Source organism: Larimichthys crocea, chromosome XXI (genome assembly GCF_000972845.2).
Source record: "Larimichthys crocea isolate SSNF chromosome XXI, L_crocea_2.0, whole genome shotgun sequence".
Lineage (NCBI taxonomy): Eukaryota > Metazoa > Chordata > Actinopteri > Sciaenidae > Larimichthys > Larimichthys crocea.
The window spans coordinates 18,787,245-18,906,877 of NC_040031.1; the positions used below are offsets into that span (position 1 = coordinate 18,787,245).

Consider the following 119,633-nt stretch of genomic DNA (forward strand, 5'->3'; position numbering starts at 1 on the left):
TGTAAACAGAAAGTATATTGTTGCCATGGAGTTTGTCTGGCATTTACATCTGCACAAATTAACAGCATTAAAAGTAAGCTGAATTAGTTATTAGCAGTTAATCTAAGCAATCCTGCTTTGGAGACACAGACAACTATCACAGGATTATTTTGGTAATAAAGAAAACCTAAAAATGTGATGATTTTCAGGCAGGATAATGCATGTAATGCATGTGTGAGTCATAAACTGTGAGTATTATATGTCTGTGTTTAGATTTGACTCCAAAAATTAGAAGTATCATTGGTGGAAATAGTCATCTAAAACTCCCTGAGCTGCTGCTGACCTTGTAGATAAATGGGCCAGAACTTTAACTCTGTGGAGATGTACAGTGCAGTCCATAAGTATTGTTAACAGCGGTACATTTTCTATTTTCTTGGCTCCAAGACACTGAGGAAATAAAACAATGAGCTTACAGTAAAGTGCCGACTCGCCAGTTTTAATGTGTCCTAGAAGGTGTTCACAACTGAAATAGATGAACACATTAAAGCTGAAACTCAGCATTTTACCCTCATTGCCATTGTTTTATTTCAAATCCAATATCCTGCAGTCAACTAAAAGAAACATGTACAGACTGCAGTGTACTGTAAGCTGACAGTGAAGGTTGAAATGCGATACATGCTGGGTTCCTGTACTGGCAGCAGGTGGTGCTGCTCACAAACCAAACACCTGGAGACATGTTGACAGCACCAGCAGTTAGTGATCGAGACAAAAACACAAGACACAGTTGCAGTAACAGAGTGCCAAAATATAGCCAAGTGAGACTGATAAATGTTCTTATTGGATCATTTTTAGACAGATAAGACACTTTTTTTGATTTTAAGTTACAGAAAATCTGTCATAAATGTTTATTATAGAGTACAGAGTCATACATATAGATGCAAACATAAGCTGTGCCATTCCATGCAGATGCATTCATAACTGTAATCACATTTGCATCGACACACCACCCTTGATGGTACTTTTTTTATTATTAGCTGTGAATTGTCTGGGTCGTTTGAGAAGAAGAGAGATAATGTTTTTGTTATAACTATGTTATAATAAGTGAGGAAGACAGAATTGACCTTGAAGATCTTGACCTTATCAAAATATAATAATGTGCTGTTAAATCTGTTAACATACACTAATATGCAATATTACAGTTTCACGCAGTATCTTAATAACTATGTACAAAAGTCGGAGTCAGATACTCCAGATCTGGTCTGATTTACTGCTTTTTAAAGCGCAGACTCAGTGATCTCACACATGTTTTTCATAAAAGTATTTTCTTTCCTATTTTACAACTTCCAGACCTTTAAAAAAATCCATACTGTGAAGTAAGTTTGGCCCAGAGTGGTGTGTGGCACTATATATTTTTTATATACCAGTTATAACAAGTAAAAAGAGCGTGATGAAAATGTGAGTGTACAATGTGTGTGTTTGCTCTTTAGGTTCAGACTTGCTGTCCCAGAGCTGTGATGAGATCCTGCAGTGGCTCAATGTCCTCCGGCTCCAACAGGGCATGCTGCTGGCAGAAGAGTGTGAGGTGTGTGAAGAGTGTGTTGAGGTGTGGGTGCAGGCCCAGCGCGAGCGTCTCTCTGTAGTGAGACCAATAAATGTGAGCCAGAGTCCTGAAAAACAGCAAAAACACCTTCTGGACGAGAAAAACGAAGCCTGTTGGAAACACTGAGCCTGGAAAAGAATGATGAGATAATGATTTAACACTGAAAACAGAATGCGATGCAGAATAATAAAACATATTTAGAACGGCTTTTACCTGCTTTCGTGGGGAACACATCTTCATCAGTCAGTAGCTCCTGAATGTATGACATGGCATAGTCAAAGTAAAGTGGGGCAGAACACTTCAGCTTCCTGCCGTGGTCATCGGTCCAAACATAGACCCTGAAAAAAACAACGCACATTAACATTAACACACAGGATGTGTGAATAAACTTTAACTGTCAAGACTAGTGATTAGTTTAGCTCTTATATAACATTGCAGGAGTAATACTACAAACTGTGCCAGATGGTGAAGCTGGTGGAAAAAAAGTATCTTAAATGTTCTGCTTAACCAAGTTTATCATTGCACTCCTACATGATGGATAGTAAAAAAAAAAAGAAAAGTATAAAAATAGGTGCAGCACAACTGGAGACATCAGCTTTTTTTTATTCCACACATTCTCTGCAACTCAATGCCAACAGTTCAGTTAGAGGTATCTGCAGTAGCCTTGACCCGTGAGCAGCAGGTTACTAAAGGTCACTTCTTTCTAAAGCTCCACCTCACCTCTAGATTCATTTTCAAACTTGTAGTCTTCAACCGCAACATACACTGATTCAAGTGACCTGATTTTAGGACATTTATCGCGTCTCTCTGGAGTCACAACAACTTTTTTCCACATATACAGCACAAGATGCTTCCCAAGACCTAACAGACTTTGATATGTAAAATCAGGTTACCCCTTTCAATAATGTGTGAATACTGGAGAATTTCTTTTGTGCACAGTTATCTAACTAACATTAGAAAAATATAACAGTAATTTGTCTTTCCAGATAAAGACAAACTGCTCTGTCAACAGATTACTTGTGTTTTGGGACAATTTCTTTAGTAGGAAGTGGTTTATATAAAACAAATTCACCTGTGGATAAAACTTAAGGTATCTGCATGACAACATGCCACTAGGATAAAGTATTTTGGGTGAACTGACCCTTGTCAAATATGTGCAGTGTAGGGGTCAGTATCTTACGTGTTGTCCGGTCCACAGGCGGTTGGGCAGGTGCTGGGCGTGCAGAACTCAGACAGCGCACTAGAGAACAGGTTTATATGCTTGAAAAATGCCACTGCTGAAAGAAATCAATGAGAAGAAAATTACATCTTGTACATCGTCCTATAGTCTGTCCAGTTTGCTTCTTTTGCAGTGTGTGGGGAGGTTTGCTGTGTTTAATCAGGTCTACTCACTGTTGCTGGCGAGCCACTCTGCCTTGTCGACGCCAGGCGGCAGCGCTGTGAGGGCAAACATGTCTGTGTGTGTGATGCGCTGGCACAAATATTGCTGCTGCAGATATGGACGCGCCTCCAGGTTATTGTTATTAATTCCCCTTGGGAAGACAGTACAGAGTTAATGAAGCAGAGGCAGAAAGAGAAAAGACAGAGAGACAGAAAATATGGCTGTGTAAAACAATCAATAGGTCAGTGGATTAATTACTCCTGCTGCAGCCAGTGGATAACACGCTCTCTGATGCTCTCTCATCTATTTTGCCCTCTGTGGCTGGCACACACACACGCACAAACAGTGCTGTAACTGCAGACCTGAACATCCAATAAACCAGTTAATGTAATGAAGGAAGTCAATCCAGAGCCAGGGTAATTACTGTTAATAAAGCTCACTGCTGCAGTGGTCAGCGCGACAAAGCAAATTACCGAAAGAACTAACGCTGTGTGAGATAATGTACAGAGGTGAGTGCTGAGGCCTGCACCTCTCATATACCTACTGATAAGCTACAGGCAGTGCTTTATAATCAGGAACAGGGGACAGGCAGCTTGGGGAACTTGTGATAATTACAGAGTGCCAGCGTAGGAAAATAAATGATGTTTGCGAATGCCAGCGTGTACTGGAAAGTCAAACTTGGCATCATGATTTGACTTCATGCAAATAGGTAGACAAAGGGTGCTGCTACGATGGTGACGAGGGTGCTCTACTCTTGTCTCTTTGATAGATTTAAGACGGCGCTTTAGACTGAACATTTCAAAGTGTGGTGGAGTCATGCAGCTGCTACATTTTTAGATGTCTGCACACACAGCAGCTGAGAGTTTACTCAGTGTGACCTTGCCCACTGTGATAAGGGAAACACTGTGCTCTCTATGGGGTTTCACTCCCCCTGGTGTAAAGTGTGTGTGTGTGTGTGTGTGTGTGTGTGTGAGAGAGAGAGAGGGATGGGCAGGCAGAATTCGTTTAATGGTCTGAACAGCAGGTCTTTGTCCAAAGTAAAGGTCACAAGAGGTAGAGAGGAAGGACTAGCGACAGAGAAGAATGTAAACATTTGCTGTGCAAAAAAAAAAAAATACGGTACAGTAATGCAAATCTGACCTAAGACAAACTTCTCTAATGTCCACAGGAACTTCTTTTGTTAACATCCTGTTCTGTTCCAGCTCCATGGCACTAACTCAATTACCGCCTCTTGGCTACCAGTTGTCAGCACACACACACACACACACACACACACACATAAATAAACCCGGAGCTACTTGTGATGTTGTGTTTGTGTGTAAACACACTCCTCTGTGACCCTGTTCTTCTGCTTTCTGCCATCTGTTTACCTTTACCTCTCTGCCGTGTGGGCGAAATAAACAATCCTGTTCAGCGCAGCCAGCTGGCTGGAAGAAGATTCCTTCCTAGAGCAAATATTTGAACAGAAACATGTACGCATATAGTCTTTCTTCGTCTTGGTTCAAACTACTTCTCGACATGTGTTCCTGCTGTTAGAGGAATCCATTTTCACTGATGCCATCAGGCAAATATGTAACACACATGCACATGCAGACACACTCTTATCTAGGGAACATTCCTCAGTAAACCATAATGCAGCCAGATCTCTAGTCATGTTTCATCTCTTGCTTTAATTACATGTTAATTACATGTTCCCTTTCTGTACAGAAGGCAAGAGTTTAGAAAAGATGGAGGAGCAAATGAAAAACCTATTTCCAGGTAGGAAAGTCTAAGTTTAAGGCTGATTGAAGAGAATACTTACAGTTTTTCATTGCTGATATCAGAAGGTTGAAGACTCTTGCTGTCTGCTTTCGTAGCTGAGGGGTAACTATGGCAACCCCCCATGGCGGAGAGCTAAGAAAGCTGTCGGTCGTCCCAGCCCCCCTTTTCCATCCCAAACATACTAACCCACACACTTCCACACAGCATATGGTAACCGCTGCTCCGAAGCAAACAACCCTCAGCTCACAGATGAGTCCATACAGCTGACAAACACACGAGTTCCCTTTCTAACAAAGTTTTTTCAAAGGACAAAAGACAGAAAAAAAGAAAGAAAAAAGTAGTCCAGGAGTTGAGGATCGTCTCCTGCGTGGAAAAGTGAAGCTCTTCAGCTGTCTTGCTCTCCTTTCGCTCCAGAGATCCAGTGTCAGTGTGTATATGTCTCCTTTGTCTGGAGTCCCACACCCTGCAGGCTCCTCCTCTCTCAGCTCCAAGCGGACAGGCAGGTTTCTCCACAACACATTAAAAGTACAAAACACAACTCCGCCTTCTTCCCTTTTCCACCCACTGCATACACACACACACACACACACACACACACTCCTCTCCACATGGAAACCCTGTCTACGGAGAGTGAGGGAGAGAGAGAGAAAGAGAGAGAGAAAGAGTAGCCAGGTGCAGGTGACAAAGTAAAGGTGTTTTTTTTTCCTCTGTGGAAGTGGAAAGAGAGAAAGAAAAAGGGAGGAAGAAGGCAAAGCGGAGAGTGGAAGGAGAGGCTGGAGAGCAGGAGCAGAGAGTGTTGAGTATCCGTGCTCCATTCTTAAACTATAGAGGAATGTGATGACATACATGGTGTATCTGAGCCAAGGAATGAAAACGAACACCCACAGAGAAAGTGTAACGACATATAGACACCAAAAGGGTCTCCTCCGCCCCCCCCACTGTTAAATACACTTCACCTTTCACTTCTGCCTGCAGTGCAGTAAGATCCGTGTGACAGGCAGGTTTATATTTACACTTCGGTTAGATGGTGAGAGGGTGTAGCATTAATGTGTAGGAGAGACAAGCAGTCAGTACCGGGAAGCAACATAATCCACTAGCTCACCTGCCCCTAAGGTAAACATGTTTCCAAAGACCGAGTGCTGCTCTCTCTTTCTGTTTGTGCTGTGTGATATATTGGATGTGGATCGAGTGGTAAATGTGAGATAAAACAGGCTCATGCTTCTTCTTGGTCTGACATATTTATTAGGTTCATATCTGAATGTACAAGCTAAATTGACAACAGGTAACAGACACATTACTCTCTAAATGAAAAAAACAAAACGAAACACCAGCATCAGTCCACTTTACAAAAAAGGCGTTTTACAACATAGCTGTCTTTCACACCACTTCCTCAACACACACGCACATACAAATGTAATGAGCTCTATTGAGAGAAAGATTTAAACTTTGAAATGGCCTCAGTGTCAGTAACACCCAATGGGATGAAATAACAATTTTACACCCATTGTCTCTCAATTAAAAGGTTTTGGGCATACACTGTTCAATACAGCACATGACCCAATGAGGTGAATGAGGCTAATGTGCAAACTTAATGGCACTTAAAGATGACTGTTTTGTACCTCATGCCATTATGCATAACATCACACCGTACCCGTAGCTACACTGCACACGCACCGCATTCTCAAAGTGAAGGAGACACACACACGCACACACACGTACACACACACACACCAAAAAAAAAGAAAAAAAAAAAGGTAAGGGTCAGACGCAGTGCTTAGGTTTGGCGACAAACAGGATGACATATTCTGACCCTGTACACACCCTGACAAAAAAACAGCCCTGTTTTTCTCCTCTAACCCTGACTTAAACCAATGCTCGGTCTTCTGTGCAGTTCCATTTCAAAACAGCTCAAAGCGAATAAAAAGCAAAATGGCTGTGATCTAAGAAGAAGCTTCAAAGTCTTTCTTTGACATGTGGCGTCGTCCTCTCCTACCGCTGACAACGTCATCACATGACTCAAAGGAAAACACGAGGGATCAAACAAAGACTGCTTTAGATAACTTTAGATCTGTACGACCATTGCAAGAAAGGAGGCTACTTCACAGATATGAAACCCAGTTGTGCACTGGTGGGAAGACACACTTTGGCAGAAAGCATTGAAGAAAGAAAGTATTCTAAAGTATCTACATGATTCACTCATTCAGGTCAAACATTCCCACCTCTTCGAGTGGGGAATAATGTGGCGACACTTGGCACCACCAAATACAAACCAAAAGTGCTTCTTGAAAAAGTGTTTTTCAAAATAAATACAACAATCTATGTAAATCGTTCCATCGGCATATAAGCAATTAAAGTCAACTCCTGCCCTGAGAAAGAGAGAGACGAGGAGAAAGATAACGTAAAGAATGACTGTCTGGCACATGCCCCAACCTGAGAGATAATTCTGGTTTATTACAACTTGGGTCTCGTTTTTGTGGTTACCAAGTTAAACGCCCCTGACGCCAAGTCAAGAAAGGAGAGCAGCAATCAAATCAAGTCAAGTTTTAAACAAGCCAACCGCTTTATCAGATTACAGATTAAATATAATAAGAATATAGTGAAAAATGTTTTCCCTCCCTTGTTTGCTTGAAGTCCAAATTGATGCCATCGAATAGCTCGTTATGTCTGCACAGTCCAAAATCTAAATATATTCAGTTCCTTTAAAACATTGGCAACGAAAAGCTGCAAATCCTCAATAATGGGGGAGCTGAAATTACTAATGACTAACGACTGATTGATCATGACTGATATCGATTCCCAATAAAATGAATTAACTTGGTATTTTGTTTAAAACTGGCGAATCAAAGTAAGACCCAGGTTCTAATAAACCAGGATTGTCCTTTAGGTTAATAACACGGAGGACATACTACAGACTGACTCACGCTCACACACACGTGCACACTCCCAAACCTCCATGTAGGAAGCATGTAGCACAGGAACAGGAACTGATGCTGGGGTATTAACCGAAACACAGACATCATTATTGCCTCATTTCAACAGTACAACACACACATACAATACACACGCTGCAACCTGCAAAACAACCGCCTTTCCATACATTGGATTTATTCCAAAAATAGATATAATGTTTATATATATTGTTTACATTTATATTACGTTTACATGTTACCAAGAATAGCCACAACCTAATACAGGTTCAAATTTCACAATATTACATTTAAACAGCTCTGAGGGTGATATGAATTGTTATGTACACATCACTGTGTCTCGTGGGAGTGTTTTTTTGTTTTTTTTTGCACATGTGTATAGATTTGGTTGCGTGTACATGTGTGTGTGTGTGTGTGTGTGTGTGTTACACAGGTGTGCTTTCTTTGTATCTGCATACCGCTCCTTTGACCTGAGAATGCACTCTGTACCTCAGACAGAGCTCTCTCACACACTCACACATGTATCTATACACTCCTGCACACACACACACCTCTAAACTACACGAATCTGTCAAGAGGTTTGGGGAGGAAGTGACACACTATGCTCCAAATGAACAATTTATGTTCCACATGATCAAAGCAAAGGAATCTTAGTCGAAATGATTTAGATAGCGTGTATGAAAAAAAAAAAGCCAAATTATTATCACTCACACGTTTGCACTATTAAAACGTCTGCCTGGCATTGTACATTGAAATGCTCGAGAGAAAATGGCGGCTAGCTTTGCAAGCATCTTGGCTTTTGTAATCATGGCTGATTATTTGAATACAGTTTCTTTACTAAAGTGTAAACAGTCAAATGCTTTGATAGAAAAAATTCTCTGGGCTGTGATTTAATGCCCAGAGAGCAGACATGCTCAAACAATCTGAAAATTTGATGCTGAATTAAATAAAAGGTCAAATTTCAGACTTTTGCTTTTTTTTTTTCTTCTTCTTAGGATTAAAGTGCCACAGCTGGCACACGCAGTGTAACCTCTGTCGCTCCATGTTCAGTGGGAAAATCATATTTTGAAATAGTTCATACGTAACAATTTGGCTTTGCGCGTTCTGGCATGATGAAAATGTTCTTTAAAACACACTCCTCAATTATTATTATATCATGAAGGTGCAGTACCAACGTGTAGATTTGTGTTATCCAGCATACATACTGTTAAGGGCTGTTTGACCTCAACGTTAAATGAGGCTCTTCCATTCTTCTGATACAAAAAAAAGAAGGGTCGTTGGAGGGCTGTTAACAGGAAGCAAACGTTGCATGGCTGTGTGTTGAATGGACAGGTATGAAGCGTGTGTGCATGAGCCTGTGCTGCACCGTTAGGCCGGCCCATTGGCAGAGGGCTGCATCTCTCTGGAAGGTGAAAACAGACAGAAAGGGCAGTTCAGACGCATTTTTATCTGCCAATTATCTGAAATACTGAGCGCTCTGATACAACCTAAATACATGGAAGTGGTTTTTAACCTTAAGTACAGAAAAAATACGGTTTAAGAAATTGGTTCTAACTTGGCAACTTATTAATAGCTTTAATTGTAAGTCAGTAAAAACAGCTGATTCAGTATGGTGGCAGTAGCTTCAAGTGTGGGGATCTCATAAACTGGGAGCAGGGAAAAAAAATATTTGTGTGGCCAAATATCATGATTATAAATGTTAAAATTTGCTTTTGGGATTTGGTTGAACTGATCCTTCAGATTTGAAGATCTGGGATGTGATAAACATCACTTGAAGGAATGAAATAAGGCAATTGGTAATGCACAATTACAGTAGCTTTTAATTTTTACATACATTTTTCTAGTTCCTGGTTAAACTGAAATTGTTTTCACTGGTAGTTGTGTATATATAATTTTGCCGTGTGGATGTATTACAGGTCACACCTTTGTTTGACAGGTTAAAAACATCAGCTGTAAGAAAAGGTCTATAGGAGTCTCACTTTTGATTCATTGACCTTCTGTGTGGTGACGTTATGGACATTTTGGTTGCACTTGCACTCAAAATAAGTTCTTCTACATAATTAAGATTGAGGGCCTGTTTACAACCTGTACAAAGTACAGGTGAAATTAAACTCTTGTCACATTAAACAAGGCAAACCAAAACTATGACAATGAAACTCAGGAACATTTCTTTGAATGATATGCATTAGTTATTTTATGGTTGTCAAAGGTTCCAGTTGTGTTGGCACCAGGGCAACAGACTACATAATGATAGTTTCAGTTTATATTTAGGTGTGTCGGTATGATCTAACCGGCACACCAAATTGAAATGCTGCAATATTAATATTATAGCATTTGAAGCATCTGTTTGTTACTTTATTCAGCTGTAAACAAACACACAAATACACAAACACAACACTCACTCTGTGACCGCAGCTGACTGGGTAGCAGGACTGGCGGTAGTTGGACTAGAACCATCTCCAAGTTTCTTTCCTTTTTCACTTTCTTTCTCATTGCTTTTGCTTTTGTCTTTGATGGTGAGTCCCTCTACTGGCACCTTATCTGCTTCACTGTAAGAAACAAACAAATGTAGCTGTAACAAAGTAGATGGGTTATCACCTAAAGTCATATCGTAAAGAACAAACTGCAGATGCTAGTTTCTGCTATTAAATACATTTCACCAGTTATCTGCTCACGGCTGTCCACACTAGCCATTACCATGTACATCCACCCCTCTGTTACTGCCAGCGTATCGCCGGCTGTGACTGACCAGAATCAAAGTGAGTTGGGCACACGGTTGCTAAGGTTTGTGCTAAGGTAGTTACTCTCAAATTCCAAGTGGGATCTCTGTAATTGAAGCATGCTCATAAGTGCACTGTTTGTTAGTAACTTGCTAATGTGTTGATTTGTTAGAATGCTGGTAGCAATTTCTGTTCACAGCATGCTATCTGACATACTGTTAGTAGTGTGGGTGCTCTGAAAGAAAACAAATCACATCGACTTGAGTCAAAGAATTATCTTTTTCATGTAACCATACATTGCTCTCGTCTTTTGGTGTCATTGCAGCTAAGACAACAGACCACCGTTTGAATTCTAAGATGCTGAGTGGATTGAGTGGATTGGATTCATGCTGTGGGGTCGTCGCTGACATCAGTGTTGTCTGGGGAATGTTGAGAATATTGGATAAGCCTAGCATAGGGACAGTGGTCCTGCAGGTTCTCTACAAGTCTCCAGCTCTGGGTTAGTGTATTTCTATGATGAATTAGGCTCGTCCTGAATTATGGCACAAGGAATTGTTACATCGCAATCCTGTTAAATGCAACAAGCAAACAAATAACGTGTGACACATTGGTTCTTGGCCTTTTAAAATTCTTCATACAACTTCAGGGAAACATTCCACACTCCAGAGCAGAGGACCTCAAACTCAACATACCGTCTGACTGCTGGTCTGAATACTCTGGAGTCAAAGGGAGATGAGAAAGGAGGGAACAGACAGGAGGAGGGCAGTATCAGAAGAAAAAACAGAGACGGTGGAAGTAAAATTGTGCAGGAAAAAGTTTAGAGGGGAAAGAAGGGCTCTATTCAAAGTACGATTCGACAGTGGGGACACCACAACAGTAGATACAGAGCAATCGCACATCATTCAAGCATGAGCATGAGTACCTGCTGAAGACTGCCCTCTCATTTTTGGCGTCTACGGTGAGCCGAATGGTCTCCTTGCCAGCCCCCGTGGTGATGGTCTCTGTGGTGACTGTCTCACTGGTCACAGACTCTGTCTTGGCCTCTTCCTCATCACTGTCTGAGCTGCTGGAGGAAGAACTGTCTGACGCCACCAGTGGAGCTTTTCTCGCCACGCACACACTCCAAACACACGCTGCAGAGAGTGACGGAGATGAAATCATCTAATTTTAATAGCCTAATTTTTGGAATTTTTTGTTTGGTTTCAGCAGAGTTTGCCAACTAGAAGATCGCGGCTTCTTGTTAGAGTTTGGGTTATTTTGTGAAATAAAAGGCTGAAAGATAGATGCCAAGCTTGCTGACCAAGGCATATGGATTTAAATAAATATTGTATTGATTAACCTATACATTTTATATATATCCGTCAAATAGCCCCATTGCGGCAACTTACGGTTCTGGTTTGGTTTAGTACTGTCTGATCCACTGAGCTCCGAGTCCACAGGAGAGCTGCATCTGGGGCCTGTTTCAGAGCTGAGGACATAAGTCACAGATAAGAAAACCTGCAGTAATTTGTTTATTGTTTTTCACTGAGGATTTTTTGCACATGTGTTAATGCAGGGAGAAAGATACCACAGAGAAGGGAAAGAAACACGAGTCCAACAAAATCCTTTAATTGCATTCATAACTTATTTAACCTCGTGTGATATGATTTTCATTCCCATGCTTAACTATATTTGGCCTTTTCAGTTAAAAGTCTTTCATTGTAGCAAACCGTTATACTTCCAATACAGTATATTCTCATTTAATTATCTACAACTTCTTCATGTGTAGTTTTACAGTTACTGAGAGGGTAGTTATTATTGGTATAAATTATTATACAATAGTACAATACAATTATACAATTTTAAACTTACATTTAAGATACTTTAAGGCAATTAAAGAAGCTCCTGACATTTAGACCACATCAGACTCACCAACAGAAAGGCTGGAAGTCAGTGAACTTGGCCCATCCTTTCTCCTCTGCCTCTGAGGCAGCTGGTTGAGAGTCTGGAGTGTCCCAGGCTGAAAAGCCCACTCCTGCTGCAGGAGCCTTTGAGTTCACCTCCCCAAAGTCTGCTATCCAGCCAGTGCCTGAGTGTGAAAGGCACCATGCATATTTAACAAGAGATACTCACTCCAAACCTGCTTTGGTCTTAACATACAGGACACAAGGAAAAAAATCTGCATTACAATAAAGTATAATATTTCTCACTCTTTGTTGCCTCGGTCTGGCTCAGGCTTAAGAAAGGATCCAGGTCATCTTTAGTATCCTCTCCCTCAGAGTCTGAGTCTGCTGTTCTGTCGGAGACCTCAGTGCCAGAAGCTGCTGTCTTATCAGAAGCTTTATTAACTGTTTGGCTCTGGGTTGACCGTGACCCGCCAAACCTTGAATCAAACAAAACATTTTAGTGTGTCTGATTGATCAAAGGAAATTAATACACATACATTATGAAACTCCAAGAATACTGCTAAAACAAATAATTCCAAGCGTGTGTATTTACTGTGGTGTGTCTGACCTGTTGCGGGACTTGGCTTGTGTTGCAAAGTTAATCTCTTTCTCCTCCCAAATATCCTCTTCATCATCATCAAAGGGCTGAATCCTCTCCTTGGAACAGGCCTCAAACACAGCTGCATTAGCCTGCAAAAGACAGGTGAACAAATCATAATGTGTTGGTTTAATCAGTGTTATTCATACATGACATGACATTCATACGCAGACATTTGTAGCCCCAAAGCAAGACAGAAATACAGAATCACAGAACAAATGTGTAAATAAACTCACACTGTCCTGGCCTGCATCAATGTTGATATTGATTTCTGCAATCCGGTCAAACGTTGCCCTGCAATAACAGTAAAACTCACTCAATTGAGACACAATAACAATAGCTGTTATGTTACAGTCATAAAGAGAGCAGTGTTGATTTACCCGATACTGTCGTCATGATCAGTAAACTCCTCATCATTGAAGCCAAACTGGTCCACAAAGTTAGCCGTCATCTGTTGGATTTGGTAGTCTGAAAAGGCCTGAAACACATCGCAACTTGAATTAGATTACAATCTCTGTCAGCAGAAGCCTTCATTATTTTTTGTGTGCATGCTTATTGATGTGTACCTGCTGTAGTGTCAGTTCTTTAGGGAAGGGGCTCTCCATATCATCCTCTGAGGATGGGCGTGGGTTTCCAGTGCCAATCTGGACCGGGGAAAAAAGCATCACATTTGAAGTTTGAATGTGTGTGTAGTTAAAAACAGCTATTACATACTGTAGATGATCGTGTGTGTGTTTACCAGGTCTATGGTGTTCTTCCTATTGGTCTCTGACAGGGTCTGATCCACAAAGGTTTCCCAGCGCCCTCTGTAGTCCTCTGGCAGCGCTACATGCAAAAACACAACAACAACAACAGCATTAAGAAAACAATATTCAAGCAGAGCATTAGAATCACTTCTTTCACATTGGACTGTGACACACACCTGTGATGAGGCTACTAATCTGTGTGTGAACCGGGCCCTTCTCCAGATTGTGGACTACTGTGTTGGCAATCCTGGTCAGATGTCCCATGTACCCTCTTCTCATACCACCTTCTGACCTGAACACAAAAGTATCACAGTTAAGAGACCCCATATTGTGCTGCCTGTTACTGTAAAAACAATGTCATGTCATTATTTTAAAAGGTCCTTACTGTATTTTATCATTCTCTTCCCAGGCCTCTAGAATCCTCTGGACAAGGTGGCAGTGCTGAAACAACTTGTGAGGGACAAAGATAGTCTTTTGTAATCAATCAATTGTAATTCATTTTTTAAAAAGAGCTAATAGATCAAATGTTACATAAGCCTCTTGCTTCAAACGCAAGCAGAGACACCTACATGAGTCACCATTAAATTATGTGCAGAGTTTTCAGGGGTGACTGGAGGTTCTGAAGGGGTTTCAGTCAATGCTGGCTCTTGTAAAGCATCTTGATGTGGCTTGAATTTGTCCTGGGCTCCCAAGCCAGGATGAAGTCTCATTTCATGGGCACAGGGCCGGAGGATGGCAGCAACACAAAGCTCCACCTGGAGATGCAGGAAGTTGTTCCACGTATACTTGAAGAACAAATCCTGTAAAAAAAAGAAAGGCATACATTTCCCCAGTGGAACACTGAACATCTGTCACATTGTATTCATGCAGCATGTTTGCTCATCTCACCAGAAGCAGGTCCATTGTATTAAGCCGGCAGAGTTCCTGTGCTACGACCGCGTGGCTAGCAGAGCTTGTATACAACAGAGAGGCAACCAGTCTGGCTACATGCAGACGTGTGTTCCCTAGTGGTTCCTCCAGCACACCCAGAGTAGTCAGCATGGGATTTCGCTAAAAATACACAGAGAGAAAGGGCATAGAGGAAGATGTCAGGAGGTTTAGCAGAGTTTTGTTATACAGATTCAACCACTGCAGTTTGCCGCACATAAAAAATGAGAACATGCTTCATGTTCTTACTCTCTGCTTCATTCCTGGTATCTGTGACTAGCACAGAAATTATTATACTGCTGTGCAGGGGTTCTGCGTTTACTATTGATAACTCCTATTATATGTATTTATGATGTATAGCCTTTTATCTCACGCTACAAGAGCTAATATTAACTAACAGATGACTATATCCCTGTTTATGTACCTTGGGTGGCTCCAGAAGTAGCTGGTGGAAGTGTTTCAGATGTGGTTGGATGGCCAACAAAATGCTGCTGTTAACAGTGTAACTTCTCTCAAATCCCTGAGCATCCATTACTCCATCCACCCTGCCATTAACACAGACCAAACACATCTTATAAACAGGAAACGTTTAATAAATGGTCACACATGAGAAACATGACTAACTTCACCTAGAGGCAATTTTAAAAAATCCTTAGAGACCCATGTATAGTAGAACTGGATAATATTATGTATACACAGTTATAAATTGATTTAAAGCCTCACACTCACACAGGCCTCCGGATTTCCAGTAATGTGAGAAGAACTTGAATCCCGTTGACGATACAGCTCTCGGTAGTCTCTCCTGAGAACATATTCTGCAACAACTGCTCCACACACTCCTGCCTGTAAAAACACAATGTCATCACCTCTGCATCCTTTAAAGAGAGTGCAAACTGTGTGTGTGTGTGTGTGTGTGTGTGTGTGTGTGTGTGTGTCTGACTTACGATTCCAGCACAGTCAGCAAAGGGTCAGGCTGGGAAATCTCTTGAAGCTGATTGGCCTGGTCTCTGCTCAGACGAATGATGTCACATAAAGTCTGAGATGCATTCGACTGCCTCTGAAAGAGAAAACACACACATGAACATTCAGTCCTGTGGAATTGTCTATTCAAGAGTCTATGAGTGTTCACGAGAGTGTGTTTTATCACAAACATGAGTTACTTATTAATATAAAAATACTGCAATGCCCTTTTACCTCATCATCTCTCTCAGGGTGAATGAGCTCTATGAGTCTCTGTGCAAGCTTCTCTTCATTCAGCCACTGTTGAGAAAAATATCACATTAAAACTGCAAACAATATCAGTGTGTAATGTGTATAAGTATGAATGTGGGTCTCATACAGTAAGTGTATCAAGCCGAAGGGGGGGTGGCTCTACACAGCTGATAAGTCTTAGGAGCACATCCATCATGGCTGATGTATCGATATGCTTCAGGACCAAGGAAAGGAATCCCTCCTTCCGTCGCAGGAAACTAAGCACCTGAACAAAACCGAGGGCAGAGGAAGCAACATGACAAAAACTGAAAACTGGTGTCCACAGACTCAAATCAAGCTTTAAAAGCTCTCATCTGGATTTTTTATTGGATATAAAAAAGATTAGTGTGAGTACATTGGATATTGTTCCTGCAGCGCATATTAAAGCTAATGTTGCTTTATAATCCATTCACAACACAAGAGGTAGATATTTCAAAACCTATACACATGGAAGTACAACTGTGTCAGAACGACCTTTTAATTCTGCTTCAGTTTCTATGCTACTCCTTCCTCATTTAGCTTCAGGACTGAGCCTTTTAAACCTGCCACCAACATTAGTGTCAATCAGTTCAATTCCAGCAGGTGAATCAAGTGGCTGCCTCCAGTAAGATAGGTCTCTTCAGAGTTGCTTTGCTGAATGTCCCATAGGGCCAGTGGGCAATATTAACTCTAAAAAAGTGTATTAATCAGACCCAAGTGTGCACAGATAATCACAAACAACTCCTGTCCACATATAAGCATACATATATTTACACACAGACATACATATTATCGTGAGCTGTGGAAAATTCCAAACACGACAAGGTCATGGGGGTCACCAGAATCATTTCAAATCAGCTCCTCTTTCACTTAAATATCCATTACAAATGTCAGTTTTCAGTGCAGTTTCCAAGATGCATTGCTTGGACCATTAAGCTGGTTGGCAGATGGACAGGCCTTACTGACCTTAACATCTCAGGCTCTTGGTGTACTGCTTCATATGTTGGAACATTTGCTTATTGCCATTTCAACAGAAATAAAACTTAACATCCATCTTGGTTGAGAGTAACACCCAGTGCGAGCAATTTCTCTCATCTTGCTGTGAGCCCTCTTCAGACTTTGTGAATTTAATCACGACAACTCAAAATCATCTTCTCTGAGCATGCCCTTCAATTTAGCAGCATGTGTGTGTGTGCGTGTGTTACCTGCTCAGTCTTCCGTGTGATTAGGTTCCCAATTGTCTTGCTAAAGAAAGATGCCAGGAGGGGGTTAAGTGGGGATGGCTGCTCCAGGAAGGCATACAGATTTTCCAGCAGAGGCTCCTCATTACCCAGCTTATCATTGATCACTCCCACATCACATGTCAACAGTTCACATGCTATATTTGGATACCTGTGACAAAGAGAACACACCTGGCAGTTAAACAGAGTCAAAATCAATTATTTTATTTTTATCTAAGAGCATTTGCTGAAGTAACAACACACAAAAAAACTATATTTTCTGGAACAGGCTCTGCTAATTTCTGATTTTCACCAGCTGATCGCCCAACAAGCAAGGAAGTAGTACCATTTTTTTTTTTACAGCCCTGAGCCCAATCATCTTTACTACAAAATGGCAGGTAAGTGCAGCACCAGCACAACACATTTTTTTTTCCCGGATACAATATACTCCATCAGCACATTCAACACAACCACGTACTTGAAGCGCTTGATCTCCTCTACACCAGCAGGGGGCTCTGTAGTAATCATACGGACCAGCTCCAGCATACACTGGTCCTGGCACAAGAACAGGAGAAGTCTAAAAAATCCACAAGGATGAGAAAGGAAACACCAGTTAGCACCAGCAGGAATGTAAAACTGTAATGTAATAATACTAATATGTTGCTGATTATGCTATAACAAACCTCCTGTTCTGGGCCTTGCACTCCTGCAGCACATCCTCCTCATCCATGAGCTCGGTGAGAGTGACATCCTCTTTGTCCAGTAAAGCCTCCAGGTGAGAAGATGTGTGCAAGTCAAACTTCCAAAACATGGCTGACGTCACAGGCACATACACAGCTGTTGACCAAAAGAGGATGGAGCATGCATACATACACACACATTAATGACACTATTTGTTTTAATTATGAGCATTGATTTTGTGAAATAATATACTGTATGCTCTTACGTTTGGACAAGGACTAGTATCCTCAGTCAGATCTTGCTAAGAAGCCTTATTGACATTGCACGGCCTGGACATCAATCAGCATCAGCAAATTCAAACAATGAGGACACAAACACACTCACTTCACTCATACTAACATCACACACACACAAACCGAGGAGACGTTGGCTTCAACCTGGTAATGAGAAAATAAGAGAGGACAAATGTTAAAGAACCACTTCTTCCTTAGAGCAAGAAGAAGAGTTTAAGTCAGCATAAGTGCAGAGTCCGGACTTGCGCTCCTCTGTGGAAAGAGCAGGAAACAATGAATCTGTAATTGAGTTAGTGCTGCTCATCTGTGTATTGACGTTACCCAGCTTGCTTTGAGAATGGCCTCACACACACACAGTTACATCATCAAATAATGACCGGAGTACAAAACAAATCCCCCCTCCCTGTGCAGAAAGACACTTAGCTTCGCTTTAGCGTGAGGTATATTACTACTCGTGCCAGCCAGCTGAGCCGAGCTGGAGGAGGGCTACTGAGTCTTGCATTTGCTGACATCTGTGTTACTACAAAATGCAAACTTGAGACTAGGTGTGGTGAGGATGCGAGTTTGAACACTGCGTGAGGGAGTCAGGAGCTATCACTGGCCGATAGCTTTGAGGGAGGGATCTTCACCTTACATCACCCTGAAACCAGACCACAGAGACATAGTAAAGATGCATGCATCTTAATAACATCCGGCCTAATATTCAGTCCACTGTCATTCAGATTAAAGTTGATTCCCACGGTGATCCAAGCATGTGTTTATCTAAATTGTGGTTAAGGTCCCCCTCCCCTGCATGAAAATGAATCTGATCTCTCGGATACCGCAAAGTCAGCAGTCACACACTAAAACACGTGGATAATATAATACACATATAAATAAATAAATACATATATTAAAAAAACAGTGTAAAATGAGGCTTGGAGACAACAACTTGCTCATTTCAAAAAGCACCATAAAAATTGATTGCATAACATTAACGATCCCTTACCATTACCCTTGTGTAACGTAACCCACCCCTTTAATAAACACGTTTATAATAAACAAACAGGTGTTTAAAAAAAAATAAAAAATCATAGTTATAGATATTAAAATTTCACATTACAGCACAACCACACTCAGCTTTAAAGACAGGCCTTTGCTGGCACCCTAACATCAGCTGGTAACGGGGTTTCTATTAGCAACTAACGGTTACTGGTTCTAACAGGGTAACGGTCACATCGGCGCCAGTTACCGTTAATTAGCTCATCCCGGCCGTTACCGTAACTCCACGTCAAGTTAGCTTATTTAAGTTAACCTCTGTCGGTGCGTTTACGTTTTGTTTCAACGACTGACTTACCTTGCATGCACATCGTAAACCAGCCCGTTAGCAACGTCTCAATCATGTCGCTAATGTTAATAAAAATGTTTGTTTGTTTGTTTGATACGGTCCCGGTGGTGTCGAAACGACGTTTTTTTATATTAGCTACATCATAAAGCTACCGTTGGTCAGTTGTTTATAACGGCTGCGCGGCTCGGTGGGACGATGTCCTCCTCCTGACACAGACCCCCAGCGTCAACCGACCACTTGACAGCGAGGCAGCTGACACGGAGGAGGGGAGGGCGGTTACGTTAGGTTAGCGTTATCAACCGAAAAAAAAAATAAATAAATAAGCGGCTGTTACCTCTTGTCCATCATTTTATCAGTCGTCATCCCCCAAGCTTGAACAAAGCAACTCGGCGACTTTGGCTGTCAGGTCACCCAGAGGCCCATAGCTGGCTGTTCATGACTGCGTTGCTAGCATGAAGATGGTACCCTGTCCCCCCCTCCTCCGGCTGCAACGTCCTTTACACACGCCGCCGTTTAACACGGAGCCGCTTTTGTTGACACTGTCCAAATTATACTGGAGCAGGCAGGCGAGAGGGAATCTGTCAGATTTGGAAATCAAAATGGCGGATACCTAAAACGTAATCAAAAGTTCGGCTGTCCATCAACTGTGTAAACAACAAGACCAACTCAATGTTTACTGCCTGCTTCACTGCTGCTGCTGGGCTGATACAGAGTCAAGTGCTGCAGTCAAATGCAGATTTCAGATTCAATACATAAAAAATAAACTACCTTTAATTTCAGATTCTTGTAAAAAAAAAAGAAAGAAAGAAAGAAAACATGCAATAAAATACAAAATATAACCGAATTATTTTACTATTAGAAAAAAAATGCTTTGGTCTCTATCAGTGCGACAAGTGTTTAGGGACTGTCACTCTTTTACTTCAGCCATTTGCTGAAAAACCCAGGGACCATCTGAAAATTGCTGATAATGAATATTCATATGTTTATTTAGGACATGAACAAGAGCAGGCACATAAGACAGATTTCCTATTCAACCAAGTTTTAAATGAACCCCAATAAAGGATAACTCAAAAAATGTTTTAATCTGACATACACGGGAGCCCTTGTGCAGTGACTCTGGTCCCCGCTTTGCTACCTTGTTTACCCCCTGAACAAGACCAGACTACACCTTCATTATGTTACCTTATGTGCAGCCACACTGTGAAGCTGCACGAGCAACAGTTGTTGAAAAATACAGCATATATTAGCTGTACTGATAATAATCCCTGCCAGGCAAAAAACAAAGAGTTCAAATTTAGAATACAAACAAAATAACAGTATTGGCAACAAATACACTATACTATAATAATATAATTATAATCAATCCATCCATCCATTATCTATAGCTGCTTATAATCATCAGGGTCATGGTGGGACTGGAGCCTATCCCAGCTTAATATAAATATAAAATTCATTTTATTTTTGATGCATGTAAGCAGTATTTAGTACTGTTGTTTGAAGTGGACTGTGGGGTAGTTTAATAATACAAAATAATTTAGAAACTGATCATGTTTTGTATGTAAAATCTTAATCTGAAAAGGAAAGTATAAAAAATGGAAATAAAGTACAAGTACCTCAAAACTGTAGCTAGATAAGAACAGTCCTAGAGGAATGATACTTTCCACAACTGCTATAATATGTAAGATCTTATAACACTTGCATAAGATATGTAAGATATAAAATGTGTATTTCTTTATCCGTCCAATACCTGAACAGGAGACATTTGTTTGATGAATTTAAGTCTTTTAAACTACAAGTAATGACTCCTATTCGCATAAGGAGTTTAATGTAGTGATGTTTTTGTCAATGCTTAAAGCTGTGTTGGTTGGCTTCATGGTTGTAATGTACCTTATGTACAAGGTTTTATTACAAAATGTCCCAACACAGTTCTCTCTCTGGAGTGGCCTTTCAGTTTGACCTACCTCAGATAAATGCTGGTTCTTATGGAAACTCTTAAGATTTAGGGATACACTAAAAAAAAGTCAAATTCACTCATAGGGGACCTTTGAACTTCAGACAGTCCGAAGCTTCAAAAGGCCACCACCCCACATTAATCAACATACAAATGCAATTTCTTGTGTTCAAATGATATTTAAATAATTTAGTAGTTTGGTTGCATTCACAGGGAAACCTAAAAGTAAACTTATGGCCATTTCAACCTCATGTATTTTAAGTGTTAATAAGTGAAATCTGCCACACATGCACTTTAAACAATCAATGTATTCTCTGTACAGTCTCCCAAAGACTAAATTCTTTATAAGGTTTTAGATTTACATATTGCATAGTTCACTGTTACTTGTTTTTGTTACTGGTTCTGCTTAACTGTTATGTATTTCAAAGACTAAATTAGTCATAAGGTTTTAGATTTACATATTGCATAGTTCACTGTTACTTGTTTTTGTTACTGGTTCTGCTTAACTGTTATGTATTTCAAAGACTAAATTAGTCATAAGGTTTTAGATTTACATATTGCATAGTTCACTGTTACTTGTTTTTGTTACTGGTTCTGCTTAACTGTTATGTATTTCAAAGACTAAATTAGTCATAAGGTTTTAGATTTACATATTGTATAGTTTACTTTTACTTGTTTTTTTTTTTTTTTTGTTTACTGTTACTGGTTTTATTTAACTGTTATTTATTTCAAAGACTAAATTAGTCATAAGATTTTAGATTTACATATTACATAGTTCACTGTTACTTGGTTTTTATTTTACTGTTACTGGTTCTACTTAACTGTTATTTATTTCAAAGACTAAATTAGTCATAAGGTTTTAGATTTACATATTACATAGTTCACTGTTACTTTTTTTTTTTTTTTTTACTGTTACTGGTTTTACTTAACTGTTATTTATTTCAAAGACTAAATTAGTCATAAGGTTTTATATTTACATATTACATAGTTCACTGTTACTTGTTTTTATTTTACTGTTACTGGTTTTATTTAACTCTTATTTATACATGTGTATATAGTGTGTATATAGTGTTAAAATGGGATATTGTATAGGTGTATAGTGTTAAAGTTTTGTTTTCTTGCTATCACTACAGTACTACTTATTCTGATATCCGTAATAATAAAAACATGGCAAATTGGAAACATTGTGGTTAAAGTAAGTATTGTTACTATTTTGTTCAATATTAATAAATATAACGACACATTCACAAACATAACTCTTATTGAAATGATATGGTTGCTGCTTTTTGGCATCTGTTTCCGAGTGGGTGTTTGAGTCTGTCGTAGTATCTGGCAACCCTCGCTCAGTCCCAGCCGGTGAATCTTGCGTCGGCTCCTCTCTCGGCTGAAGCTCCGCAGAAGGTCTCTCTGTGTAGCCGGTTAGCATCATGGCGAACGTTGTGGATACTAAGCTATACGACATCCTCGGAGTTTCACCATCAGCCTCTGAAAATGAACTCAAAAAGGTAACGCGTCCTCTGAACCGATAAAAAGGGGAGTTTGTTGGTGTTAGAGCGGAATGAAAAAATAAAAAAAAGGAAGAGAGGTCACCAGTGAAATTGTGGCCTAGAAACAAGCTAATCAACATGAGCTAGTTTACAGTGAGCCTAGCTGGTAAGCTAAGCTAGTTACCATGGGTAACCGTTCAGTGCTTCGTTGCGTGGAAAATTAAAGCTACCTATTGGTATCGGTGAAATACCAGCCTGACTTATTTTTTTTTTACGTTTTGTTATAAATGAGAACGATTGAGTTGAGCCTGCTCGAAAACCAAGAAATACACGGGGTGACCACGAGTGTGATAGCGCGCCGGCTAGTTATTAGATGATAACGACGCTCCAGCAAATAGCCAGGGCCGAGCCGAGCATTATCGACGCCAGTAAAAGCGTTAGATAAACACCTCACCTAGAGCTAGAAAACACCAAGGAAAGAAAACTGCGTGTGTTTTACAGGGTCGGTAACATTTGGTTACATTGAATTCACCGTGAAATTAAACGTACACAGCTAAACTTGTGATCGTTTCATCCGTCGTATAGCCTCACCACTGTGTACTTAGCGTAGTTAGCCAACATGCACCTGGCTATGTGCTCCAAACTACATCCAAACACCCGGCAGGCATCGTTTATGACCCTTGTTACACACGACTCGACACATTTAAATCATATGTTCGCGTCCTTGTTTATTCGTCCTTACGTCCAGCCATATAACTTGATAAATATGAGCTTATCTTGAACTATTATGACACAGTCGCCTTCGGTCTTTCCAGATGTTTTTCCTTCCACATTTTTAACGTGGATGCTGGGCGGTGGAGACGGAGCCACAGTGTGACTCACTTTTAAAACCTTTTTTTTTTAAATGTCAGAAATAAGTGTTATCTGCATTTGAATTTTCCACAAGACCATAGCTGTTATTGCTCTATTGGTAAAGCAGGTAAACTCTAAATGTAGTTTTGAGGACATCTTCACTTTGGAGTAAAAGTGTGTGAGTGTCTTGAGATGTCAAAGGCAGCTGATGTGTTTGACAGCAGGTCCACAGGTCAAGCCCTTGGCTAGTGAGGCTGGTCAGGACAGTTAATACACTTAGTGATGTGCTAGCAAAGCTACACAGATCTCAGGGAGCTCACATGACTTTACTTATGTTGATGTTTGTTTGTTTTTTTTGTTTTACAGGCCTACCGCAAACTGGCCAAAGAGTACCATCCTGACAAGAACCCTGACGCCGGAGACAAGGTATGATTCATCAAAGCATATCATGGTAAATGGTAAATGGACTGTACTTATATAGCGCCTTTCTAGTCTTCCGACCACTCAAAGCGCTTTTACACTACATATCTCTTTCACCCCATTCACACACATTCATACACTGATGGCATTGGCTACCATGCAAGGTGCCAACTGCTCATCAGTTTGAGGATCTAACCATTAATACACATTCACACACCGATGGCACAGCCTTCGGGAGCAATTTGGGGTTCAGTGTCTTGCCCAGGGACACTTCGACATGCAGACCGGAGGAGCCGGGGATCGAACCGCCGATCATCTGATTAGTGGACGACCCTGTGAGCCACAGCCGCCCTGGTAACAGCAGCAAAACCATAGTTAGCAACAGTACCACCACCAGCAGCACCTCAATCGCTCAACAATTGGGACAAAGTAATGATGTCAATTTAGTTTGTCACGACCACATGGCCTAGCTCTTTTGAGGATTAATGCAAGGTGCAGATTAGAGCACAGAACATGAAACAGCTTTTCCCTAGAGGAAAGTGCATTAGTTTTTGATTTGCCCTCCTTTATACTTAATATTCTGCAAGAATGTGACACAAGAGACAAGTCTTTTTTTTGTTTCTTTTTATAAGAGGTGCTCATCAAAAACAAAACTAGTTCACCCCTTCTGCTCTGATGTGATGTGCTGTATTTTATGTATCACTGTGTCAAGCACTCTGATGTTTTTTGTTCTTTTTTTTCTTGGTGTGTGTGTTTTTATTTTCCAGTTTAAAGAGATCAGTTTTGCTTATGAGGTTCTGACAAACCCAGAAAAGAAGGAGCTTTATGATCGCTATGGAGAACAGGGTTTACGGGAGGGAGGAGGCGGCGGGCCGGGCATGGACGATATCTTCTCTCACATTTTCGGTGGAGGACTGTTTGGGTTCATGGGTGGACAGGGCAGAGGACGCAATGGAGGCAAGAGGAGAGGAGATGACATGGTACACCCTCTGAAGTAAGTATATGACTTAAATGCACTCTGGGTGTTTCTGTGGGTGCTTCAAATATAATATGATATTGCATACAACCCACTTTTTTTTTTTGTCCCACAGAGTTTCTCTTGAAGATCTATACAACGGCAAAACCACCAAACTGCAGCTCAGCAAGAACGTGCTGTGTGGTGCCTGCAATGGGTGAGTTTGCTTTTTCATTTTAATGAACGAAGAGGCATATTGATCTATAGTTTCAAAGCCCCAATGGAACATAGTATGTAATTGCAGTGATTTTTGTTACATAGAAATTTCTGGTAACAGTGCTGATGCTTTATTGTTTGCCTTTTTTAGTCAGGGGGGTAAGGCAGGAGCAGTGCAAAAGTGTGTGGCGTGCAGAGGACGAGGTATGAGAATCATGATTAGACAGCTGGCTCCAGGGATGGTCCAACAGATGCAGTCAGTCTGCACAGACTGCAATGGAGAGGGTAATGTGTCCACGAACGCCCACACAATGACATGACAATGTACAATAATAGGCAAAGCAGCACTTTGAAATTGTCCAATCTCTCCATGTGTGCCAATATAGGTGAGGTGATAAATGAGAAGGACCGCTGCAGAAAGTGTGAGGGTCATAAGGTGAGTAAGGAGACTAAGCTTCTGGAGGTGCATGTGGACAAAGGCATGAGACATGGACAGAAGATCACATTCTCTGGGGAAGCTGACCAAGCACCAGGAGTCGAACCAGGAGATATAGTCCTGGTTCTTCAAGAGAAAGAGCATGAGGTAAAAAAAAAAGGCTTCTGATATTGTTTGATTATTTGTATTTACATTATTCTCATGGCTAAGAGGATGTTTTTGTATTTGTTTAACACATTTTATTGAATCTAAACCAGGATTTCCGCCGTGAAGGCAGCGACCTTCATATGGTCCAACGTATCGGACTGGTTGAGGCTCTGTGTGGCTTCCAGATGACTGTCACACACCTTGATGGACGTCAGTTGCTTGTGAAATACCCACCTGGCAAGATCATTGAACCAGGTAAACATGTCTTGATATCACATATTTTGTGACAAACCAGCTTTTTTTTTTTTTTTTTTCTAGGTGGTGGCTTTGGAGCAAACCTTTATTTTTGGGCCAGAATAGAGTGTTTCTAAAACACACTTAAAAGATGCTTTGTAAAAAAAATTCTACCCCGACACTAATGGAGTGCAGGCTGATATGGAATAATGGCTTGCCGAACTAAGCGCAGTGAGCAATAAACATCAGCCATATGTCAGATTGCTGGTAAATTTCCAGTGTAGCAGAGAGTTTTACTTTCTCTGCAGCCTGCATGTCATCATTTTTGTTGTTTTAAAAAAAAAAAAAACTATAATCTCCGTGACCACTCAAACACCATTAATTATGGATTGTGCACAAACACACCCAGATATACACATACTTTTTAATGATGGTTATGAAACAAATCCCAAGTAATACGATTTTTAATTGTTATTGTAGCACATCATAAAATGCCAAAGGCAAAGTGTTCCTATTTTCAAACATTTACCGTTTTTAATTACCTGATTACTCTCTTGGCTCATGTCACAATATATAGTACACAGCTTGTAAATTGCACAATTGTCACAAGCCTCTTACTGTATTGTTCTCATTGCGCCGGCATACTTTTTACACGCTTTTGTTGGTGTATGTTTGTGTGGCAGGGTGTATTCGAATGGTGAAGGGAGAGGGAATGCCTCAGTACAGAAACCCTTTCGAGAAGGGAGACCTTTACGTCAAATTTGACGTCCAGTTCCCTGAAAACAACTGGATCAGCGCCGAAAAGCTCAACGTGAGTGAGAAACACATAAGCCTCCCATTTTGCAAAATTATGACATAACGTTAAGCCTGAATGACTTTGTGTGTTTTTTTTGTTTGTTTTTTTAATTTTCAGGAACTCGAGTGCTTGCTGCCTGCCCGCGCTGAGAATCCCGTGATCGCAGCAGATGCGGAGGAAGTTGACCTGACAGATTTTGACAGGAGTCAAGGGTCAGGAGGTGGAGCCAGGAGAGAGGCCTACAATGATAGTTCTGATGAGGAAGGGGGCCACCATGGCCCGGGGGTGCAGTGCGCACACCAATAGAGAGACTCATACATAAAGACATGCACACACACACACGTAAACACATAAATACACGAGCATCCCTTGAGTCCCATTGCTAACAGCATTCAAGACTTGACGCACATACACACGCACATTTCTCTCCTTTCATGACTCCTATGAAAAAAGAGACGTACACAAAATACATATACACGTATATTCACCCTCCTCAGTTCCATGGTGCCCATAAGTCAGAGATATGCTGGATGTGTGATGACCATTTTGTGTTTATGGACAGTAGTGCCCATCAAAGCCTCCAGCATGAAGGTGGTCTCAGTCTCAGCGGTTCACTGACTGAACTCGATTTGGACCTCCCCGTTTTCATTCTAGGCTTTTACCTTTCACTGTGGGAAACACCAGTCTAGTGTATAAAATGCAAATATTGTTGACTATCTTGTATAAGGTGTAGTTTAGTCTGTCACACACAAGCGCATGCTGCTTTCTTGCTGAAGATCTTACACGTGTAGATCCAGGTTCCGGATACAACAGAGAAATCTGACGCCACACTTCTTTGAAATTTCAGTGTGTCACTGCTATCAAAGTGCCCTGCTGTCATAAGAGCTGACCTGAGTACAGCCCTAAAAGTGTGTCCTCTGCACAGCCTGCTGAGAACCGCACATGTTTAACCCATCCTGCATCCTCTAAGGTGAATTGTCATATTTTGAAAATGGGACTGGTTCTGTTTAGCTGTCACATTACTAGAATATTAAAGCCCTGAGTATAGCAACTGTTGGCCAGGCATCTTGTTTTAGTTTGAAATTTAAGCTTGTTTGTCTTTGTTGGTTTGAATGTCAGTGTGTTCGAGGGCACAGAACTTGAACCTGAATTGTGTACTCTTCATTTGATATGAGGACACGTGTACATTGTATGTATGTATGTTTGTAATGCAGTGGCTCAGTATGTGTGTGTGAGCTACTGTGGAATGTTCCGGCTTATTCGCGTGATGGGTTTTCCTGCTTTGTGTTGGACTGCAGTGTGAGTGGACACTATATAGGTTCAATTAAACAGGAAAAAAAACAGAATGTTTATTTGTTGAGAATCTATCCTACGTAGACATTTTCCCTGTTCTCACCAGGACGGAGAGATCACCCTCTCTTGCAGGAAAACCACTGGGCCCGCACCAACCCTCTGTATTATACATATCTCCCCCATTGTAGAGTTGTTAGCCAAATCATATTACGATATTCCCATTCCCATAGACCTGTAAATAAATACAACCCCAGTCCATAGGTGCATTCAAAGTCTACAGCAGTATCCTTCATCTAATCATATTATTTCTTACACTCTAAGTGACACAAGCAATGGCCAACAGTGCCGATATACATGTTGCATTCACATGAAGGGGAGTTGATGGAACCTCTGTAGACTCTGTAACATGCACCTCTGCGACTCATTGTGTATGTAATTTCGGGCCACAGGGGGATAATGTGTACACAACTGAAGGGGGTCATTGATAAATGACGTTACTGTTGATGCTTATGTTTGTCAAGATGATAATTAAACTGTATAATACACAAGTCACTGCAAGTTTCATGTCTGTTTTTATTTCATATGCACAACCTGAAATAACCTGGTTTATATGAGCACAAACAAATGAAGGGCACTATTGATACAAACTGCAACATTAACATCAGAGTTTTATCCGAAGAACAGTTCAATCGATTTTTAAATGAATAGAAAATCATTAGTTGAGGTATTTTGTGGTTTGAAGTCGCATGTTGTTGACAATTACATGAATTTAAGCAGCTGTAGTTTCTCAGTCTGCTCCATCGTCTGTTTCTTTGCTTTGGAGAGATACAGGACCCAAGAGCTCCTTAAATCCTGCAGTATTCCTAGGAGTTAAAAAAAAAAAAAATTAAGGCTGTGCATGATTTATATAACATATTACAAACACAGAGGCAATTCAAAGTGTTTTACACTGACAAAGAAAACCATTAGAATGATATTAAAAAGCAATAACTAATAAAAACCAGACTAAAATGAGTAAAGCTAAAGTTAAAGGAGATAAAATGCAAATAGAATAGACCAGACATACAAAGACAACAGAAGGGATGATGTTAACACTACTTAGGTGTTCCTTACCTGTCTCGTTTGGACTGCATGATATAAGATCGCTCTCTTCTCAGCTGTTCGAGTCGCTCTCTGACAACTGTCTTCTGCTGGTTCTTATCCTCCTGAATGAAAGGTGCACAAAGCAAAATGTATATCACGTTATGCAGAATGATTCCCTGAATCTACAGTTCTTACCTGTGGTAGATCTTGTGTGAGGTGCTTGAGCCGGTCTGTGTGTTTCAGGCCGAGCAGGTCTTCCTCTGCCTTTCTGTTCTGGATGATCGACAGACGTTCTTGAACCTGAAAGACAAACAATCCAGGGTGACGTGACCTCTCCCCCCTTATGACCTGAAAACTTTATCCACTATCCACCAAAAATGCTGCTGTCTCTCACCCTCAGCAGCTGTCTCTCTCTATCCCTTTGCTGCTTCTGTTCGACCTTTCTTTGCATGTCCACCAGGTTGCGCATCGTCCTTTCTCTCTCCATTGCCGAAACTGGTTCTTTGGCGATCAGTGTGGATTCCCTCTCTGCAGGGCTGCAGTCAACCTTTTCAACAGGAAACAGCAGATTGACGGCACTTTTAAAAAGAAGTAAGTTATGTAAAAAAGTACAAATCATGAGGCCTAGTTGTGTAAATGTGTAGATATACTTACTGTGTTTTGTGAATTATATTTCTGGTCCTTCATGTGAGTGGTTTCAGGCCCTCTCAGCTCTGACTCCGGTGCAGTGGGACACATTTCCACCTCCTCCCTCTCCACATTCTCATTGGACAGTCCAGAGCAGAGGTCACCAGCATGCCGTTTAATCTCAGGGGGGACTACTAAGAGATGTGGTTGTGCATCCTGCAGGGTCTCTGCTGCTGAGGCATGTGTTGGAAGGTCACATTCAGATACAGCTTCTCCGCTCTGTAGTTGACTAGCAGTCTCTCTCTCCTCTAAAGTCAACTAACAAGAATATAGAAGAAAAAAATCAGACGCATGACATAGTGATACAATGTTTTGTGCATCTTTACACTACCTTACTTACTGTGCTGGACTGCTGGCCTGCAGACTGTATGTCAGGGTGGTGATGAGTGGCTTTTAGATCTTCCTTGTCTCTCTCTTCAGACGTCTCCTCACCATGTGTGTGTTCATCTGTGCTGCTTATATCAATTGGCTGGACTTGGGCAGCCTCCTCCTCAGAGTCATTGTCATCCTCTGGTAGTTTGCTCCAAGCAAGAGTGATCAGTGAGGCCTGTTTCTCATAGCTCTGGGGGCTCTTTACTGCATTAGCCTCTGTTGCTTCCTGGGCTCCTTCTCCGTCTGCAGTGAGACTCTGATGAGTATTACTTGCTGGATCTGACACACACAAGAACTCCAAGTAGGGCGGGTCCTCTATAGCCGCTCCACAACCTGGGGTAATGCAAAATATTGTAATTGCAGTTGTTAACGTATGGTAATCTGTGATTGCATGTGTTTGCAGTACCTGTACAGACATCCTGTCTGTCAGCTCCATCTGCAATTTGCACTCCATTCAGTTCTCTGCTGTCTCTACTGTTTGAATCAACCGTTGGAGCATCACCTGGCCCACCACTGCTGTTTTGAGCATTGCCTGGACCCCTGCCGCAGGACTGGGCTGCGATCTGCTCATTGCTGTTATTTTCAGTTAAGTTCGGATAAGGAGTGAGTATAGAGCCTGGAGTAAGCGGGGCATCTGAGATCAGGAGTTGGAGTATGTTGGTGTAGCGCTGTGCTTGAAGTTCGGATTCATACTCATCTCGCAGAGCTTGGATCCGCTGTGCGCTCTAATAGACATAAAAAAAGATCATGTGTTATTGTGGAATCTTTGGATTGGATGCTGTGGTTGTCTTGACTCACCTTGTCCATCAGTGCTGGCAGTACTGCAGAAACTTGGACCTCTTGGTGCTCTGTCAGATGGGTCAAGAGGAGCAGGGAACAATCCTCCAGCTTTTGTTGGGACCACATTGCCGAGTTACTGCTTATGTGGGGCTCCATTTGGTGCTCTGGCTGATGGTTTGTTTGCTTTGAGGGGGTCTGAGTCTCGTTGCTTGTTTGTAGGCCAGCATGGATTTGTTTCAGTCTTTTTATACAGCCATTTCTTAAAGCAACTTCCTCATGACTATCTGCATGAGAAATAGGAAACAAAAAAGAATGGGATATACAAAACAAAGATAATTCTGACAAACACGCAGCAGGGAAAGAAGAGAATATAGATTTTTACCCTCTTTTGGAGCCACTCGGCAACCTGGATCTTGTAAATCCTCCAGGGAGACCCCATGTACCAACTTGATAAGGTGCTTCCTCTCCTGCTCCTGAGTCAGCACAAGCAACTGCAGCACTGCCTGTTGTGACAGGGCCAAAGTTTTTGTTCTGCTGCTGATAAAAGTATTTTAGTTTGTCTTTAAGCATGCACTGCCTATGTCTCAGAATCAGTGGCCCATAAGCAGATTTCCATTACCTGCTGTGCTGACACTGTGATAAAGTCTTCCTTTTGCTCTTCCTCTTCACCATGTAACCACAGGGCCACCTGATCTGCTCTGCACGGACTCTTAACATGTGGCCTGGACAGATATAAGAGACACACAGTGTATAACTGAAACTAAACTTACAAAAGACTTAACGCAAGACCAAGAAGTAATAGTCATTTCCAGCACTGAGCTGTTATTTTCACTGTTAGTGCTTGTTTGCCTCACCATGGCTCCCAGGACTGCCAAGCTGCCAGAAGAGCGCTATAGGACATTTTTTCTCTCTGAGCTCTGAGAGTTGCCAACCTGACGTGTAGACACATCAGTGTCAGACTTTCCCCGTCAAGTCTGTAATGCAAAGGATTAATGAATCATCTCATCCCAGACCTGGATAGAGGCATGTATTAAACAATTTTCTTGCATTAGTGTTAACTTGTGTTGGGTACAAGTAAGTAAATAAGATTATTGTAAGAGTATTCCTAAGTCAAGCATGTGGATATATTTGGGATTGACAACTCATCTGACAGTATTTTGAATTATTTTCTTCTTTTCCAGTGGCTTACTCCCAACAGATTACAGTTTATGTGATCTGAACGTGTCTCAAAAGTATTTACCTCTTGCCCAGGACTGTTAGTGTGTCCATCTCTTGTTGACGTAATGTGTGAATCTCATACAGTAGCGAAACAGCAGACCAAGACTGTTCCCTGGACTCAGGATGGCTTCTTAAAGATGCTCGAGGCAAGGCACTGCACGAGAATGATTTTATTATTATAATGGTATAGAAAAATGGAAGGTGCTTTTCCAAATGTTTACTTGAATTCTGATTAAGCACACTGTCCATGTTTGTATCCAAAACTGAAGGCGAGTTTCTGAGTTGGAATCATAACAGAAATTACTCCTCTCTCATGAGTACATAGTGTTTTTTATTTCATTTTGTAACCAATAAATATTATTGTATTGTAGTTTGGTGTTTTCTTTTCAGTTTAAGGCATTCCAGTATATTTAGTTTTCATTTCATCTTAAATTTACAATAATAACTTTGTGGCATGTTTGTTACCTGTATATCCTGAATGCTCCCGGCAGCTCAGCCAAACGGATCATGTCACCTGACTCCAAAGCCTCCTCTGCAAGATCCTCCAGCCCTTCTTCTTCCTCATGTTGTTGCCATGGCAGCAGGGTCTCCCAGATACTCAGAGCTGTGGTATCACAGAAAAACACCCCAGAAAAAAAAAAGAGAAAGGAATGTGTAGCATCCTGACCCGGCTTTATGATGCAGTGTAAGTTGAGACTGTTCTCTGTGTTATGCTGTGACAACAGAAACGTTTCCTTACTGTAGTGCTCTTGGAGCATTTCTGTATAAAGTAAGTGGGTCACCACATCGTATTTCACTTCTATCAAGAGGAGGACATCTGGCAGGGTGACACAGCCCCAGGCCTGATCCCTGACCTCGAGGCTTTGGCTCTGACAGGAAGTGGGAAATATACTTTGCACCCCCTCTGACACCAATCTAAGAACACAAACACAAACGTCATTATTATAGTAAACAAACCCTTCAATGCGTAAGGATTGGCTGGTAACATTGCATAAAGCAGTTAATTGTATCTAGTGACACAATAAAAATCCTTTATGTAAAGTAAAACTAGAAAATTTCTAAAGAAATTTTGAGTGTGCCTGACTCTGGCCCCGTCGCCCCCATACATTAGTACTGACACTGCTCAGCAAATTCAGTATTAATACAACATGTGTCGTTTTTTTCCTTCCTTCCTTCCTTACTTCCTTCCTTCCATTTGCCGTTTTTTCCTTCCTTCCTTCCTTCCTTCGTTCCTTCCTTCCATTTCTTCCCTTGTTGTTTTTTTCCTTCCTTCCTTCTTTCTTCCCTCGTTTTTTCCTTCCTTCTTTCATTGTTTTTTCCCCTTCCTTTCTTTCTTCCCTTGTTTTTAAATATATAAAGAAGGTATCATTATCTCTACATTCAGTTCAATAAGGCATTTCAATAAAATGACAAAAAAAAAGGATGTAAGCATCAGTCACCTTCCATTTTGGTTAAAGCAGGAATTTATTGAAGTCTCATTGATCCACAAATACCTGAGAAGCTGAAGAACCAAAGTCTGTTAAAGTATCTGTTGAAGTGAGTGAGACGACAAATTTTCCTAGGTTTCTAGCTATAAATGATTTCAGTAGCTTGACATTTGCGGCCACAATCACAGTTTACAAATTTATTTTTAGACAAATTTTCCTCTCCCTCTCCACTGTGGTGATTACATCACTCACTCTAGGTCTCGAAAATTCTTGCAATACACTTTTTTTTTTGCCGAAACTCTTAGAAAAAGTCATAGCACACCGATCCCAGCCGAGCTGCATATTTTGATACCTGTTTTGTGTGTGTGCGACAAAAACTCTGGAAGGAGAAGCGAGCCAAAAAAATGGCGTAAGAATAATAAGTGGAAGAAGTGCGGTGGATAACATATAGTGTGCGCTTTCAGGCACACTCAATGAATAGTGCAATGCCTGTGACACTAAACATTTGACCTCAAAGAAATTAAAAGTTGAATTCAATTACAAATATATATTTCTAAATACATGAATGCTAAAATGAATACACCTCGGTGTGACAACTTACTTGGTCTTTTATGACCAGTATCTTATGTAAGGTGGATATATGCATAACACATTACTGGGTCAGTTCACTGACTTTAGATTTTGTTGTTACAATATGTTGTAGTGTGTAATATTATTCCTGTGGCTGCTGTTCAGCGAGAGTTGTGTAGGCCTGCTTTAAATGAAATAGTCTGCATTTTCTTCTACTAAAGGTGAGAAAGAATATTAGCAGTAAAATACAAGTAAAGTGACTTTACATCAAACAACTGTTTGGACTATTTAATTGTGGAAATGCATCATTTAATTCATTTAAGCTAAACTTACTGTATGTTTTGTAAGAATAGCTGCAAAGTAACAGGAAACTCAAAGAAACATAATGTAGTGGAATAAAATATAAAATATTTACCTCTACCTCTGGTAGTCAAGTATTGTATTTTGAGAAATTTGAAATTTTTTCTTATAGTTACCTGGCCCAGCACTGTCTGGCTGCCTTCTTGAGCCTCCTTACACCCATCACACTCCCATATAGCTCTTTTTTCCCCACCAGCCTCTCCTTCTGTGTGTGGGAAGAGAATGTAATGATAAACACAGAAATTTCTTCTTATGCAGGAGAAAATCTGCCACGCTTTAGGATACATACCTGTAAACTGTCTATGAAGTTACATAACTGTATCGACCCTGAATCTGATTGGTTGTGAGCTTTTTTGAAATTATTTGGTTCTGTGTTTTGATGCAGGGAATTCAACACGTGAAGATCTGTTATGATTGGCTTGTCCATTGCATGGAGAGAATTGAGATTCCCAATATTTAGCAGCTGGAGGTCCCAGTAAAGCTGTAAATAAGAATATTGACTCTTAGTATTGATGACAAAATAATAAGTGACACTTAGAGGATAAATTAATTAATGACCTCTTCCTTGTTTTCCCTCTCCCTTTCCATTTCTAGGAGAACATCCAACACATTTTCACCAACACATGACCAATTATTGTCACTTCCTGCAATCTGAAACATATAGAATTCATATTCCTTAATGTCTGTTATTTGATTAAATGATCAGCTGCTTTGATAGTGATATTTATTATTTAAAATGAATCTTTACCTTTTTCATAGCTGCATGTGCTTCATCAGTGTGGACAGGAACATGAAACACTTTGTGGTAGAGGAGGCTCACATCTTCAGAGGAGAACTCTGCTCCGACAGAAATACCCAGAAACTGGTACAGACCGGCGATACAATCCTGAGGACAGGAAGATACGAGGACATATCAGTTTTAGTTTACATATGGAAAACAAATGCAGTTTTGCGGTGTCAAAACACGACTTACCCGCTCCATGTTTTCACCAGTGTGGGCTAATAAATTATACAGGCTATTACTATGGTTACAGCAGTCTTCTGGACAACAGCTGGGTCGAGTTACCAAGCTATAAAAGTGACAGTGTATCTGTCAGAGGGAGACAGAGAGAAGTGAAAGGTGATACATGACCATGTGAGTCATTACACCTGTGTGAAAAGTGTTCAGTAACACTGAACTACTAGTGAAAGTTGGTGGATCCCAGCTTGTACATATTATGTCTCATACATTATATGTCATCATGAATCTTATAAAACACCCACTGGTTCATGATCATGGTAACTTTTTATCAGGCTTTATTTTTAGGTTCATAATTTCTACTGATTTCCATTGAAATCCCAATTTTCATTTTCCTTTTTAAATAAATTGTTGGAATATATTTACATATATGTTGCACTGGAAAGATATTTCACATTTCTGCATAGTGCACTCACTAAAATACCCCCTAAGTTAAACAAGCAGCTAATTTAATAAAATGTAACGCTTTTCAGGAAACCTCTTATTAAATAAAAGTAAAATGTAACATCAAGATCACACTAATGTCTTCATGAATAATGAATTTAATGAAAATGAAACACAGCAAATATTAGTGAATCCTTTGTTTATTTGTAGGATGGAGAACGGAAAAAAAGAGAGACCTGAGATTATGTAGCTTGTATATACAGTCAGACATTGCACTGTGCTGAAATGAACCTGTACAGTAAACAAATGCTCTTTTGATGGTAAATAATACTGTTAAAACAATATAAACGCTGTGGACAATATCAGTCTCTATGTGTCTAAGTGTATAAAACAAAACTGTTAGGACAACACCAAGAAACTTGTGAAATTTAAACAACAAACCCTTGTGTAGTATAAATATTCAGTGCTACATATAATAATAAAACTAAAATGCAGTATTTCTCTTCAGTCATTGTGTTAAATCCACACGTCATGGAGGTTAATCTGTTGAGATATTTTTCCTTTTCAAACTTGTACAGTAACAGAAGGTTTGTGCAGTCCTCGAGTGGAATAAAGATTATTAGAGGTGGTAGTGCATGTGTGTGCAAGTGTCCACTTGAAAGTGAGAAGTTCAAGCATTATGAGGTGTTGCCATGAATGATCTTGGGGCACTTTTCTGGCTGTATGCAGTAGTTGTTGTGTAAAACCAGACCAGCAGGACACTGGCAGCCTGGTACACAAGGCTTGAAGCAGTGGCTCTCTATCACCCCCAGTGGTACGTCAACGTTAAAGCAGGTTACAGGACACGGGGGTCCGCACTCGTCAAACACAAAGCCCCTCTCCACTGGACAGCCCACAGCTGTGGAAGACAGTGACAGAGGAAAAAACAATGAGAGACTGAGAACATTGTGACCACTGTGACTCCAAGACTGTGACTTCTGTTGACCTTAACTGGTGACCAGTAGGAATCAGCAGGTGTCTGACAACAATAAGATCATTGTTTCAAAGGAGAAACTGTCTGTTTATTTTCATTGGTTCACACTAAATTGTTGCTTTTAGAATAGCAAAGATTATTTAACAGCATAGTTCAGTAGAAAATCTTACTTATCACCCCTTATATATCTTATCATTTCATAATCAAATGTACATGTTTAAAGTAACTGAAAACCTGTTTTGGTCCTGACTCAGTAAATTATCAAGGTATATTTAAGTGTGTGTTGTACTCACCACACAGTGATGGGCCCCTCCACTTCAGGATGACTCCAGCCTCTCTGCACTGACTGGCGTAGGCCTCCAGTGTGTCACAAAGGCACTCGTCAGTATTGGCCCCGCAGGCACAGAGATCATACACACAGGCTCCGTACCACGGTTCAGGGGGTACCACACGATGACAGGGCTTAAAGGTAGCAGATTTCAGGACCTTACAGCGAGCGTTAGCCCCCTTCTTGGCCTGGTAGCCTGCCTCTTTACAGGGGTCGACGTTCTCACCGGGACGACAGGATGTCAGAGAGTGGCTACCATTTGTGACCTAAAATGACAAATAGTTGTTTGACTTGTTTTTGTATGACAACTTTATTTCTTTTATTATGCCTCAGTTTATTCTCTGAGTATTTATCTTACCCTCCAGCTGTTGCCAAAGTCAGACTCTGATTGGCTGATTCGTCCGTTTGGCATTCGGAGGTCATCCTGGTAGTAATTGTTGAAGTTTCCACAAAGACCACAGGTGTGGCTCTTATAGGAGCCTGGCACACTCACTTCTAGATGCGAACGACCACTCCACAGTACCTAAAGATGATCAAGGTGTATCAGTGTTTGCCTAAACGGTTAATATTTAAACTATATGCTTTCCACCAAAACAATGATAGATAAAACAGACAAAACTGCACCTTTAGCCCGATGTTGGTGTTGAGTAAGATGGTGTTGGTTTGTCGTTCGACATAGATGTATGGCTCTTTGAGGAATGGCAAAGTCACAACCTCATCGTTCACCTGAGGAGTACAGGAATAGCTGAGTGGATACAGAACACAAACATGATTACACAAAATGTATTTGGAATATTTGTACACACAAACCTTCACAACCCAGTCCTGGAGTAGCTGCACTGTGACGTCTCCTATAAACACCGTCACCTCTTTAGTCCAGGACACTCCTTTACGGCCACGATCATCATTAGTGGCATGAATACTGTATAAACACAGAACGGGGTATAAAGAGTGTAATGATTAATTTTTCATTTCAATTTTTTTTTAACATTTTATAAAACTTATAAAATGTGCTTTATTGAAAATCCACATGAGATGGTATGTTGTTCTTAAAAGAATATGAATGATTTTTATAAGACAGGAAGAGGTGAATGTATCCAATATTTTAAAACAACAAACAAACAAAGCACCTTGGGTAACCATAGTGACCCGCTCACCTGAAGTCTCCGCCCTCACAGTCTTGTGCCAGGATATACGTGCACGCTCCCTGGAAGTGCAACATGCGTCCATCGAAGGTGCGATAATGAGGGTCTCCGAAGGCAATACAGGTGGCTGGACGAGGAAGGCAGTGAGGACAACACAAACCCGGGACAATGGCTGGCATCTCGTCCTGGGAGGAAACACACATACAAACACACCGATTCAGCCACTCTAGCTGTGTGAGGAGGAACCCAGGAGACAAATAGAGGGAGGCAAATAACGGTCTGCACTGATGACAAATGTCAGACATTTAACGTCTCTCTACAGAACATTTTAGACTATGATGATAGAAGAAAGAAAGAAAGTGTGTGTGTTTGTTATACTGACTGTTGCACAGGTGAGGGGAGGGCAGCGTTCACTTTGACAGTGTACATCTCCGAACACACACGTACAGCTGGTGCACTCATCCACCTCCCATTGTTCGTTAGAGTGATATACTGTTCCCTGGTACAAACACGAAACTCCCGAGTCTACGACACACACACACGTTCCATATTAAGAACAAGCACGACCACAGACTCTCGCAGGACTGGCTGGCTTTGATACCTTGGCATTCATAGCAGCATTTCCCTGGAATCTTCACTTGTTTCTGACCGTCCAGACAAATGGCAGGTAAACACTCTTCAATGCTGCACTCAATGTAGCCCAGCTAAGGAAAATGAAAGAATAGATTACTTCAGAAACAGATACTTCTACTTGACTCCATTGCAGAGAGAAATGTGTTGTTTTTCTTCACTAAATTACCCTCACAGATATAGTTTCTTTTCTTTCTTTTTTTACACTAAAACAAGTGATCATGTTATGAAATATGGTGCCTCGTTATCAGTTAAAGTACTCACTTGATAAAATAAGCTCCAGCTCGACCAATTACACCATTCAGTACTGTTTGCACACACATATATCAACAATAATGATAAAATAATAGAAAACCGATCAGTGCCATTCTGCACAATTAATACTTTCAGTACATTTTGATAATAATTCTGTTGTTTCACCTAAGTAACATTTTTGAATGCAGGACTAGTGTTGATTTGAGTAGTTCTTCCACCACTGCTCAGGCCTAGGTTAGGAAATCTATATTATATATACATCTAATATTAGGTGTGTCTTTATTTAGGCATGATTTGTGTGTAAGTGGGATTTTTACCTGTATACTTACTTATTGTGCAATTACATTTCTTTAGCATAAGCAAATCACCAGAATCAAGTCCCTCTGGCCATATTATCTTATATTCAGATATTAATTTGAAAAAAAATATATAAATGTTATTAGCATTAGTTAAAGCATTGCACAAGCAGTCTGAGTATTTCTGCAAGACTCACGTTGCAGGTACATGTGACACAGTCGTCATCGCTGTCTGTCCAGCTGCTGCCGTTGGCCACTCGTCTGTTCTGGCCCTCAATCACACAGTCTGTATGAAACACAGGAGAACCATCACTGTTCTGGATGTTTGAATGCCAGTACGACTTTTAAAAAAGGAACAGAATACAGATAAGCAAGAAAGATAATGTTATTTCACCTTTACACACAGGGCAGCATAAGTCCGGAGGGGTGAACTGTTCATTAAAAGGACAAGTGAGCGGGTGGCAGATCTGGTGTAAGCAGGTCCACGTCAGGTCCTAAATCATAGACACTGTATCACTCTCAGACTCTCAGACTGAGTTCAGGGAAAGTCGTAGATCACAACAGAGCGAAGAAAAGTGCTGCGGTACCTGGCACTGACAGGTAAAACAAGGGTCATCTGTTGCCAAGACTTCGTTGCCAGTTACTGCAGCGGTGCAGTTACTGAGAGGCTCTAGACAAAGACACACACACACAAATGTTACAGAGCAGTGCAATGCAGAGATCATACGATATGTCAGAAAGTGCAATTTAGTACTGACGTGCACAGACAGGACAGCAGGTGTCTGGTCCAGAGAAGAAGATATTGCTCTTAGGACAGTCAACCAGACTGGGACACTGCTTTCGATAACACCTCAGGTGTTGCTCTCCATCCGGCATTACCTGGGAAACACACACATTAGATAACTACACTAACCCCTGCAACTTACATATCTAATTCTATTACTACTTATCTCTATTAATAAATAGAGCTAAAACAATTAGTTGATTAATCTAGAAATGCATTGACAGAAGATTAATCAGCAACAATTTTGACAATTTATTTGTCATTTAAGTCATTTATTAAACAAAAATGCCAAATACTGTGTGGTTTCACCTTCTCAGACTTGAAGATGTACTGCTTCTCTTCTAAACTAAACTCTTTGGGTTTTGAACTCTGTTTTCTGATTGACTATTGACTAAAAGATGTATCAGTTCATCTATTAAGATCAAGAAAATCACTAAAATAACAAGTTACAGAATCAGAATCACGTCTCCAGATGTAGAGGCGCGTATGTCACAATGTCGTACCTCACAAGTGCAGATCTGACAGGGGTCATCGGCTGGATGGAAACTGTCACCTGGACCATACACTCTGCCCTCAAATACACAATCTATTTGAAAACATTCATAACATATATAGGATTATTAAGTACCAAAAAGTCTATATGTATATTAATATTTATAATATAAACTGCAGCTAATGTTTGTTTACCAGCACACACAGGGCAGCACTCTCCAGGCACGCTGATGAAGTTGATGCAGGGAGATAGACAGCGTACTTCAGAGCAGGTAGTCACCCCGTCCACACACATACACGTCATGCAAGGAGTCGAGTCTGCGAACCAGCTGCTGCCCTCGGTATGCTCCTCTCCTCCATACACACAACCTGAGAGGGAAAATTCAATCACTGGTAAATCAATTTCCTCCTGTGATTATAATTTCCAGTGATATGTTTACCTCTACAGCGAGGACAGCAGGTTCCTGGATCAGTCACCTGATGCATACAAGGCAGCTTGGAACACTCAGGAGATGCACACTGCACCTCACCTGCCTGCAAAGCTCAGAGAGATTTAGTATTTAAACACAAGGAAAGGTGCAAATATGGAGGGAAAAGACAAAGATGGAGGAGACATACCTGGCAAGTGCAGGTGGAGCAGTGGTTTGAACTCAGGGTCCATGTCTGCCCATCACTAAACTCCTGTCCATCAAGTGTACACACTGAGACCAAAGACAGACAAGAGACAGAGAGAAGGGAAAAAGTGAAGAGATTTTTCAGTTAGGTCTTTATAGAGAGATTGTTTTTATGTTTTTTATCTGTGCATAAGCTTGCACCATGTGCTTGAAACATAAATGGTAATGTGTGCATCTCATGCTGAAAATTTGTGAGTTGCAGAATTATCATTCTTGCTTTTATTGCAGAGACTTAATTAATTTAGAATAAATATTAAGGCCATAAACATTTAGACAAACACCTGTGCATTCAGGACAGCAATATCCAGGCTTGGTAACTGGTCGGATGCAAGGTGTTGCTGGGCAGACCAGGGGCACACAGGTGACAGTGCCTCTGACACAAGTGCAGCGCTGACAGGGGCTAGAGAAGGGCGTGAAGGTGTGACTGTGAGAGTGGACAACACCCTCATACAGACAGAAGTCACAGGCGGGGCAGCAACTATCTGAAGGTACCGGATGGGAGCACTGGATTGGACAAGGTCTCCTCTGACAGTTCACCACCTCATTCTGATCAGGGGAGGGGATGAAGGAGCAAAAAAGAGAACAAGAGGAATTAATCAGATAATCTGAATCAGGCATTTGTTTCTTTGTCATTCAGTAAGTCTTCACACTAACCAGACAGGAGCATGATGAGCAGGGATCAGAGGGTGAAGCAAATGAGAAGCCGGACTGATACTCTTTCCCCTGATGAAGACAAATCCCTGTGCAGACAGGGCAACACTCCCCAGGAGGGGTCACCGGACGCACACAGGCTACACTTGGACAGGACACATGCGTACACACCACACCGCCGTTCTATACACAGAAACACACTGAGGTTATTTCCTTTACGCAGTCAATTACAGAAGATAAGTAGATGATGGACTACAGCAATGATACCAGGACACACACTTGTCACTTTAACGCACAATCCTAAGTTTTCATATGTTTATATAGTGTAGCATAGTATACTTATATAGTATGGATATATGGACATGGACAGGTTGCCAGTTCATCACAGGACTGACACACATTCACACCAATAGAGAGTCAATAAAGGTCCTATCTGGCTGAAGGGTTTGAACGACATGTGCGGTGACATTGCTAAGCTCTGAAGCACCGTGCAATGGCTACAGTATTTATTTATATAGTGTAGCATATAATCTGTCTCTTACTTATATAGTATGCTCATTTTTATTCCTACAGTGATACTTCCTTAATACTCTGTATAAACCTTCACATTCAGCAGTTTCTCATTTATACAGTGTATAATTAACTTATAAAATGTATACAGTTAATTTATACATTTTATTTTAATTTTATTATATTTTATATAAAATACCTCATTTTATTCTATTATCTTCTATGTCTAGCGCTGCTATTGCAACTATTATATACTTAATACTGTGCTGACCTGTTTTTCATCACATTTCATTATACTGTTGACCCTGTGTTCTTTTTAACTGTCTTCAATACACTCATATTTTCTATACAAATGCACTACATACTTTGCTATCACCTCATTGTACCAGCAGTATTTTTATCAATTTATTTTGGAAAGCACTGAATGTTTGTAATATACTGAATATATGTTTTAACAGAAGAAAAAGTGGATTATGCTGCAAGTGTGTAAATGTTTGACATGTTTTTCTTACTTGCTGTAAATCTTGTAACTAATCCATTGACGGCTACCATCCATTTCCAAGGAGCAGCAAGATACAAATTTTTCAGAGCATACAAGTGTTCAGTATTTGACACTCAAATTACTTTTTTTTTTACTCTTCCCAGTGGATACAAATTCAAATGTGTGTGCGTGATAGTACCAAACAGGAGCAGAGCTGACAGTGGTCTGCAGGGTGTGGGAATCGTTCTCCATTGAAACAGCCTCGTCCGTTAAAATTGCATCCATCACATACTCCACACGCACAGCCATCAAGGGCCGGGTGTGGGCACGATACAGCAGGACATCTCCGCTGTGTGCACACCACTTCACCTCTCTGTGGAAAAAACACAATATGTAAGGTAGCTGTGAGGGGTGCAACAAGTCAGAGGCCCCAAAACTAAATGCACTCACTGAGCATGTGCAGTCCTGGCACCTTCCCTCTCCTCCTGGAAACACCTGGCCTTCAACATAAGTCACACCTCGGAAATGACAGCCTACACACAGAGTGAAACATCGGTTACTCATTTACTCTGTGACATCAACTGTGATATGTCATAAGCTGGTTACCGTCACAGACAGGGCAGCCACATGGACTGGTGATCGGGTGAGGACAGGTGGCTGCTGGACACGGCTTCTTCGTACATCGCACTGAACCTCTCTGTAAGAGAAGAAGCACAACACTGTCGTTTAAAGAGATTAACCATCAGGAGTGAGAATGTGAATATGTGTGTGCTGATGCTACCTGGCAGGTGCATTCAGAGCAGAGATCTCCTGGGTCAGGGATTGACTGGCCATTTATGAGGACTGCACTGTTATGGAAACAGCCTATCAAATAAAGACAGATTATTATGTCACTTTGTGATTAGGAGAGTGCTGAAACTAAACTAGGAATGTAGGCAGAGTTCGACTTTACATACGTTCACATTCTCCACAGCACTGTCCCGGTGGTTTGTAAGGGTGGCTGCACTCTCCATAACAGGGTATCTTGGTGCAGACGACCTCCCCCCCATAACAGTAACATACGCTACAGGGATCTTTGCCATCACTAAACTCAGTGCCATCAGGATATTCTTTACCATGAAACATACAGCCTGCGAGTAGAAAATTGGAGAAATAACACTGGAAAAATAGTTTTCAACTTTTACTGGACATTTGCTGTTAGGGGTTTTCAGTCACTCACCATCACAGGACATGCAACACTGCCTTTGGACTGGATGCTTACAGTTGGAAGGTGGACAGCGCCTCCTCTCACACCGGACAGAGCCTTCACGACAAACACACACCGCACACGGGTCTGATGCATCATCCCACGTCTCACCATTAGCTCGCTCTCGACCCTCATACTGGCAGCCTGCATGGGAAATTTGATTTAAGTGTATGCGGAAGAACATCTGTGTCAAACTTCATGAGGTCTTTTGTTGCAACAGGTAACATAATGCCTTTATAGTATCTTGGTACGACCTAAGAAATTTTACCTTCACAGGTCCGGCAGCATTCCTGTGTGATGGGGTGAGAACATCCAGCAAAGGGGCAGGGCCTGCGCTGACAGTGCACTGTCCCATCAGTGCAGGTACATGATCGACAGTTGTCAGTTGTGTGATAGAAACGCTCAGTATGTCTGTAGCGTTGTTGTTCATACACACAGTCCGAAGGTGGAGCTGATGATGGAACGTCATTGAAAACAGTGAACTGTATGCCTTCACTATACACCTACTGTACATAAGCTATGTTGTGTTCAACAACATAGATTATTAGTTTTCGGTCTTGCACATCCTTACCAGGACACTGGGGGCAGCAGTCTCCAGGCAGCACATTAGGGTTGGAGCACGACAGTGGAGGACACCTCTTCATCAGACACTGCACATTCCCGTTCTATAGCAAACGCAACACAGATTGAGATGAAAGCGTGCTTCAAGAAGACTACAGATGATCAAAACATGCCGTGGTTCTTATTGTTCTTACTATGCAGCTGCATGTCCTGCACGTGTCAGTAGGATGTGGAAACTCATGTCCATTTGGATATTCTTTCCCAGCATAGCTGCAGCCTAATGTAGAGGAATATTGTGTACATTTGAGATTTTGATTTGTTTATTTGTATCCATGCAAAAAAAAAAAAAAGCATATTTCCTCACCATTGCAGTTGTTCTGACAGCATGTTCCGGGTAGAGGTGCATTACAGTGAGGGTGAGGGCATTGTGCTTGGTGGCAGTGAATCGTGCCACTCACACACTTACACTCCTCACACACACTCACAGGGTTCGGAAAAGCTTCTCCATCCACAAATACACGGTTTTCAAAGGAGCAGTCTGGGACAGATGCAAAGTTAGGTAAATAAAAACAAAACAAAACATGTACTACTCGATTGGTGGTCATATCTGTCCCTGAGTACCTGGACATTTAGGGCAGCACTCTCCAGGTGGTGTGTATGAGTTGGAACAGTTGAGTGGAGGACAAGGTCTTTGCTCACACTCTACACTGCCATGCTGAGGAGAAGGGAAGGCTCTATCAGCTGGTTTAAAGGGGAATGGTGCTATTGAGTTTGTGTGTGAACTGAGACGTGCTTACCTGACAGGTGCAGATGTGGCAGGGCTGGTCAGGGGTCGTAAATCTCTGGCCGTTGCTATAGATACGGTGGTTATAAGTGCAGCTTTCACACACTGCGCAACAGGAGCCTGAGGAAAGGAAAGAGACAGTAAGGTCACCCAGTCACCTGCATAAAAAAAAAAAGCTCACACATGCACACACACGTTTTTTTTTTTTTTTTTTTACCAGTGATCTTGGTGGGATGCAGACACTCGGTGGAGGGGCAGCGTGTGTGTGTACACAAGATCTCTCCCTTCACACAGGTGCAGCTGGAGCAGGGACCCTCAGGTTGCCAGTTAGAACCATCCTCATATTCCAACCCCTCGAACACACATGCTACAGTGAGGAAAGAGGTGTTGTCATATATTCATTGATGAACTGTGTGTGTGTGTGTGAGTGAGTGTGTATTATTACCTTTGCAGATTGGACAACAGACATGTGGGTCTATAATAGGGTTGGAGCACTGGACAGGAGGGCACTTCTCTTCATGGCAAATAACATTCCCACCCTGTAACAGACACCCAGTAAGAAAACATTATAAAACAACAGTTATATATATGCCTATCAGATGTTTAGAGAGTTATAGAATTATACTGTGCTTCACCATCCAAAACAAAGAGAAACAATTTGAGACAAGAGACAAAGATAGAAATATGTCTCTCATTTTTTGGGTATGAGAAAGTATGAGATGAATCCTCAAAGTTTCACCACTTTTTCAATATGCCGTACAGACTTACCTTACACCTGCACTGCAGGCAGGGTCCACTTCCTGCAGGGATGAACGCTTTTCCGTCAGCGTACACCCTCCGGTCATACTCACATTCTGTGGGAACAAACACAAACTCTAATTATGTTTGCTTGAGTTTGTAAAGTAAAGTATATTTCTGAAGAAACCTGACAGATATACTGACCATTACATGTGGGACAACACTCTCCTTTGCGCTTAGCTGGATGACTGCAGTGTAAGGTCTGACATGATGAATCCATACGTTCACAAGACACTTCACCTGCCTAACAGGTAGACACAAGAAGGGATTAAATACAAATACAAAGCTAACTGACTAATTAAACTATAAACTAGAGCAAGATTGTTAAATTGCCAGCCTGACATTAGTATCAGTGTATATGTTGACTGATAACTTAACAACACCTTGCAGTACAGAAATGCAAAACTTAGTTTGAGGTCATTTAGAAACAATGTCTCCATTACATTGTTCCTTTATTTTTCAAATGTGAAATGTCCTGCTCATTATGCATATTGGTCACAATTCTTTACAAAAACAAATCTCAGGTATCCACATAAATATTGTTTGTTTATATTATGTGCATGTTAAAAAGAGTTTTGGCCAACATTTAGTTTTAAAGTCCAAAGTCTAAAAAATCCTGGATTTTCAGGACTTCAAACTTCAAACCTCAGCTTAATTTTCACACTTTTTCAAATCACATTTACTTATTATTCTTTGTAACCTCACCAACACTAAGACTTGAGTCCAGTCGCATGAACATCACATAACCAAAACTCCTGAACTCACATTGCAACGGCAGTAGAGGCAGGGGTCTCTCTTGGAGGGGAACTTCTGTCCATCCCCATATACCTTGGACTCATATTCACACTGCTCACACCTACAGGTGACAAACACATTTAACTTCAACATTTAAAACTTTTTTTTGGAAATCTTTCTGTCGTCTTGAGAACCTTCCAAAACTCTCATGTGCACATAAACCTGTGCATTCAAAGTATTAGATGAATAAGATGGATTGATGCAGGTGTGATATGGATTGAGGGCAGGCGGCTCAGTTACCGTGGGCAACAGTCTCCGGCACGATGCACGGGGTTTCGACAAGACAGGGCACGACAAGGAAGGGGCGAACAAGCCACATTTCCATTCTTCAAGAAACATATATATATATGATTAAACTTAAAATTAAATGATTCCAAAAACACACAAAAATGAAATGAAATGATATATAACATACCACACATATACACTCTTGACAACGGTCTCCAGTAGGAATCACAGCTCCATTAGAGAAGTCATGACCGTTCACACCACAGCCTTCAAGACACACACAAACACACACCGTGTCTCTGCAGTTGATTGAACCCACACACACTGCTAAAGTGTATTAAAGGACCAGTGTGTAGGATTTGTGAACCACTAATGAAAAGATAGTTATGCATATTATATTCCAGAGCCATTGAAATGTTACACACTGGACCTTTAAAGAAACCCACCATGACAAACTGGACAGCAGGTATTGGGTGGAGGAGCAGTTGGGTTTTTACATGGGGTGTTACACTGCTCCCTCTCACAGTGAACATGACCTTCCTGGTAAAATGAGAGAACAATATTAATCCAGGTGAAGAGACAGAAGGTTAAACTGTCAGTCAGTATCAGACCCACCAAACAGTGGCAGACATCACAGGCATTCTCCACTGGCCTCCACTTTGCTCTGTGATCATACCGGACACCAGAATGGATACAACCTGCCAACACATTTTACAGTTTCACCAAAACAATGTAGACACAAATCAGTCTTTTTTTTAGCTTGGACATGGACTAATACCACCCCTCAACTCTGGACGTAAATCTGTACCCCCTGCTTTTCTGGTTATTAAACTGTCAACACATGGCATTAATATAAAGAAGTAACATTCATCGTGAGTTGCCATGCCTCTGTCTTGTCTGCTTGATGAGATTGATGATATTTCAGTCTGACCAAAATAATTTGTTAGAATCTTGCAATAGTTTTTCACTTTTTGAAACATTTAGGCAAATTTTATCTTGGACAGCACTGATAAACTTTGACTTCATTACAATGTTTGGATATACATTGGATATTTTTTCTGTGCTTTTGGGCACATTATGTCATTTTCATTTAGAGGGCTGTAAAATGAAGACTAATATGTTTAAACACAAACCTTCTGTGTAGTTCATAAAATGTTAGGAACACCTAATGAGGATAGGCTACCAAAGGCGAGCCCCTACTATATTTGTGTCCAATACAGTGATAATATTGGCAAGTTTTAGATTTCTTCTCTAACATTGTTGTGTACAGATTATTTTCCTGTCCTTACCTCTGCACTGCTGGCAGCAGTCTCCAGGTACAGTCTCCTTTTGTGTGCAGTCCAGTGAAGGGCAGGGTAGGGGGTAGCATTCTCTGTTACCCCCCTATTTGTAATGAAGGTACAAAGAGGTGAGAGAAAATGATGAAATTAAATGAACAGAGGAAGGGCAAAACATTTATTCAGGCTTAATAAATATGTTTGTCTTAGTCTAGGTGTATGTCAAATACTCACCTTACACGTACATGTCTGACAGCCATCTATATTGCTGTAGGACACATTATGAACTGTACCGTCTGGCTCACAACCTGAAGATGAGACAGATGTTTAAATGCATACACATTTTTGAGCTTGTAGGTGTATGTGTGTGTGTGTGTGCACATCCCAAGTGATAAAGACAGAGTGTATACAGATGGTTTAAATCAGAAAAAAACAGTGTGGAAATAAGTTTGAACATTAATATAACTGGTTCCTCAGGCAGCTGTCGATACAGATTCGCTTCACCTTGTCTCTACTCTAGGTCACTGGAGAACATCTGGATCTGCTCTCTGTCTCCAGTAATGACAAAACACCATGTTTCTGATATAATATTTATGTGCTTACGTGCTCACACACACTACGTTTTTATGGGCCGTAACAATAACCACGATTTCCTACGGCCTTCTAGCTGTTAAAGACTACTACCAGCAAGTCTATTAACACTCAATAAGATTTACGGTTTGAGAAACAGAAAACTGAATGGGTCTAGCAGTTTTCTGAAAAAAAGTCCTACAAAACAGATCACGACTTAAAAAAACCTCCCCTATTCTGTGGTTCTTTAAGCTATTTTGATTAAAAAAAGAAAAAAGAAAGTTGTTTAGACTATAGCACATACCACTGAGCACTAAAGAGCAACATCAGCTCAATTATTTTCCATCAAAGGCTTTCAGAGAGCTCATCAAATATTTTTTTCATTATAATTATCTTAATGACAACTCTCTCAAGGGACAGAGACAATGTGTTTGTCTGTGAGAGAGGGCAATAATCACAGAGTATGAGAGAAACTAGTGAGGCTGCCTACTGTGCCAGCAGCCAACAGGCATTTCCTCTAGCAACCCAAGCATGCATGACATCAAAGTGCGTCTGTGAGTGTGTATCTGGGTGCAATTGGAGTCTTCAAGCCTACATGCAGAAACAATTAAGGGCAAAATGGCTGAAAAGGCAAAGACAGTGACTGAGAGAGTAGTCAGTGGGAGGGGTGAGAGAGCGGACAGTGGGCTGTTTGGGCACATGTGTATTATATTGTTGGTAAAAATGAAAGAAAGAACAAAGTCTGTGTGACTCTGAGGGAGAGGAGCATGAACTTGAGAAAAGACACATGTTCCACATGTTTGTTTCACTCCACTATCACAGGAGCTTGTACACCTAAAATGCACTGACTAGGAAGTTTCTCACAACTACACTGCTGCCCATAAAGTTGGAATAAAATACTTTTACCTCTTGTCATGAAATGATTGTGACAATGTAATTTATTCTTCATAGATAAAGTTTATCTTCTCAAAACTTTATTGATCAATCTCTTCCAAACATATCATAATGTATATAAAGATAAAACCACAATTAATCTGATGTGTAAATAAAAAGAGAAATGTGTCTGTAAAATGATTCCAACTTTATGGGCAACAGTGTATATTACCATACAATGACAGGGTACTCTAAAATACATGTTCTGGCAGTTTCACAACAAGTTGTAAACAAATCATTGCCAAATTACCCCTTTATAAAGTTGATATGGTGAACATCCTAGCAATGCCTATGTGCCTATTTGCACATTTAGCAATCACAAGCAGCATTAAAATACATTAGCATACAGTTGTGTTTCTGAGACTATTTCAAAATATATCCTTAGCAGTCAACCTTATCATGAAGCATTTATGTTTCTCTGCACTGAACAACAGAGACAGGTACAACAGTTGTTCCAATCCCTTTTCACTGCTGTGAAAAGTTGTGAAAAGTACTTTGTTCCTCCATTTCTTCTGGAAAACAATCCAGTCTTTACCAGTCATGGCATATTACATGGTTTCCAGTAGCTGGATCCCGCCACTCTGTGAAACAGGAACCGCAATTGTGCGTATGACAGACAGCCTTGGGGTAACCATGGCAACGGGCCTGAGGGCAGAGATCAGGACAGGTGATAGGTGCAGAGCCAAGGGGACAGCCGCTGAACCAGTGGAGTTCGAAACAAAACCTACAGACAGTGTTTCGAGGAGAAAGGGGATTACCACATTGGTTGAAATGCTGAAAATAGTTTAGAGAAAAAGCCTGATATAACTTTTGCCACATTAACCTTGCAAAGCCAGTTGGTACATTATAGTCTACAGTTCTGTTTCCACCATAGCATTTTAGTTCTGAAAACCTTTACTGATATTTGCCAAAACAAATCTTGTAATTGAGTAGAAATTATCACATGACTCACTGACTGTTGAAGCGTTGCAACTTAAGAACATTAACACTAAAAACTTGCTGTTGTAGATATAAAATGAAGCATGAATCTGCAATTCTTTGTCTGTTTTTTTGTTTTACATCAAAGTTAAAAAGAAAATTGTTCAATAATAGCAAAGCAAGTGGTGCGTTAGCTCAATCAGGTGGTGGCAGGGGTCAAATTTATGTCTAGGATAAGGATTGCACTTGCCATCAATCAACTGTGCAACCTACTTCAGTCGATGCCTCTGCCAAGCAAATCCTACTGACCCATGTCGTACAAGTTTTAGCCTCAAACAACAAATTGTAGCCTGGCTTTGCGAGAATATTGTCACTTTCTGATGCTGATACCTGTGATCTGGTGTAACTGGAAGCCATGTGTTGCTCCTATTTTGAGTAGCTTCCATAAGAGTATCATCACTTTCTGTCTTAATTTGTCCCATCCATTCCTGTTCCAGTTGACCATCCAGAGCTCTGCTTTTATCTGGATCAATAGTCATCCAGTCCTGGATGGCCCAGTGGTGGGGCAGGGAGGTAAGTGGAGGGCAGGTACGGGTGATGCGTTTTAAAGCTTGGTTGCTGGATGACATCAGCTGTTGCTGGGTGTGGAAGTAAAACCGTAGGTAGTGTGGCCCATTGAAGAACCAGTTGCACCTATCCTTGTCGTAACCATCTGTTCGAAAGCCAAATGCATCAAAGCCACCACGATCCAGACCAAATGGATTAAACCCATAGATGCTGTAGCCTTTGTCACTGAAGAGCTTGGACATTATCTTAACTCTGTGTCTCTTATTATCACTCTTCTCCTTTTCAAGCTCATTCCTCTTCTCATTCTCAAACCCACCATCCTCACGCATGCCAAACCAGCTGACATTGGAACGGTTGAACCCATAGCGGTTGAAACCAGATACGTCATATCCATCCCGATCAAAGAAGTCCCGGTTAAAGCCATCTTTACCATAGCCATACTTGTCCCAACCGCTCCGATCATAGCCATCACGGTCATATCCATGTTGGTCAAAGCCACCAATGACAAAAGAACTGTGCGAGTTGCGCTTTTGATATTTCTGACCTCCTTGTGGGTGCTTTTGTAATGATGTAATATTACAAGGGGCACCAATGGTTATGGGCACATATACAACACACATCTGATGCTTGGACGAAATCACATCATCAGGGGTAACGTCAAAAGGCTTCATCTTGACATGCCTCAGTCTGTCAAGGTAAGGGGCGCTGCTCTGAGCACGATCATTTCTTAAGGTTTGTCTTTTTGAGCCATGCTGATGTTTCTCTTGCCACTGTGTCCACAGCTTGTCCATGAATGCCATGTGTGACAGGTATAAAGGATCGTAAGAAGCTAGTGGTGAAGCCATATGACCCCCTACCCATAGCCTAAAGAGACCAGAAAAGGTCTGCAAAGACTGGGAGAACATTTGGAAGTCTGCCTGGTTTAGAGTCTTCTGCAGGGTCACTGCATCTGGCAGCCACACCTAAAGGGATAAGTGTAAATCAATTAGACAGTCCTGGTATCACCAATACAGCTAAAAAAAACTGCATATAAAGTACAGTGAGTGGGCTGTCAAATGAATATAGTTTGACAAACCGATGAATTGAAGCTCCGTCTGAGACAAGGGGACCAGTGGAAACGGGATGTTAAGCCCTGGAAAGGGTGATGTGGGACACAACCAGAGGTGGGCTCACCGTCTCCTCCAAACAATCCAGCCTGCCAGGCAGCTGAGGACTTCATTGACCCAGAGTCCACTGTCCACTCAAAATATGGAAGTGCCAGTTTGCATGATGACATTGATTGCAACTCACGCTCTACTAATCGCAGAAGGTAGCGGTGCCAGGGGAGGAAGAAGGCATGATCACCAGCCAGAGGAGAGAACTCAGCTCTCAGTAGAGCAAAGTCCTTCCACACAGCTAAATCCACATAACCACACAAATAAACCCATGTTAATGATCGAAAGGTATACTTTGAATTTTAAAAACAAAAACCATTTAGATTTAAAGTTTACCTGGCCTGGCGTAGAGCTTCTTGATAGCCTGATGGATCAACCTTCTCTCTCTCATTGTCAGGTCTCTAATCTCTTTGCGCTGGGTCATGTGTCTGCACACACAATTATCTCTAGCATTGTGTGTGTCTATGCTCTGTTCAGAGCCTTGCATGAACATTTCTCTGTATCTCCAGAACTTGTGTTGAAAGAAGCATCCATAACCTCCACCACAGTTCACATCAGAGCACTTCACTCCAGGAGAGAAGCTCATTACTTGCGCCTCTCCAGCTTGCTCCTTCACCAAAGTTTGGCACTCTGTTACAGTGAGGTAATCACAGGTAAAAGTAAAATCCAAATCCTTGTGGGAGTCTACATTTGTATGGTTTCCTTTAAGATTGTTCTTCTCCGTACAGTTGAGGATTATATCACTATACAACATTTTGTCATCCAAATTCTGCTGATTGTCTCCCCAGAGAGTCCCGTTCACAGAGGAGATGTTGTATCCATGTTGAGTGTAATACTGGTGGCCAGTGGCAAGACCTTGCCTTGGTTTGTGGAGACAACATGCACCCAACATGCACTGGTCCCTACAGGCATTAAAGGAAGGGAAGTTGTTGCTGCTGCTTCCAGTGCAGTAGAGAAAGTCCTCACAGAGGCCAGAGGTAGGATTGAAGGCCCAGCGGCGTTGAAATGCCTGCACACCTTCACAGTTGTTCTCTGGTTTTGGTACCCAACATGCCTAAGTGGGGAGGGAGGACAGATAGCCTCTTACCTAGCCTTAAACCCCACTGCAATGCCCATAACCAAGTTACAAGTTTCAGGTTTATTTGTCATATGTAGGTTAACACAAGGTCAGCACTACAATGAAATGTGTTGGACAGATGAGCTCAGCATAATAGCTCTAATTGCAGTAACAGCACTAGACAGAGAAGAAAAATATAAGATAAAGAAAAAAAAATACAATCAAATTTTAAGTATACCACAACTTATAATGGACAAAAGTTAAGCAAAGCACTGCTATTAGGTTCACCCAGTGCATCAGGCCAAGCAATATTCTACAGCTAACCACAAAAGAGATCTAAAAACTAAAAAATCAGTTACAATAAAGGAATAGTTCGACATTTTGAGATATACTGTCATATCTGTCAGTTAAAAATCAAGCTACAGAAAGGAGATGTTAAACTTAACTTTGCATCAAGACTGAAAGTGCCTCACTCAGTCCTGACTACCAGCACCCATGAGATATTCTTTTAATCTTCTTATCAATTTTGCAGATTTTATTGCTGTATTTCCCAAAATGTCTAACTCACTACTGCAGCACCTTGCCTTGTGTAACAAAGTACAAAGGCAAAAACAAACAAAATGATTGAAAAGAAAATGCTAAAACAATAAGAAACTATAATAAAACTACAGTCACACGACACACAGAAGGGGGGTTTCAAACCTTTGTTTTCATTTGTGATTGTCACCCACCTCAAGCATTTCAAAAGTTGTGTCGACCTGCTGGGTAACCAAACATACAATAAGAATCTTGTAACTAGACTAAAACAATGAATCTGCCTATAGTCACCTACAGTAGATGAAACTCTGAAGTCAAAGACAACATTACAAACATTACGACAGCCATGCGAGTGGCTGCACAGCAGTGCTTTGAGCTAAATGCTCATTATAAAGTCATCATGCCAACATGCTCACAATGACGTTAACATGCTGATTAAGCTGGTGCCCATCTTAGTGTGGCAGGTTAGCATGCAAACAACAGAGTACAGCTGTGGATAATGGGACATTTACATAGTTATATTATCTTTAGTATTCAGTCATAAATCACCACCAGACACCATAAATGTATGCACACTTATTATTAATTAATGTCCACAACATGGACAAAGAAGTCTGACATCAATATAAAACTTTTTGTTGCTTTGTAACACCTTCTGAAACTTTTACTACTCCACTAATCCTTGACACACGAATACCTGTCTCAGCTGTCTTTGACACACTGGTCCCTTGGTGTTCGGGGGACAGGAGCAGTGGAACCCAGCAGGGTCAGAGGTCACGACGAAACAGACGCCTCCATTTTGACAGGGGTTAGACAGACAAGGGTCTGACAAAGGAACTGCCATCTGCAAACTAGCTACTTAACACCAGTTGAATGTGCGTTAGGCTGTTGTTGTAAGTGTGAGTGTTTATTGTGTGTTTTTGGATGTGTGTGACAGAGTTAAACAGAGAAAACAAATGAGGGATGGGAAAGGGGTTAGGGGTTAGGGTTAGTTAAACTGTGAATCATTTTTACCTTTGATGTCAGACTGGCATGTGACCTTTCCAGATGTGCATGTACACACAGTGTTGAGGTGAGTCTGCCAGCGCTGGCCATCCTCCACTTCACGGCCCTCCCATACGCAACGCTGCCTCACACACTCACATCCCTCCAGGTACTGCACACGTGACTGTAGGTCTGCATTCTGCAGAAAAACATACAATGAAAAAATAACCCCATTTTATGTCATTTTATTATACTTTACAATCTTATTTTAACATTTAAAGTCATATATTCTAATTGCAACATGTACCTGAGTTTTGACCATGTCTAACATAAGAGCCAGCTCCTCGAGCCTCTTCTCCAGCTTCTTCAGCCTGTCATCTTTTTGAGCCTGAGAAACAGATTTAACCCCTTGAGGAGATCCTGGGGGCCCCAGGAGCACACCTCTCTGCAGCTGGTCACTCTGGACATCCTGGGGATAATGGTTGGTTTGGTGTGCTGACCTGTGGCTTGAATGAGGTTTACTGTGGGAAGCATCTTGCTGGAACATTCGACTGCTGTCAGTTCGAGAATCTGAGCTATAGGTGTCTGTATACTGAGACGCAGGGAGATCTGGAAGGTAAGAGCAGTAGTTGTTGAGAAGGGATTCCTGAATAATTCTTGAATGAATGAAGGAGCAAAATTTGGAGCCTAAACAAACATCCGGTGAAAATGCTGCTAAAATTTAGACCCACTGAAGAATAATAAACAAACTGCTTGAAAGGCTTTCAGCCTGAGGGCAAAAAGATATGATCTAATGCACATAAACCATGGTGGTCCCCCTCCTCAACTCACTGTGAATATCAGGAATCTAGACAGGGATGCAAAATAAAGTTACATGTTATTTAAAAATTGTTGTAATAGCTGTTCACGAAAGAAAAACCCTTCACTGACAGAAATTCTTGTCATGTCACCCAGTCTAAGATAATAATCATCAGGCTCAGGGTCATGAAAAGAAAGAATGAAGCCAAAGGAAGAAAGAAGAGCCTCAGCTGTTGCAAACTGATCTATCAATGTACAGACAGCAGTGAGCTCTGAAATGTTTTCTTTGAAAGGCATGTTTATTAGGTTCTACATGAATTATTTCCTTTTATTGATCCCCCAAACAATGAAAATTATGTAGATACTCTTTCTTTACCTGTAATATTGTCACAGAGCCACGGCCGCCTTAGATATGCTTTCATTGATAACTCTGCTGTCTTCAGATATCCCTGCATACATAAAGAAACACAGAAATGCTTACATACAAATCTGTATACAGAATGCACATTGATTAGATGCAGAAAATATGTAATGTAAGTGTAAGTCATGTTCAATAATTGCATCTTTTGGACATACTTCCAAAGACTGTTGCTTCTTTTTTGATGTTTCATTCTTTTTGTGATGACGTAGCACCAATTATGTGTCAAAAGAGCATTTGCAGGAAGAAGCAGACATTCATGATTGCATGAATGTTTACATAGCATGAAATCTTTGTAAATTAATTAGTAAGGGTGATGTTTCATGTGGCCTTTTCAGTACGTGAGTGTGCACAGATGTGCAGTATGTGCGAGACACTCACACTAAATTTGCTGTCCTTCCTTCCTGGTGTGCTGGCAAGAGTGACAACAGCATCCTGAGGAAATTTTAGGTTGATTCTTTCTTCCCTTTTTATCGGTAGAACCACAGCTTCTTGACAATCTACAAAAAATGCCAGTCCATCTGTCTTCAGGCTCACAGCCAACTGTACCCACTCATCCCTGGAAAAGGGGTTTCTCCTGGAGAAGTGAAAGCTGGAAAGGCCCTGAAGTCCACCTCCAGTCTGGTAGTCCAAACGCAGACTGTTATTATGGGTGGAGGAGATGATTTGGATAATGGGTGAGGACATAGAGGAGAGAGAAAAAAGAGTGGCACTGGTGCCTGATGCCTGTTGCACCACCAGATGTACTCCCATGCCGCCCTCAAAGTTGGAGTTCAAGAAGTGGGAATATTCACGAGGAAGAGTCAGGTACGGTGCTCTTGGACGTATTTTGTACATCACACTGCCGGGACTCTGCACTCTGGACACACCGCTTATGTGCTGGGACATGTTTAGAGCTGCCAGAAGGTCAATCACTGGGAAAGAGATAAAACAGAGTCTGACTTGAGACACGCATGCACATACATCGATACTGCATGAAGTCTGATCTATCTAACGGATGATGACACAATGGTTTCTGGGTTGTGAGGAGTGTGAGTCTGTATGAGAGGTAATCAGAATGAAGCCATTCATCAGCTGGTCACACATGGCTGCCTCACTGACCTCAAACACCAACAGGCCAGCATGACACAGCCAGTCTGATTCATCTGCCTCTCAGTTCATACTGACACAACTCTATAAATTCAGACATAACTCTTCACGACTAAAAGCTGAAACTCAAAGTTATGAAGAAGTTTTTCAGGTTTATTAGATACATTTATGGTGTCAGTACATAGGTTCCTAATTACAATGAAAGTGGAGTACTTGTATTTGAGTATTTCTATGCATTTGACTTCTTCTAAAATGTCGAATATAACTATAAATAAATATATATATAAATACAAAAATTAAAAGTTGAATATAGAAATTTTTATTTACAACATTTCTGTAGTAAATGTCATAAAAAAATAAGTATTTATGACAACTAGAGTTACTTTGCAAATACAACATATAAAATTTGATGCACTGTTACAGATTACTGCCCAAGTAAGCCCAAGTACTACCTCTGACCACAACAGCATAAATAAAAGTAATAAAAGTGTTGCTTGCACATAATTAATCATGATTCAGTTCTATAATAAATAATAATAGCCTATAACAATCTGTTCTGTGATCAGCACTGACAGCCTATAATAATGTTTGGCTTGAAACAACTTTAGTTTTACTTCTTCGGTATACTTTCACTCTGTGGTATCACTAGTTTTAAATATGAAAGATCTTTTTAATGCCTTTTCCTCAACTGAGGTCTTCATTTTGTTGACCTCCTCATTTGATAAAATCAAAAGGAAAAAGAAACAAAACGATATAATGACCCAAGTAATCTTTTGCAAACTCACCATTCTCATGATTTGGACCGGAGAGCCCTTGCACAGACAGCGCAAAGACCCAGAGCAAATGTATCTCCAGCATGAGCATGAGCGTCCTCAGTATGCCGCTCTCCATTCTCCAGACGCTAAAAAAAAAAAAAAATATGGACAGCCTGGATTCAAATCCAACACACCTTACACAAAAAGCATGGTATTCATCGTCCTTTTAAAACCGATCTGCTGACACGGACTCGTGGACTCCTACTTTTATGATTCCCTTATTCCTCTGCGAGCAGACCTTCCCAAAGAGAAACATGAAACATCTGGATGCAGGCAGGGCGTCACTTTTTCTGCAGTCACACACTTACATTCCCCCCTGGGGCCATATCTACAACACACTTTCACTCTGTGATCACAAAGGCGGAGAAGATGATGATTATTACTATACTTGCTCTTGATGCCTGTTATTTCTGATGAGTGAGACAGAGAGAGAGAGAGACAAAGAGACACGCATGCAGAAAAGTTCAGGTGTGCAGTGCGTGTGAGGTCACAGGCTATTGTCTCTGCCTCGTTCAGTTTCCAGTCCCAGAAGGATAGCTGAACTCTTTTCTTCCCCTGTTTTCCCTCATTTTGTCAGGGGAAAAAAGATCTCTCCACCCAGCACTGCTCAGTGGTGTTGATTCCCAAAGACCCCCGTTTTGGTAATCAGCTAAAACCTGGTCTGGAGACTGGAGGGGAGCCATGCTGAGGCAGCCAAAGATGTATGTGTGTGTATGTGTGTGTGTGTGTGTGTGTGTACAGAGACACAAAGAGGGCGGGGGTAAACACAAGTAGTCATGTTTCACTGCTTTGGAAACAGTCCCAGTGTGCATCCCACTGCGTTCAATCCCCCCACATCTGTCTCCACCACTCTTGGCTGTTCCATCATGTTGTTGTGCTTCTCTGTCTTAGCTGGCTCTGTTTATTAGTTCAGCCTTTCTATGAGTACACCCTCATAGGCAATAACTCTGAGAATTGCTACACAGAAAGACAGACATATGCCCCTCTGAATTGTTGGAGTGTTTTTACTGTGATGATAGGACACCCAGTTGTTTCCAAATGGTTGTAGCAGACTGGAGAGCCCCTCGTAACTCATGGTGCCAGATTGTTTTCTATACTGTTCAAGGCTCAATGACACACACACGTTCAAACACCTGATTTTAACATTTCAAGAGTCTCTGTCCACATACCAAACAAAACTTTATCCACGACTCATGCCAGTTCCTCTGTAATAATCATAATTAAATGTTTTCCCACAAGACTTGCTCTCTCCGCATTGGTGGTTTTTGGATATACACTCAATCCCTCTGGACAGCATGGCACTTCCAGGCCGAGACAGCTGATTGAAGACTATGATAACACAAATGAAAATGCAGCAGCATTCAGTTTTCAAGAGTTATCAAGCTTGATCAAAGTGGTAATCTACTAAAAAAGTATTTACTGGAGGAACTCTGACCAGAATAACATGCTGTTTTCACACCACCTTTGTATCCGCTGGGCTTTTGTGCTGTGTGGAAGTGGATTAGTGTGTGCAACTGGCTCTATGAGGCTGTGGGCACATTGGTGCTAACATCAGCTAACATGTGCACAGAGATGGCAAAATGTGCTAATTTCTTTTTTAATTATAAACACTATAAATTCTAGAATGTTATTAGTTTAGCAAGTAGTCACAAACCAAAGCACTGGGCACATTTTATTTAACCTGATGATGGCCTGAGATAAAAAGCCAGGGGATTACCAATGTTATTACAGTTCAACCCTATGGGGACATGAAGGTCAGTACCAAATTTCATGGCAATACAGTCGAGACAGGGAACCTTGTGGTGGTGGGGGTGGAAAAGTCAAGGACTCATTAAAGTCAATAGGATTTATCCTCTGGGTGCCATGCATGTCGGTGCAAAATTTTATTTTATTCAATCAAATAATTTTTGAGATATTTGAGTCTGGATGGATGGACTGGCCATTCATAGAGCCATGCCACTCTGCATACTGCATTAAAAAGTCTCATAACATTCATGCATTTGTAAACATATTATTGCACTGTTTAATTATTTAATGCATTAATTTGGTATTGGTAATGCCAATTCTGCTTTATTCATGAACTGTTCATTGTGTATATGTGTGTTTGCTAAAAATACATCTTCACAGCATAAGGGTATCAACAGCAACATTTGAGTTTCAAATTCATCTTTGGTAACCACATCTTTGCTGACATCCACTGGTCATTGTAAGTCACAGCACGATTCAGACAAAAACAACATGTTTGGTCATCTGTGTAATCTATTCAGCCATTGATGCTCATTATGACCACACACTAACATAAAAAAAAAACCCCAAAGTACTCATGTCACCTTCTCAATTTACACTGTTAATGCTGCTTGAAATACCATCCTTAAACATTTTCTAAGAAATGCACGTCCTCTGCACTCTCTGTCGGGGACACAGATGGTGCAGTGTTCAACCCTTCCCTGAGGCAAACTTAAATTTCCAAACACTTCTACTCCCTGCGCTTTCTTTGCTTTTATCTGACAATGGAAACCACTCACAAGCCTACACTAACCAAAACATTTCTTGTGGAGCCAGGAGATAGCTTTCATCACTGGAGCCCTAAAGATATGTGCAGACACACTCCTTTAAGTGTGTCTTTGTCTGAGTGCTGTGTATGTATGCCTATGCATGCTGGGACAAGTGTGAAAAAGGATGTAGGTTAATCTTCAGAAGGTGAACAGCCGATGTTTGATAGCTAATCCCTTGTCAGGCCCCATTAGTTAATTGAACAAATCCAACAGGCACAAGCCGAGGCACATGCTCAGACTCTCGCTTCTTTTTTTTTCAAGTTTAACCTGTGCAATACACTACATTTACTGTATGATTCAAGCTGCCAAGACATATTTGCTAAAGTAAATGGCACTTTCTGTTATACTCTGTGTACTGTTCAGAGCTATGGATGCTCTGTTTGTTGAGCTTTGATTGTATGACATATTGTTTATCAGGTCAAGTGTTTGTGTGCCAAACAAATCTCTTAAATTCACTTCTGACTTGTCTCTCACCTCACCGTCAGGTTCTTCCCATACCTAATCCGATTGGCTCACTTTGTTGTCCCTGACCAGGTAAACCCCGCCCTCAGGCTTTAGCCTCTGAGCTGACATTCATCCTGGGATACACACCATAAGCTGCTGTCTGCTTTTTAATGTATGAAAGAGGGGATCAGTGTGTGCATTAGTGTGTGTGTGTGTGTGTTATCTATTGTTGTCACTTTGGTTATCTCTGAAAGCCTCAGTCCTTCTGAGCTGTTTAGTAGTTTTTCTGAGGGTTTTGGAAAACAGACATGTTGCTTCCATCACAAGTCAGGAGGATATGGAGACTGACAGACAAGCTGCAGAGGATTTGACAACAACAGGTCAGTCGGCTAAACAACAGGAAACACTGTCTGTGTTCATTCAGACGGAAAGCTTATGTACGTTTATTGCAGTAGAGTCGGTTGAGTAGAATCTGATATCAGATAGTGCTAAGCCACAGATACAGACAGAATTTAAGTCAAAAGATCCACACTAAGTGCTGTCAACATTAACAGATTAACTGGCAAGTCAACAGCTAGAACAGCACCTGTCTGCAGGAATGGACCGGGAAAGGTATAAAGAGCAATCATGTCAGAGAACAGTATGCTGCCTTTCTGCTTGTCTGCTGTCACAGACTGGAGACAGCCAGGCAGAAACCCACTTAAAGGGGATTTAAGGGACTTACTGGAAGAAGAGTTTACATGTTCTAGTGTTTGTACATTAAGAGTGGCTCTTAACCCAATGATAATACTTAAGACGTGTAGCTATCAAGGCACAGAGTAAAGCCCACTCATTCAAAGACGGGGAAAGGATGACCGTGTTTATTTACTCGTGTTTGTTTTCTTCTCTCTTCACTCAGAAAGTATTGATTCCTGAGGCCTGACGGAGCCCAAGAATGTTTCTCATTGAACTGCAGTGGAGTTTGTTTCAGGCCAAGGCTCTAGTCTGCTCAATGCTGGTTCTCCTTTGTGTGCACACAGCCACAGGTACAGCCACTTCACATTTGTTCATGTTAAGAGTTAGTTTGGTGTCTTACACTCTTACACGTGTGTATATGTTTGTGTTTGCATTAACACAGGGATGTCAGGTTGGGATGGATGTTTGGATGGTCAGGATATATTCACAACCATCAAAGAAAACAGCCGCTCAGGAGAAGTCGTTGCTGAACTCATGGCTGACACCACAATGGAAGGGGTTCAGTGGACCCTAAATGGAAGGGATGCGGATTGGTTCTACTTAGATGAAAGACACATCCGGCTGAACACATCAGCAGACAAGGTCCTGGACCGAGAGGTAAATGAGTCCGGATGTGGCCTCATAAACACTGAGTGTTCTCTGAGCTATAATGAGGAGGCTCTGATGAGAATGCAGGGATTATGGCTTTTATGGGTGCAATCCCATTTTGTCGAGTCTGTGGAAATGTTTGCAATAGTGTGGGACTGCAATAAATAAGTATCTAAGTTTAGAATAAACTGTGATCAGTGATTGAACCTCATAGCCTTGTCCTTGGACCGAACACAATCTCTTTTACCGTCATCCTCTTCCCGGCCAGCTGTCTTAGATCATGGCAGCTGTTAAAAGGTCAGCCAGATTAGCAGTCACTCTTTCTCTCAATCTGTCAACTTCTGCTCCCATATTTAAAGAAAAAGAAAAATTTACTAGATATTTACTGCAGCCCCACAGTTTCAACATTACATCTTCACCGTTTGTGTGGCAACCTCCCTCTAAAAAAAAAAAGTATCTTCCCGACACACTCGATAAAATATTGTGATGTGCATATCTTACACTGTAACCATTAAGGGAAATTTGTTTTGGTTATCATGATGCAGTTTCAAGCACATGATTATAGTGTTTGTGTTTTCCTATGTCTCAGGTACAGGGTTCTGTCCTAATGGCTGACTTGACATGTTATGAAGAGGACACATTTCAGGTACTCTTTGTCCTGTCACCTTTCTCATAACTCTTCAGTGTGGCTTCTCACATTCAAACCTGTGTGTGTGTTTTTCTTGTAGACCGCGTACAGGATCGTGGTGGAGATTCTTAATGAGAATGATAATTCCCCCATGTTTGCAAAAAACACCGTCCAGTCTTTGATTATCAGTGAGGTATTACACTTTGACAGACACATGTACGTAAATACACAAGAACTACACGATTAAAGTGTTTCTCTGCCTGTTTTCTAGCTGACTCCAGTGAATACTGTGGTCTTTACTGTCCAGGCCAAAGATGCAGATAACGATATGATAGTTTACTTGATTGACCAGACATCAGTGAGTTCTCTTTTATTCTACACAAAAAATTCATACACAGTCACTGCATCGATGTTAATATGTTTGTTTTGTGTGTGTTCTGCAGCCTGATGCAGTTTACTTCAAGATTGACCTCCCTAACAGTGGAGAGGTGATGCTGTCCAAACCTCTAGACTATGAGACCAAAAGGCTGCTTACTATCACCATCCACGCCTCAGTAAGCTATGTACATTTAGTTTTTATAGCCTTGGAAAAAAGAAAATCAAGTGATGATTAAGTTTCTTAATGCTCCTGACAATTACAAACATGCTTATCCTGTCATTATTGCAGGAAATGAACACTGCTGAGCACTTCAATACCAGTACCAACATCACCATCACTGTCCTGGATGGAGATGACCAGTACCCACAGTTTCTGCCCTGCACACTACTTTTCCAGCATAAGACCAGCCACATCTGCACCAGCCCTGTGTACACAGTCAATGTGACAGAGGGGGAGGAGGTCAGTCACACCATGCATATTGCCAGTGCTATATGTGATACATACAGTGCCTTGCAAAAGTATTCACCCCCCTTGGCATGCAAGGTTTTGTTGCCTCACAATCTAGAATTAACATGGATTGTTTAAGGATTTGCACCATTTTAATTTACAGAACATGCCCACAACTTTATTTTTTTATTTTTATTGTGAAGCAAACAACAAATAGGACAAAATAACAAAAAAAGTCAACGTGGATAACTATTCACTCTCCTTAAGTCAATACCTTGTAGAGCCACCTTTTGCGGCAATCACAGCTCCAAGTCGCGTTGGATAAGTCTCTATGAGCTTGCCATATCTTACCACTGGGATTTTTGCCCATTCCTCCTGGCAAAACTCTGTCCCTTGGCAGATTTGCTGTTGTGCCATGTGCTTTCCATTTGGTTATGATAGATTTGACGGTGCTCCTAGGGATCATTAAAGATTTGGATATTTTTTTTATAATCTAATCCTGACTTGTACTTCTCAACAACATTGTCTCTTACTTGATTGGAGAGTTCCATTGTCTTCATGGCAGTGTTTGGTTAATATTGCCTCTTGCTTAGGTGTTGTAGCCTCTGGCAGATCATGTGACCCTTAGATTGCACACAGGTGGACATCATTTCACTAATTATGTGACTTCTTAAGGTAATTGGTTGCACCAGAGCTTTGGGGGTGCAACCAATTAGGGGGTGAATACATATGCACATGCCAAATTTCAGTTTTTTATTTCTAAAAAATAGTTTTATGTATATATTTTTCTCATTTCACTTCACCAACTTAGACTATTGTGTTCTGAGTCATCACATACGATTCAGATTACAAAAACATTGAACTAAAGGCTGTAATGTAACAACATAGGTAAAAAGCCAAGGGGAGGGTGAATACTTTTGCAAGGCACTGTATATACTTTCATCAATGGTAATATCCCCTAGATTAGTCCACTGTCCTGTGAAAACAATCTTCAAAACATTGACTTTTTCAAAAATCCTGAAAACCACCTTGTAGGCCCAACAGCTACATCTACAGCTACAGCTACAGCTACAACGGCTACATAAAGAATCATTCTACTCATTTTGGTGTATAAAAATCACTTTAACTGGAAGTCCAGACATCAACACAGGTGCTAACTTGCTTATGATACTACATTGGATAGTATTTCTTTTATGAATTATACCTGTGGTAGATATATTATTTATTTTACACCAGGGTTACTGTTTTAGATGTCATGAGGATCTAATTTGCAGAGCTACAAATGTTTGTAATGTTGCAGGACATTGTGTTGGATTTCTCTCCTGGTCCCATTCATGCAGTAGATGGAGACAGAGAACTCTGCACTCCAGTCAAATATGCCATTCTCTCAGGTACCATACACACTGATGCAAGTTGATATTCGAAATGTGCTGTCCTTACATGTGAAGATCTGTAACTGTTTGTGTTCATGCTAGGAGATGATGATGGCCGTTTCCTGATGGACAGCGAGACAGGGGAGATGAAACTGATTCATGGGGTTACTGACAGACTCACAACTCCAGTGCTGCATCTACAGGTCATGGTAAGACAAACATATTCAGTTTTTTAGTGGTATAGTTGATGTATCCATTTTACTTCCTCCCAATATCAATCTCCCTGCTTGTTTTTTTGTCTTACACCCAGGCGTATCAGGATGACGACCCCAGAAAGTATTCTCTTGCTACAGTGTTGGTCCAAGTTCTGGCTGTAAACCAGTTTTATCCAGAGTTTGCAATGGCTGAATATCAAGGTTTTGTAACTGCAGGAAAGAGCCCTGCGTCTCTGGTCAATACTTATGGCAGCAAAGTCCTGGTGTTACATGTACACGATCAAGACTTTAACTATGTATGTACCCCACTTCACTCCACACACATAAAAGATGATCAAAGCAGTTCTGCTTTTGTTTTTTACATTGTTACCCATCACCTCCTTTTTTCAGGGTTTCAATCCCATGATCCACTTCACCCTCAGTCCTACATCCAATCATACAGACATCTACCAAATTACACAGGAGGGTCTTCTGATCACCAGGACTGATCAACTCAAACCAGGGCAGAAACATGTCTTAGAGGTGAGTCTCTGTGAAAAATGAGTGTTAAAACCCGATTTTATTGAATATTCATACACTGCTACATTTTTCAGTAAAGCCAGTTTCATCAAAATCTCATAACAAATAGATACATAAATAAAGCAGCGATGTGATAAAAAGTCAAAATCCTTTTCAGGTAGCGGCTATAGACCAGGAGTCCGGAGATGCCACCTTTGCTACTGTAGTGGTGGACGTGTTATCTGAAGGACAATTAAGTAAAGACAGTTGTTTACACATTCACATTCCCACTAAGTGCTGATGAGCCTGCAGACTGAAACAAACTCTCTGTCTGTCTGTGTACACTGCAGTCCCTTATAGTCCACTGGGAGATGGCCGTATAACAGGTTGTACCGTGGGCAAAGCGTTGTTTCTGAGCATGGTGTTCATGAGTGTTTTTGGATGTATCCTGTGGTTGGGGATGTGGCTGAAGAAGAAACACAAAGGAAAGAGGGACTCATTGGAGAGAGGCTGCGTGGCTCAGGGCAAACACCCCAATGTGGTGAGATTCTTAATCTATCTAATCTAGATTTATATTCATCAAATTTTGTCGGTCAGTTTCAAAAATATTTTGTACTGCATATACTCCACAGAGCTTACGGTGGTTCCAAATGGTGAGTTATTTATTTGCTATTAAAGCTAATATTCATCATTATCTCATATTTGCTTGTTCTAGATAATAAACCCTTTATAGTATATTAGTTATAATAATTACAACTAAGTAAAATATAATTGTATGTAGTTATTTTATTAGATCTTGTCTGATCTGTCCTAATTCACAGTTCATACAGTTTGACAAAAAAAAACAAAACACTTAACACAAAGTCCAACTCACTTCCTGACCACATGTCATGGCCTTCATCAGCAGATTAGGTTTCTCAGATATCATAGAGATAATTTAGTTGTTGAAATATCACATTACTGCTTGTAACAGCTGAGCAACTTGATCCACTGAGGAGGACCACAAGATGTGGTTGAGTTAGACCTTAATTAGGGATTTGTTTTCACAAATGGTTACACTGGCCTGTAAATTTCCACACATCACTCTGAACTAGAATCATTCACTCATCTCCTTTGTGAAAACACAGTTAGGTCTTATCATTTTTTTTTTAAATTGATGAATCTGCTGATCTTTTGGTCTATAAAATGTCAGAAAGCAGTGAGAATGTGCATCCTAAATCCAAGGTTATGTCTTGTTTTGTCACCCAAAACAAGACATAAACAAAACACCCAAAAAATGATATGAAACAAAGAAAAGCTGATGCTTCTGACATTTTTACATGAAAAATGTAATAATTAATACATTTTTCCTGTCCTGAATAATTGTTTAGATGACTAAACATTGCAGCTCTAGATACAAAGTTTTTCCAAATGTTGACTGTGGTTTCTCCTCAGTTGAGTCACCGTAACGCCATGCCGCACATGGAGGATGTACAGTACAACAATGAAGAGTATGGAACCTACAATCTTTCCTTCAGCTTCGCAGACAAACCTGGCATCTATACCCACCAAGACCTCCCTGCATGCCGTGGACCTGTTCCACCCAGAACAACCGCTGCACCCGACACCAGCTTCATCCCCACTGAAACTGTGCACAGCTCTGTGATCCTCAGTAATATCTCTACATCAACCAAAAGGTCCTCTAGTTCACCAACCTTTCACCCAGACACTGTGGATGTGAGCCTCACACATATGGCTCAAGATGCTCCACCCAAAGAAAACCCTGGTTCACCAAATGATACATCCTCAGAGGAACTACCTAACACTTGTCTTAGTCCTGAAACCCATGATATCACTATCACCCCACCATTAACTTCCCCTGATTCACAAACTGAACAAACTACCAATAATGACCCTGTCAACTCTGTCACCAGCCCTTCCTCTCAATCCAGTATTCCATGCAGTCATACCCGAATTGCTTCAGCAGAGATAGACAAACCCTTCAGCAAACCTTGTGTGAAGACACCTCCAAATCCACCATTATGGTCCTCAACCCCCCCGAAACCGATGAGCACACCCAAATCTCCCCCAGATCATTCATCTCTAAAAGCCAAACTGGCACATATGGATAGGTCTCCCCGTGATACACCTCAACAAACACCAGAGCCAACATCTATGGCTCTAAGCACAGACATAGACCAACCTTCCACGTCACAGGACCGAACAGACCAATCAGAACACCCAGGTGGGGCTGCAGATGCCAGTAGTCCATCTCAGGACAGGATGCCCTTGACGAACTCAGAAAATACACAGGTCTGCCTCGGAGTGGGAGATGCGGCTGATGATGTCCTCCTGCGAGATCAAGATGCAGACAACAACAGTGAGGATGAGTTAGAGCCGGATGAAGAAGAGCTGCTGAGAGTGCTGGCTCGTTGTAATCCCATTTTATTCACATTTAGTAAGTGACAGGATGGCCGACAGAAAATGGAGGATGTAAAGTGAAGATGGATGAAGCCAGACAGCTGACAATGGAGATGTCATCAAGAATGAAAAGAAACACTGCAGCCTGGTTCTGCTTGTGTTGCACTGCTGAGACAAAGAGGACAGAATACATACACAAGATCTACAGCACATGGGCCACAAAAGAAGACATGGTCATTATTCACACTGTATATTATATATCTAAAACTAAACACACAATAACACACACTCAAATTATATCATATAGTTGACTGGATGACAGGAATGAGCGACGTTGCATGCACAAAACACAGTTACACTGATGATGTACGACAGCCTGAATGATTCAGTCATGAATCAACATATTGTCAGCAAATGTTTACGAATAATAATGAGACTGAATAATGAATGAATGAATGAATAAAATATAAATCTATATGAAATCACATGTAGAAAGCAAAACACCTGCTTTGACATCAAATGTTTGCCTGTTTAAACTCACAGAGAAAAAATGTAGCAGCAGTTTTGCGCCCTGTGTGCTTGCATGTAGATTTATGCATTAATTGTTTTGTTATGTTTGCCCTACTTTTGAACATTTTGAACACATACGAACATGAGTAAAGTTATTGTCGAACTAAATCAACGAGCCAAGAGTTGTTATTAAAGTGAACTTATGGCCACTGTGACTATTTAGGTATAATTCTTTGAGATGGTTATAAACCTCTAAAGTTCAAAATGGATATAGGAATATCTATATTGACAGTGTTTAATCTATATGACAGTGTTTCAATGTGTCTCCTTTTAGGAGACAAGGGTCCTCAAAGTTACAATTAGACTCCACCACCCCACCTAAAGATATGTTTTTCAAAAATAAACATAACCTAACGAGGTTATCCACAGTTTCAATACACAAAATTAAGTGATTTTTATGTCCTAAAACCTTAGTTTGCAAAAAAAAACCAACAATTGCACATTGCACAAACTGACTGACTAATATGTTACATGTATTTTTTATGTTGTGTCATGACCTTCATCCTGGAAATGTGTTTCTACTGCCTGGTAAAGTTCTTTTCTTCTCAGCTTCAGAAATTTGTTCTCAGTAAGTCACTGGGGTCATGTGAAGCATTCCACTTCAACAGCGCAGGAATATTGTCTTTAGCAAAGAAGGTGCAATTGAAGAAGAATCTGTATTTGGCTGTAAAATTGGCAGTGTAAATTAGCTCTGGTTCCCAAACGTTTTATTGCTCCCTAAACACCATAATTGTCCGTGAGCAGCTGCAAAAAAAGTTACACTCTGCTTCTACTGTGTGTCAACGGTGTATGAATGGTTAGCTCCTAAAAACTGATGAGCAGTTGGCACGTTGCATGCTGATGCCATCAGTGTGTGAATGAGATAAGTAGTGTAAAAGTGGTACAGTACATTACCAGTGACTATATATGCAGCGTGTGACAGCATGTAAATGTTCTTGTCTAATTAGCAATCTGTCTGCGTGGTTCAGTACGTCTGTTAACATCGGCTTTTCACCACCTTTGCACATGTACTTACACTATTAATGCAAACAGACATTTGTCTGTAAACCGTTTCAGGCAATGATTCTAACATTTGGAAATTGTAATATAGGTTTTAGTAATGAGTTAGGCCCTAAACTGCTTCACCAAAGCTCCTACATGGCCAATTAACTGCTGAAAAATATGTGCGTATGTGTGTATACTATGTTCATCAAATCATAGTGGGCCAATTAATAATAATAATTAAAAAAAAGATAAAGTTGTTTCTGACATATATGTCTGGAAAATAGCCCATAAGAATTAGATATGTATTCAGTTGTAATAAAACTTGTTAAACTTGTCATGGGGCAAATGGTTCTGCTAAACAGACTGTGAGAGGAAATGAAACAACAATCCAGAGATCAGCGGGTCAACGGCCTGAAGGAAAGCAGGAAACAGAGCATTTCCTTAAAAAGGCTGGGAAATCTGAGAAGTTGATAGTAAAACAAAGATGTTTTTACTTTCAAAGTCAAAAGAATAGATTAAACCGAAATCTCCAAGTTTATTTGTTTTTATTGAGACATTCTTCTCAATCACAAAAACTGGACCTGATTGTTAGAGTGCTCTTTTTGTAGACCAACAACTTATTTACAGTAAAGTCACTAGTTAAAGGGTGGTCACCTCAGTGAGCATGTAAAAAAACATTATCATATACATTATAGTATACCATAAAAAGTATCAACAGTGGTTATAAATGGTGGTAGTGATACAAGCATACATTTAGGAAGGAAAGGTGTTTTTGGGTGGAAACTGTTTGTTTGTTTTTTTGCTTAAAAATAATTTTGCTTGGCACACAAATTAGTTAGTTCGGCTGAATCAAATAACACATAACATCAAAAAAAGGGAAGTCACTCATCAAGAATACAAGTAATATATGTACACACACAAAGTTCACACGCACACACACACAAATTATTGAGGTGACGAGAAAGAAGAAAGGAGGCAGCTTTGAGGACAAAGCATCCATCAAGTCTCGAAATGAATCTAGATTCTTCATCTAACACAACCCGTCCTTACAGAGGAGCCAGAGCTTGTGTTAACATGGATGCTTTGGGGACCGGTATAGCAAACAGTGTGGTCCCACTGATGATACTGTATTGCACTAGTCCAAATAGTCTTCATTGTCACTGGGATTTAATATTTACTCCTCGTATCAAACATCTCCAGCAATACCACGTTATGATCAATAAAGACATGAGTACAAGTGGGCCTGATTACATGATTAGACAGAGGAGTAGAACAAATTCTGTTGACTAGAAATCAGCTTTACTCTTCACAGTCCAGTGCATTGCAATAAGAAATGATAAACTAGTTTGTATACTGCAAGCCTATACTTGTTCTGTCAAGGTTTCATAACAATACATGGCTATTTCATAAAAAAACATGTGTCATCTAACACACCAGTCCTTTGACCTGACCTGGAAAAGGCAAGTGTAGTAGTTTGTGGAAGCAGAACAAAAGCTGGCGAGGTATCCCAATATTACGCACAACTTAGCATGAGGACACACACATTACTTAGAATGTTAGCGTGTGTACAATGGGACACATTCAAGAAATCAAATAAATTATTGTCCGTGGCGTTGGATTACACGAGCTCATCTCATTTGAAATACTCCGTTCGCTGTTGGAGGAGTAAGGTGGTACAAATGATGAACACACAGTCTTTGGAGGCAGGTGGATGTTTAGAACTCGTCGTGTCGAGTAAGAGCCTCTCCGAAGTCGGTCGCCTGGCTGCCAACGAACAGGTCGTACTTATCCACGATTTCGGACTTGGTCAGACGGCCATCCTGATGGAGGAAGAATAACAAATATGATAAGCCTGTTACCGAGATATTGTGATACTTTTTGTTGTTATTATAGGTTGCTGTAGATGTTTGGTATATTTTGTATGATTTCACTGGGTGAAGACAATAAATAAGACATCTTTTCTCATCTTAATCATGCAATAAAAATATCAAGAAATACAATATCAGCCAGGCCTAAGATGAAAGTGTGTATATCTTGGATTTATCATGCTTCATTCAAGTTGTAGTCCAATCTTCTTCAAACGTGAGTGAGATCAACTCACGGTTAACAACACTTTTACATTATGCCCCTGGGACAGCAACAGATGATGTTCAGTGAGATGCAAAATGCAAACTCAATATTTCATACATTTTTGTCTAAATCTAGAATTATATAATTTTCCATGCTTCTAATTTGTGCTTTAAACATTTTCCCCTGTTTATAAGTTCTTACTTTGTCTGTATCTGACTCATAAACCAGATGCTTGGCCTCAGCATCGGCATGGTCGTAATCACTTGGCAGGATCCAGTCTCTGGTCTCTTCCTTGTCCATCTTCCCATCTTTGTTTTTGTCTCTGAACTCAGTAAACTGCTCCCTCTCTGTTTTCACCCACTCGGGTTCTGTAGCGTCTCCCTCCTGGTTGTACATGTCACCTAGAGCAGAGAAAGACAGGAGCAGGCCGAGTGAGAGTCAGGGTATTGATGATGATGCAATGCTTCTTTGCATTAGAACTTTTAGTATTTGCCGTGCTACATTTGTGGACTAACACACTCCAAGTCAAGGTTCCTCAAATATTTACCAACACTGACTGCTTTCCAGCACTTTCATGTTATACAACTTTGCACAGACTGATGAGAAAGGGCTACAAGAACTCACCTATGTACTCGTCTAAATCAATTAAACCATCTCCATTCTTGTCAATGTCTTCCATGGTTTCCTATAAAGAAGTAAATAAAACACAAGGCAGTGAGGAAGGATGTAAAATAAACGGTGTCATCATCTAACACCTGTGTGTGTGTGTGTGTGTCTGCCACTCACCAGCACTACAATGTCTTTCATGTGGTCGTACTCCTCGGGGTGAAGGAAGGCTGTGAACTCCTCCTTGTTGGCTTGCATGTCATTGTTTTCGTCGGCCATTTTGAACCTCCTCTCATCGCGAGCCATCATCTGCCTGTAGCTGAAGCCATCATCGGGGTCGGGATCATCTGCAAGTCAGAGGTGACAAGTTTCTAAATTTGTGTTCGATCTATAAAGGTAATATATATCAAAATGAAAACAAGAAGATTGTCTGCAGTCATACCAAGAATGTAGCCGTATGTGGCGTTCTTGTACTCCTCCCAGGACACTGTTCCATCCCCATTGAGATCGTGACTCTTCCACTGTCTATCCACGTCATCGTAGATCCACCTCTTCTGAGCGTGCTTGATCCACTTCTTCATCTCCTCAACTGTCACATAGCCGTCCTTATCATCGTCTATACGTTCAACTAACATGCTGTAGAGAAACAGGACAGGAATTTGGCAAACATTCAATTAGTTCCCTTTCATTATCCAGTACCGTGTCACCTCAAAGGAACTTTACTCCTCCCTGAGGTGAAACTAGGTCATTACCACAGTTTTATTACCACTATGGTTGTAAAAGAATATCCCCAGTATTTCCAAAACAGATCCACATAATCTCATTCTTACCCGAGCCGCTCCTTGCTCTCCTCTGGTGTAAGCTGGTCGAAGGTCTTGGCCTCATCTTGTCCCAAAAAAGCCTCATGGTCATAGTCAAAGTTCTCTGCATCATCGTGCTCTCGGTTGCTGAGGGGTTCGTCGTGATGAATGCGGTCCTTCTTCTCTGTGGGCTTGCTAGTGGCGTAAACCACACAGAGGGCAAAACACATGACGAGTGGCCGCAGCTCCATCCTGCGTTATGTACACTGTCTGGACGAAAAAGGAGGGGGGACAAACAAACACCAAACAAACTACGGTTATTGCTCAGCAGTCCACAGTGCACCTTTCTGTCAGTACAGATCAGAGCTTTAAACTGCGGGCTACTCAACTCTGCACATACCAGAGTATGACTCAGTGCAAGCACTGTGACTGTGACTGTGAGAGCTGGATTGCCGGTCTAATCTGTTCCAGCTGATGCAATCCCTTATTTGTTTCACTTCTGGTTATTTGTAGAAGTTGACATGGCCTATACTGTAATACCACCAGGGCCACATTAGTATTTATGACTCATATCTCCATGGAGGTTTGTTTTTATACACTATTTTGTATTAGATCAACTGTATATGAGAAGCATTATTCATATACAATCATTTATAAAAGACACAACTACATCATTCATACTGAAAATACTAAAAAGGCAGCCCTGCCACATGAGAATTATAATGCAATAAATTAATGTGTTTCTAATATTTAGTCTTACAGCAACACCAATTTATCACAGTTTCAACTACAAATTTTACAGAGATATTATTTATTGCAAGGCTGATTGATTAGAGATATTAGTTTTCATTTTAAATCATCAATGGCAAATCCAGTGTTTGCTCATGATCTTGATGGGAAATTAAAAGCAACTGTGTGTTTATATATAAGTATTTTGGCCACTCTTACTACGAGACATTTTGAGAAGTCTTCACACCTTAAATCCTTGCCATCGTCACTGTATTAAAAGTCAGCAGCAACAAGTTTGTGCCTCTTATTTCCAAATCCAAATCCAAGGTTAGGCTAACACAGCGTACCGTTAGTTTTACCTGCTGACCTGCAGTTTCACTCGTCCAGTGCAGATGAATAAGTGACTACGTAACAGAAAACATTGCGTCTTTCTAAGCAGCAGCTACAGAAGAAGCACATTAGAGTTAGTAGTTTGTATTTTAAGACATATTTCCTAGAGAGCACTCACCGGCGTCTTCAGGGAAGTTCTTCGATGCAGTTTAAGTCCCGCCCCTCGGAAACACACCCTTACACTTCCTGTGCTAAAACGCCGACCGACCAATCAGACTCTCGGAAGGCGAGTGCGATGTCGCTCGCTCATTGGTCCACTTCAGGAGAACATCGATGATTGGATTGGCCGAGAACCGCCACGTCCTCAAAGTCAACAAAACTTGGTTCATTCATAAAAACTAGACTCCACAGTTGGGACAGGTACGTGAGATGCACTATAGCGAGCAGAAAGTAGTACTTTTTACCGCTTATTATTCAAATAAAAAACGAAAAACACCATGAACTGCAATAGAAATGCAATTTATTTTATTACTTCACAGTAGAACTAGGGACCTTTGCGTGATTTGCATACATTTTACTTTGTAAACAAATGCAAATTCAAAACAACAAAAAGGCAGGCTCAAAAATGTACTAGAAGACATGTTCACTGAGCCCGATTCATTTAATTAACAAACTTTAACACTTTATTTCTTTTGGCTTTAACACTCAATCGTCACTGACAAAACCAACCAATAACAAAAGCGGAAAAATAGGGACTTCATGTACTTTTTTCACTTCAGTGAGCACAACTCTACTATAACCTTTCAGCTCAAGTAACTTCTGCTAGTTAAATATTTATCATAATCAATGGAAACAAAAAACTGACGATATCAGAGAACCACACACACAATGACAGGACTTCCTGTTGCTAAGCAGCCACTGCCTTTCCCATGACCCCTCCGAAGAATGGATTTACACGAAGCCCGTTTTCCCTTTAGGTGTCATTTAGCCGTATTTATATTGTGTATCAAATACTAAATTCATCTATTTTGAGGCTCAGCGAGCAAGAGGCATCGTATGTGTTTCTGGAGAAGGATTGTGACACATTGTGCAAGACTTACAGTAAAACTGATACTTCTCCTTTTTATTGCTGAATTGTACAAATTGTTGTTTCAGACATGGTGTCCCTCACAATGTCACAAATGCTAGTGTCTCTCCACTTAGATGTCCATAGCCATACTGAAGCCTCCATATCTCAGCCCACTGCTGAATCTTCCAAATCTGTGTTGTCTATATCTTCTTCGGACTCTCCCTGTTGGTTGACACTTTCTTCTTGATTGGACAGACAGGTAACGTCGCTCTGTTCGGCACTATCACCACTTCCTGCAGGAACAACACAAAAAGGCATTTTCAGGATTTTAACAAAGTTGATTCTTTATTCAAACTGCAGATTAGAAAAGATAAATGGGTCCATTGTATGGAAAAGTTTCATAACTGTTAGTTATTGTTGTAAATGTATTAGAGGAAAGAGATCACAACAGATTCTGCACTATGGTTCTCACTGACCTGTGCTGGTTTCACCCTCTTTCTTCTCTGTGAGGAAAATTCGTTGCATCATCAGTTTCTTCACAGTGTGGCATGTGTACTTCAGCTCTGGACTGGTGTCGGCTTTTCCTGGCATGTCAAAATGGACAATAAGTGAAAGAAAGAAAGTAAGAAAGTAAGAAAGAAAGAAAGAAAGAAAGAAAGAAAGAAAGACCCTTGTGTACAACTGAAACACAATAGTGAGTATATACAGTGGGCTGGGAAAGTCCAAGCCCACATTGAAAAGCTATATTTATCTAATGTTTTAACAGAAAAAAACAGAAAGTTTGGGGACTCAGAACTAAGTAAAAGTGTCAGAAGTCAAATTGTTATTCTTAACAAAGAGGGGCTTTCTTAACATCAGATGAGGTTTCTATGGGGACAGTACATGGAGCTGGCAAACCGAGAATGACCACTTTATTAGATCAGTACATCAATAAACTTCATCACAGATACAGATTTAGCTAAATAAGGAATGCAAGAGTCCAATTATCATAGGTACTGTCCAAAGAAGGCTGTCTCGTAGCCATCTCAGAGGACAGGTAGCATTTCTAAACTATTTCCCAGGAAGGGAAACAAGGTGCTTCGGGTAGTATAAAAAATACCATCATTTCACAGTGGATGACTGGAAAAAAATCTTTAAAAATTTACTGATGAATACAAGTTTGAGAACAGGAGATAATCATATCATAGTTTATCAAACCCACATGGCGATTAGAATATTCATGTGTAGGGGTGTTTTGCATCGATTTGACTACACTGACTGAGAAGACACCTCAAAGCTTTGGAAAGACCAAAAAAGACCTGAATGTCCTGGACTTTCCTCCATAGTCAATTGACCTCAACCCAAATGAACATTCATGGACGCAATTGAAGACTGAGAAAAATGTTCTGTGACATCACATGAAGCTCTATGGGATATTGTCAAATGTTGGAATAACATAGGTCATTAGTTTTACAAACTTGAATAGCTTGAATGCATGTTGTCATTAAAGCAAAAGGAGGACATACCAAATACTAAAATATTCTAAACTATTTTTCACTCAGCTTATTTGCAATAATAATAATAATAAAAAAAAGAGTATTGCATTAAAATGCAAAATAGTTGCTGGAGATGCGGATGCTGTTGGATCCTGCTTCATATGGAGAACCTTACCTTTCTGTGGCCCCTCCTCAAACAGCACGCAAGTCCCCAAAGCATCTTCGAAGAAGGGAAAAACAGAGAGTAAGATTTCAGTTTAATCATTTATTCATGATAAATCATATTACAGGAGCTAATGGAGGCTCTTTTGTCTGGTTCAGATCTACTTTGACCAACATATTTTCAACAGGACAACCTGCTTTAAGAAGAGGGATAAGAAGAGGGATGGAAAGGGGGGGGGGTGCAATTTATTTCAACAGATGGCACAAGTTAGTTTAGCTCCACAAGTAGTCTCTATGCTCTTTCTTTCAGAGATTCATCCTCACCTTCATATTCTCCTGCAAACACATATTGTCCAACCTGCATCATGGGCTTCTCGCTGTCAATATCCTGGAACACATGGACAAACAGTGCAGTGACACACACTGATGTTCATGTCCTGCATGGTGGTCAGGCTTCTTCTCTTTACTTTACCACAAAGTATCAACATCCAAAACTCACCAGTATCTTGCATGTGCCCCGACACTTGGACAGAAAGTCATTGTTGATTATACCCGAGAGCTCCACCACGACAAGCTGCTCCTAAACACGCCACAGACACAAAACAACAACAATGAAGTCGTTACAAAGTAGGTAAGCACTTAATTAAAGAATAGCTAATAACATACATGTTAATACCAATGCTTTTATTTTATTTATATTAATTTACAGTCACAGCTAACATGTTAGCCACATGAAGCTGATCATACAAACGCCAGCTCGTACCTCCTCTTCCCATTCATCGTCCATGCTGGAGCTCCTGGAATAAACAGGAATGATGGCAATGAATGTAAACGCTCTTTTTCTTATAGTTGTTTAATTAACATCCCATGCTTTCCTATAACATCATGTTTTCTTGACAACATCCGCGAATGTACGGTGCCCGAGAGGTTGTTTTTTTTTGTTTTTTTGTTGCCTGGCATGTTTTCAGTTCAGACCATCGAGGGGCGCTGTTGCTCAGTTTTACTGCAGCTAAGTCATTTAATGTGTACTGGAAATGGGATGAATAACAATTCTCCCCCCTTCAATCCATCTACCTGTCTGTCTATGTGTTCATTCTACTTATGGCCGAGTATGATTGGATCCAAATATTGGCTACCTGTAGGCACACTCATCTACATCTAACATTAATGTTATTAATGTTCTCCTTGCAGAAGGCCGTAGCTGAGGTGATGAGATGAGATGAGATGAAATGAGACGATACACTTTATTGATCCCCAAGGGGAAATTCATCTGTCAAAGGCAGAGCCAACAAAAACTGAAACAAGCGCACACATCAAACGTATCCAAAACAACAAAAAAAGCAACAAGATATCTATCTATCTATCTATCTATCTATCTATCTATCTATCTATCTATCTTTACAGACAGACAGATGGGAGGCCAGGTGAGAAACATGAACAACAAATCATAATCAATGTGGATGAAAAAGAAAAAAACATAAACACCTGAGGGATGAGATGGGTTTTTCAGTTTTGCTTTGCCAGGTGTGCAGTTATTATATTGAAGTGAATTTAAAGGTAGGTAGGCCAGTGCCAGAACATCACACACTTCAAAGATAAAAAAAACAAAAAACAACTCAAGCTCTGTCATTACAAAATTATTTCTAACCTTCAGGTAGTAAATAAGATGTAAAATAATTAAAAACTGAATCCGATGGACATAATAATTTATGAGCGAAAGATGTTTTGCAATTCATCAAAGAGGTTTTATGAGTTTTATGAAGGGGTGGGGAATATTTCAGTGTTTAATTTGTTCATGCTAGTGAATTTCAGCAATAAACAGACACACATATGTATGTATACAAATATATATATTTTAAATCAAAGAAATATTATATTACAGTTTCTGGAGAACAAGATTTAAACCTCTTCTTCACCAAGAGGAGTGGTGAAATGTTCATTTATAATTCAGTTATCTCAATTTTGTTTTATATTTTTTAAGGCACAATGTTCTAGTATATGTTTATTTTACATAAACAAAAAGTTTGATACATCCAAAATCTAATATTTATTTAATAGTCCAGATTAATTGATCTTTATAGGAAATATCTCTTTCGGTTTGCTACCCTTGACACACAGGGTCAGAGATCAGGGTCAGCTGAGGGGCAGCACCCCTGGAGCTGGCTGGGATTCATCATCTCGCTCAGGACTCCTGGAGTGAGGATGGTTCTTCTCACCGCACCCTCCACTTGAAGGACCACCCGACTGGCCCCTCATAAAAATAAAAAAAACACGACAGTTGTAACAAATAGAAATATGAAATATATGAAAAATATGATAAACAAGTGAAACGTATTTGTCTAACTGTATGAGGTCAACTATCAACTAACATAAGCATCGCTTGTGCCTTTTACACATACAGTGTACATGTCATTCAGTAAATGTTATGGCACTGTTTGAAAATCCTTTCCCACAGACAGCAGGTGTAATATACTGAAGGCGTAAATTTCAGTAATACTGAGCCTGTTTATCTTGTGGTATGACAAGGTGTATAAAATGGTGCTGGGACAGATACAGCACTGTGCTCAGATCTCAATGGAAAATGGAGGAAAATGGAGTCTTGGGATGACGGGGGGGTTTCATACGTAGATCCCTTAATGCTCCTAGTCTTTCAAATGTCGGCATTCCTCCTGAATTTGACAATAACAGTAAATAGCACACTGCCCATAAAGGACAAAGTGTAAAAACATACATGTTTTCTCACCATTTACAGTAGATTTGCTTTGGAAGAAAATTACAGTTTTTCAGCTCTGTTGTACGGGTAACGGGAAGGAAATAACATTTAATATATTCATAGTTTTACTACAATTTTTTTTATCATTAATGGGACAATAGGAAAATAATGATTGTTTTTTTCCTAAACCACGTCCATCCAGGTGCCATAGTACAAGGTGGGTAACAGTTTAGTGGAGTCGCTCAGAGGCCGACAGTGTTTGCAGGCTGTAAATACCTGTATAAATGTAAAGCAGGTTGATGCTGAACGTGCCTCACCCTTAGAGAGATAAAAAAAAAAAAAACACACTGTGAATCAGAATCAGGCAAACCAAATTAAAGGGGGTGCAAATCCCCCATGTGCATTCTCCCTCCCCATTTCTGGCCTATCATCTATCTCTGGACCATGGTGGGGTTGTCATGTCGACCAGCCCACAAGTTACTATGACAACGGCTCAAGGGGAAGCACTTGCTAGGGAGGTTATTGCCTCCTTGGGGATGTAAGAAAGACAGGGGGAATGTGAGCAGAGACAAAGATAGAGAGACTTATAGACACAAAAAAAGGGCTTAAATGAAGGGAGAGGTCAAGTTGGAGTGTGTTTGTGTGAGCATGGCTTACTATAAAGGCCAGTTTACATTCATAATCAAGCAGACGAAGACACAGTGTCTAAATCAGAATTGCCCCATTGAAGCTTTGGATGCAGAAAGTTTACTCTCCCCTGGACAAGGCCTGAGCCTCTCCTGTACATGATGTATTACACTTCCTCTTCAGTGCCATACCCTGGGGCAGAAAGGGGCGGGGGCAAAGGGAGGGAGTGACATTAAGGACCCTCCAAGGTGTCAGATGGGTCCCCAGCTTCCCCCACATTTTGTCACATAAATGTCATAAAGACAAGTTTGGAGTTGGGGAGCTTTTGGCTCTCCTTCTGCCTGGGGGGTATCACAGTGGTTAATTGCCCCATTAGCACTGACAAGGTAAATTGGTGGAAGGGCTAACTATATATTACAGTGAAAACAACAACCCCTGGCATACACCTGAGGGCACGGAAAGCATGCTGTGTTTTACAGTGTGGCCTATGCATGTTTGAGCGTGTATGCAAGAGAAGGTGTGTGTGTGTGTGTGTGTGTAAATTGTAAATGTAAATGAAGATTTCACTTGCACGAGAGCTTTCATATTGGAAACATATTATAATACTATATTTATCACTACGGAAATGAACTCGCGGTGTCAGTCAGGGAGAGCGTCTCCTCTCATATCAGTATTTGAACTTCTCAAGACGTACATTTAAACCAGTCAGACGGATTATTCTATTCTTTTCCATGAGAATAAAATTTGTAAAAATGGGACTTCACATAAAGGCTGCTATGGAAAATGTTTTTCTGTGTATATTAATTGTGACAAATACACAGTATTATGACACATTCCTCACACACGAGCGTAGACATCAAATGTGCAGGTGTTGTGTGTGTCCTACCTTTTCATTGCTTTAAGTGGGGCAAACAAAATGCAATTGCAAATTTAAATACAATTGGAAATTAACATCAATAGCGAGCATTGCAAATAATCTGAAGGATCATTTGAACGCATTTTGTTGTTGCATCACAGCAGCACTTATAGTACAAAATCATTTGTTTATGATGAAATTAAATTAGGCTACATAATTTGTTTACAATTAAAGAAGTGCCAAATCTTTTTTTTGTTGTTGAATATTTTCCCCTTTAACATCATATTTGTTTACAGGCTATTGTTTTATATGAATAAAAGAAGCACACATTTCATCTGTCAAAAAAATGCACCAGCACAACAGCAGATCTACATATTGCTTTAGCTTCAGTTAAGGTATTAACATTTAATGTTTTTAGACACACACACACACACACACACACACACACACACACACACACACACACACACACACACACACACACCACACACCTATGGACTAAAAATAATACCACCATTCACTGTCATTGTCTTTTGCTCATAAAATGGCATAAAATTGTCACCTTCGAGCTGCAGTCACAACAACAACAGAAAATATGTAGTCACAAGGACTGATTTATGTTTGTGATAACCTGCATTCTTTGCTTGCTGACATGTGCCATACAGACAATCACTTTAAACGTTTTCAAATCGTAAAATAATTATTGGATGCTCTACAAACGGAGGCCAAACTATTTGGCAGTGAATTCACTGGCCAGTGCATCAGTTATTTACATATTTACAGTTGCACCATTGCAAGAATATAATCAAACCAAGACAAACCAAAATCTAAACGTCAGTGCTCTGAAAGCCAACATAACGAAATATCATTAATATTCATGTGCTATTCCGATATGGCCTTGTTGTGCGGTTGTTTCACGCAACACTAAGCTGATAGTAACCATACTGCAGTTACTGCTATATGCCTTTTTAGCTCCTGTGGTAATTCTATAATATTCCTATATTGTCTTTCATAGAGACTTTTTGCTGTCATATTGTAGCCTTCCATGCATTTCTTAATTTGTATTTATGCATTTTTGTCATCTTTGACAATCAAAACCCACTAAAGTAAAAATATACTATTTGATCTTACAAATAAATGCAGTTTTAACCTTCTAAAATATGGACGATCGACAGATTGCACCTCCAGCGTGAAAATCACAATAGTATTATCATAACAATAGACCCGAGTGGCGAGGATGGGACGGCCGGATCAGAAAAACACACACACACAAAAAAACACTAAAGGTCTTCTGTGATGACAAACATAGAAATGAGCACATCGATTTCGACTTAGATATTTCTTTTTTTGTTTTCCAAACTGAGAAAATTAACCAGCAAACCAAAAGCCCGACAAGCCAGACCTGCAGCGTCAGTCCAAAAAAACAATGAAGGGTGCAATATTCATATTGTTCATATTCAAGAACCTTTAAACGAGACTTTTTTTCTTTCTTTTTGTTCTAAGTATTTGTTTTTAGATCTCTTTGTTTGTGAGTATCTGTCTGACAATACCGTGCGATTACAGGCTATAACTTTTCAACAGAACAAGTGGGCTGTCACCCAGAAATTGAAACATTTCATGAGAGAAAAATGCGATTTAACGATTTGACACAGTGCCTACAATTGAGCGTCTAACTCGTGCTTTCTCCCAACAAACAAAATGTCAATATAATATTCCTAAAAATATTCCTCCAGGGCCTTGTAGTAACAGTGGAATCTGTGTGAATCACGGTGATAGTGTCGCACATTTTCTGGCATCACAATATTCCTTTAAAAAGCCTGATGCCATTAAATGTCTCCTTTTTAATCAATAGTGACTTTATGTTAACATTATTCTACTTTTAGTATTTGATTATGTCTTTTTGATATAACTAGATTTTTTTTGCGACATTGTTTTCTCTTTTTTTTTTAAGATCAGACGGGATTTGGCTTTTTCCATCTAAAATGTTTTATCGGAATTTTCCACCCACGATATTCTTATTTGTTATTAAAATCCAACGTACATGTCATTTCTCGTACTTTTTTAAACATTTTTCTTCTTCTCCTTGTCTTCTCTATGCGTCCCCTGTAGCCTCTCCTCCTCCCTCCCTCCCTCCTCCCTCTTTCTCTTTCTCTCTCTCGCGGAATCCTATTGATCCAAACGGGCTAATTAGCGGTGTCTGCGCAATTACGCACATGCGCACTGGGCGTAATCTCAGCCATTTTTTGAAGGAAACTAATTAGCAGGAATAAAGAGCCAAGTGTTTTTCCCCCACAGTGATCAGAACTCATTCTACCTCTGGAGCTCGCACAAACCCCTCCGTCCCCCATCTTCTGTTTACTACAGCCTATATGTAGCTTTAATTACACTGTTGTTTGGTAACAACTTGGACCCCGCTGCTCTCTCTCCCTCTCCCCATTTTTCCTCCTGGCTCCGTAAAAACGCAGAGGATCATTCATAAGGAATGAGTGGGCTCTCTATACGATTGTTTTCTGGACTACTACACATTCAGCGTACGGAGCTTTGTACCAGAGCCGCTGCAGAAATGTAAGTCTGCCATTTGTTTACGATATTAAAGGGACCTGGGAGGAAACAGCCCCGGCTAAAGGGAGGTGGGGAGGGGGTGGTGTTTGGTCAGTGCAGGCTGTAATTCGCACAAATCAAGCTTTTGTTGATCTGCTTGTGCATTGAGTCACCTGTTACGGGATACTGAACGCGATCACTCTTGGTTTAACTGAATCGGAGTGTGGTACGGTGCGATCCACTGTAAACAAAGGCTGAAGTAGTCTGGTAGGCTGAATGTTGGTCAGTGGCTTGACAACACAGACAGACAGAGACGGGGAGTGAACTTCCAAGTCGCTGCCCGTCCGGTATTCTCAAACAGCCCTGCTAGTATGCTCCCAGAACAGTGCAAAGATACATGTTAGTGCTGTTACCTTGAGGCTCGTGCAGGTTGTGTGTGCTCCACTGGGTTCCTCGTGCGTTCAAAACAATATTTGTCCATGTCCAGCTGTGTTTGTCCACGTCCTTAAATTACAAACAAAATTCATTTTCCCTAAAAAGTATAGCCACACAACTCTTCTGTCTCTTTCTCTCTCTCCTTCACACCCCTGTCTCTCCTTTCTCTCTATTCCTAACACACACACACACACACACACACACACACACACACACACACCAGCCTAAGATAGAGATTCATGTTGCACCTTTGGACATACTTTTTGCTGCAAAATCTGCAGCGTGCACACCCAAAATAACAAAGATGTTAATTTTTTTTTATTAATATTTTCAAACAGTTCTAATTATGCATGTTAAATTTCAGGTGTTTTTATTTGTGTATGTGTGTGTGTGCTTAATTGACATTGTCAGAATCAGTTTGCAGTGAACAACAGGATGCACACACATTAACACACACATAGATGTACACACACCCGTTGTTAAATGATGGTTTCCCGCACTTGTGATCGATAGAGAGCCAGGAATGTTTGTATAAATAGTTACATTGCCGATAGACCCAGGTTATTGATTGCAGTGTAAATGAAAATCTTTATCAGATTAGAGACTGTTCTCAGCTGCTGGCAGGCAGGCTCAGCCCCTCAGCACTATCCGGCGGGACAGTGGACAGCTGCAGTGGGCAAGGGTCTGTGGCCTGTGACATAAACACAGTACATTAAAGCACTATCAGAGTGCCGATATGAGCCATATATCTTTAAGGTGCAGAGAGGGGAGAGGGGGTGGCTACAGCAGAGACAGAGAGAGAGTGTGTTTAAGGAGGAGAAGGGGGGTTGGTTGGTTGAAGGAGAAGGTGAAAGGGTACATTAAGGTCTCTCCTTGATTAAAAAAGGTCAGTAATGAGATTGTGGGACACACACACACAGACTAAGAGAGATGTATCTGTCTCATCTGGCATCCATCTGTCAGTCAGAAACAGAAGAGGAAGAGAGGCCCGATTCATTTTTTTTTTAAATGTATATTTTTTAGGAAGTCTCTGTAGTGATGCATGGTTGTGCTTGTGATGCTTTTTTTTGTAAATCTGAATGATTAAGTTAAATGTTTGTGGTCAGACATGTATTTTTTTTTCTAAAGTCAATTAAATACAGTCTTAAAATATACAGATTTTTAAACTTTGCTTTCAAATGTTTATTTTAAACATAATTATTTAAACATTATTGACTATGAATACGTAATACATAGTTTGTGTTTATTACAAAAATTAATTATTTATTTTAAATTACATCATTGCTTTAGTGTTTATGTGGAGGGGTGTGTTTATATTGTGAAAGACTTCCAGGCGGTGGGCACAATATTCTACACACATACACAATGGGGAGAGGTCAAAATATAATACACTGCACTGTAACACCACAAATTATTGCTTCAGTAATCACCACTGATTTCAATCAACACCTAATCTAAAATCTTAACAAAAAATCTAAAAGAATTCAAGTATTTGTTGTGTTTTGGTGTAATCTAGATTACACAGGTGTTTATTATACTGTGTCCATCCCTTGTGTTCGCACTGTGTGTTGCAAAATGGCTCGTGCTGAACAGAGGACCGTTTCCCCACATAATATGTCTGTGCTAATGCCCAACAAAAGATGTAGAGACAGATACACTTGCTTTTAAAAACTGTTCTTTTATCCGCTTTTATCTAAGTGTGGCAATTTAGTGAAAGCCCTTTAGCTCAGAAAGCGTTCAGTTCTTTATTTAATCCTATCCCCTGAGGAATATTATAGACCTCCTGCGTAGCCTTTACCCGCATTCCTCTACCTAGTTTAGCGCTCATGCTATTGATTTTCCCATTAAGGGCTAACGCTAACCCCTGAGTAACCAGCCTCCGTGTTGCGCACTGTGAAGGCAGTATTGAACAGATGCTATCCAGGGACTGTAATCAATGGCTTCCACTGTTATGCAATACTATTTACATGACTCATGTATTTCATTTTCTCTTCTTTTCCCCTTTCACTTGTCTCCTGTCTCTATCTGTCCCGCTCTCTTCCTCTCTTTCTCTGTAACACACAGGTGGGGTAGTAATGCGTGGCAGCTGTAGCCTCTGGTATGGACAGCGGTGAGGGAGGAGGAGGGGATGGAGGGGGAGGAGAGGAGAGAGATGCTGACCTCAGTCCCCAGGCTTTATCTCTTCCTCTCCTGACCCTGGCGGCCATTCCTGAGCAGGGGTCATCCTCTCATACCTCAGCCATGGCCCCTGCCAAAGAGCCCCTGACCCTGCCTCAGCAGCAGGAGGAGGAGGGCGCAGAGGGGTCCCAGGCTAGAGAAGAGACCCAGGGAGGTGAGCAGAAAGATGGAGGCAGACATTCACAGGAGAATGGAGCGTGTCAAAAGCAGGGGATGAAGGAAGACTTCGGGGAGGGATATTTGTCAAGGCAAAGGAAGGAAGAAGGGGAGGTGCATGTAGGTGTGGGAGAGGCGTCAGTTACAGGGGGCCTCCCAGCAGCCCTTAGCAGCAGAGGCGGAGAGGAGGAGAAGGAAGAGGAGGAGGCCATCTCAAACCAAAGCCAAACCAAATCCAAATGTTCTTTATTACCTCAACAGAGCCAGCACAGCTCTTCTTCCAGCACTGCAAAAGCCAGTGGCACACTCGACAGCAAAATAGCCGCCTCTCCAAAGCCCTCCCCCACTCCTTCCACCTCTCCAAAGCCCCCCCCTTTTCTTTCCACCTCTCCAAAGCACTTCACTTGTCCGTCCTCCTCTTCTGCCCTGCTGAGCGAGACAGAGGTAAAAGACATTAAGGGAGATCAGGGCTGGATTTCTGGGTTTCCTCAGAGCTTTAAATCCCAGCAGTCTACTCTGGCTTTTCCACTGGCAGGTACGGAGCCTGCCAGTACACCTGCTGAGGATGATGGGCCGGCAGGGGTTCCTCACTCTTCCATTTCCAATGGAGATGGTGCCAAAGCTCCAGAACCAAATGACAGCCAGCTAGACACAGAGGTGGATGATGAGAGAGACAAAGAAGGAGAACAGAAAGAAGCTGTCCTTAAAAACCTCAACCAAGACCTCTCTCCTAATTCACTGACTAGTCACATGACCATAATGCACTCACGCAATTCCTGCAAGACGCTGAAATGCCCCAAGTGTAACTGGCACTATAAGTCTCAGCATACACTGCAAGTCCACATGAAAGAGAAACATCCAGAGACGGGAGGCCAGTGTGTGTGTGGTGCCTCTGGGGGAAAGTGTGTTTGTGGTGGTGCAACACGAGATGTGTGTGGATATTGCAGTTCGGGGAAACCCCATCCGCGCTTGGCCCGTGGTGAAACCTACGCCTGTGGCTACAAACCTTACCGCTGTGAGGTGTGTGATTATGCTACCTCATCGAAAGGCAACCTCAGCATACACATGCAGTCGGATAAACACCTTAATAACGTTCAAAATGGGGGACACTCGAATGGTCACATGCACACTTCTCATATTACCAACAATAGCAGCTCCTCCAACGGTCACACAGTGGATGAGCCTGCATACAAGCTCCCACTCTCTATTTCCACGCCTACTACCCAGCCCGCCAAGCTCACACCACCTGCACACTCTCACTCTCACGGTAAGCGGTGGCGGTGTGATGTGTGCGACTACGAGACCAGCATTGCCCGCAACCTGCGCATACACACCACCAGCGAGAAACACACACATAACATGCTACGGCTCCAGAGAGGTTACTATCTGTCTCACTGCAGGAGCCTTGCCCCACAGCTTAAACACCTACAAAACACAGGTGAGTAATACTTCACATCTTTTATTGTAATCCAACATAAAAGTTAATAAATGTAAGTTCTTACACAGTTTCTCTCTGTGCTTTTAGGCGCCGAGCTCTCACTGAACATGCGACTGACCAGTCAACAAGTTGCAGAACAACCAGTCACCCTTGGGTCTACACTGACTCCCTCCCCTTCCCCCTCTCCCTCTCCCCCTCCAGCCTCATCTCTGTCCCCCACTGGACCCCTCTCCCAGGGCGTGTTTCAATGCCTTGTCTGCTCCTGCTTTTCGTCCGACAGCTTAGAGTCTGTGGAGCAGCACCTGAACGCCCCTCGTTCTCTGCCCCAGTCTGAGTGGTGCTCCCTGGTCGCTGGTGGCTGCCACTGCAGGCTGTGTGGCTACACAACCCCGCTGAGGGCTAACTTCTCCTTGCATTGCCAGACTGACAGACACCGCACCCGATACCAGCTTGCTGCTCACCTCCAGGAGGGTGGTGACAGGGGTCAGGAGGGGGCCGCCCTTATCGCTAAGGGCAACCCTATCCAGTTGCGGTGCAACCTGTGTGACTATGTGACCAGCAGTTTGGAGAAGCTACGAGGACATTCCCTCAGTTCCCACCACGAGGCCAGCGTCCGGGTTTATAGAGTCAGTACACTTTGAGTAATAACCCCTTTCTCTTAGGACCTGCATGCAGCTTTAAAACAAAAAAAAATATTTTTAGATTTTCTCCAACCTTTTCTCCTTTCTACCTCGTTATTTTTAGTTCCTGCAGCAGTATGATGGTGAGGTTGATGGAGGTTCGTGGCTGTTCCATTGTCTCCTATGCAACCACTCCTCCTCTTCTAAACTCCAAGTACTAAAACACAGTCAAACCCCAACCCATCAGCAGAGGGAAGGGCTACTACAGCTGCAGCCAATGGGTGGAGAGGAGCTGGCAGCCATTTTTACCATCAGGAAGTGCCCTGATGGTGACACAGGTGAGAATATGAACTGTGTGGGTGTATTTGATTTCGTGTTCATGACATAAGAGAGCAGACAGGCGGATTAAGATGAAAAGAGTGAGAAAATGAGTAATGGCTGTTGCTGAGATATTGATCAGGTAAATTGATTAGTCAATACACATCCTTGTTATATCCCCAATAACCCCTGACAAGAGCTAACTAGCACCTGCTAATCAATGGACCAATACAAATCCCCTGGACAAGAATGGGAGAGGTGGAAGCTGGTCATTAATCTGCAGTCTATAGAAGATAAAACACAGATTTAACATTGTCTGATTACTGGCACAGCACCTAGAAAGAGTAGTTCAGTTGAACCAGTTCAGTTGTGAATTAAATGTATCCTGTGATTTGTCAATGTGCGGATTAAGACTTATCGAGATGAACTGATGTGTTGTAAGTCCATATTACCTCGACTCCACCTCTGAGGAGAATCTAATGGAGAATCAATACTTAATCAATAGTGTATGGAGGCAAGCAAGAAGAATGAAGTGTGGTCCAAAGACATTGGTCTTTATGAAGGATGCTATCTAGAGAATAACACAAACTACAATTAGCCTGATAGTTTGTGAGAACATATTGTATGAAGCACAATGTTTGTATAACATAATTATTTGTCTCGTCCCCTCACAGGAGAGCTCAGTGACGATATGGAAACTTCCAGTGAGAGCACCACTGGTCCTTTGGACACAACCAAAGACACATGTAACTTGGGGGAGAAGCAGATTTCTGAGGAGATAGGTATGGCTGCTTCTACATGCAGAACAAACATTTTGTACAACATATTACACTTAATACATAGTAAATATCAATCTATTTACATGTTCATGTATTATTTTTTTTTTTTTTTACCTGAAGCAGAAACTAGGGGTGAGGAAAGAGAAAAGAGGGAGTCCTTGCCCCCAGCAAAGCGTCCATCCTCTGGATGTGAGGAAATGGAAAACTCCATCGCAACCAAACGCCCACGAATACACCAGCAAAATGAGAACCAGCAGGTGAGCAGTCGACACACTCTTTAATAAATGGTAATAATAATCCATGGTCTACATGAATATGAAATGTAATAATTGACCCAATAAATGTTGTTCTAGATTAAAAGACCCAGCAGTTTCTTGTAGAATCCCAGAAACACTTGCTCACTTCTCACTCTTTTTCCCCCTCTCCACTCTTAGACTGTCCAGTGCCCTTTGTGCCAGGTTAAGCTCTCATACATACACCTTCAACAGCATCTCACACATGTGCACAGTGTGGCACAGGATTGTGTTGACAAGCTCATCAGCACAGTAAGTGTATGCAAGTGTGTTATTTGTTGTATTTGCGTTCATCAGGAAGCAAACGAAAATGAGAAGGCAAACGCGATGGGGGATGGGTGAGAGTGAAATGTAGGGAGACAATTCCATTAAGAAGGCACCAGAGAGAAAGGCAGCGCTTTTTTTTTTTTAATGCATGTTTAAGTAGCTCCCCGCTATCATCTTTGATGCAGCCGTGCATTCTGTGTGTATGTGTATGTGCGTCTTTTAGAGTGGAAGAGAGAGGGTTTGACTGAGTGAGTGAGGGAAAAGCCAGTCTTTCTATAATGCATGTTTAAGTAGCCCTCTATTACCAGAAGTGCAGTCAAGCTAAAAAGGGGCCCCCATGCTTTTTACTGTGTCTCTCCAACTAACAAAGACTGGTCATCTATCCACATCACCATCCTCCATCTCCCTGGCCTGTATGCTAAGTGGCCTTTGTCTCTTGCGCTCTTCGCCTCCACTTGACTGACTGCTTTTCACCCTTTCTCCCCTCTGCTGTCCCTTTCTCCCCCCTCAAGCTACTCCTATCATTCCTTTTCAGCAATCTCTGTCCCTGCCCCTCCCTTTCTGTCTCTCCCAAGCTCTCTCTCAATTTCTTATGCGTTACCCCTCCCTTACTCACTCTCTCTCTCCGAAGCAGTTTTTTTTTGTTCATTGCCTTATATTTCCTCCCTCCCTCTCCCTGCTCCCTCTCTTTTTCATATTCTACAACCCTTGCCGCCCCCACCCATCCTACCCCCCCACCGTCGTCCTCGCTCCTTCCCCTCCTACCCCTCCCTCACTCTCTCTGATAGTAATTGAGGTTCATTAATTCAGACTGAGGTGATGATGGCCATTATGTACCTTGCTTTCCAATTACGCTCTCTAGATTAAGCCTGACCTTCAGTTTTCTCTGCAGTGTGTACGTATGAGTGCGTGTGTCTGTGTGTGTGAGTGGTTGTTCTTCTCTTTCTCTCTTATGAAGCTGTTATGCAGAGAAAACTCTTGTCATGTAAATCTCATTTTTAGCTGTCCATCCTTTCCTTAGGGTAGCTAGCTGTTCGCATAGACATAGTATTTGCTCTCAGTGCTTGAAGCTGTGCAGTTGGAGGTTTTCTATGTGAAGAATGATTTTAAATAAATTCATTATTCAGCTCAGTAAAGTTTTATTAAACCCTTGGGGCATGTTGGAGGGTGTCGTAGGAGCTGAAGGGCAGACCCACATATCTCACCCATATACACTTATTAGAAAATTGATGTGCCTTCCTGTCTATACTGCTGTGCAGGCAGGTGCAAGATGTAACGATACACTTACAGATTCACATTTTAATGTTTTATGATATTAGGACTGGGTGTGCAAGCACTACATGTTTATTCATCTTGATATCTGCTTGCTATAAGACTATGCAATTAAACATGTTTTATTCATAATATTGGATTAAGAAAATATGGTAAGATACCATATTTCTTTTAGTGTGAATAGGTAAAACAATACTGAGTGTAATGACAGAGCGTCACTTTTTTTCCCCCTCCTCCAGGTCACACTATCCATGGAACAACCACAGCCTCAGCTGCAGACGGAACCGCAGACAGAGTTGCACACAGATGATACTCAAAAAAATAAAAACACCAAGAATAAAAATGCAGATTGTTCCCGTACTGCTGATTCCACTGCCTCAGCTGACTTACAAAAAAACAAAGGTTGGTATAAAATGCATGATAAAACTGACCACAATTTAGATTTTAATTAAAAAAATCACAAATACCGAACCGTTTGATGGTCATTTGTTCAAAACACATTAACTTGTTGGCCTGATTGTAAAATAATTTCTGAAACAGAGTGACAATTTTTATGCACTTTGCAGGCATTTCACTGGAGAACACGGAGAGAGATGTAGCCGCACCCAAAGATGTCACAGCTCTGCTCACCCCACCCCTAGAAGACAACACCACTCACCCTTCCAATGGCAGACTGGCTCCTCAATCCCCGATTCAGATCCCCCCATCTCCTCCGCCTACCTCCCCACCCAGCGATCCCCCTCCCCTCTCTGATCGCCATGGTTACCGGTTCCGTTGCAGCAGGTGCAGCCTGGCGTTCCCTACTCAGGAGAAGCTCCAGCTGCACTGGCAGTACCATGCCATGAGGGCGGCGACAGAGTGTCCCCTCTGTTCTAGACAATGCCGCAGTCAGGAGGCCCTGCAGAGACACATGCAGAACACACACTCACAGCTGGACAACCCACAGGGGCAGATTCCACCATTATCGCCCCATACCGCGCAATACCTTGAGCAGAATAAGAGTTCAGTTCAACAAGATTTTAGTTTATCACCTCAAGTGGGCCAAGAAGCAGGAGAGGGTGAAGATGAAGAGGTAGAGGAAGAAGCTCTAGACATGGAGGGAAAGGAGGAACAAAAAGAAGAAGTAGTTCAATTTAAAGAAAAGGATGCGGCTGGTGAGGCTGATGGAGGCGGGGAGGATTTACCTGAGCCAGAGAAAGGGCCACATGAGGAGATTATATCAGAAACTAGTTCTTGCTCCCTTGTTAAGAAGAGCTCTAACCCTACAATGGACCGCTACCTGGATCCAACCAGGCCCTATAAATGCACCATATGCTCTGAATCTTTCACCCAGAAAACCATTCTCCTAGTCCACTATAACTCTGTCTCCCATCTCCACCGGGCCAGACGAGCCTTGCAGGACTCTGGCACAGGTGTTGCTGCCCCCGAGGCTCCCCGTGGTCCAGATCCTAGGCCCTATCGATGCCGATTGTGTGGAGTTGGCTATAGCCAGAGCTCCACACTGGACATACATCTTCGCTCCGTCCTTCATCAGACTAGAGCTCGTGCTGCCCAGAACTCGGCTCCACAGACTCCAACATCTAGTGTAGCTGCTCCAGTGTCAGTCTCTACTACTTCTACTCAGGCTGCTACCACCAGAGAAGAAACTTCCAAGAGTTTCACCAAGAGGCTAGATGTAAGCTCTTCAACCTCTTCACTATTAAGCTTAGCAGCTGAGGCACAGCCAGCCTTCTCTAACCCAACCGACAGCCAGCAGACTAAAAAGAGAGTGGCAGAACTTCTAGCATCAAGAAACCAGTTAATGCTAATACAACAGCAACAGTTAGCCCAGGTTCAGGCACAGGCCCAAGCTCAGTTACAACAACACACAGCTCTGCTCCAGTCCCAGCTGATACAGCACCTTCCATTAGGGCCTGAGAATCTCCTTAAACAACACTTCCCCCTGACTCCAGACAACTTGCTCTCTTTGCAGCAGCAACTTCTTCTGCCCTTTTACCTGACAGGAGACATGACGTTTAACCCAGAGTTAGCAGTTAGGAGCCCAGAACTGAGCCAGTCAGTATCTGCCAACTCCATCCCAAAAGAACAGGTTAAGCCAGAACCTAAAAGGGAAATTCAGCCCCAAATAGATGAGAAACAAACACAGAGACAAAGTTCAAACCCAGCTGTTTGCCAACCAAAGGATCATGTGCAGTCTGAATCCAAGGTTGAAGCAGGTTGCAGTGGATCCACCACCAACCATACAGAAAGAGAACACAGCGAGTCTAGTCTTGAGCAAGAAAATGAAGAAATGCTTGTTCCTACTATTAAAAATGAGAGTCAGAAGGAGGATACAGATTCTTGCTCGTTTAATCTTCTTGGATTGCAGTGTCCTCCTCCCAGAGTGCCCTATGCTGCTGTGAATGGGGAGCCTCTTAGAGCCCTGCTGCAGAGTTATGGCTATGAGTTGGCACTGCAGTATATACAAAGTAGGCACAGACACCAGCAGCAGATACCAACGCATATGATAATGGGTAAACAACAGTGCTCTGATATCAGCAAGATGGAGGAGGAAAGAGATGAGTTTAATGGACTGAAGGGTGGAATGGTGGACGGCTGTAAGGATAACAAAGAAGGCAATAAAGAGATAGAAGAGCAAAAAGAGAACAAAGATGAGGAATTAGCAAACACGGGGAAAGGATGCTGTGGTCAAGGAGAAAAGTGTAGAGACTGTGGAAAGTTTTTTTCAGATGCCTTGATTTTAAAAAGCCACAAGGAGTACATACACAGGATGCTGTTTCCCACTGCTGCACTGGAGAGGTTTTCTAGAGAATACAGGCTGCAGTATGACCAGATGTACCCCCTCACACAGCCTAAATCTGTGGAGAATTCAACTGCTTGCCCCCAAGCTGCAGCCCCAGCCCCATCTTCAGAATCAGAACTAGCACCAGAACCAATTAAGCCTCAAGTTAAAGCCCTTGCACCCTCACCTGTACCTTCAGTTTCAGACTCTGTAACCAAAACATGCACTCCAGCTACAGACTTAACGCCAACTGCTCCTACACCTTCATCTCCATTTCCTTCTCAACCTAAAGATTTTTCACAAGAACCACCTATCCCAAGCACATCTGCTACAGCTACTTCACAGACCACATCCCCAGCTAAGTCCTTATCGCTCTCCTTACCTAAAATACCTATGCTTCCTCTTTCCTTACCCCAGCTTCCTATACCCCCTCTGACTTTACCTAAGCTTCCCATGCCTCCTATTCCTTTTCCCATGGATCTACCCCTCCTCTCTCCTGTTGTGATGCAGTCTGTGGCTCTCCAGTCTCAACCTTGGTTAGACTCAAGTGTGAACCCTGAACTTGCAAAACTCTACCAATCTCAACTCAATCCAGCACTGCTAGGGCAACAGCCACAGCTTAGTCCAGCTTTGCTAGCCCAGCAACCCCAGCTTAGCCCAGCTTTGCAAGGTCAGCCTCCACAGCTTAATCCTACACTGGGTCAACCATCTCAACCTAGCCCCATCCAAACAGGACAACAACCCCAAGTCAGCCCAACAATACTTGAACAACAAAGTAAAAGAACCCGAACACGAATTTCTGAGGAACAATTGACTGTACTGAGGAAACATTTTGATATTAACACTCTCCCCAGTGATGAAGAGATGAACAAGATGTCTGCTCTGTCTGGTCTGCCCCATAAAGTCATTAAACACTGGTTCCGCAACACCCTATTTAAAGAGCGCCAGCGAGATAAGGATTCCCCTTACAATTTTAATAACCCTCCAACCACAGCCCTAGAGGAGTCCAGAGAGGAAGTAGCACTAAACCAGCCCATGACTCTTTCCCCATGTTCACTGTCCCCAGGCCTTCCAGCCAACACATCCTCACAGCCCCAGACAACAGACCTGCAGAGAGGAGAGCCCCATAGGGGCCGACGCTCTTCCCGAACCCGCTTCACAGAGCAACAGCTTGAGACCCTACAGGGGGTGTTTGAGGCCACCCCCTACCCTAGAGAGGAAGAATATGACCGGATGTCTGCGCTGTTGTCTCTCCCTAACAGAGTCATTGTTGTATGGTTCCAAAATGCTAGACAGAGAGCCCGCAAAAATCAAGATAGAGGAGCAGATGATGGATTAGAGGGGAAGAGCCAGCTCGATAACATTAACAGACAGAGAAATGGCCGCTACAAGAATGATGATGAAAATGAGGATAACAGTGGTGGTGATGAAGGGCAAAATGAATCTCAGAATGAAAACTCCATGGATCTGACCTATGAGTATTACACAAACCCTGAATCACCTATCGCTGATTCTTCCTCTCACTGCACAGAAAGTGAGCATCCAACAGTCAAAGATGAACCAACGTCTGTTACTAGGAGACAAGATGATAAAGCAGTCTCTTCTGTGGCTAGCAAGAGCCCAGCTCTTATTCAAACTCAAAATGGAATTTCAGAAACAGAGATCCAACATAAGGAAATTGTTCAGGCCTTGAAAACAGGGTCCCCTCCACGACCTGAGCCCAATGTGCAGCCAGAAAATACTCAAGAAAGACCCCAGCCCCGCTCTTCATCCTCTTCACAGAAAACTGTATCCACCATCCTGCCCATGGCTCATTCCAGCCAAGGGCATCATTACAGCTCTTCTTCTGATCAAGCTGTTGAAAGGCCTGCTGATACGTCACCTAGCCTCCCTGCTGCTCCAGAGTCTGAAACAAGCCACACTCCACTTCTGGATGTCACATCTGGCCTATCCACTGAAACCCAGCCAAAAAGCCAGCTCCAAACCCAGGCTCAGTTCCAGTGCAATCTTTGTCCAATGTCCTTGCCATCATTCCAGCTTTGGCAGGAGCATCAGACCAGACATCTCCTGGCAGCTCAGACCCAGGTCCAATTTCTCCACTCTGGCTTTACAGACCGAACCATGCCTTACATGATGCTCCACCCCAACCACACCCTGATGGCCAGCCAAATGCTTTCAGGAGCTATGTCCCAGATGCACCCTAACCACACGCATCCCATGATTTCACACTTAAACAGCTTACAAATTAAGAACGCGCTCTCTGATCACTCTAATACGCTCACCAGCCTCTCACAGAGTTCCCTGACCCCTATGAAGCAGAATTCAAAGCTTATGTCAGAGACTAGTTTTGAAGGCCAAAGGAGTAGTAGAGAGGTTGAGGAAGAGCACCGAAGAGATAAGCGTCAGAGAACTACCATCACCCCAGAACAGCTGGAAGTGTTGTATCAGCGCTACAGCTTGGACTCTAACCCAACTAGAGGAGTCCTGGAAAGCATTGCACGAGATGTAGGCCTCACAAGACGTGTGGTTCAGGTACTTGTATTTATTGGTTATTGAACATGTGTAAATGTTATGTTTGTCTTGACGCTTTTGACTATCTGGAATTTAAAAATGTACTGGTCTTTTCTTCACAGGTCTGGTTTCAGAATACACGAGCCAGAGAGAGAAAAGGACAGTTCCGGTCAATGGGGCCAGGATCCAGTTTCAGCTTGGGTTTCAACCACCTGCGCTGCCCTTTCTGCAGGGCTCTCTTCAAAGTAAAGAGTGCTCTGGATGCGCATATGAGGTCCCGCCACTGGGCTGAGGCTGAAAGAGCTGGCTACAACTTATCAATGAGTAATGGATCCAATGGGCAGATTGGGATGTCTGTGTCATCTGTCGTGGACAGGCCAGGCCCTTCTATCTCCTCCAACCTTATCCCAAACCATGGCTATGTCATCAGCAACAAAGAGTTAACTGTGAAGGCACCTGTGACGTCTTTGTCTTTAACCACTGATCTGAACAATGCAGAGGAAGATGATGACTATGATGAAGATGATGAGGAATACCCATGTGAGGAGGGTTCCAGCGTGGCTGACCAAGCTTCTCCTAGTCCTGAGGGATCTGGGGGTCCGAGCTCAGATTGGGGTGAAACACAAACTCTGCAACAGCATCACCATCAGCAGCAGCGCCAAAGGACACAGATGAGCCACTTCCAGATACTCCAGCTCAGAGACTTCTACAGGACCCACCGTACCCCCAACCGACATGAGTGTGAGGCACTGGGCCAAGAGTTGGGACTGCCTCACCGTGTGGTGCAGGTACATTTTTGAAATATTCATAAATTATAAAATAATAAAATGCAGTAAATATGAGATATAAGATGAGCAATTAAGTATTTTAAAGGTAATATATAATATTTATGCATACAACTTTTTGCAGGTGTGGTTCCAGAATGCCAGAGCCAAGGAGAAGAGGGCCAGGAGCCTGAGTTCTGACTCTGCAGAGAGGGAGCAGGCTGAGCTGTCCGCAGGAGGGGAGAGAGACAGAGCTTAGAGAGGCAGACTACGGTCCCTTTGCTTCTTTTTACTACATTCTCCCCAAAACCTCTTCTGCACCTGCTGTTGACCTCTAAACAATATACCCTGTCCACTTTGCTGCCAAACCTGTAACCTGAACACCCCAAAGATGCAGAGCCACAGTGGCCCAAAGACAAACTCTCTGAAAGTCGGAGAGAGCCCAAACCACGTCCTCTTTACCACAGCTTTCCTCTTTTCGTATTCTTCTTAAACTCTCTTTCTTGGTCTGTACTTGTTGAAAAGAGCTTCTCTCCCTATTCCGTCAGACAGACTACAACCAAACACCACCTTGATAAAACCAACCAGATGCCACAGAGGCCAAAGAGCATTCTCCAAGTATGTGACCTCACTGCCCAGCTAGACCTGCAGTCTACCTCTCAGTCTGCATGACAGACTCACAGTGGGCCCTCCACCAGACAGTTCTAGATGACTAGCTGTGTAGCATGTAGTGCCAGTCTGTATGAGACTGGAAAAGAAATTGTCAAAGAGATTTTAGTGTAAATAGAGAGCTCCAAAAGATAAACTTGAAGAAAAACAAAGCAGTTAACAGTGGAAGAAGATGATGGAGAAAAAAAAAACAAAAAACGGAAAAAATATCCTTGAAAAAGACGGAGGTATTCGCATAGAGCTTTTGTAAAGACTGACTCAGATTCCAAAGCTCGTAACCAAAATTTTACATGTCTGTGGATTTAGTTTCAACATGTTTGTTTTCAATAACAAACTGCAGAGCTGACGTCTGTACCGTGAATGGGTGAGATCTGCAGCTGGCATAGGTAAGCCAATAGTACCAATAGACTGATACGGTGCTTGAATGCAGCTTCACCCTCCACAAGCCAATGATGAGTCTTCTGTTGTACATGTACACCTTCTATGTTCCTTTAGTGGATAACAGCCCAAATAGCACAGAACGTAAAGGCCAGTTTGTCCTGTCTGGGCAAACTATTTTTATAGCACTCAACCACTATACTGTATATGAAAACTTTAACCAAACTCAAATTTACATTGTGTGTGTTTAGTAATAGTTTCTTAATATAAATCTTATGGATTGAGATAAACTGTCTTGCTTCGATATAATAGTGTCATGATTATGAAAAGATTATGACAGCTTTGATATGTTCAGGCAAAGTGACTTACTGCCTTTCCGTTCTATTTGAATATACCAATGGCTGACCAATGTTATGTGATAAATGTAAAGCTTTCTATGCTCAGGTCAACAGCTCAACATGGCTCTGCTTCAAATGTGATCTTAATACTGGACTTTTCTGTTTTTTAAGAACAGAAGAGTCATGGTTTGATCTTGGACTAAGTATTAAAAGATATCTACAAAAACATCTCTGTATTTCAAAGATCTGAGCTTTTCACCTCTGAGTAATAGATTGTTACAAAAACCTTATTGAAACTAAAGTGTTTAATAGTGTGAGGGGTAAATGTACAGTATTTAGCTTTTGTATGGTTGACTCAAGACTTCATTGGATGATTGAGACATAGCTCCCTTTTCCACTTACAGATAGGGAGCTACTGCGCAAAGCTGAGAAAAAACTTTGGATGTTATTGATGTTATTTTTGTACACTTAATTTATTTTCCCTCTTTCTCCTTCCCTACCCACGTTCCTCTTTTTCTCTCTACCTTGTTCATTTGCAACCAGTCCTTATTCTAACTGTAATAATGATAATATAACAATAATAGCTAAACAATAATTAATGCTTTAAGACAAAAATCCAAAGACGTGATAATACTTTAACCATATGACCTACAAAAATAAGCGCTACTGTTTACTTGACGATGTATTACTGTTTTTAAAGAAGGAAGGAGTCCCTATATCTAAGCTACTGTTTTCTGCCTCTCATAAGCACACTGGAGACTGTAACCAAAACCCCAAACTAGAGCCATGGCAGTCTGTAATATAGCGGTTAAAGAGTTTTACTTCTCTTGAGAAATGTTGCAGTTTATTTTTCTTTCTTTTTTACCATAGTGTTGAACTTCAGCCCTTAAGGATGTCCAGTTTGCTGCTAATGTACTGTAGTTTCTAACGATACTGTAGAAAGATGCATGCTCTGATCGCTTTACCACTAGGCTTTAATGACTACAAACTGTAATGATACCTGTGATGCTGTTGATAAACTGCTCCTCTGTTATTCTGTTGAAAACAAATGGATGTGGGGCTCAATTCCATCAGGTTTGTTTTTCAGTATCCTATTAATTACCCTTTCTCAGACGATTAAAAAATGGCTTTCGTAATACCAGAAATATTTTTTCAAGCTTCCAGTTTCAGAGAAACCTGCCTGGGGCATTAACTTCTCAAAATGTATGGAGATACTGCATAGCTATTTGAAGGAGTTCAGCCCCAAACCTTCCACTGGTTTGTTGTCAGTCTTTCTGTGTTGCGATGTCTAGTCCATTTGTCCAGCTAAAACAGCTTTGCTGAACTCAGACTGACGTTACAGCCGACTTTCCAAAGGATGTGGACTGACTTACTCTGTCATGTTTTGTTCTTAAACTAACCAATGTTTACGACAATACCAATGAGCTTTCTTCTGTACAGAAATGTGCATTCCAAATACCACAAAGGCAGTTTTTTTGTATACTGATTATTTTAAATTTCATTTCTCTTGTATTCTCTTGATCTTAGTGACTGTAAGATGTACATATTGGGGTTCTCTATGGTGAAGGGACTCTGTTATCCTTACTGTAGGTAAAACTATTCTTTTCATTTTTTTCTGGATATGTTGTTGCCATAGTGATGACCAAAAAGATACCTGTGATGTGCACCTGTCCTTATGTCCTGCTCCGGTGGTTTAGTGTGTCTCTATACTCTCCCTCCCCCAGTTCTCCCTTACTGGTGTGTGTTTCTCTTCCTTTCCCTTCCCATACTCCACTGAGCTAAATAAAGTCTGCTTTGGTGCATGCTCTGGTCTCATCCCTTTGGTCTAACCGAGAGAAGCCATTTTGTGAATGTTGTGGTATGCAAGCGCGTCTGCGTGTTGTATGTGTTTCATATTCCAGGTTAGATGTTCGGTAGTGGTGTGTTTGGCTCAAAGGCTTTTGATATGCAACCGTGTGTGTGTGTGTGTGTGCGTGTGTGTGTGTGTAACACGGTAGTGTGTGGAAGGCGTTTGGTGAATGGAGCCATGACCTCTGGGGTCACTTCATTAATTACATCTGTGACATTCAGCCAGATGAGTTTCCTTTGTGACTAAATGATATGATGAATATTAACGACCTCGGATGAATTACACTGCTGCTTCTGCTGCTGCTCCTGATGATAATGTGTTTTACGACTCTGGGAGAGAGGGGAGGAAAATTGCACACTACAGCACATTTAGGACACGCAGATTTTCATATGCAACATTTCAAAGACCACAGCGTAGCTTGGTAGAGCAGATTTTATTGTTTTGTTCTTTTGTTGAGTAAAACTTTCCGCTGGTTGATGAGACAACTTGCCAGAGAGGGGGGAAAAAAAACTACAATACAAAAAAAAATATGTTGTTCAGTCAGAGTCTCAGACACAAACTGGTATCTGCTACTTGTGATCGCACAGCAAGCAATTCATTTAACCATTGCACATAAACGCGACAACAGAGGAAACGTACTTGTGATTGGGGTTGCAGGGAACGGACAAACAGATATGCGGGGAGAACAATAGCAAAGTAAACACAGAAGAGGGCTTGGTATAGCTTTGTAGCTGACGATAGCCATCTTAGAAAGTCATCCTGATAAAGTGATCCCCCACCATTTCTCCCTCTCCCTGTCCTCCCCCTCTTAATCAAATGAGTACTGTGCAGCTGGTGGGGTTGCGGCAAAAGGGGGTACGAGTGTGTGTGCAGAGGAGGTAGTGGGGGGGGGGCTTTGAGGGATGGCGTGAAATTATTGCCTGCTGGTGTATATGTGTCGCTGGGGGTAGTAGGGTAGAGTAGGGGGTTGGGCTGGGGCTGGGGGGTGAGGGGGGGGGAGTAATGTCATTGCCTGCTGGTGTATCTGTAGTGGAGGCTCATTTAGATTTAGATTGGTTATGTGAGGAGAGAGCTGAAAGGCCAGCTCATGTTTATGCATGAATCTCAAAGCATGCTGCCGTGGTGGAGCCCAGAGTTAAAGAGACAGAGCTGAAATACATTCGCACATTTAGACACAGCTCTGCTTCTTTGGATAAAGCTTCAGTCGAAGGGACGCGTTATCAGAGTTATCAGATACGTTTCAATCAATGTGTGCATGTATAGGCCTGTTTGTGGCATTGTGTGTACACAGCTGGATTACAATTCGAAATGATTATCATGCAGCTTCTTTTAATCTAGAAATCATGATCTAATTTTATTTTTAAAGATATAAACATCATTACCCACAAGCCCGGCTGTGTCCTGAAGATTGCTTTGGTATCGTCTAGAGCTACACACAATACTTGGGTGCTTCCCACATAACACTCACTCACACACCGAGAGTAATCAGTAAATGTCTTTGAAGGAGAGTTTGTTCAGCACTTCATCAGGTATAAAGTGGTTTTTATTTGGAAATGTGGTCCCTATCCATCTTTTAAATGACTTTTTAATGGTCGTCACACCATCCTAATCAATCATGTGGCAGAGCTAGCCTGCAAGCGCAAATACACTCTATTTATAATTCCTACATTCTGCCGCAAAAACTGACACTTTGTGCCTTCCTCGTTCTGTAAACGAACAGAAAAATGAGTGAAATTGTCTCACTGCTTTTGTGGAACCATTAGAAAAGACTTCCTATACCGATCACCAACATCCCTGTTATGAGGTACCCTGTGTAATCTGTCTTTATATTATATCAGCACTCTGCAGACCTCTGTAGAAAGAGTGGATACTACATCGGTTGTCATTCTTTGGTGTCTCTACATTCAGGCCCACACTTTTTTTGTGACCCCCCCCCCCCCCCATCACCATCCCCCAGTCACGCTGGGACCCCCTACCCCCTCCTTTCGACCCCCCTTCAGTACTTTACATCTATAATGAGATACAAATACACATCAGCAGGACAGTGTCTATGCCACGCGTCACTGTGTGAATATTACTCACACTTATTAGCTGGATTATGTTAATCTTTACACTCTCTGCTCACAGACAACAGACTCCCCATGATATGGGGGTGGTCACGGCAGTAAGCGTGTGTTGTCGCGTGTCTCCGTGTGTGTATGCGTATATGGCTGTATGTGTGTGTTAGAGTGATTGCCATGTTGTCAAACTGATCTGCATGTGAAAGGGAGAACTAATTACATCACTTATGCAAATCAGAAATGCACGTATGCACACACATACATACACACCACTGACAGCTTACTACTGAGGTCAAAAAGACAGTGTGAGCTATCCTCTTACTGACTAACGCAGGGTGGCATCACCACCTGTCAGAGATAGACATGTCTTGACACAATACATAGAAGTCACAATGGATGTTTTGATACACTCCTTCAGATAAATTAGAAAAAAGAGTGGATGGGTCAAACTCACAGTAGACTAAAGCACTTAGACTGTTATTGGAAAATGTCCGCCTGCATATCAACTGATTAGTCTTTTTTCAGACTGAAACATTGATAGTATCCCTGTTGGAATGATTGATTGAGTCTGACACATTTTAATTACGCCCAAATTAAATGAATCGGCTGGCGGACTATAAAACATTGCTGTTTAATAACGAGTCCCTCCGTTTGCCTTTTTTTTTTCCTTCCTTCATCCAATCCCATCTTGGCTGCCCGCACCAAATAACCTCTCTCCATTTAATGATATGCAAATGAATTTTCATGAACCCCATGATCCCATGCGATGATTAAACTGAGATGACATTAGCTGCCATGCTGCTGCCACTGTCAGTGTTTCTGTCTGCCTCCTTTCACTGTCCCTATCTCTACCATCTTTCTTCGTATCCACGACAACAGCCAACTGGTGATATTAAGGGGTTCATTGTCACCGTTCCCATATGAATTTGTTTTGTGAGAGATGACATTCTGCGTATCCAGTGTTATTTCCGAGAAGTTCCTCCAACGTCAACAGATATGGAGCATCAGAGTGCAAAATTCTGGTTCCCGCACCACATGTGGTAGTGCTGCACAGAAGACATACATGTGTTACAACAATATACAGGTATTGTAATGCAAGAACATCATATAGACAATTTTGGTAACCTTCCACATTTCTTCATTTTCCACTTCCAGTGCTCCCCTCCCACCGTTCCGTTTCAGTCTGGATCCAGCTCCACCTCTGCTGTCGTTTATTGTACTCCATTTGCATAATGAAGCCCAGGCTTAATTAAGATCCCACTGGAGTCTGGAGCCAAGGATGAAGGAAAGAAGGACGAGGAGGAGGGGAGGGTGGGGATCCAGCGTTCCTTAGCTTATCCGCACGTGTCCAAATAGGAGGCACAATTTAAGGGGGAGAAAAGCGTTGACGAGCGATTAAATCGCTAATTATGATCGGCTGTTAGAATTAGTGTGTGGCTGTTAATTAGCTGCAGATGAGATGCCCAGACAGTTGCCCGCCCCTGACGACTGCAGCACCCACCCTGACTGGCAATAGAGAAACACAGCTTGACACCCTGGAGATGATGCCAACACATCCCTCCCTTTGACACACACAACAGTCTGAGGGGATATCCCTTTAAGAACATCCCAGGTGTGCATGTGCAGGAAACAGGCTCTTCATCATCCTTGTCCACCCACTCCCACTGTTCTTCGTTAAGCATAAAATTCCCTGTTATTTTTCTTCTTCTATATCCTTTATTCATTTTGCTCATTATTCCTCTTCTCTTCCGCTCCACGTTGGAATGATACGATCCCTTGTCTTACTTCTTTGTACTGGGCAGCAGCTTCTTTCCGGTGCAGCAGTTGGCACTGAGTAGAGTTGGCATTGAGGAAATGATTTTTGTCCCATACTTCCACCACAGTTGCATTTGTGGCTCGGGTTCCAACCTTCTGCTACTATTTTGTGTTCGCATTTACTACGCTTTTGTACAGCTTCTGGTGGCACCCGCGAATGCCTCCCAGTTTGCGTCTGGCATGGTGCCATCTCTGTTTCTGGGTTCTCCCTTGAGGGGATGCTATCGCCAAAACATTTAAGACATCCGAAATGTTCTGCTCACCGTATGGAGGTTTCTGTTTGCAAATCTGTGTGTTATGTTGGCTTGGCAGCGTGCCATCTTTCTCCCTGAAAAGATGCCATCACAGAATCGCTGGCAACCGTTGCCTGGGCACCTCTTTTTGGCTTTGTCCAAGCAAACAAACGGTGATTAGCGGCAAATCCTCAGAGGTGAGTCTCCTTGTCTTTGACTAAGACAGTTCTCCGCCGACCGCTTCAGTTATGCCATGACTGCAGGCTGGCATGGTGCCCGCAAGCTGGCACGCCGTCGCTGGCATAGAAAGAAAGAAAAGTCAGAAAACGGATAGAACGCAGGATTTTTCACCGTCGTTTTTCTTCACGTGATCAATGGTCATCACTGATTTCGATCCTATAGTTTCATAGTATCATCCATTTCTATAAACATTTTTCTACGCTTCCCTTAATTAATCTACATCTGAGTCATCCTTCTGTCTGCTGGCATCTTGCTTACTTCCATGCTCTGCTGTCCTCTGATATTTTCTGTATCTTCCTCTTCTCTGCCCATTCTGATGTTTGTTTCGCCCCATTGTGCCTGTGCCAAGGTGGCACCATGGTAGTAGTATGGAGGTCTGTTTCGCTTCCTCTTCCATTCTTATTCTCCTCGCCCCTTCGCCCATGCCCATGCCCGCCCCCGCTCAAGTCCTGACTGGATGGCACTGTGCCAACCTGCCACCGCCATCGCTCTCATTTGTAGCTCATCCCTCCGTTGCCCTTCCCCCTGTCTCTATATTTCCATCCCTCTCTCTTTCCCTCATTTCATTCATCCACTTTCTGAATCATTTAACCTCTCGGTGTGTGTAAAATGCTGCGTTTGTATACTATTTACACAACATACGCAACTTTACATTTCTGTAATGCGCGCCGCAAATCGTTGGTCTGTGTTGTCATTTGGGAGACTTTCTGGCACCTGAAGGAATGCTCTGAGTGACTGCCCGGTAGGTAATTACCGCAGCAGTTACTTATTCCACCGAGATGAAGAGAAAGACGAAGAGAGCCTTGAGTTTAGAGAAAGCTTGTGTTGTTTTAATTAACTTTTACCAACCCCCATCATGTGTGCTTCGTTTCACATCTCTAACAGCCTTGTTCAGGTTGTGCTTGTTCACACACGCACTTTACAGCAAGACGATTGATGCGATTATCAGTAAAATCGATTGTGCGCCGTTGACTTCACCCACTTTACGAAGCTGACCCTTGCTCCCTTGTTTTTTTGTTTTTCTTCTCCTCTTTAAAATCTCTTGTGTCAAACAAAAGTTGCCAGTGGTGGTGGAGGTATTAAGCAAATACTCTCATTAGTACACAAAACATAATGAATATGTAAATGATGTGTGTAATTTATGCATGGGCTGAGAGACTTGTTCTCTTTTCAGCCCTCCATTGTATTCACTCTATTTATATCCTCTTTCCTTAAAACCTCACACTCTTACGCCAATTCTCTTCTTTTCTTAGACCACATCCTGTGAATAAATCCATGGGGGACTCACTATTGTGTTTTATTTTGTGTTTTTTTCTCTTTTAACACATTTCTTTTTGCCTTTAACCATAGTTTGTAGTTTCTAACAGTCTCTCAGAGCCCTTCTCTTTTTCTCTGTTTGCGTCTTCCTGCTCACAGCCTGTCCTCTCAAAAAAACAAACCCTGCAGTGACGCATTAAACCAACAGCTGAGTGTTTGAACAAGGTCTTTCTTCCAGGAATATGAATACTGAATAATCTACCCACTAAATCACATCCACACATGACTGTGTTGTATGCTGTGTTTCCCCTTTGTCCTTCTGTGACTGTGTTGATCTTAATGTGTGGTCCAAACTGTGTGGTAAATTGAAGCGTGTCCTGATAGACGGTGAGTAGCCTTGCTCCTGTCTAGGATAAACACCTATAATACTCTGGCTCCCTTGGCAATCACCATAGCAACAAACCATGGTACCCACGTGAGTTGCATAATAAGATGTTCCCCAAGATCACGGACCATAAAGCAGCGACAAACTAGATACCCGTAGCAGTGAATGCGAATTAGAAAATAGCCATTCAAATATCAAACTTCACCTCTGACTCACTCCAGACCGATCTTTTCTATTTATCACTACACTTGCATCACACAATACACACTCCCAGACGCATATGCACCTTCTCTCTGTCTCTCCAGACCTTAACAGGTGCTGATGAGCTGCAGTCAATGATTGTAATGAGCTATCGATCACCGTGGGAAAACAGAGGGACAGAGAGGGGTGAGGAAGGTAGGGGGAACCAGAGGACACACACAAACAGAAGGAGGAGGACTGGCAGGAAAAAAAAAACTTTAGATGAACTCAATGGAGACAGGCTACCCAAGACAGACTATCAATACTTGCTTTAATCAAGTCCTTATCTCCTATTGTTCTGCTTAAAATAGCATTTATAGGAAAACAGTGCAGGTTGAAGGGGACTGTATCAACTCAAGAGGAGCTTCTGGACTGGCTGATCTGCTCGGGATGACCATGCAGACATGCTTGTCATGACCGAGTCCAGATGCCAGTGAATGGCACTGACGCAGTATCTCTATTTTCTTCTCTTTTTGTGCTGTGTGCATGGAGTGGAGGCAGACAGCTTTAGGGAAGGGGGAGGTGCGTTGTGTGTGTGCGTGTGTGTGTGTGTGTGTCGTGTGTGTTGGCTGGCGTTTCAGATAATGAAATGCAGCAGGGAACAAAGAGCTAGGGGCCCCTATTCTCTGTGCTGCAGCTTCATTTTCACTCCCGTCAGTCTATGATTCTTCCATACCCTCTTTCTTGTGTACGTGTATGTGTGTGTGTTTATGTTTGTATGAACGGTTTGTTGTGTGTACCAGTGTCCCCCTCCTCCTCCTGTTAGTATTCTGCATGGCAGATCCCCCTAATGTAATAACTGTGTCTGCATGTCTAATTTACAGCAGGAGAGAGTAAATAGCCTGTGGTTAATTACAGTACTTGTGCGTATGTGTGTGTGTGTGTGTGTGTATGCATGTGTCTACATGCGCGTGGGTGTGTCAGAATGATTTATGAGTTGCAAATAGCTACACCAGTGGCCCGTTTCTCCTCACTTAGTTTTTAATCTGTCTTTCCATTAATTTTCCTGGAGACGTTATTATGGTTTTATAACAGTGTGCACAAGGATGCACATGTGAGTGCGTGTATGTGTTAATGAGACGGAGGTGTGGACATTTTGTGAGCAGCTCGGGCACCTGAGCAGCACTTTACTTTCCCCACTTTCTACCTCTCCATTTCCCTTCCTTCCTTTCCCTTTTTCACTTTTCAGGTGCTTCATTCACTCTGTTCATTGAGAGCCACAATGAACACAGATCTTTATTGACAGTACATGGTAGAACATGGAAACAGCAGGTCAATCCGTTTAGCCCAAGGGCCGATACACCAATTCACCAATTTGTCAGTGTTAGTTTGAGAGAGAAAAGCAGCTAATCTCTCCTCTCTGCTCTCTATTGATCACACACTTAGACTCCACTTCTCTGTCTAAACACTATTGATTCTCTCTCTCCCTCAATCTCTTTCTCTCTCTCTCTCTTTCTGTCTTGCTCTCGCCACATACCATAGCTCTCAACACATCTTCCCTTCATACACTCTACTACGTCTCAAATAAAAGCCGAAATAATTGAGATGTTGTATGTCCTTGTGCATGAAGCCCTTATTCACATTTTAGAATAATACTTTGCCATAAACAAAATAAGACTTACAAGTAATTCCGGTAATACTGTATTATACATGGAGCCTATCAACTACACAAAAGCATTTCAGAGTTTGGTGCACAAGTGTTGCAAATTATTATTCCCTGCTGTGTACATTTAAATGCTTGGTCTCATTAAAAAAAAAAAAAAATCAATTACTAGGAGCCCTTTCTACAGTGTGAATACAGACTATGATTAAATATTCACTGCTGGTTACACTGTCCCCTGGCTTTGTTTTCCAGTCTCTCATCATAGGGTACACTTGAAAAGAGCCACATTTCTGTCAATATGAAAAAATATATATATTAAAGAATGATTATCTTAAGGGAGATGTACCCCCAGCATTTTTTAACATCAATTTAAATTGAAACCAAGGATCTCTATTTGATTGGATTTAGCTTGTGTGGGGACCCCTGTCGTGACAAATTTGAGTTGAGATTTGTGATTTGGTGGATGAGTGACTGTGTCGTAGATGCGAAGATTAAACCGAGAGAGAGAGAGAGAGAGAGAGAAACATGTGGCAAAAACATTCCTATTAGAGTTTTTATCAAATCTACATCTCTCTATCCTGATGTCAAATTAATGAAATGTAAAAAGGGAATCCCAACTGTTACTGCTGTGAACAAAACATCACGATCCTCCCTGCATAGCTCTTATTTATTAGACTAGTCCACCCCCTACTGGTGATATTGACCCATTACAAACCTTGATTGATTTTTGCAGGTTACAAAACACCAACACATGGCTTGTGTAACTCAAAATCAGCTGTTTGGTAACCAGTACTGAGGGTGGGTACATCCACGACGCGGAGCGCTTTATTTACTAGATGCTTGAGCTTAAACTCTGCAGCAGACTTATTTCAAGTGGACAGCAGTTTTGCAGCATTTATAAACTATAACTGATCGTTACCTTTCGCCTTAAGATGTCTCCTTCAGCAGCAGCTGGTGCAGGAGACAGTAAAGCCTTGGTGAGAAGGATGTTAAGAGAAGTGCTGGTGGGTAGAGAGGATCCAGAAGGGTTTTTTGTGATGTGCTTGTCCGCCCTGGGACATCAGGAGACTCGGTCACAGTTCGTGTCCCTCATTCAGCCTCTGTCCACGGCCAACAGCTCCCTGCACTGCACCCTCACCTCCATCTACAGGGAATATTTTTCTAAGGTCAGTGAGTATATGTTGAATATTAGTGTACGTCTAACATCATAGCAGGTTAAAACAATTTAAATTAAGTCTGTCTGTTGTGTTTTACTTGCCAGTTTAAGCTGTGTACTAATTACTGACAATTACAAATGAACTAAAAGTGCTAAAAACATGTCCCTGCTAACGTGTTAACAACTATGCAAACTTTTTTAAATTTAAGAGCCACTTTCATTAATATTTCAGGACCCTTTTTGTCCAACCAACTGTAAAATAAACACAAATAAATAAATAAAAATAAATAAATAAATATTAAATAAATAGCAGGCTTGTTAAATATGTCTTCACCAGTCGGTTGACTTGTACACGGCTACCTGCAGGTCAGGTAGGTTAGCTTCTCTTAGCTCCTGATGGGAGGGAACAGTTGCCCCATGGTCCTTGTAGTCATGTTTTGTCTTTCTTGGACTACATACTGTGTACAGCAAGTTGTAAGCTAAAAAAAAATTTAAAGGAAAAAAAAAAATCTACTTTAATAATGATTATATTGTTTGAGTGTAAAAAACAACAGCATTGTATTTGAAATATATAAATTCAAATAAAGTATGAATACCACCATGAAAAGCTTTACTCATCAACATGTGTAGGATAACGTAGGCAATATTAAGGCCCAAACAGCAACATTTCTGGATTTAGGGTTATTTGGGTGATTAAAAACGGTGGTTTGGACTTCAAGGATGCTATATGGACACTCAATAGGATATTGTGATACTCAGTGTCTTCTCAGTAGTACAAATTATTCTAATATTGTAGCTCTATTTCTGTGTTACCTATCACTAAATCAATGACTGCAAGGGTATTGAACATGTGAAAAAAAAACTATATCCTACTATGTATTTGTATATTATTTATTAACACTGATCAAGAACTATTATTAATAGCAAATGTGTATATTGTTCTGTGAAAACATCTGTGTGGCTATGTGAAATATTTGTGGGGTTGTTACCATCAAATGTGCATTAAGAAATTTAAGGTTGACCCTTTATTAGATTTATTATTAAAATCAAACACTAGCAAGCTTATCATTTTTTCCAAAAGCAACCATGAAAGTTCATATTAAAAATCTAATTAATCTAACTTTTTTAAATGTTCCTGTTTACACATAAGTTGCAAATATTGTACATAAAATCTGTCGTCTCTACCTTAATAAGCAGTTAGTTAAACATGAATAATAACGTGCTGTCCTGATCAAATTGTAGACTGAAGATGATGAACTGGAACTGGCAATGGCTCTCTCCTTACTGGAAATGAAAGATCACCTGCTGTCAACCCCAAGCCAAGAGTCCCGATGTCGGCAAACCGGAGACAGAGCTGACAGGAGAAAAAACATCAACTTGCCACAAGGTGAACCCTGGGTCAAGGTGAGCCCACCACAGACAGCAAGAGAGACTGATCTTGAGAAGAGCACACATGTTTACAAGTACAATACGGAAACACTGGGGACAAGTCAGACTGTGTGTGTCTCCACACTGTCTGGCTCAATTTCCAAGCAAGACAAATTTGAACAAGGCTACCAAAAGATGAATGAGGGAGATTCGAACCAATCAGAGAAACCAAAACGCTCTAAAAACAGGCGTCAGCGGCGTAAAGGCCCCTGTCAGCAGATTGTAGGTTTGCCTTGTTCTCCATCAGCACCACCACCAGTACTGCTGTGGTTCAGGAGAGACTTACGACTCCGTGACAACCCTGCTCTCATCTGTTCATTGGAGTTTGGTGCGCCTGTCATCCCTGTCTTCATCTGGAGCCCTGAAGAGGAAGAGGGACCTGGGAATACGGTGGCTATGGGGGGAGCTTGTAAGTTGACCGAGGAATCAATGATTACGTCAATCTTTGTCAAAGCACGACGCATTATTGCTATAACCTTTCATACAGAACATAACCTATAATTTGCTCCTGACTTTTTATTACAGGTAAATACTGGCTTCATCAAGCTTTGTCTTGTTTCTGTTCATCTCTGGAGCGCATTGGCAGCCATCTTGTCTTTCTCAAGGCAAACCATGAAGGGAATAAGGTTGGATCTTCTCTTTCTACTCTTAAGGAGCTCATAAAGGAGACAGGAGCAAGAACAGTGTTGGCAAATGCCCTCTATGAGCCCTGGCTAAAGGAGAGGGATGATGCGGTGGTGTCATCTCTTCAGAAAGATGGTGTTGAATTCAGGATGTTCCACTCGTACTGTCTCAGGGACCCCTACTCTATCAGCACAGAGGGTGTGGGACTCAGAGGTTAGTCATGACAAAATTAATTTAGTGTGCTCGGCTTATTTAAATATTTGTGGATATATCAAAGCATGAAATATCTATGGTCAGTCTGGTTATGGTTCATTTCTTCTCTTGATATAGGAATAGGTTCAGTGTCTCACTTCATGAGCTGCTGTAGACAGAACCCTGGCTCTGCATTAGGAGTCCCCCTGGACCCCCCTGTTTCTCTGCCCACACCTGTTCCCTGGCCTCAAGGTGTCCCATTAGACACGCTAGGCCTGGCACGGATGCCCTGCAGGAAAGACGGCACAACGGTCAGTAACCACAGGAGAATAGCCCTCTAGGGATGAGCTACACCCAATATACAACTAAGATTTGATCATTATTTTTTTTCCTTGTCTCATTTAGATTGACTGGGCAGCTAACATTCGTGAATCCTGGGATTTCAGTGAAGAAGGAGCACATGCACGCTTAGAGGCGTTTCTGCATGATGGTAAGACTTGTATACACATTGTAAATGTGCAAACACACTCTGTGTCTGGAAGAATGTCATTCAGTAAACCATTGATCTTAACAATATCGGATGATTCTCCCATGTGTCCTAGGTGTGCATAGATATGATAAAGAGTCAGGCAGGGCAGATGCCCCAAATACCAGCTCTCTGTCTCCATACCTTCACTTTGGTCAGCTCAGCCCACGGTGGCTATTGTGGGATTCCAAAGGGGCACGATGCCGTTGTCCAAAGTTCCAACGCAAACTGGCATGGAGGGATTTGGCTTACTGGCAGCTAACGTTGTTTCCTGGCCTCCCCTGGGATTCCATCAGACCGCCATACAAGGTAGAAATTGGCTACAGATATCTTGAAAACCCATCAACAAATGCTTTTTATATAACTTTTATTGCTTGCTGTATAGTTTTTTTTTTACTGTGTTTTCAGTTTTTTAACTTAGTGAATGTCACTATTTTGTTTTTCTATTGCTATTTTGTGTTTTATCATTCTAATGCTTGCATTATATAGCACCTTGTAACTTTATAAATAAAGCTTACTTACATACTCATTTTATAGTGTCACACATAAATACAAAAAAAAGGTAAAGCTGATCTACGCTTCTCTTCAATAACTAAAAGCCTACACCACACATGAAGAACTACATTTATTACAAAGCATTATTTATCCACTGGTATGTGCAGGCTCTGCGGTGGAGCACTGATCGTAGCCACCTGAAGGCCTGGCAGCAAGGACAAACAGGCTACCCACTAGTGGATGCAGCCATGAGGCAGCTGTGGCTGACAGGCTGGATGAACAACTACATGAGACATGTGGTGGCATCTTTTCTCATAGCATATCTTTACCTGCCATGGCAAGAAGGCTATCGCTGGTTCCAGGTGAGACTTGTACTGTATGCATGCATCCACAAAATGCACTCACACACAGATACTTACTGTATATATGTGTTTAGGACACCCTAGTGGATGCAGATGTTGCCATAGATGCCATGATGTGGCAGAATGGGGGCATGTGTGGTCTGGATCACTGGAACTTTGTCATGCACCCGGTTGATGCAGCAATGACCTGTGACCCATACGGCAGCTATGTTAGGAAATGGTGTCCTGAACTTGCAAGTTTGCCTGATGAACTTATTCACAAACCCTGGAAATGTCCCGCATCTATGCTTCGACGTGCTGGTAAGGAATTTGTCACCATCATCCTTTGGCTCTTTCTTTTTATTTTAAATTATTCTTTTTTGTCGAAAAAAAACATGCTACCTATAGTGTACAGTGTTATATCTTATCAATGCTCTCTTCACTTGTTAGGTGTGGTGTTTGGCCAGACGTATCCTGAGCGAATAGTTACAGACCTAGAGGAGCGGAGGAGTCAGTCTCTGCAAGATGTAGCCCTGGTTCGGAAAGAGTTTCGACACTATGTAGATAAGCGCTCAGGCTGTGACTTGGTGCCTCTGCCCCCACGCCTGGTCTCCGAGGCTCTGGGCTTATCACATCGGGATGGGGATGTTGTGACAGCAGGGACGCAGTTCCTGTTGCCTGTTATCACGCGCATGGAATTCAAACACCAGCTAGAAGATCCAGAGGCAGATGCTGCCTCAAATCCTTATAATGCTGTTCTGAAAGGTTACGTGAGCCGCAAGAGGGATGAGACCATTGCCTTCTTTAATGAGAGAGACTTTACTGCGAGTGTGATGTATGAGGGAACCCAGAGAAAGGAGAGGCTGGAGAACGATTATCGCAGAATGGAGGGACTCTCGCAGCTTCCTGCACCTCGGGGTAGAGCCAGGCGAACTCCAACAGCCAATGACAGGTTTTCTATAGTACCTGGTGGGGCAGTTACCTCCCTCAGGTGACCCATCAAGATGGAAAGATTACAGGTTTGAAGTGACCAGACAGTTACAGAAGGTCTCTTTAAATCTACACTAAACCCAAAGATTTGTAAGAGACTTACTTACACAACTCTCAGAACATTTTTTATTTAGACTATTCAGTGTAATCTCAGGTATTAAGCAATGATATCAGACCAGCCTTTGTGACAAACGTGGTTTAGGTTGGCCAATATACTTGATGCAGCTTTTCTTAAAGGCCCAGACTGTAATTTTGTGATATGTTTTACATAAATATGCATATTCATTGTAGAGTTGGAGTTGTTAAAGATATGAAATATGGCATTCTGAGGCCTATTTTACAGTGTTTACAGAGAGATTTGTCATCATTATAGCACACATCTGTGTAATGTGGTTCTAATCTAAGGCTGTAAATGTTGTGTGCACATAACAGGTGGTTGACTAAAGTGTTTTTTTTTCTTTTTCTTTATTTGTATGTTATTCAAATAACTAAATATGCAAATAGCATTGATATCGTATCATATCACATGACTTGTTCAGTATCTCATGATAAGCTGTTTTCTGTTTATTCTGCTCACATTGATAAGTTATTAAGTCTGAACTTTAAGGAATAAAAAAAACAAAGAAAATACAATGTTTCAGGAAATGTTTATTTTCTAATTTACATGTCTACAGTGTTGCTTTTAAAACATGCAGTGTAGACCAACATTATTATTAATAACATAAAGACCAAAGTGCTTTTTAAACAATGTCCTACAACAGAAATTCAAGTTTTGACTGAAATGCTTGGAAACTTCTATTGACTGTGAGTAACAGTCTCGTTTGTTTGAGGATTTGAGGCTGCAACAACTCAACATAAGATGTTTAGTCAGTGCAGATTGACAGGTCCCCTAAAGTAGAAAAAGGATTCCTAATGCTCACAGCTCTACAACAGTGGCAGGTCAGGATCTGGAGCTCTTAAGCTCCCCTTGTGGATGCTAAGCATGGTGTTGTAACCGACACAGGCACACCTTGTGGATTTCCCTGCCAGTGTTGTTTGAAAAGGAGAAAGGGAGCGTAGCACTTATTAGGAGGGTTCAGGTTAGTCCTCAATGGAGCGGATGTATCTCTCATAGGCTGCTTCGTCCATCAGAGCGTCGAGCTCTGCAGGTTTGGCAATGGTCATCTTCATCAGCCAACCTATATTGAATGGGTTGAAAAAAAAAAAAAAAAAAATCAATCATCGAGTCAATAAATCAATCATAAAACAGAATGAACTACATGGTGTGCTTACCATCTTTGTAGCAGGATTTGTTGACCAGACCAGGCTTGTCTGCCAGTAGCGTATTGATCTCTACAACCTCTCCAGTCAAAGGGGAATATAGCTCACTGGCTGCCTTCACACTTTCCAGAGCTCCAAACTCGTCTGTGAATGTAATTAGTAGAAAAAAGAGCATTTCAAGTATGGCAGCTGCAATGAAGGCACAGTCAAACATTGCTAATCTATGACTACGACTAAGGCTTGACAGTAGCAGTTGCAGCCACATTTTAGATGTCAACTTCACAAATTAATGAGCAAAATTGATCAGATTTAAAAAGTGAGAGAACTGATGAATAAGCAGCCAGTGATTATAGTATAGTATCTTAATTACCTGAAATATAAGATGACCATACCGTGGTATGGAAAGTGGCAACCGTATGTTCGGTGCTGAGACCTTTTAAAAGTTATACCCTGTTGACTTTATTTAAAATCGGCATTTGTAACATAAATGACAGTAAAGTTTCTCCCCATCTGTAGCTGGCCTTATCAATTAAGCCTGGGAGCCCCACATACACTTACCCCACCACCCAAGTTTACAGACCAAGACAATGTGTTATGTTATATGTATCAAATATTCTTTGTACTTCATACCTGACACATTCTCTGGACAACAGGTCGTTCATTTCTGCACGATGCAACTATTGTACAGACCCTCTTTTTTACTGTCTTATAACATTTTTTCTCATTATTGTTCATTTCTGCTTCCTGTCTTTCGACTTTATTTATATTTTTCAAATACCGCGTTTATTATTGTTATGCAGCAATTCGACAAAGCAAATTTGATGTATGCGAAAAACCTACTTGGCACGGGTGCTACATGATTTAAATTAATTTTAAAACCAAATTCTTTAAATCAAAAAAATCAAAACAACAAACATAGTGAGAAATTGTCAGCATATTCTCTTAAAACAGACAAAATAACCATAAACGTCAATGCTCTCCAGCTGAACTAAGCTAAGACTACCTACCCAGGATATACGGACTATTCAACATCTGTTATGTTATATCATCTGTAATATCTTGTTAATTCATTTTAAATATTCTGCATTTGCTCATTACCTAGTGAATACTTTGTATATTTCTGCACAAACTGCTCAGCTCTTTTAATTTTTAAAACACATTGTATATATTTAGATTCTTTCTATTTTATTTTTAATACTAATTTATTATATTCCTGATATAAATTTTATTTATTTATTTTTTTAACTTAATATTTATTATGAACCAATAACACCAAAACAAATTTCTGGTATGTGAAAGCCTACTCGCTAATCAACTATAAAGTAATAACTGGCGATATTGAAAAATCAGATTATAGGCATTATTGTTTATTCTTAAGCTCTCACCTTGCTGAGCCAGCTGTGTTCCCACATCTGGCAGTCCACAGTAAACTACATCTCCCAGAGCCTCCTGCAGGTGTCAGAAAGCAAGGTCACAGGCAGTAAGAAAAACACTGACTTTAGTGGGTGCTTGTGTGTGCACATATAAAAATATAAAATTGTGTAAACACAGGAACTTACTTGCGCAAAGTTGCTGATACCCACAGTCCCAACCCCGTCGTCTTCTACTCGGATCCATTCGTGCTTGTCTGTGAATTTAAGTGCTGCAAGACAACACAACAGACTTGAGGACACACACACACAAGGGTTTGAAGCACTTTTGTAATCCCAGACCAGCCTGACAACCGGGAGAAAAACAAACACACATGCAACAGGGTCCGCCAGCTCCCCGTGTCCTTTCCCAATGTTACCCAACATCTACCGAGAACAGGAGCTGAGGCGCTGATATAAAAACACACGCACGGCGCTGTACCTGCTGCTGCCCGGCTAGAGGAGGATAGCGTCCTTCCGAAATAAGGTGTGGACGCCAGCCGCAACGGGGAAAGTGTTGCCGAGCGGGTGAGTAAAGGCAATACTGTGAAAAAGTTGGAAGACACGGAGCGAAACAGCCCACAGGCGGCCATGTTCGTCGCTTATTGATGAGAGCGTGGGTCCAGCTCTGCTTCGTGGGTGTTAGAGGCGTCTTAAGCGCTTTGCTGCCCTCCAGTGATCAGGAGAAAATGACTAATATTACACATTTAAGGTGCATAAACATGCACATTCATGATAGAGTTTGAGGTGTTTATTATGGGACATATAGTGTTCTGTTTCTCAGCAGGTGATCGTCAAATAATAAAGGCATATTTGACAGTGTTTACAAACAGTTGGAGGTGCAGAAATTGGATGCAGCAAAAAAGATTCCTGTGTTTTGCATGTTGAGTTTGCATGTTCTCTGGTTTCTGGCTTCCTACCACAGTCCAAAGACATGCAGGATACATGCATGCATGCATACTGAATGTAGAGCGTGTGAATGGTTGTTTGTCACTGTGTGTCTGCTCCGGTGATGAACTGGTGACTTGTCCAGGGTCTACCCCTCCTCTTGTCCTTTCTACCCTCGTAAGGATAAGAGGATACAGAAAATGGATGGATGATAGATGTTTTAAGACAAAATAGTTTTTTTGATGTTTTCTTATATTACTGTTTCACAACAACATTCACAAAAATTGCACTGATAATTAATATGTGTATGTACATATTAATGTATTCTTTGTTTTGACTTGTGTACTGCATTTACCACAGTGACTAAAACTCTGAATAGCTCTGGATTATTACAATTACTGATGCTATTTTGAAATCATAACTTCCTTCCTTTTTTTTTGCTTGTTTCAACCATCTTGCCCTCCTGAAATAATTTTTAATTATAGGCTACTGTGGTATTATGCTTTACCCACAATTTTTTATTTTTAAGAGTAGGCTTTAAACTCTTCTTTTATTGGCAAGCCTAGAGTGATTTTTATTATATATTATTATATTTATTTTTAGTGCCACTAATTAGTCCAAATTTCCTCTTCAACATCTTGATGGAAAGTGGAAAATAGTGCATGCTTTTGAAACTACTCTTCTACTCCTTAAAGCTTTACAGCAGCTGAGTCCAGATTAATAATGTTTGCTAATTTAACCTTCACCATTGCAATGAAATACCATTAATTCATTATTATATATTAGGAGTGAATACCTTGCTGGATTTTAGGTTGTGTCGCATGCAGTACAATCTCTTATTTGCCATTTTACAGATCTGTAAACCCACTAATGAAAAGATTTGCTAAAACCCCGCTTCTGC

At 41.4% G+C, this 119,633-nt stretch overlaps 11 protein-coding genes across 22 annotated transcripts; 4 read left to right on the plus strand and 7 right to left on the minus strand.

Moving 5' to 3' along the window:
* Window positions 1-844: 844 nt before the first annotated feature.
* On the minus strand, window positions 845-5,218 carry LOC104918109 (MOB kinase activator 2). Of its 2 annotated transcripts, none has more exons than XM_019273793.2 (5): window positions 4,762-5,218; window positions 2,972-3,111; window positions 2,760-2,853; window positions 1,793-1,917; window positions 845-1,707 (listed from the first exon to the last, which is right to left on the minus strand). In XM_019273793.2, exons 1-5 carry the CDS (start codon window positions 4,842-4,844, stop codon window positions 1,469-1,471), a joined length of 681 nt encoding a protein of 226 aa, XP_019129338.1. In that variant the 5' UTR covers window positions 4,845-5,218; the 3' UTR covers window positions 845-1,468. The 2 variants fall into 2 exon arrangements, with proteins under 2 accessions (XP_019129338.1, XP_010728051.1); XM_010729749.3 differs by having other exon boundaries at window positions 2,760-2,856; window positions 4,762-5,208.
* A 728-nt stretch (window positions 5,219-5,946) lies between these two features.
* On the minus strand, window positions 5,947-20,030 carry ppp6r2b (protein phosphatase 6, regulatory subunit 2b). 5 transcript variants are annotated; one of them, XM_019273716.2, is made up of 26 exons: window positions 19,650-20,030; window positions 17,961-18,132; window positions 17,698-17,851; window positions 17,493-17,591; window positions 17,000-17,186; window positions 15,904-16,041; window positions 15,759-15,824; window positions 15,509-15,621; window positions 15,294-15,407; window positions 14,989-15,109; window positions 14,526-14,687; window positions 14,216-14,437; window positions 14,023-14,087; window positions 13,814-13,929; window positions 13,631-13,716; window positions 13,458-13,535; window positions 13,272-13,369; window positions 13,128-13,185; window positions 12,862-12,983; window positions 12,558-12,730; window positions 12,280-12,436; window positions 11,757-11,836; window positions 11,291-11,501; window positions 11,061-11,084; window positions 10,051-10,197; window positions 5,947-9,050 (listed from the first exon to the last, which is right to left on the minus strand). In XM_019273716.2, the coding sequence occupies exons 3-26, from the start codon at window positions 17,823-17,825 to the stop codon at window positions 9,017-9,019; spliced, it is 2,799 nt and encodes a 932-aa protein (XP_019129261.2). In that variant the 5' UTR covers window positions 17,826-17,851; window positions 17,961-18,132; window positions 19,650-20,030; the 3' UTR covers window positions 5,947-9,016. The 5 variants fall into 5 exon arrangements, with proteins under 5 accessions (XP_019129261.2, XP_019129251.2, XP_027128416.1 ...); XM_019273706.2 differs by having other exon boundaries at window positions 14,207-14,437; XM_027272615.1 differs by lacking the exon at window positions 19,650-20,030 and adding an exon at window positions 19,468-19,618 and having other exon boundaries at window positions 14,207-14,437.
* A 2,535-nt stretch (window positions 20,031-22,565) lies between these two features.
* dnaja2b (DnaJ heat shock protein family (Hsp40) member A2b) lies at window positions 22,566-28,650 on the plus strand. Its single transcript, XM_027272896.1, has 9 exons — window positions 22,566-22,771; window positions 23,972-24,031; window positions 24,793-25,019; window positions 25,117-25,197; window positions 25,348-25,481; window positions 25,583-25,779; window positions 25,890-26,034; window positions 26,697-26,824; window positions 26,927-28,650. The coding sequence occupies exons 1-9, from the start codon at window positions 22,694-22,696 to the stop codon at window positions 27,113-27,115; spliced, it is 1,239 nt and encodes a 412-aa protein (XP_027128697.1). The 5' UTR covers window positions 22,566-22,693; the 3' UTR covers window positions 27,116-28,650.
* A 1,544-nt stretch (window positions 28,651-30,194) lies between these two features.
* On the minus strand, window positions 30,195-35,581 carry LOC113744214 (uncharacterized). The gene is made up of 12 exons (XM_027272995.1): window positions 35,573-35,581; window positions 35,348-35,485; window positions 34,716-34,804; window positions 32,982-33,157; window positions 32,708-32,846; window positions 32,265-32,396; window positions 31,879-31,998; window positions 31,644-31,746; window positions 31,407-31,527; window positions 31,043-31,308; window positions 30,651-30,969; window positions 30,195-30,577 (listed from the first exon to the last, which is right to left on the minus strand). The coding sequence occupies exons 1-12, from the start codon at window positions 35,579-35,581 to the stop codon at window positions 30,195-30,197; spliced, it is 1,995 nt and encodes a 664-aa protein (XP_027128796.1).
* Window positions 35,582-36,218: 637 nt separating this feature from the next.
* Window positions 36,219-59,354, minus strand: kcp (kielin cysteine rich BMP regulator). The gene is made up of 47 exons (XM_027272523.1): window positions 58,955-59,354; window positions 58,720-58,835; window positions 57,227-57,759; window positions 56,804-56,876; window positions 55,937-56,238; window positions 55,660-55,828; window positions 49,144-49,217; window positions 48,922-49,015; window positions 48,248-48,330; window positions 48,079-48,172; window positions 47,820-47,899; window positions 47,645-47,730; window positions 47,375-47,465; window positions 46,754-46,853; window positions 46,580-46,665; window positions 46,257-46,350; window positions 46,029-46,178; window positions 45,825-45,931; window positions 45,649-45,742; window positions 45,392-45,565; window positions 45,222-45,304; window positions 45,038-45,131; window positions 44,735-44,917; window positions 44,440-44,610; window positions 44,177-44,350; window positions 44,002-44,084; window positions 43,827-43,917; window positions 43,671-43,753; window positions 43,420-43,593; window positions 42,233-42,412; window positions 41,860-42,124; window positions 41,523-41,605; window positions 41,345-41,438; window positions 41,100-41,273; window positions 40,916-40,998; window positions 40,387-40,507; window positions 40,216-40,298; window positions 40,023-40,122; window positions 39,826-39,914; window positions 39,049-39,151; window positions 38,830-38,972; window positions 38,460-38,632; window positions 38,113-38,224; window positions 37,927-38,028; window positions 37,661-37,825; window positions 37,268-37,568; window positions 36,219-36,899 (listed from the first exon to the last, which is right to left on the minus strand). Exons 2-47 carry the CDS (start codon window positions 58,823-58,825, stop codon window positions 36,679-36,681), a joined length of 6,318 nt encoding a protein of 2,105 aa, XP_027128324.1. The 5' UTR covers window positions 58,826-58,835; window positions 58,955-59,354; the 3' UTR covers window positions 36,219-36,678.
* A 2,616-nt stretch (window positions 59,355-61,970) lies between these two features.
* Window positions 61,971-69,667, plus strand: LOC104918141 (uncharacterized). Its single transcript, XM_027272577.1, has 16 exons — window positions 61,971-62,128; window positions 62,647-62,773; window positions 62,866-63,080; window positions 63,661-63,717; window positions 63,800-63,892; window positions 63,971-64,057; window positions 64,143-64,253; window positions 64,367-64,537; window positions 65,826-65,916; window positions 66,001-66,107; window positions 66,209-66,409; window positions 66,504-66,635; window positions 66,790-66,868; window positions 66,962-67,152; window positions 67,244-67,264; window positions 68,046-69,667. Exons 2-16 carry the CDS (start codon window positions 62,683-62,685, stop codon window positions 69,054-69,056), a joined length of 2,658 nt encoding a protein of 885 aa, XP_027128378.1. The 5' UTR covers window positions 61,971-62,128; window positions 62,647-62,682; the 3' UTR covers window positions 69,057-69,667.
* A 1,426-nt stretch (window positions 69,668-71,093) lies between these two features.
* On the minus strand, window positions 71,094-75,395 carry calub (calumenin b). 4 transcript variants are annotated; one of them, XM_010729752.3, is made up of 7 exons: window positions 75,279-75,395; window positions 74,072-74,311; window positions 73,684-73,877; window positions 73,422-73,588; window positions 73,260-73,320; window positions 72,837-73,036; window positions 71,094-72,385 (listed from the first exon to the last, which is right to left on the minus strand). In XM_010729752.3, exons 2-7 carry the CDS (start codon window positions 74,290-74,292, stop codon window positions 72,281-72,283), a joined length of 948 nt encoding a protein of 315 aa, XP_010728054.1. In that variant the 5' UTR covers window positions 74,293-74,311; window positions 75,279-75,395; the 3' UTR covers window positions 71,094-72,280. The 4 variants fall into 4 exon arrangements, with proteins under 4 accessions (XP_010728054.1, XP_010728055.1, XP_019129519.1 ...); XM_010729753.3 differs by having other exon boundaries at window positions 74,072-74,307; window positions 75,279-75,387; XM_019273974.2 differs by lacking the exon at window positions 75,279-75,395 and adding an exon at window positions 75,130-75,264.
* A 208-nt stretch (window positions 75,396-75,603) lies between these two features.
* gtf3c6 (general transcription factor IIIC, polypeptide 6, alpha) lies at window positions 75,604-110,434 on the minus strand. Of its 2 annotated transcripts, XM_027272593.1 has the most exons (8): window positions 110,343-110,434; window positions 84,957-85,047; window positions 78,570-78,603; window positions 78,306-78,386; window positions 78,131-78,194; window positions 77,820-77,864; window positions 76,646-76,753; window positions 75,604-76,465 (listed from the first exon to the last, which is right to left on the minus strand). In XM_027272593.1, exons 2-8 carry the CDS (start codon window positions 85,022-85,024, stop codon window positions 76,335-76,337), a joined length of 531 nt encoding a protein of 176 aa, XP_027128394.1. In that variant the 5' UTR covers window positions 85,025-85,047; window positions 110,343-110,434; the 3' UTR covers window positions 75,604-76,334. The 2 variants fall into 2 exon arrangements, with proteins under 2 accessions (XP_027128394.1, XP_027128395.1); XM_027272594.1 differs by lacking the exon at window positions 110,343-110,434 and having other exon boundaries at window positions 75,604-76,462; window positions 84,957-85,122.
* LOC104918143 (zinc finger homeobox protein 3) lies at window positions 84,144-101,424 on the plus strand. Of its 2 annotated transcripts, none has more exons than XM_019273914.2 (11): window positions 84,144-84,567; window positions 87,043-88,750; window positions 88,838-89,376; window positions 89,495-89,708; window positions 90,363-90,470; window positions 90,588-90,724; window positions 90,902-91,012; window positions 92,539-92,701; window positions 92,866-97,613; window positions 97,715-98,380; window positions 98,502-101,424. In XM_019273914.2, the coding sequence occupies exons 2-11, from the start codon at window positions 87,079-87,081 to the stop codon at window positions 98,613-98,615; spliced, it is 8,472 nt and encodes a 2,823-aa protein (XP_019129459.2). In that variant the 5' UTR covers window positions 84,144-84,567; window positions 87,043-87,078; the 3' UTR covers window positions 98,616-101,424. The 2 variants fall into 2 exon arrangements, with proteins under 2 accessions (XP_019129459.2, XP_019129463.2); XM_019273918.2 differs by having other exon boundaries at window positions 90,591-90,724.
* On the plus strand, window positions 110,188-115,738 carry si:ch1073-390k14.1 (deoxyribodipyrimidine photo-lyase). Of its 2 annotated transcripts, XM_027272592.1 has the most exons (10): window positions 110,188-110,221; window positions 110,356-110,589; window positions 111,822-112,416; window positions 112,533-112,844; window positions 112,962-113,134; window positions 113,229-113,313; window positions 113,426-113,658; window positions 114,012-114,206; window positions 114,281-114,506; window positions 114,636-115,738. In XM_027272592.1, the coding sequence occupies exons 2-10, from the start codon at window positions 110,356-110,358 to the stop codon at window positions 115,178-115,180; spliced, it is 2,598 nt and encodes an 865-aa protein (XP_027128393.1). In that variant the 5' UTR covers window positions 110,188-110,221; the 3' UTR covers window positions 115,181-115,738. The 2 variants fall into 2 exon arrangements, with proteins under 2 accessions (XP_027128393.1, XP_027128392.1); XM_027272591.1 differs by lacking the exon at window positions 110,188-110,221 and having other exon boundaries at window positions 110,344-110,589.
* A 67-nt stretch (window positions 115,739-115,805) lies between these two features.
* LOC104918147 (glycine cleavage system H protein, mitochondrial) lies at window positions 115,806-118,492 on the minus strand. Its single transcript, XM_027272595.1, has 5 exons — window positions 118,287-118,492; window positions 117,995-118,077; window positions 117,821-117,884; window positions 116,448-116,579; window positions 115,806-116,353 (listed from the first exon to the last, which is right to left on the minus strand). The coding sequence occupies exons 1-5, from the start codon at window positions 118,435-118,437 to the stop codon at window positions 116,256-116,258; spliced, it is 528 nt and encodes a 175-aa protein (XP_027128396.1). The 5' UTR covers window positions 118,438-118,492; the 3' UTR covers window positions 115,806-116,255.
* Window positions 118,493-119,633: the final 1,141 nt, after the last annotated feature.

What these genes read in the sequence shown, in the direction of transcription:
- kcp (XM_027272523.1), bottom strand. Translation starts at nt 58,825, where the DNA reads ATGGAGAGCGGCATACTGAGGACGCTCATGCTCATGCTGGAGATACAT. An exon ending in GGAAGGACAGCAAATTTAGT is followed by an intron (nt 56,877 to 57,226) that starts GTGAGTGTCTCG and finishes TTATGTATGCAG; the next exon opens with GGATATCTGAAGACAGCAGA. An exon ending in ATGCTGCCGGACCTGTGAAG is followed by an intron (nt 44,611 to 44,734) that starts GTAAAATTTCTT and finishes TTTCCCATGCAG; the next exon opens with GCTGCCAGTATGAGGGTCGA.
- LOC104918141 (XM_027272577.1), top strand. Translation starts at nt 62,683, where the DNA reads ATGTTTCTCATTGAACTGCAGTGGAGTTTGTTTCAGGCCAAGGCTCTA. An exon ending in ACAAGGTCCTGGACCGAGAG is followed by an intron (nt 63,081 to 63,660) that starts GTAAATGAGTCC and finishes CCTATGTCTCAG; the next exon opens with GTACAGGGTTCTGTCCTAAT. An exon ending in GCTTACGGTGGTTCCAAATG is followed by an intron (nt 67,265 to 68,045) that starts GTGAGTTATTTA and finishes GTTTCTCCTCAG; the next exon opens with TTGAGTCACCGTAACGCCAT.
- si:ch1073-390k14.1 (XM_027272592.1), top strand. Translation starts at nt 110,356, where the DNA reads ATGTCTCCTTCAGCAGCAGCTGGTGCAGGAGACAGTAAAGCCTTGGTG. An exon ending in GCAGGAAAGACGGCACAACG is followed by an intron (nt 113,135 to 113,228) that starts GTCAGTAACCAC and finishes TGTCTCATTTAG; the next exon opens with ATTGACTGGGCAGCTAACAT. An exon ending in AGAGGCGTTTCTGCATGATG is followed by an intron (nt 113,314 to 113,425) that starts GTAAGACTTGTA and finishes CATGTGTCCTAG; the next exon opens with GTGTGCATAGATATGATAAA.
- gtf3c6 (XM_027272593.1), bottom strand. Translation starts at nt 85,024, where the DNA reads ATGGACAAATATTGTTTTGAACGCACGAGGAACCCAGTGGAGCACACA. An exon ending in CAACCTGCACGAGCCTCAAG is followed by an intron (nt 78,604 to 84,956) that starts GTAACAGCACTA and finishes TGTTTATTCCAG; the next exon opens with GAGCTCCAGCATGGACGATG. An exon ending in GGGGCACATGCAAGATACTG is followed by an intron (nt 78,195 to 78,305) that starts GTGAGTTTTGGA and finishes CATGTGTTCCAG; the next exon opens with GATATTGACAGCGAGAAGCC.
- LOC104918109 (XM_010729749.3), bottom strand. Translation starts at nt 4,844, where the DNA reads ATGGGGGGTTGCCATAGTTACCCCTCAGCTACGAAAGCAGACAGCAAG. An exon ending in GCCTGTGGACCGGACAACAC is followed by an intron (nt 1,918 to 2,759) that starts GTAAGATACTGA and finishes TGTTTTTTTCAG; the next exon opens with GGTCTATGTTTGGACCGATG. An exon ending in TGTGTTCCCCACGAAAGCAG is followed by an intron (nt 1,708 to 1,792) that starts GTAAAAGCCGTT and finishes ATTCTTTTCCAG; the next exon opens with GCTCAGTGTTTCCAACAGGC.
- ppp6r2b (XM_019273706.2), bottom strand. Translation starts at nt 17,825, where the DNA reads ATGTTTTGGAAGTTTGACTTGCACACATCTTCTCACCTGGAGGCTTTA. An exon ending in GAGAGGGCAGTCTTCAGCAG is followed by an intron (nt 11,085 to 11,290) that starts GTACTCATGCTC and finishes CTTTGACTCCAG; the next exon opens with AGTATTCAGACCAGCAGTCA. An exon ending in CAGTCAGCTGCGGTCACAGA is followed by an intron (nt 9,051 to 10,050) that starts GTGAGTGTTGTG and finishes TTCACCTTCCAG; the next exon opens with AGAGATGCAGCCCTCTGCCA.
- LOC104918143 (XM_019273914.2), top strand. Translation starts at nt 87,079, where the DNA reads ATGGACAGCGGTGAGGGAGGAGGAGGGGATGGAGGGGGAGGAGAGGAG. An exon ending in CCAGCGTCCGGGTTTATAGA is followed by an intron (nt 89,377 to 89,494) that starts GTCAGTACACTT and finishes CGTTATTTTTAG; the next exon opens with TTCCTGCAGCAGTATGATGG. An exon ending in GCAGATTTCTGAGGAGATAG is followed by an intron (nt 90,471 to 90,587) that starts GTATGGCTGCTT and finishes TTTTACCTGAAG; the next exon opens with CAGAAACTAGGGGTGAGGAA.
- LOC104918147 (XM_027272595.1), bottom strand. Translation starts at nt 118,437, where the DNA reads ATGGCCGCCTGTGGGCTGTTTCGCTCCGTGTCTTCCAACTTTTTCACA. An exon ending in CTCTAGCCGGGCAGCAGCAG is followed by an intron (nt 118,078 to 118,286) that starts GTACAGCGCCGT and finishes GTTGTCTTGCAG; the next exon opens with CACTTAAATTCACAGACAAG. An exon ending in CAAATCCTGCTACAAAGATG is followed by an intron (nt 116,354 to 116,447) that starts GTAAGCACACCA and finishes CATTCAATATAG; the next exon opens with GTTGGCTGATGAAGATGACC.
- dnaja2b (XM_027272896.1), top strand. Translation starts at nt 22,694, where the DNA reads ATGGCGAACGTTGTGGATACTAAGCTATACGACATCCTCGGAGTTTCA. An exon ending in CTGAAAATGAACTCAAAAAG is followed by an intron (nt 22,772 to 23,971) that starts GTAACGCGTCCT and finishes TTTGTTTTACAG; the next exon opens with GCCTACCGCAAACTGGCCAA. An exon ending in CTGTGTGGTGCCTGCAATGG is followed by an intron (nt 25,198 to 25,347) that starts GTGAGTTTGCTT and finishes TGCCTTTTTTAG; the next exon opens with TCAGGGGGGTAAGGCAGGAG.
- LOC113744214 (XM_027272995.1), bottom strand. An exon ending in CACATGCAGCTATGAAAAAG is followed by an intron (nt 34,805 to 35,347) that starts GTAAAGATTCAT and finishes TCCCACACACAG; the next exon opens with AAGGAGAGGCTGGTGGGGAA. An exon ending in CCGAGTGGCTCCAAAAGAGG is followed by an intron (nt 31,309 to 31,406) that starts GTAAAAATCTAT and finishes TTTCTCATGCAG; the next exon opens with ATAGTCATGAGGAAGTTGCT.
- calub (XM_010729752.3), bottom strand. Translation starts at nt 74,292, where the DNA reads ATGGAGCTGCGGCCACTCGTCATGTGTTTTGCCCTCTGTGTGGTTTAC. An exon ending in CACATACGGCTACATTCTTG is followed by an intron (nt 73,589 to 73,683) that starts GTATGACTGCAG and finishes TCTGACTTGCAG; the next exon opens with ATGATCCCGACCCCGATGAT. An exon ending in TGATTTAGACGAGTACATAG is followed by an intron (nt 73,037 to 73,259) that starts GTGAGTTCTTGT and finishes TCTCTGCTCTAG; the next exon opens with GTGACATGTACAACCAGGAG.